A 118,870-nucleotide genomic window follows, 5' to 3' on the forward strand; every position below is an offset into this window, starting at 1 on the left:
TTTGAGATAAATTAGATAATCCAAGTTCTCAATGATGTATAATTTTTAACTAAGACATTCTACGATTGTTACTTGATCCTTCTCGAAACTGTTCACTTCTGCCGACTTCTCTTCGATTTTGCAACTCAAGATACGTATTGCATGATACCGAATGAGTTACGCGACCATCTCACTTTCACTCACACGAATTCATCCATACAAACTCAACAAAGCTCACAAACACTCACACGATCCAACCCCGATCAAACGGCACTGCGCCGCCCTTCCGTCCCCCTCTATTCGTTTTCATCCCTCCTTGTTCGTGTGTTGTCCCCTGTATATGTGGGGTATGCTTCTCTTCGTCGTTTGAATCACCCCCATCAAACTCACCGCTTCACTCACACACACTCATCTAGATGTACCAAAACTCTCGAATGAATCGTGACTCCGCCCATATTTTGCAGAACAACATCAACAGCACCGCCCTTTTTAGTTCGCTTCTACTCTCTTCCCTTTTCTTTTTTTTGTCTCTTTTTTGGTACCTCTTGCTTTTTTCATTTTTTTGCTTTTTTTGAACTGCTAGTCTACCAATGCTTTTGTTTCCGAAACTTTTGAATGATCAAACAAGTATTCAGAAATAAAACTATAGACATTTGGAGACTCACAAAAAAGCCGTGACTGGAACCAAATCTTGATCACACAATCTGATAATACTGTATAGTATTTCCATCTACAAAAGTCCATCCAATCTTTGTCTCTTATGCAAGATGCTCCCAAATAATTGCGTCCAACATTCGCGGTGTCCCACTTTTCTTCCTCTTTTTCTCATTTCCTATCGATACTCTCTTCGCCGGTATTCGAGGTGCTGCGCTCCATCAACAGTCCTTCACTGTTTTGTTGTTTATTTGATTTTCTATGGTTTTGATTATTTTTATAATTCTCTATATTATATTTAGTTGCCAGTTATTCGGACCATCAGAAGAATTGGTAAGTTGAATGGCTAGATAACGATAGAGAATCAGAGAATTCAGCTATAGAGATCCTCTCGAAGCTCGTGAAATAATTCATATTGTTAGGATGCACAAGTGAATACGCAACTTCTCACTTTCCTTGTTACGTTCTGTGCCCTCTTTTTTCTACCGTCTTGCTCTGACCTGATTTCTACATTGCAAACGTTTGATTGCTTTACTGAAAAGCAACTTTATTTTGTACTCTCCTTTTCTACGTTTTATTCATTTGACTAAAAACTTCAACTGTGAGCTTAGAGTTGTATTTTTTTCAACATGAATCTTCTTTACGTGCACACTCCCTTGACAACAGCTATTCAAGTGATCACCCTTTTTCAAGAGTCTTGTCTGAGCTGAGTGGAAATCAAAAGAGGAACATTTTTGTTCTCGTAGACTTCGCGTAGAAGCTTTTGAGGGGTTTTTTCGGAAAAGTTGGTACGTGTAGCAGTGAATAATTATCACAGAGATTAATCACAAGTAGATGTGGACAATACGTTTTTTTTTTACTTGCTTCGAGATATTCATGTGTGTAATTAGGGTTAGAATCAAAAAAGTTCAGAATCTCTAGTTTTTCTTCCTAGTCAGATGTCATCGCCGATTGGACTTCCAGGAATACTTTAGTTTTGTTATGAACTTTGGTTTTGAATCATTTCCATTATGACTAATCTTTTCATAGATATTTTGAAATTCACTTACTGATCATTCCGTTCAGTGAAAGACATTTTTTTGTAACTGGATCATCAATAAATCATCGAATGCATGTAAACAATGATTCGTAAAGCCATCGGCATCCGAAAGAGTCGATTAAATTTCCGGCACTGTTTTGTTTATATCAAATATAGACTATGAATAACAGTACATGTACCCAGATTCTTGCCTTGTTCGTCTATCAGGTGGTCCTTTAGGATATATGTATCCCATTTATTTATTTCAAATCAAGTTCTGGATTGTTTTTATCTTCCTTCCGATTGGGAAGAAACCCGAGAAGAGGTTCATAACTCCAGTCGAATCATCAGACCTCATTCGACTGATTCTTTCTTTTTCCGCACATCATCATGATTTTCTCGTCTTTTGATCATAAAACTCCTACTCCTACTTGCTTAATTTCTAGTCTTCACCTGATTCTCTTCTCCTTTTTTCTCTTATTTCTATCATTACTAATCAGTATACTCTTGAGAATATCTAACCCATTATCCCTCCTTTGTTTTCGAGTTTTCTCTTTTTTATTTTACTTTTTCTCTTCTCTTTTCTCCGAAAATATTACTAATTGAATCATCGACTCCATGATTTTGTTGTATTATTGCCGTTTCGTCTCGTCTCCCCTCCGCCGTCCTACTGTAGTTGTTTGCCGACCTCAAAAAGACTCCGCCCCTCTATTTCTCCTCGTTTCTTTTTCAAAGACCTCATTCATTCAGCATGTGTTCCTATATTTCAGCCCTATCGGTGCTTCATCTCTTCCTTCGATTGCGAGTTAACAACAACGTGGAACTTGGATTTTCAAACCTCATTGTGAGTTACTTTAACAATCCTTATTCCCAATTCTCTTCTATTTTTCCTTATCCTATTTCTCAGTTCCAATACGGTTTTGAATATTTCTTCACATTCATATTCTATTTTTTGGCTTTTACGCTATCTCATATTTTTATCTAGTATACTTTTAAATTCAAATATGTTGATCAATATCACTAGGTTAACTTCAATTTCTTGCTATTTCTCTTTCCTCGGCCTTTCTTACATGGAACAGTTTGAAGGTCTCTCTCCTCAAGTTCCAAAATCTTCTCACATGTGTTCTTTGTCTTTATTAAACTTTATTGTTCTTGTTGTCCTCTCCTTCAATATTAATTTTGTCTTCTCTCCAAGATCAAATTAGTATGACTACGATATCTCCCATGACTGAACTCCAACATCTATTTCCTTATTATACTCTCAAAACTTTCTGTGGAGTCTCTGCCGACATTGCGAAACATATATAGAAGGTTGTCAATCTTGCTGCCGAAAGAACCATGTGAACAATTCGGATTACTGTAGAATGTCAGAAAAACTTTGCAGAACGCCATGATTATCAGAAACTGTTGAAAATAACTCCTTCAAGTTCATCTCTCTCGGATTTGATCTTAAAAACTGAACTCTGAGCAACCCTAAATAATTTCGGTTTCCCAAGAACTCATAAAATTTCTCATTCCTCATTTCTAATCAAATCTAAACCAATATATTTTACTTTTCCTCTCCCCATAAAAGTGCCATGTTCCACCACTTCGTCCAATATTCAACCATTATTCTCATTTTGATTAAAAGCGACACCGACGTACTTTTTTTTCGTTTTTTGTTGAGTATGCAACTGAAATGAAAAATGAAAAGAGCAATCTAGTCGTCGTTCACTTATTTTCTCAATCCTTCTATTATTTCTTCCACTATTTTTCCTTATTTCATCGCCAAATCTTTTTTAGCCGGCATACTATTAGAGCTTTAATCTTTAGGTTTCTCCAAAATATTCTTCTTTTTTCCTTATTCATTTATTTGCTTTACAAATGGTAGTACTTTTCAGGACACATGATCCCGTCGACGGTCACACAGGAGAAGAAAAATGACTCTTCGAAATCTAAATCTCCAAGTGTGAGTGCTCCTTCAGCAAAATGGAACCATTTCTCATTTTGCCAACTCAATGTTTGCAGGCACCTCCTTCCATCAATCTGAAGTATGGGAAAATGGAAGAAGACGAGAATGGTGTCTCCTCTACGACAAGAACAACACCTCGATTTGTCACATCCCCAATGGTTTCGAGCCTTATTGCTGCCAAGTGTGAAGCTGAAGCAGTAATTAAAGTATAAAAAATTTAGAATTATACCAACAAAAAGAAGACAAATAATTTCAGGATAACGACTGACTGGTTGATGATTGGAACATGAAATCCTGCAACTTCACTCCAAGAATCTAACAATTCATCGTTAGTTTATTTTAGTTTGATTCAGACTTTAGTCTCGCGCGTTCAAGCATCAAGTATCAACTCATCAATTTCAGATGTTTTGCATGTTATCCATATTCAATTCAATCCTGCGCGCAAATTAATTAATCCCTTGTGTATTTTTTGTATTGTTTTATTATGTATTTATTCTCTCTAATACATTTATCCCACTGTTAATACTAACGCTTTCTTCTTCCTCACCGGTTGCTTCCACCAGATCTAGTCGAATTCCAAAACACTTTTTGATCTTTTTAACTTATTTATTACAGCTACTGGTCGCTCGCATCACTTTTAGTTTTTCATTGTTCATTCTAGGTAATTAAATGCTGCCTTCTAATAAACTTTCACTGATGTTTCCTTTATCTCTCTTTTATAAATCACCGTTTTTCGGTGCACATACCTTTAGTTTCTCTAGTACCCAGTTCTAAAATCCAATCTCCAGGGTTGGTTCTCAATCAAAACATGGCTGGTTCGACAACCAAGAACACAGTTAATGTAAGTGAATTAATGAGGCTGCAGTCCTTTTCGTAGAATTTTCTAGAATCGAACTCATACTGACGAGCTTCGTGAAATCAGTTCAACCCATGGTTCATCGATTCAACGACCTGAAGAGAGAAGACGGCTTTTGGTAAATTTCTAGCCAAATTGGTTTTTGTGGGTTTTCTGAAATACCAACGATTATAGGCACTGATACTAACTTTACTTTGCATCTCTAGGTTAAAATAAAACGCAATTTTACCCGATGTATTGGTAAACCCATGGAAACTCCCTACATACTCTCTACAAGTCTTTCTTAAACATTGAGTTACATTTCAGATATACTACCGTATCATTCGCGATAGAATGATCCGCTTCGGAGAGGACTTTGAGGTTGCCGCTCACCGTGTTAATTTCAATATCCTCTTTTAATAATTCCGGGTTTCTGTCATTCTTGGACCCTCACTCTCACCTTACATAACTTCTTCTTGGCTTTTTCACTTCACTTGCACGATTTTATAAATCTTCGAAGATCTTTTTGTTTTCCCTCTGTGTCCACTAAATCGTTATATCGATATCTTTACCTGAATGTTTCTGTTCTCCCTCATCTATCCCTTCCAAATAATCTTCAGCGGGTCATGGCCGGGTCTACAACCAGTGCAATCGATGTAAAACTGGACTATGTGATCACTCTAACAGAATTTTTCTTGTATTCTAGAATAAATCTACCGGTGAGAAGCTGAATGAGATTTCTGCATCTTCGAACACATCTCCACGCCGTCCTCCTCGTCGTCTCACGAGAGCTGAACGTCTTCGTCGAACTCTCGAAGCTGAAAGATTGCAAAAGTTGATGAAAAGTTCCTCGGGTTACCTTTTTTCTTTCATTTTCCTTTCCCAAATTTCAAGCCAATTTTTCCTTTGTATTTCTAATGGTTTTCCCTAATTTTCATTCTCAAGCTCCCTCCCGGGTTTCCTCCTGTTTCCGGTACTATATTTTATCCTTCCACTGCTTGAAATGCTTTCCCAATTACCGTGTTTGCTGAAATAGCAGGACAATCTGGTCACACTAAAATACTTTTTCGACTGCTCTTGTAAATCACGCAACTTTTGAAGTCATTCTATCACAGTAAATACGGTAGTTACTTTTGATTTGCTTTCCCAACATTTCCCTATTTCCCTATCTCTCATATCTTTACCTATCTCTATCTTTCCCCCGAATCCCGGCGTTTCCTCTCGATCCTTCATTACAGAATGGCCGACGAGAAGAAGATGTACCTTCCACTCCCACCATCTGAATCTACTCGTTCACCAATCAGACGACCCAGGCGGTTGAATAATCAAGAAGACGTCGACTATTCCAGCTATCTCGAGATATTGGTAATATTTTATTGTTGTCCTCTTCCCCGATGTTTGTGTCTTTCCAGAGCTCAAAGCAACCTTCTGTTCCTGAGCTAAAGAGAAATGCGGAAGAAGACAATCAATCGGGACCAGAGAATAAGAGAATTAGGAGGAATGACTGATCTGGAACTCACTATCTAATAATAGCTTTTCATCTACTTCTACCCCTTCCAAACCCTTTATTTCACAGAATTCTAATAAAGCGTCGTAGTGCATGAATTAGTTAATTTTTGAAAATTAGACAAAGTCAAATGTCTGGTGGTTTACTTTAACAAACTCGTGATCCGAAAGAATCAATCTATTCGGGATTTTAGATACAGCTCCCTTCGGGGAAAGAGATAAATGAGCAGTCGAGAAGACATCATGGTGGACTTGCTCATTTTGGAATTGGAATACAATCCGAAGACAGACGAATTGGAGAATAAGAAGAGTGTTGAAAACGACTACATCAACTTGGTGAGGTTTTTAAATTATAAACTTTAGGTGATTCGGCAAAAACCAAAAATCTTCGTTGAGGTCTAATTTTTTCAAATAGAACTTCACTTAGACAAGCATGTTTCAAAACATAAAATAATACCTTTTTGTGATTAGACAGAAAAAAAAACTATACCCGATGAATCAAACGATCTTAATGCCTGGGAATCTGTTTGATTTTTTCAGGACGTCTTCATACAAAAACATACTGCCAATGAATATATGGACGAAATATTCGTGTGGGAGCGAATCGAGCATCGCTTCCTCTTTTTTCAATCGATTTCATTTGTTTTCATTTGAAGTTACCGTTCGACTTCATTCGGTTTTTCTTTTTTCCTTTTCTATTTTTCTATTCCCATCTCCCTATCTCATCTACCTCTTTCCATCCAACATTATCCTAATCATCCATGACTTTTTTGAGATTTTTTAAACCATGATGAACTCCCGCTTTACATCTCGTTTCGGCTTTATTTTAAACTTTTTACTTAAATTTAAAGAAATAAAATAAATTTCAGATGGCATCTGCACTCGGAAGTGAGAAAGCAAGGGTCGGCAACGACTGGAAGCAACCACAATCTTCACAGTGAGAGATTGAGACAAATAGTGACCTGCTAGACCAATAAGTAGAACTATGACAATCAGATCACAGAGGTTTGTCTCAAAATATTTATGTTTTGTGTTAAACCAAATTATTGATTTCAGATATCACTGCAACGGCACAAGTCTTCATCCTTCAGTCCATTTCTCAGAATCAATTATCGTATGCGTGACAGGAGATTACCTGGAAGCGAGATGTTGAGAGTTAGTTTATTTTGGTTTGATTCAGATAAGTGCGCACCTTCAGAGACAATCCTCTTTCGTAATTTTTCAGAAAAGATCTCTCAATTTTCTATATTTCCTACCGTTCATCTTTTATTCACTCTAATTTTCTCGCCATTCAATATTTCCTCTTTGTCTACTCTTCTTCTTAACTCTATTACATTTATCATCGATATCATCCTCCCATTTTTACATGACGATTCCGAAACTTTTTCTGATGCCTTAATCTTCTTCTTGATAACTTTACTTCTTGATCATTTTTTCCCTTGCGTTCCTCCCGTTACTCCATTCTTATCTCTTCTTTTCATATTCTCTCTTTAAATACTAGTTGCGTTTCAGAACCAGAGTCTTCAATTTCAAGCCAAAATGGAGAAGAAGCAGCCTGCTCCAGAGAAGAGAGCAAAGGAGGGGAGTCCATCGGCTCCTGCAACAAATCCCCAATCGGTATTTATTAGTCTTTTTGTTTAAAATGTTGAACCTGATTCCTTCAGAACGTTCCAAACAGTGAGGTAGCACGTTCACTGAACGAAATCCTAAATAGTCTTCTCAGTGAAGATGAGAAGACCGCATTGGAGGCTCTCACCAGTCATTTCAAGAGACTCTGAATCGAGCAATCCTCTCCATCCAATTCCATCCATCCTAATAATCAATCATTTCACAACTTCTCTTCTTCATTTTTTCTACTTCTTCAATTCAGTCGTTTAATTCTCTTTTCAAATTCGTTGTTTAGATGAACTCTGTTGAATAGCTTCATTTTGGAGCAACTTTCAACTTTCTTCTTCTAAAAACGGGCACTGTCATGACCATTCTTTATTTTATTATCCTGTTACTCCCATCATAAATTTAAACTGATCTGTCTTTTTATAGACTCTGAAATAAGGTTTTTTCTTTTGCATTCTCTGATCAAACGTTCTTTTTTATTTCCCACCTTCAAAATTTCAAGATTTGAGAATGTGATCCCAAAAGTTTTTATCAGATTTTTTTTCTCGATGTTTGGATGAAATCAATTAGATAAGTCTTCAATTGAAGACCCGCTTCTAATCGAGTTTCACCCAAAAACTCTGACATTCCGCTCAACTTTCATTTGTATTTTATTCGCTCTTAATCTTTATACCCTGTTTTAAGTTAGGTAACACTGACGGAATAATTTAATCCAACAAGTGTTTGGATGAAGTTTGCTGGAAGTTTTAGTTCAACTAAAACTAATTCTAATTCTCTTCATCCAAATCTTCAAAGTTCTTTCTTTCCATTTTATTCTTCGCTCTGATTTCATCGAATTTTTCAGATCAAACCTTTTTTCAAACTCTGCTCGTTCATATTCTCTCTTCCTCTCTGTTTTTTTAAATTTCCTAATAAATTTCATTTTTCATTTCACTTTTTATTTCAAATTGTTATACCTGGTTGAATCCAGTTTTTACCTGACTATCTCTTCTTTCCCAGTTTCTCGTAATTTCTTTTTTGAAGTCTACTATCACCCAACGAGATGATCATGTTCCCAATGCTTCCTGAACGCCATTGGAGAGTTACTTGGTGGACTTTATCGGCAAGTTTACAAATCGGTTGCAGTTTCAATACACTTCCTTTTTTCAGAAGTTCATCTTCCGCTGTGTCCTGTACTTCTGCGTCTTCTCCTACCTCATCACCAACCGTCTATTCCGGAAGACCCTCAGAATATTATTTGGTCCAATCGAGCTGAAGACGGAATTCACACAGTGAGTTTTGATTTTATCGAGAGAATGAGAAAACTGATAGAGCAGTTTTGAAAGGTCTGAACTTCCAAAACCCACAGAAAATCTTTTCCCGATCTCCACTACAGTTTCTTCTCTTTTTTTAAGAAGATCTCGATTCATAATACAAGGCAATTAGTTCCGTACTCTCACTAATTGCCTGACATCTTGTTCTTCTCGCAAAATAGGCCAATCATATACAGTTCCATACTGGAAGAGCAAGTGTACTGCAACTGATTTTTTTAGTTTTGTGACAGAAAGTTGTGAAGAACAGGAATCGCAAAAAATTGATACAGGATTTCAGAAGAATGGATCGAAATGTATACGTTTATTGATGGCTTTATGTTGCTGGAGCTCATTGACCCTTCCTTTTTCCAAAACTGAAGAAGGTGAGTTGTTCATTTTTCTAATAGTAAGTATTTGACTTTTTTTTAATTTATGCAAAAAAAAGGTTCTTGTGATCGATCGTTTTTCAGATCTTCATCAAGATCCATCTACTCAACTCCACCTACATACATACTTTTTTTCTCAATTTCATTCCCTTTCGCAAGCTTTTTTCTTATTTTCGTTCCTCCCAAATCCTCTATCAGAACTCCACTATTACTTTTGATCCTTTCTTCCTTTTTATCAAAATCCCCCTCCAATTTTTAATCCGTTTCCTCGCCTCCCCATATTTCTCTGTTTCTTCCCCGTAGTTCGGGTTGTTTCCTTTTTTGCTCTCCCCCGTCCGTTTATACCTTTCCGTTTTCCGCTCTGATGCCCTTGACTCTTCTTATCTCTCAATACTCTCTCTCTCTTCTTCTATTCTTAATATAGTTGAACTGAAAATAAAACATTTTCAGACTTCCGTGATGTCCACTGCCAACTCTTCGTTCTCCTCATCGTCGTCCCCGTCTTCTGAGAAATTGGAGCACCAGGAACCCACAGTAAGTTTGACCTTTTCTAGGTTTAGTACGTAAGAACGGCTGGTTTTTCGCGATCCTCTTATCTTACTAGTTTGAAATAGAAACTACAAAAAGTAGGAGAAAACTATTGCCCTGTTTTATAAAAGACTTCTGGTTAGACGAGCTTTTTTCAGAACAATCGTAGAAGAATCAGAACAATCAATGATGTAAATGATGAGTCGGTAAGTTTTTCACGTTTTTTTTTGTGTGATCTGTAAAACATAACTGTCCCATGTCATTGGATTCTCATTTTCTTTTTAGAGAACGGAAGGCTGGAGGGTCATCGGAGCTGAAATCGAAATAGCAAATGAGGTAAACTATTAAATGTATCTATTAGTTACAATTCTTACTGTCTTTCAGATTGATACCATCTCAGAAGTCGGATACTTGTATTATGGGCTCAACAAAGAGCTGACTTCTGAGATGGTAAAGAAAGATAGAAAAAGAGAAGAAGCCCAGAAGAATTTGGAATTGGAGCGGTCAAAAGAATCAGAAAGTGACGGAGTGGATATGGTAAGTAAATTGTTCAAAGAAATCACATGAGTTCTATAAAATACACTTCAGGTCGCCCCTCAATTAGAAGATGTTGGTCCATCCGAGGAAGAAGAGGAAGCCTGTGAAGAGATCGGGGAGCGAGATTCGGAGGTTATTGATGTTGTTGGGGTTAGTATTAATGAAAAAAGATTACAATTCAAATCATTTCTGTTTCCAGACATCACAGGGCGATGAGATCATGGAAGTTACGGATGATGAAAGGACATATGAAGAAAAGGTTTTGATTTTATCGAATTTGAAGAAGACGAATATAGTAAGTATATAGTGGGGATTTGATAACTGTTTTTGTTTTGTTTTTCAGACTCCTTCTCCTCTTCTACCTCATCAGCCTCTCGCTCCATTTTGGCAGAACTTGATGATGGTAAGTTATTTCAAGACTTAATTTTAAAAGAGAAGTTCATTAAATTAAAACTTTATTTTAGCAACGCCCACTTCTCTCACTGTTCCCGCCGGTCGCCGCCCCAATCCAAATGGATCCAATGGATCTGTCAGTTAACTCGGTGAGTTTATTATTCCGTGTGTTCCAGTAGTAACTAACTGTAGTACTCCTCTGTAATCGGAAATCACATCCGAAATGTGTTCAGGAGATACATCAACCTCTTCTCGTGCCACACCCATATCCATCACTTTGGCCAGTAGCTTCTCCACTCTTTCCTCCTATTTTTCCTCAATTCTACTCATTTCCTTTCCCTTATTTGGGTCCGAAATGACATGAGGTTTTTTAGTTGTTGTGATCGAGATTGTTATGAGAATAGTGTTGTCTCGTGTTAATATTAATTCATTAATGAATGTGACGAACTTCTTGTTTTTCAGGCCCCCATGGAAGAGGAGGAAGATGGCGAGAAGCTCGAAGAAGATAATTATGATGCTGAAAATGTGGGCAATGGTGATCAGGTAAATCATTGTTGTTTTTGAATTTGTCAGAATCAGATAGAATCTTTAGCTGTTTTTAGTTCAAATCCAAATACGAACAGTTCATTTTTTCAGATGCTCGACTTCGTTGTCGGTTTTGGTGATGAGGAAGAGATGGATGATCACTACGAAGAAGAACAAGAAGAAGGAAACTTTGGGGTAAGATACGCCAGTACATGATTCAAAGTTACGTGACTTATTTTTAGGCCGGCGCAAGCTCGGAAGGAGAAGAGAAGATTGTTGATCTATTCGCCGGACATCCCGATGGACTCAAAGCAGTAAGTTTATTTTTAAGCTCAGAGTTCTACCACCAAAAATACAGTATTGCATGTTCTCACTGTAACAAAAAAGGAGAATTTCAGATCAACCGTGCGATGAACTACAACTTTCTTCATGCCACCAATGGGTTGAAAACAAGGAACAAGTATAAGCGCTTCATAATGAAAAGTAGGTTTTAATTGATGTTCACATTCACATGTTTGAACTTTCCAGATACCGAATCTCTGAAAGCAACCGAATCAATTTTGGAACCAATGTACGAAAAGTACTTCGTTCAAAAGCAGAAGGTATGAGCATTCTATCGAAATTCACACTACAAATAAGTTTTTGTTTCAGGAGAAAGAGCGTCGACGAAAAGTGAGAGCTGAAGCAAGAACTTTCAACAACCGTCCGGAGCGACTGCTATTCAGACCTTTCTAAATAACCATCAGTACGTTTTCTTTGAAACTTTCATCGCTTTCCCCATCAAGTTATAATGATATAGCTTTTAGTTTTCCTTCGTCCTCGCACTATTTGTCGTAGTCTCTTTTTACTTTTTTCTTTGTTATCTATTTATTTGAGATATTCAATTTTTTTCCCTTTTTCAATATTTTTTCTATATGTAAAAGTTCGTAAAACGGTTAAATAATGTTATCTTTGAGTTCTTGTTTCATACCTGTTATCGAACAGAATGTATCAATATCTTCAACTGTTTCCCGTGACTCCTTCCTAATCTCAATTTCAGTATGAGCACACAGGAAATTGTGTATCACCAGCAGAAGATCGACCAGATTGTGAGAAAATTGGTTGATCTAGATCTCGAACTGGAGAATGTTCGAGAAACACTTCAAGGTAAACTCACTCCTTCAATTTAAAAATTCTGCAGATTTCTTTTTTTCAGAACTCTCTCCCAACCCGGGTGATCCAGTGGCAAATCAAATAAGAAAGAATTGTGAAAGATTGGTGGAATTCTTGTGGGCATTTCGACGAAACCTGCTCAATCAGAAGATTATTTCAGAGCATATGGTGGAAATTCTGGTATGTTTTTTTTACCCTTCTTGAGTGAGATTCAGGACCCCAGTAGTTTTCAGTGTCTTTTTTGGGAGATACGCATGTTTTTATTTCAGGAAGTGGACTATCATCTCGAGAGTGAGATTGCCGGACTACAGCTGGAACGCCAAATCCTCAGAGATCATCGTTGTTAAATAATGCTATCAGTAAATTTGTTTTCTAGTCAGCGTTAATGAATTATTTATCATTTTCAATGCATTATCATAACTTTATTCGAAGATTCATCTGTTCAAGACAGTAATTTTATCTTTGTCTGTATTATACCGCTCTTTTCATCTTCATTTTCAGAAGTTAATATCAAGCTCTAGGTACCCTTCAAGAAGTCTCACACAAAGGTAAGGTTAGTTGGACTAATCAGAGTAAAAAGTCGGATATCTACCATTTCTAGTTTTTTCAGAGTGACCTTGGATGAAAACAATATAATTTCGGCGGCCTTTCTCTTCCGACGATTGGAAAATCAGAGGTCTTCTCGTGGTGACTTTGAGGATAAATCTATCAAGTGCTTCAAAACGAAAGGTTAGTTTCGAATAGTCTCTTATTCTAAAAACAGACAACTATACACAAGTTGATAATGAGAAAATGTATACATTTTATTTCGGTTTAATCTAAACAAATTGGACTAGCTTCCGGTCATGCACTCACCTTTTGTTTATACTCTATCTATTGATACATAGGCATAGAAACGAACATTCAAATTCTGATTCTGTCCTTAACACAAGACAAATTCTAAATATAACATGTATTATTTATTTTTAAGCTCGAACACTTTACACTCACTTGCAGAAGTTGTCCTTGGAAATTGTGTAAAAGGAAATGTCAAATGAGTACCGAAAAAATTTTCCGGAATAAGAATCATGCTTTAATTTTTCTATAGTTCGATCTGAACACTTCCTCATAGTTTTCTGGTTGATCCAGTTCTAGTTTTCCTCGACTTGTAGTCAATGTTTTTTCCTTTTAAATTTCTTCAATTCTGAATTCTCTTTCTATGATTTATTCTCAAATCAACATGATATATGCTTCATAGAACATAGTTTCCTGCAACAACTGTCTCTTCACTCATTTCAATTTCGAATTGGCTTAGAGTTGTTCAGTTCATTTTCTAATCGTTTTCGTAAAACCTGTTTCTATCCTTTTCTGAATTATGTTCTACTATCGCTTGATTTATCAATTTTCTTACTGTACTTTCTGATTTTTCAGGTTCAAGAATGCTCGGACAACTGATTGATGGAGCCAGGAGGATCTGGAGACGAATGTCGTCATCATCGGATACCCCAAAGTACAAACTGAGCGAAGGGATGGAGGCTACTGAGTACTTCCATCTTCGAGAATTAGCTGAAGAGCATCAAAGAATGCAGGAGGGTAAATCGAAGAAGGGATTCAGGCTGATGGAGATTCGATGCTCTCCAGAAGTCATCGATGCGAATGAAATCGTGGATTTCGAGAATTGGGAGAAATACGGTAGACACTAATTTTTATAGCAATGGAACCCTTATTGTTTTCAGAACACCGTCGTCGGGCATCTTTCAACCGTGGTGACTCTCCACTTGTAAGCGAAAGATCTAACTCACTGGATAATGACAGCGACGATGAAAGTTAGTTTATTTTCATACTCTAGATTGGAATCCGACCAGCTTTTATCTTTTTCTGTTCTCAATTGGTTTCTTTTAGCCGTGAGTGATGGTTGGTCGGAAGGCAGCTGGGAGTTTTCACGGGACTGCAAATAGATGAGATCGTCTTCAATTCTTTCTCAAGCATATCCGTTTTTGCTTCGCTTGTGCTCAGTTAATTACACCCTAAACAAGTTTCCAGATTTAACCGTAATTCTGGACTAATCCATGATCTTCCGCCTAAATTTCTGATTGTTTTATAAGTTAACCTTGATAGATGCATTATTTTCGTGTTATTTGCACTAATTTGTCCATGAAAGTTCGTTTTCATGACCAGAAAATGCAGTGTCTAATGAGTTTTTACAGTAATCAACAAAACTTTATGGGCGATATTGCGCATGCGCCTTTAAATGATACTGTGAATTGTTTATGGCGCGAAGAATTGAATTTCAGTTTTCGAAACAATATTTCATTTTCCTTTTTTGTTGCGCACTGTTGTGCCGTTTTTTTTGTTTTCACATCCGTTTTTAAACAATTTTTCGCCTACTTTTCAACTAGTTTCTCAATAATTTCAGGTTCATCAATCTAAAATGGCCGACAGAGACAGAGAGCGGAAGAAAAATGAGCCGAACAAGGACAAAGAAGAAGGAAAAGAAGAGCAAGAAGAAGATGATGACGTAAGTGAATTTACTATCAAGTTCCGTTCCCTTTCATCTTGACAGTGGTCTCATTTCGTCGTTTTCTATTCTAAAAGACACGTTTACTGAGAAGATAACTATTGTTTTTCAGTTTCGCCCGATTCAACGAGACAGAGAAAAACCAGACGAATCTTTGGTGACGCGGAAACTAATGGAGGCTCTCGCCAAAAAGAGACGAGATGAACGGAAAAGAAAGATGGACGAGGATGAAACCATGGAAGTTGATAAACCATCCACTAGTGGTAAACCGTAAAAAATCTGTTAGATTAAAATGAGCTCATTTATATTTTAGGTCCTCAAAATACTCGAGAAGGATCTTCAAATCCTAAAAGAGGGAAAAAGGATGATAGTCCACCGTAAGCTTGCATTACATACCCTAAACTCTGAAATCGCATTACAACTTCAGGCCAGACGATTCCGGACCAGGTCCAAGTCAAGTCGATCCAAAATGGAAGTACAGAGGAAAACAAGACTCAAGCGACGACGAAGATGACGCAACAAGTGTCAAACAGACAAGCGCTCGTGACGAATCGTTACTGGACAAGTTCAAGAGGAGTAAGCGTTTTTGGTCTAACATCATTAAAATATATGCTTTTCACTTTCAGATCTCGAAAAAGTTCGTGAATGGTGGAGAGACGTGCAAATCCTCCCGTTCTTGCGAAGTACCGCGGAATGCTCTGGAGAAACCACCACTCATACCTACAAACCATTCGGTTCTGATTATGCGACGTCTAGTGCGCCTCCAAGCCCTGCTCCCAGTCGGCCACCAAGCAGCGCTCAATCGAAAGGCTCGTCTATCAAACGTTCCGGTTCTGAATCGTCGTTGGATTCAGAGCTTCACTCGGCGCGTGATGAGTCGAGCGATGACGAAGAACAGAAGTTTGCATATGCTTCGCCGAACTATTAAAGAACCTTGACCACGAATTCAATCTGTTATGTAATTCTGTATCATTTTCAATTACTCGCCACTCACTATTTTGTACTATTTTTTGTTATCTTGTTCTATGAAAGTGATTCAAATATTTATTTGGGATATTTTTCTTTCTCCTTCCGATGCTTCTTGCCGTTTTGTAATTATCTTCCCTGTAAACATCTGTTGAATTTTCGAAGCTGATTAGTATAATCGTAATAGCGGGCTATCTCGGGAGATTCGAATAACGCAAATGCGATGCACAACGTCCAGAGTCCTAAAGCTGTTAGATTTCAGAGAAGAAAAACTCATGCAAAAGGCTTGCTACTCACCTGTGTACTATTTTTTGCTATAGTTTCTCTTCATTTCCCGTTCACTTACTGGCTATCATGCAATTGTAATTTGTGCCATAAAAATTATTTTGTTTTGACGTTTTTCTATTCTACTATAGTATACTAGTAACCGTGAAGTCGGTTGTAGTATCTTTGTTATTCGTCCTTACCTTCTTCCATCTTTTCTTTTTAAGCCAGTTTCAAGAAGATGACCGATAAGAACAAACTGTTCGACTTCTCGCAGGTAGCAGCTGGCGCCCCAAAAATGTCATGTAGACGTCTCAATTTCCAGGACGATCGATCGGCACAGCAATCATCTACTGCCGACCTCCAACAATCAACGCCTTCTAGCACTATCCGACTTCTCCATTCAAAGTCGCCGGTGTCAGGTTCAACTACTCCCACTGCAACTAAATCACCATCCCCAAAAAAGACGACGCCTCTTCAATACAACCAGATGATGGCTATGGTGAACGCTGGCTTCATCCATCCAAACCAAATCCCGGCGCATCCCACGCCACCTTCATCATCAACTTCTATGCCGACAGCCCAACAAACTTCGTTCATTCCCCATCAACAAATGGTTGCCCACCAACATGCCGCCTACTACAACACTGAAATGCAACAGCGACGTCAGCTGGAGGAACAGCTCATGTTGGCTAATAGAGAGGTGGCAAGATTGAAGTATGAAGTGGTCCGATTGAAGAAAGAAAATGCGTTGAATCGAAGGGAAGCAGAAGCTTACAAGGGGCTCTATGATTCGGTATGAGTTTTGAATTATTTCCGTTCAGAAACTTTATATTTCCAGCTCAAAGGAGACCATACCGTCATCGATTCAAACCCCACTCCCCAAAAAGAAAGAGATCGAGCAATATGAAAACTAATAATGATATCCAATAATTATCTGATTTTCAATGTTTTATATTCTCCGTTTTCACTTTTTTATAATCACATGTATTCAGAAAATTACCGTTGTTTTATCGCACGCTTTGTCATCGTTGTATCCCCACCAAAACCCTCTAATTGTGAAGTATCTTGTCCTTTTGTACTTTGTATTTACTTTTTTACCAGATGACAGTTTCAATAAAGTATGGTTTATGATTGATTGTTTTAAAGATATTCTATTTCTTGTGTAATGGAGTCTGGAAAGTCGGTGGAAAGATTGAACTGATTCGGATGAAAATATGTGGGAATTGACATTTTGATGAACAAACAGGGAGAAATTCTCTTCGTATTATCCAGAATACTATATCTTCAAAAAGCGAACGTTTCGAATGAAAATTTCAGCAGAATCTTGTGATTTCTAGATACCGATTGAAGCCCCATGACACATTTCACAAGAATTCAGAATATTCTTACTTGTATATTTCGAAAAAAAACGTGTTGAAAACGAAACTTTCACACTGAAATATCTTCAATCTAATCTTCAGAACTCGGACAATTTTTTTAGTCATGAATTCAAATGATTCGGTAACGAACGCATTTGGAGTATCGAAGAAAATTGTGGCGAAGAATCAACAGACTTTTGGAAATGTCACGGGTTTGAAAATGCTGGAACAGGTGAGAAATGACAGTGATAAGTTGAATTCTAATCCGAAAATTATTTTTTTTCAGGGATTCCGAAAACAAGAGAAGAATGAGAATGAGGTAGTGAACTCAACAGATGAACAGACCACTGACTGTCAGGTAATTGGATATATCAACTACACGTATATGCTAACGTTTTTAGAATCCACCAGCTGATTCTGACAATCGAAACAGAAAAAGATATTTGCCTATTACGGTTAGAGTTCAAAAAATCAAATTGTTCTACATTAATTTCAAAATTTCAGAATGCTCCAGATCAAGAGCCGCATGTCTCATCCAGTCAGGGTGGAGTTTCAGATCATTCCCGTGTAATTATTCTTAGAAAAATTCCAGAGACCATACTTTTATCCTTTCAGACCCCATCTCCTGCCAAACTTACTTCGCGCCGCCCATCAGTCAGTGGAGTGTCTTCAACTGGACTGAAATTGAGAATCCTTCTGCTCTCCGAAGATTAATAATCACATCTTCGAAACCTTCCTTTTCAATCTTTTTGTCTCTGTGTCGGCGTGTAAAGCGCATGATCCCATTCCTCATGAAACTCTGAAATTCATCCCAAAATGTTAAAATATTCTCTAACCTCTTGTTCCTTTACCCCCACGCTTGCCTCGCATGTACTTTCCTGTTCTAATAACTGAAACCAGTCTGTGATACAAAGATATGAACTCATAAAAATCGAATAAAATACTCATTGCATGGCTTTTCTTCAACAATCAAAACAAATTTTCAGATTTCACGAATCCTGGATTATAATCGGACACTCTAGTTGTAAGTATTCAATGAATTTATTGTAACAAATATACAGAAAACGCAAGCAGCAGATATGCATCAATTCTCGTAGGCCAAACAAATCTGTCCATCCAACTCAACTCGACAAAATATATTGGAAGAAATCAAATAGGAAAAATCGAATTGACTGCAAACAACATCAAAATTGTAGCCAAACTCCTTTTTAGCTCCTTGTGAAATCCTCAGTTTGGAGACGGAGACGTTGGAAGTCATTGACTAAAAAATGAATTCTTCTCTCACTCTCTTTCAGAATACTTGCCTCTTCCATTATCTGCTGAAGACGTGCACTTGAACACTTCTCTGGTTTCTCAGTCTTCGATCCTTGAGCTCGTCGAATTCCACGAATTCCATTCATTGACTTGTAAGCTTGGAGAGAAGTTTCGAAATTTGAGAGAGCATTCTGAAAATTCTGGGGATTGTTGTTATTCTCGATCTCCAAGTGATAGAAAAAAGGTCTAAACTAGAACAAAAATTGTGTTACTACGTCTACATCCAGATCGTTTTTGGCAGATGAAGTGTCTGTTCTGCTCTTCTGGATTACGGTATCAAAGGTGTCGACGGGAGTTTCTGAAACCACTAGAGATTTTATTCAGAAGTTTTAGAAGTCAGAGAAGTGAAGTACCTTTCGCAGAAGTGACTTGAATCGGAGAATTCTGAGGGGCACTCATGTAAGATGGGACTGTGTTGAATGGAGCATTGTAACTACCTTAAAAATGTAAACTTAGAAAAGAATACTTCGGATTGGTTACTTGTGAAAACAGGAGTCTGTTGATAAGAATTATGGAATTGAGTCTGAATTGGAATTGGTTGAGATTGAGAAATTGCATAGAATTGTGGTTGTTGTTGGAATATAGTAGGAGGAGGTGGACGGAAAGAAACTGGTGGATACGACTGGTATGGCTGGAACGGACGGCCACAAGGGGATGGCTGAAATCAAGATGTCTGTCTTGTCGTCTGTTTGTCCTTCTCTTACCGGACAATAACTTCTTGCAACTGGCAACGGAGCAGCACATCCACACTGTTGAGGTCTACACCCACAACCTCCGCCTCCATTGAAGAATAAACAATGAGAGAATCCGAATAATGTCATGGATAAAATCAGAATATGAACCATGGTACAGTAGTACAATATTACGCAACAATGAGAAGAAATTAAGAGAGAAAAGCCAAAACGAGAGAAGTGAAAGTGGGCGGAAGTGGTGAAACGCCTTTCCGAAAATGAACCTAAACCGGAGGTTCGAAGTGTCAAAAGCTTCTTTCCGGTAATTACTGTATGTGGTGAGGGGATTCAAAAAGAGTGTTTGAAAACGAGAGACTCAGAGAAAAGAGAGAAGAAACTACTGCTGAAAATGAAAACCATAACAACAAAGATGGTAAATTATGCATAGTAAGTGAAAGGCTAGCTGCAAAGCAAAGCATTTGAGTAGATAGGTGTTTGATGTGTTGGAAAAATATGAGTATTCGAAGGGACTTCGGTTTTCATGCTGATTTTATTCCATCTTGGAGACATCTAGACGTACAGACACTCATACAGGAAAGTTGTTGAAATCTGAGAGAACTGCAACAAATTAAGAAAGTTTATTTCCAAAAAACAAAGAAAATAAATATCAAAACGTACAGATAGAAAAAGAACCCGCTAATATATCAATGGAAAATAATGAAAATTTCAAGCTTCGCAAAATGAAAAATCAAACCGCAAATATGTTTTTTTCATCAAAATCGGAGCAAATCATACACACAAAAAGTCTACCGGTATCAGTGATCAGTTATTACTATTCCATATTATTTCTTAATTTTGTTTAGAACCCAGCATCAGCCATTTGTTGAGCCATATTATCGTCGAATTCAATATTTTGTTCTGGTTTTGGCTCTTTTTCATAATTTGGAAGTGGTGGGAGCAGACGACGTGGCAAATTGTTGAGCATCGTATTCTCCAGAACCTGGAAAAAAGGAAGAACTTCCACAGAGTTCGTCACGCCCTACTTACCTTCGAATAGACTCCCTTATTACACAATGGGGTGGTGCAGACACAGAGAAGAGATGCTTGTTCTCCTGGAGATGCTGGTGGTCCTACGTGTCTTCTTTGTCGAACGGGCGGTGACAATTCAGTCATATCAATGTTTTGACACATACTTGCTCCCGGCATCATCATGAGATATTGATAGATTGGAGTGTTCGGTGGAGTGCAGAATTTACGGACAATCGAACGACCCGAATGATACATTACTGCCATTGAGCAGGATGTGGAATTCTCGCAGATTGTTTTCTGGAAGATATCAGTTTAATTTCTAAAAACTCTTCGATAGTTGTAATCTGAAAAGTTTTTTTTTCCAAAAACCTCATTAAAATTTTCACTCACTCTATCAATGCACGGTCCACTTTTAGTCAATTCCGTATTGCATGTGTAGCATTCGAAAGCATGACCGAGTTGTAAAACTGTCAGAGTTATCACAAAAAGTTTCAGCATGTTTTTTTGGAACTGATCTGTAAATAGAATAGTAACTGATCTTTTTGTAGTTATGACTTTCGAACGAAGTGGTCATGTTGGTCATAAGACCCAACAATACAAATCTCATTACGAAGAACGAAAAACGGACAAGAAGATGGATCCGGTTTTTGAAAAGATGCAATTTCAGGATGGGTAATTGAAAAATGAATGGTAAATAATAGTGGTATCTGCTGACAGAGGAGGAGGGGAACAGTCTAAAGTTAAAAGAACAAGGAGTGGACGGTTGGATTTGAAGGTTATTGAATTGGAACTCTGAAAAACTGGTAGTTCAAAAAAACGACTCAAGGCTGATCTAGGCCAAATGATGCAATTAGCTCCTCTAACATTTCAGTCAAATCAAGGAGAAATTAGTTTCAGAATTATCAAGTAAAGGATGTTGCCCTGAAAACGGGAAAATGAGAAAAGAGCGTCTAGTAGGTATGTATCGAAAGTACCAAACTCTTCACAATAAGATTTCCTTATACTACATAATCTCGAAAACGAGAAATCACCACTTCCATTGGCAGATCTAGACTTTTTTTTCCAGAATTGTCTGTTATCCATTTTCCCATGAAGATTACAAACAACAACACATTCTAATTGACTAATACCATCACTACCATCATCGTCTTCATCACACCAATAAAGTGATAAATTGGGTGGTATAACTGACAAACGGGCTTTTTTTGTATGTGTACGTGTGTATGTCCTCCTGAAGAAGAAGAAGAGGACAAACGATTAGAGGGTGAAGAGAAAAAGAAGGAAAAGCTGATGAGAAAAAAGAAAAAAGGAATAGAAGAGGAGACTGGTTGGTATATGTCCTGACGGACATCCACACCAAATTATGATCCGAAAGACGGAAATTCTGAGATGAAGGGGTGGAGATTATTATCAAGAAGAATTTATTTTTCGTTCATTCAGGAACGAAAACTTCTGGATCAATTTTAGATGTTGAGAGTTGGGAGGTAGATACAGGAGAAACTGAAAAATGTACACTTATCTCAAAAGAGAGTAAAGTTTCTGTGCAGAGTGATACAACGTTTAGTCAAAAGTCAAATGAGTTTAAGTATAACATTTTCCTTCTCAGTTACTAGTAAGGACGCAAGATTAATTCATCTACTTAATTAGTTATCTTGGATTACTGTAGTTATTAGAATCTCTAAATTCCCAAATCATTTGAATATCTGAAAATGGGAAACCGGAAACTTCAAAGAAGCAACAGCAAAAAACTAAAGAAGACCCTACTCATTTTCTAATTCCACTTGCCATTTGACCTGTTGAAAGTGTGAAATTACAACCATTTGAGTACAGAACTTGTCGTTTCTTTTTTCTCACTTTTGCAATGGTTTGCCTTCTTTTTACTATTTGATCAAAAAGATAAGCAAAAAATGTTCGAAAAGACACGTGGAATGGAGAAGGAGAAGAAGAATAAGTGTACTAAACTAATACTATTAGTTTTTCGTCTTTTTCCTCATTCCTTTTCAAGTGTCTTGTTTTTTCGTGTTTGTGGCAAATGAAGGAGGAACAAGAGGAACGACGACTCAAACATACTTGACACAATTCTAGGTAGAACTGAATTAATGTAGAAAATGGAATAGTTGGTTGTGTTCTTTTTTGGACAAGAATTCGAGAAAACTGAATGAAAGGAGAAGAAGAAGAAGGAGAAGCTATGATATCCCGGGGAGAGGGTGAAGCGATTGAAATGGAAAACGACCCAGTTTTGATAAGATGTGTTCGTCTCACTGTTGTTTGGAAAAACTGGATCTAGGTTCAAGATGAATTGCCGATAAGGGTACGAGAGTTTATAAAGAATAAAACAATACAACAAACAATAAAGAATCAGTCGATTACCAAAATGAAGGGCTCAGTTTCAATGAAAAGTTTCAATGAAAGTGAAAATTTAAAACAAAAAAGCAACCGGGACAATATAATTATTTCGATTGGGATGGTAGAGTTGGCACTTCGAACGGAACATACATGTCATTCGTTTGTTGGGTGACACGGATGAATGTGGCACGCTTGGCGAGTTCCTTGAGCTGCTTGGAGCCCGTGTATGTGCATGCCGATCGGATTCCTCCAAGAATGTCTTGCACAGTACAGTTGACGTCTCCTCTGTATGGGATTGTGACAGTCTTTCCCTCCGACGCACGATACTCAGCAACGGATCCGTGGTGCTTCTTCATGGCAGTATCCGAACTCATTCCATAGAAGAGTTTGAATTTCTAAAAATTTCAAATTAATATTACAGATTTAGTATAACAATTTCCCTACCTTTCCATTATGCTCGATGAGATCTCCTCCGCTTTGATCGTGTCCAGCGAAGAGTCCTCCGATCATGACGAAGTCTGCTCCGGCACCGAAGGCCTTGGCTACATCTCCTGGGTTGCTGCAACCACCGTCACTCATCACATGTCCGTTGAGACCATGAGCAGCGTCGGCGCACTCTAACACAGCACTGAGCTGTGGGTATCCAACTCCAGCCTTCTTGCGAGTGGTGCAGACCGATCCTGGTCCGATTCCGACCTTGACAATATCGGCTCCTGAGAGAATAAGCTCTTCGACCATTTCTCCGGTTACAACGTTTCCAGCCATGATGGTATGGGTTGGATAGGCTTCGCGCACACGACGGATGAAGTCCACGAACGATTCCGAATATCCATTGGCTACATCAAGACAGATGCATTTGAGCTGTGGCAGGGCCTTGATGACTTCGTTGAGTTTGTTCCAGTCATTTTCGGAGATTCCAGAAGAAATTGCGAGGTTGTTGAAAGTTTCGACAGGAACCGAGGCGGCGAAAGCCTTCCACTCATCGACCTGAAAAATGTTAATTTGATTTTCCGGTCGACGGAGGGCAATGTCTTTATTACTGCTAAAACTAGATGCTTACTGAGTAGTGTTTATGAATGGTGGTGAACATTTTGTGGTTGTTCAGAGCACTGGCCATCTCAAAGGTTCCAACAGTGTCCATGTTTGATGCGACCACTGGGACTCCGGTGTATGTGGCCTTGGAGTTTCGGAAGATGTACTCCCGATCCAGGTCGACATCGGCCCGACTCTTGAGGGTGGAGCGTTTCGGACGGAGAAGGACGTCCTTAAAATCGAGCTTAGGCTCGAACTCGATGCGAGGCATCTCGTTCGTTCAATTACGCTAAAAGAATTGCATTTAAGGCGGTTTGGATTGGAGATTTTAAGTAAGCTGGGATAGAAAAGTTTTAGAACGTGAACTGTTTTGCAAAAACATTTTTAAAAATCAAAAAAATGGCATCAAGTTATTGGTTGTGTCCATTCTTATTTGAATCGTTCTTCGGTGGCGGGGCGGTACGTCTGTTAGGACACACCATCATTCTCCATTCTGTAGATTTGTTGTGTGATGCGTTACTGGACAAATAAAAAGGCCTAAAAGAAACCCTATTGTGACGTCATACGGTGTTTGGATACTTTGAAACATCTCAACGTCATTGATTCACAGGACTCTTGTCGCAATGGGGCTCCTTTCTCACTAGAGTCGTTCGGGTAGACCCTTCCATCTAACACCTTGCAATATGCTACGGTATTCCAGTTGTCCATGATGTATGCATCAGGAAGTATACAACACCAGGTTTTCAATATATCAGAATTTTTTTAAAGTAGTTGGTTCAACTTAAAAGAACTCTTAAAAGACCAAAAATATAGACGAAAACCTACTTTGTACTATTCAGCTCCGTTTATTGGCTATATTCCTAAAGTAGTAACACACGGTTCAGTTCCATGCAGTCTCCTTTCTTGTTCGGGTAGCCCACTACTTCTAACATCTTGCCACAGTCCTTTGGCGCACATTGGGTTGGCTCCCACAATACTATCAAGAAAAAGCACTCAGCTTGAAAAATACCAAAGCAGTTATTCATATATCTCCCTCTTGAATTTTGCGCAGAGTATTGGATGAAACCAATTTCCCTTTTCTGACTGTAAACTCTGTAGAGAACAAGTTCTTCTTTTCTGAAAAAATTGAGAATACAGTATTCTTGAGTGAGAATTACTGATAGGACTTTATTGTGAAATATCATTAAAAAACTATTTTTAAAATCAAAACAATCTCTGAACCATAGTTATTTCATAGTTGGAAAATAAGATGAAAAAATGAAAACAGTTTTATTTATCAAATAAAATTTGGATTTTCAAATATTTGTGGCCCTAAAGAGGGCCGTTGGGTTCGGTAGAAGGATGCTTTCAGCTGATAGCTTACTTGCTTGAGGTGTACTTGGTAACAGCCTTGGTTCCCTCAGAGACAGCGTGCTTGGCGAGCTCTCCTGGAAGAATCAAACGGACGGCCGTTTGAATTTCGCGGGAAGAGATGGTCGATCTCTTGTTGTAGTGAGCAAGACGAGAGGCCTCGGCGGCGATGCGCTCGAAGACGTCATTGACGAACGAGTTCATGATCGACATAGCCTTGGAAGAGACTCCAGTGTCTGGATGAACCTGCTTGAGTACACGGTAGATGTACACAGAGTAGGACTCCTTACGGGCATGCTTTCTCTTCTTTCCGTCCTTTGGCTTGGTGACGGTCTTGGCGGCTTTCTTGGCTCCTTTAGCAGATGGCTTTGGTGGCATGATGAGAGATTGGACTTGATGACAAGTGTAAGGAATTGGGTCGTCTCCATTCCTATTTGAATTGTTCTCCGGTGACGGGGCGGGACTTCTGTGGGGACACACCGTCATTCTGCTCCGCATGCCGAGTACACAGTCTCTGCTTGCTTCATCGTCTCTCTCTCTCTCTCACTCACCGCCTACCCACCGGACAATCGTATAAATAGAAGAAGGACACCCTCTATTCATCAGATCGTATTCTACATCTACCAACCCATCAACCATGTCTGGACGCGGAAAGGGAGGAAAAGCAAAGACCGGAGGAAAGGCCAAGTCCCGCTCATCAAGAGCCGGACTCCAATTCCCCGTTGGACGTCTTCATCGTATTCTCCGTAAAGGAAACTACGCTCAACGTGTTGGAGCCGGAGCACCAGTTTACCTGGCTGCGGTTCTCGAATACCTCGCTGCTGAGGTTCTCGAGTTGGCTGGAAACGCTGCCCGTGACAACAAGAAGACCAGAATTGCCCCAAGACATCTTCAACTTGCCGTCCGTAACGACGAGGAATTGAACAAGCTGTTGGCTGGAGTTACCATCGCTCAAGGAGGAGTTCTTCCAAACATCCAAGCAGTTCTTCTCCCAAAGAAGACTGGAGGAGACAAGGAATAGGAACTTTCTCTCTGAAATCTATTTACCGAACCCAACGGCCCTCTTTAGGGCCACAAATGTCCAGAAATCCAAATATTTTAATTGTTGAATACATTTTTCCGTAATATTTCCAGTTGTATATTAACAGATTGATACGAATCAGAAAAACAACGACTTCACAATGTCTCGCGTTGGCAATCTATAATACATTTTGAACTGTATGTAACCTTTTTTAAAATCTTTTTTCATAAATCTTTTTGTCACCAATCGATAGAAACTATCTGGCAATATCCAATACAAATAGCCTCTCTGATGGAAAGATAGTTTCTTTGATTCTGAGTTCTTAGATCTTCATGAACCAGCTGTGAAAGCATCTATATTCAGTCTTGTCTTCCCTTCGAAACATAATTTCAAAAAAAAAAAGAGTTTTGGCTTTTTTTTTTACAGAGAATGCCATATCTCGAAATTCAAATAAAGTATAATTTCTGATAACAAGCGAGAAAGAGTCTTATGTTTCAACTGACAACATTCTCTGGAAATGAAATATATTTTGGAGCGAAATATTTAGAAAGCTAGTTCGAAAATAATCTTTTATTCAACTTCGACAGAATCAAAAAAAGAGTTTCGAGTATTTTGATAGATTTTCAGAAGGTTTAAAATGACAAACAATTGAATGAAACGAACATTAATAATATATTTATTGAAACAGGGAACATTTGGATTTTTAATATATTTGTGGCCCTAAAGAGGGCCGTTGGGTTCGGTTGTTGTTTAAAGAATTGAAACGGTCTCAAGATCCAAAAATTGGAAATTTAAGCACGCTCTCCTCGGATACGTCTGGCCAATTGGATGTCTTTTGGCATGATGGTGACTCGCTTGGCGTGGATTGCGCACAAGTTGGTGTCCTCAAAAAGTCCGACGAGGTAAGCCTCGGCGGCCTCTTGAAGAGCCATGACGGCGGAAGATTGGAAGCGAAGGTCAGTCTTGAAATCTTGAGCGATCTCTCTGACAAGTCGCTGGAATGGCAACTTGCGGATGAGGAGCTCAGTAGATTTCTGGTAACGTCTGATCTCACGGAGAGCGACGGTTCCTGGACGGTAACGATGTGGCTTCTTGACTCCTCCTGTAGCTGGGGCCGACTTGCGGGCAGCCTTGGTGGCCAATTGCTTTCTTGGAGCCTTTCCTCCGGTCGATTTGCGGGCGGTTTGCTTGGTACGAGCCATTTCAATTTGGAATCCGAATGGGATGTGAAGAACACTGACGGAGATGTGGTTATATAGTGGATGCGATGGAGGTGCGGTGGCGGGGCGGAGACATAGGAATAGTCGTGGAGCAGAGCGGTTGGTGTGTCCCGACCGAAAGACTCCTCCCAGCCACCGCACAATGCCTCAGACTGTATAAAAGGAGGAGAGTAGAATATGTTGTCATCTCACTTGTGAGTCTTCATCAACTGCATTCAACATGTCCGGACGTGGAAAGGGAGGAAAAGGTCTCGGAAAAGGAGGAGCCAAGCGCCATCGTAAAGTTCTTCGTGACAACATCCAAGGAATCACGAAGCCAGCAATTCGCCGTCTCGCCAGAAGAGGAGGAGTCAAGCGTATTTCTGGACTCATCTATGAGGAAACTCGTGGAGTCCTGAAGGTGTTCCTCGAGAACGTCATCCGTGATGCCGTCACCTACTGCGAGCACGCCAAGAGAAAGACTGTCACTGCCATGGACGTCGTCTATGCTTTGAAGCGTCAAGGAAGAACCCTGTACGGATTCGGAGGATAATTTCATTATCTTTTCCCGATTCATACAATCAAACCAACCGAACCCAACGGCCCTCTTTAGGGCCACAAACATTTACAAAATCCAATTGTTCTGTTTCAAATAAATAAATAACTTTTCATTTTCTCACAAAATTTAGCACTGACTACGAGACTTTGTTTTTGTCCTCACTGATTTGTTTCGCATCCTTGATCTCATGAACTCCAACATCAGAAACCTGAAAAATCCTGGAAACACTATTTGCTCTTTTTAAAGTTCTGGCACTGAATTAAGATTCTGAAAGCATCGCGGGAACAGATATTAAGCCCTATTTGGTCAGAAAAGATCCAGATCGCTCAGAACAAAAAATCAATAGACGTCTTCAGACGGACTGTGTGTAGATTCATTGTGTCACATGGTACTGGACAAATAGAAAAGGTTAAAAAGCAACTGGGGACTGATGTGACGTCATACGGTATGTAAATACCTTGAAACATCGAAATTGCAATATGTTCCGGAATTCCAGTTGTTCATGATATTTCATGAAGTTTACGACACCTAGATTTCCAATGTCGTATTTGAATTATATACTTGACACAATTCTAGGTAGAACTGAATTAATGTAGAAAATAGAATAGTTCTTTTATGGGAAACAATTCGAGAAAACTGAATGTAAGAAGATCGAGAGGCTATGATGTCCCGGGAGAGGGTGAAGCGATTGATATGGAAAACGACCCAGTTTTGATAAGATGCGTGTGTGTGTGTGTTCGTCTCAATGTTGTTTGGAAAAAAAACTGGATCTAGGTTCCGAGAGTTTATGAATCATATACAATAAAAAATTCAATGAAAAGCTATGAAAAAGTGAAAGTTTAAAACAAAAAAGCAACCGGGACAATATAATTATTTCGATTGGGATGGGAGAGTTGGCACCTCGAACGGAACATACATGTCATTCGTTTGTTGGGTGACACGGATGAATGTGGCACGCTTGGCAAGTTCCTTGAGCTGCTTCGAGCCCGTGTATGTGCATGCCGATCGGATTCCTCCAAGAATGTCTTGCACAGTACAGTTGACGTCTCCTCTGTATGGGATTGTGACAGTCTTTCCCTCCGACGCACGATACTCAGCAACGGATCCATGGTGCTTCTTCATGGCAGTATCCGAACTCATTCCATAAAAGAGTTTGAACTTCTGAAAATATAAAATAAACATCACAGATTTATTATAACAATTTCCCTACCTTTCCATTATGCTCGATGAGATCTCCTCCGCTTTGATCGTGTCCAGCGAAGAGTCCTCCGATCATGACGAAGTCTGCTCCAGCACCGAAGGCCTTGGCTACATCTCCTGGGTTGCTGCAACCACCGTCACTCATCACATGTCCGTTGAGACCATGAGCAGCGTCGGCGCACTCCAACACAGCACTGAGCTGTGGGTATCCAACTCCAGCCTTCTTGCGAGTGGTGCAAACCGATCCTGGTCCGATTCCGACCTTGACAATATCGGCTCCTGAGAGAATAAGCTCTTCGACCATCTCTCCAGTGACCACGTTTCCAGCCATGATGGTATGGGTTGGGTAGGCTTCGCGCACACGACGGATGAAGTCCACGAACGATTCCGAATATCCATTGGCTACATCAAGACAGATGTATTTGAGCTGTGGTAGGGCCTTGATGACTTCGTTGAGTTTGTTCCAGTCATTTTCGGAGATTCCAGAAGAAATTGCGAGGTTGTTGAAAGTTTCGACAGGAACCGAGGCGGCGAAAGCCTTCCACTCATCGACCTGAAAAATGTTATTTTAATATCTATATGAATCTTTACTTTCACTAAAATGATTTTTTTAATTGAGTTTCTGGCCGACGGAGGGGAGTGTATTACTGCTAAAACTAGATGCTTACCGAGTAGTGTTTATGAATGGTGGTGAACATTTTGTGGTTGTTCAGAGCACTGGCCATCTCGAAGGTTCCAACAGTGTCCATGTTTGATGCGACCACTGGGACTCCGGTGTATGTGGCCTTGGAGTTTCGGAAGATGTACTCCCGATCCAGGTCGACATCGGCACGACTCTTGAGGGTGGAGCGTTTCGGACGGAGAAGGACGTCCTTAAAATCGAGCTTAGGCTCGAACTCGATGCGAGGCATCTCGTTCGTTCGATTACCCTGAAAGAATAACATTCTAGTTGAACTGGATTTGTGAGTAAGCGGAGCGTTGAAAACTTTCAGAGCGTTTACTGCTTTAAAATCTACAAACAAAGCTAACGACACCATAAAGGACATAAATAACTCTGAATAAACACACAGAGGGGTGAAATGGACAGAAGTTTTGACTATCAATTTTGAAAAACGCGGGCACGCGCTTATCAATGAATGCGATAAAAGTTGGCGGCGAAATTGAATGATGAACTGTTTGGGCGGTATCAGAATTTATGTATATTTTTGTGCACAGCGAAAATCGAAACTTGCACTTATAAAAACACTTGAAAAATTTAGTTTTAGGCGATTTGACTGAAATAAAAACGCCGTATTTACTTCTTCGAAAACCCAGGAAATTTGGGAACACTGAAAAATTAAAATTTGGAACGTGTTTAAAAAATTGACGAAAGAACGCATGAAATGAGGAGACGCAGGTTTACAACGACACTCCGGAATTACGGGCTGCGTGCAGCTTAGCCAATTTGAAAATTCTTTTTTTGGCGAATTTTTTCCTTCTTCAAGGCTGAAGCTTCAGAATTTCCATCCCGTATCGCTACGTCATATTCGGATTAACAATTTGGAATGGAGGAAATCGATGACAACATCGCTGTCGTCAATCTGACGGATGATGTGAGTTTTTTCTCGTTCTAAAAAAACAGTAGACATGATTTGTATAGAAAATTTCTTCAAATCGAAACATACTGCTTGAATCGAAACATGACTTTTCTAAGCTAACTTTTTCGTAACATTTGTGTCTTTTCAAGCTTCTGAACCTGACTTCTGTTCAAAAACAGACTTTCTCCCTCTCCTTACCGAACCTTCCATTTACAGAACGATTTCTCTCAAGATGCTGAAGATGTTGCCCCCGAAGATCCAGATTCAGATCACCTCTACGATGACGAGGTTCCAGCTGGCGAGAATGAGGCAAATCTCAATAACGAAGCGGAAGCAGGGGTTGCTGAAAATCCGATTGACCTCGGAGATGATGACGATAACGAAGCTGAAATTAGTGCCGAAAACGGAAATGAAAATGAAGAAGAACGAGAAGTAGAAGAAGTAAACAATCCGTTCGCCGATGATGAAGATTCAGACGAAGATGGTGGTGGAGTTCAGGTCACAATTAGAAAGTTGGAACCGGCAGAGGTATGTAAATTGGTTCGAAATTTTTCGGTAGTTGAAAATATTTTTTAGAAACCGGCTGCACGACAAGGTAAACTAGACCTCGATTCTACTGCAATGATCAATGACAAGCCTATTTATGATCTGGACCTGGCTCAAATGGAAGATCGTCCATGGCGAAAACCTGGAGCAGATATCACGGATTATTTCAATTACGGATTCACAGAAGAGACGTGGAATTTGTATTGCGAACGTCAGAAAAAACTAAGAACTGAGTTTGCGGGCAATCAACAACAAGCTAACACCGCCCTTTTCTCGTCGATCAAAATCAGCAATCCGTTGGCTAATCCAGTGATGAATACATGTAAGGCATAAATAAAGACTAGTGACGTCTTTTTAATGCTTTAAACATCAAAATCTTTTTCTTTCAGCATCGAGTGTTGTGAAAGTGCTCACTGATAACGGTGGTAGATTTAAACAACCTGCACAACATCATCAGCCTCCACCATCTCCTATGCAAAACGAACAAGTCATTCGGACAGTCATCTCTGGAAACACTCAACCAACTTCATCTCTCATGGACTTCACACGACCACCACCTGGAATGTCGGTACCTCCACCACCTTTGGGTGTTGCTACTCCAGCAATGTTAGCTGCTCCGCCGTCATCAGTAGCAGGTAAAGTTGTCTATATTGGTTTCCCAGTCGTTTGAATTGGCTTGAAGGTTCCGTGCCAAATACAAGCGATCTATAACGAAACTCGTCCCTACCTAAATGAACAGTTCTCTAACTAAATAGATCCCATATTTACAGAAGCTCCTCCCGGAGTCGATGGATCTTCTTCATCAGATCTCCCTCCTGGCATCGAATCTACTCCAATTGCAAGTGCGCCACCTCCAAGCTTCGGAGGCGGTCTCGATCTCAGTCTGGGTCTTCCTGGTGGATTCAATCCTAACTTGCCTCCACCTGGAATGGGTATGTGGCCAAAACCTATTCCCGCACCCGGGTTCAGTATGCCACCACCTCAATTTGATCACTCGAGAGCTGGATTTGGACCAGGTCCGATAGCGGTACAACCACCACGGAGTCTACTTGCTTCTAGTGCATTTGGGGCTGTTAGTGATGATGATGAGGAGAGAAGAGGGTCCAGAAGAAAGCGATCGAGGTCGAGAAGTCCAAGAAGAGATCGTGATAGAGATGAGAGACGAGACCGAGATACTCGACGACGTGGAGAACGAGAGTCCGACAGATTATCGTCGAGAAGACATCGAAGTCGAAGCACTTCTGGAGATCGAAGAAGACGACGTGATGAGCGTGAACGGGAAAAGCGACGTGAACGACGTGGAGATGAAGACGATCGAAAGAAGAGAAGCCGTCGTGATGATGAGGATGATGGGAGTAAAAAAGACAGAAAGGAGAAGACTACCAGATCTCGAACAACAGAAGACGACGAGCCGACGGGTACAAGTGGCACAGGAAATGAAGATTCTTCTGCTGAATAATTGTTTACTTTCAAAATTTTTATTATAGTTTCTCTGTGTTTGTCTCAATTCTATTTAACTTCAAAATCTCTTCTGTTTCAAATGAGTTTTACATGTAATGTTCTCCATTTTCCGCCCCCACAACTTATTATTTATTTATTTCAATTATCTGTCATTTACATTAAATTCATTTCGAATCAACCGAATTTTATACTTTTTCAGGTATTGCAGCATGGTAAGTTGGTGAGAAGGCGAAGATTTCTGTAAACTAATTTGAATTTTTCCAAACCATCCTCTTTCTCGTCCTTTTCCCCTTTTCCGCCGATTCTTTCCACCCAAAAACAAGACGGTTACCCGCGATTGACGATTTGGTGAAAACGATAAGGAACACCTTTCGTCCTCTCTCCTCATAAAGGTCAATCGGCAAAACAGTGTGATTTATAAGGATTTATGACAGATCAAAGCGAAAATGTGTTATCTCCGAAGAATCAAGTCGAGAATAGATGAACTACTGCCTTCAGAAGATGGAGGTATTGGGGAGAAGGATGACACCTTCGAGAGATTTATTAGTTTTTTTTGTAGCTGGGAATTCAATAAAGTGGTTGTGATGAAAATGTGAACTTGAAGAAATTCTGGAATTTTAAATATATTTTTGGAGGCTGGAACATATTTTAAAAATTCAGATTATTCGATCAAAACAGTGTCAAGAATTGTGTATATCCCGTGTTCTAAATTGTAATTCATGTTGATAGCTAAATAGTTTATTTTGAAAATGTCTTAATAATACCATTTTGATTCAGAATCTCTCTCTCTTCCTGATAGTTTTCTCTGCGCCTCCATCACTTCTCCCTTCTATTCCACCTCCTTAAAAAGTGGGCGGAGCCTATTCCTCCCTCTATTCTTTTTCCGTCCTCTTCTTCCCCTCGTCATCACAAACATTCCTTCTCTTTTCTGGACCATTTTGTGTTGATTCAAACATGAAAAAAGGCAAAAAAGGACCAAATAATCCTGTATTGTTATCTAATATTCCCGAGTGTTATCACTATTTACTCGTTGCATTATTCGCTGGATTTGTTTATTCTAATACTTTGAAAGCCGATTTTGTATATGATGATAGGTAAGATTTATTTGATTCTGAATACTTGAATACACGATTTGAAAAAAAAACAGTTTTGTAGAATCAAGAAAATTGTATTTCAAAAAAAGATGGAATTCCAAACATCTAATATTTACCCTGGATCCTCCTAAACTCCGGATAAAAAACTTCTGACTTGTTCCTGTCGAGATTACTGTAGCTATTCAGAAGACACTCCCATCGTAAAAACTCAAAAGAACACACACTCAGACTCTGCTCTCTCTGGCCACCAATTAGACGAAATGTAAAACTTTAGCGTGTCAAAATGTGTAACCTGAGAGATCTTCTTCTCTTTTGTTTTTGCGTTCACCACCTCAAAAAGGTAAATAAAAAGACTGATTCTTTGAGAAAGAAAAAGTACTAGTACGTTTTTAATGTATTCCCCCTATCCTCCTACTGCACGGCTCCTTCCAACATACTTTTTCACGGAATTCCTAATTATTTCGGAAACATTCCCCCTCCCCCTCGAAACGAAATTATGATCAGTTGAGTGGAGATGTAAGAAAATGAGAAAATGGATACAAGATTAGAGATGCACAAATACACGAAGAAGACGACGGACGTCTTCTAATCCACCTAATTAGAGAGAGCCAAAGATAGACACCAATATGACTTTGTGTTGGGCAAACATTCGAATTGTTGAATAATAAATAAATATGTCAATGACAGATTAGCTGCCTCTTCTTTACTTTTTTCTAAGCGTTAGAGCACACTTTCCCCTCTGTGAGACTCCAGAATCCAGAATACATTCCAATTTTCTCTCCTTCCATCTAGCTTCTTGTTGACAGCCTTTTGTTGGTCAATTCACTATTCCATAGTCACTTTGGTAATAAAACGAGAAAATTGCTGCTCTGTCTCCTATGTATGTCCATGTCAGGTTCCGGCCCATAGACCACATAAATATTAGATCTTTTTCGTATGTATATGTGTTTTTTGAGAGAGAGAGAGAATACATCAAATATTGATGTGATACATCGCCATGACATTTTTGATTGGCACCCCAAATTTTGGGTGAAGAAAATTTGAGAAAAATTTAAAAGTGATGAGAAGTGGAGCGGGATGGACGAAACATCTTCATCGGAAGCGCTGTCTTCCAACTCAATTTCCTATTTCCGCATTTTCTTTTGGTCAGAAAGAAAAGGAGAGACAACTGGACCTGTGGTATACTACTACTACTCCAGAATTGAAACAAAATAAGGAACCTTTAAATTTTGAATACCTTATATGAGAGTCTAGATGACCAAAGTATTTATAAAGATAGAACGGAAGTATTCATCCTAGAGCAGGAAGGTGTGAATAGAGGAGAAATCTCTTCCGGAGAAACAAGAAGAAAACTATTAAAAGGGAATATGAAAGTGCACAAACACGTATCCATGAAAAGAATCTCTCGTTTTCAGACCAGCAATCCTTACAAACGACGACGTTTTCAGCCGTTCGTCATGGCGTTCTCTTCTCACAACCAATGATTTTTGGGGTAATCCGATCGGTTTGGAAGGATCCCATAAAAGCTATCGTCCATTGATCACCGCCTCGTTTCGCCTTCAATTTATTCTTCATGGATTGAAAGCCGAATTGTGAGTAAGAGGAAGGGAAAACAAAGAAGTCGTTGTAGCCTGTGTGTGAAGATTATCCGTGAAATGGGTTGGGAATGAGAGTGAAAAAACTAGAAGAGGGGAATAAATTAGAGGTAATTAGAAATTAGTTGACTAGTGGCTGGTCCTAACTGAATTTGAGAAAAGCTACTGTATCTGCAAACCGTAAATGATAGATAGAGGGAACAACAGCCAACATTCCCGTCTGCCGAAATTTACAACCCCAATGAAATCTTAATTCCTTGCGTAATCTAGACTTTAATTATTCCATTTAGAACTCCAATTTCGTAATTTAGAGTTCTCTCTCTTTCCACTGATTCAATTCCTCAACGTTTCGCAATTCGCTTTCTTCTGTCTCTTGGCTAAAGAGTCGTAAAACATTTTCCCACAAGTTGATTTCATAACGCGATTAAAGTGCTTTCTCCTTCTAGAGCAGGAGAGCTCCAAAGTCCTAAATTGCTTTTCTCTCCTTTCAATTTTCTTGTATGTGAGAGTATGTCTCTGGAAAACGAAAAAAAAAGAAGATGGATAGAAAGTACGGGGACATGATGTCAGTAAGTCCGATTGGTCTTCTAAGACGAGTCAGATACTGTAACTGAAAACAAGTCTAATTATCGAAAAGAACGACATAATACAGTTCAGGAAGTACGGTACTCTTATTGTTCTTGTGGTTTTAGATTCAAGATCTTTACATTCTTGGAAGGTTCCGATTTCTTAATGTCCTGGAGCCAATTTCTTTTTACCACCAATGTGCCTAATTCTCAAATTTCTTTTTTCTAAAAAAAACTTTGTCTTCCCAATGTTTCGAAAAAACCCATTGCAACCAACTTCCTGAGTATCTCCTTCTCCTCTAGTATAATAGGATTTGTTGCCTGAGGGCTTTTTCTCCCGCCATACTTCCGACTATCGGATTTCGCCTTCTGGAGTAGAGCCCACATGATGCTTCTTCCTTTCTTCAAGAAGATCATCTGAATCGAAATCTTCAGAATACACAAAAGATTATATGCATAGAATGAGGGGAATGGAAGGTTACTTAACATTCATTTGGTCTTGAGAGGAGACGGAGTAATTGTATACACAACACATGAAGATTCTCGGCGTCACATGGACAACGGAGCCGTCTCTTCATCTACTCAGAAATGCGAAATCTGTCTCCATATACATGAGAGAAGAGAAGGACCTTTTAGAAAGTGGATGGAATTATGATGAGTATGCGTGTGTGTAGATAACATTCGGAGGCTTCGGAAACCTCTTTAGGGCACTCCAGGGAATTGGATTTTAGAATTTGCACAGGCAACATTCAAGGAATCTAAAGAATTTTGAGTACTTTCAGATTTCATGGGGTCAACTTGATATGCCACGTCATCAATTCAATGTTGGTTCTGAGGCTAGCAAGACAACTGAGGATCATGGAAAACGGTAAGATTACTTTTATAAAAGTAAATACTGTATTGAAGAATCTGCAATCACACCCCACTGATAGCTCATATTATCAATTTCTTCCTTGCTTGCCAATGCCTCACTTTTAGTCCAAAGTGTCTATAAATGTAATAGGATCCTGGGCAAAGGATCGACAGTTGCTTATCGCATTATGCACAATTAAGGACAAGGACAACAGAGAGAAAAGAGGGGAAATATGATTCCTGTGCATCTGTCATAACGTTTAGACGTTTGTTTGAAATGAAGAAGACAGGAAGGGAATAGATGATGATCGGTTTTTGAATATATGAGAAGACTTACTAAGGAAATGAAATGTGGAATGAAATAGGGATGGTATATCTAAACTTTTACGTTTCTTCGAGCTACGAAAACTGTTTAATTTCAGGTGTCTCCCTCTTCTCATCTGTTCTCTTTTCTTGTCATCCAATCACTTCTGAAGCTGTTTGTTCAATTGTCGGTAGAGCAGATCTGTTGGCAACCATGTGGATCCTTCTGGCTCTAACAACTCATATCTCAAATCCAAACAACATTCGGACTATCATTTTTGCTGTCTTCGCAATCCTATCAAAGGAGACTGGAATCATTTTGATACCTTTGATCGTGTGCTATGATGTTCTTCTTAAGGTGAGCCAAGCTACATCCTGATGAATGATGAATCTAGTAGAATCGGATTTGATTCATTACCTATACTTTTTCCCATTTATTCGTCACTTCCTCTCGAATAAGATAAATAGAAAACACATTAATAAGAACGGAAGGACGGGTCCTCCTTCCTATTTTCGTTAAAGAGGCCCCCTCCGTGCACATTGGCGCATTCACAACAAATGAGGCGTCCTTAAAGGTCTTCAGGCGGTAAGGGGAAGAGGTATTGTCTACAGTAACCTTGAAGGAATGATGTTGTTTCGAAAGAAAAGAAATGAACGAGAATGAGAAATGATTGGAATTGGATTGGCGTGAAGTGAGGGATGGAGGGAACAGAATAATAGATGTTTAGAACAATGCATTTGACAGTTTTCGAGGTTTTAGAATGGTTTTAAGGGGTAGGGATTGATTTGAAATAGAGATATTGAATAGCGTAGCGGCCCTACATTCAAAGACTATTTCTGAAACTATTCCTCATGTTTTTTCAGAGCATCTCGACGAAACAATTCAGAAAAGATGTCCCCAACTACCTCGTTTCTCTTGCTGTGATCTGCTATCTTCGCCTGTCAATCAACAATTTCCAATCACCGAAATTCTCAAAAAATGACAACCCGATTGCCCATGACTCCAGTATTCTGACAAGAACACTGACGTTTTTGTACCTTCCAATATTCCATGCAAATCTGATCGCTTTTCCGAAAACTCTATCGTTCGATTGGTCCATGGATGCGATTCCAAGAGTAGAGTCAATTCTGGACTCAAGATTTGTTCTCTCAGTTATCTGCTACTCTGCTCTATTCAAAAGTACCGGAAAACTGATAATGGATTTTAAGAATTCCTATCAGAATCAAGTGATTCTATTCCTCATCGCTCTACTCACGACACCTCATATTCTATCTTCCAATTTACTGACCTACGTGGGATTTGTAGCAGCTGAAAGGATACTGTACTTGAATACGGTAGCATACTGTATTCTCATTGGATTTGGAGTGGAAGTGGCTAGAAAAAAGTGAGATTTCGCTCCTCTGATACTCATGAAACACTTTTTTTCCAGATTTTCTACCTTCACCGAATCCAAATGGATTATCTCTTTTGTTATCCTCATCCTCTCCATATTTTCCTACAAGACAATGCAACGTGTCGATGATTGGAAAACAGAAGAATCTCTATTCAAAAGTGCACTTCTTGTGAATCCAACGAAGGCTCACATGAATTTAGGATACGTTTTTACGACACAGAAAAAGTTTGAATTGGCAAAATATCACTATCAAGAAGCCTTAAAAAGCAAAGGGAACCTAGCCGACGCTTGGTATAATCTGTAAGTATTTTCTTTTTTCTAGTGTGTTTATGAGGATAATAAGCACACTTGCAGTTGACAATACCCACCATTTCTCTAAAAATTTCCAAGTTTTCAGAGGAATTCTCGTCAGCAAATCGTCCAATTCTACCCAAGAAGCCATCCATTATTACCAAAAAGCTCTTCAAAGTAGATCAAACTTCGCTGCCGCTCATCTCAATTTGGCACTTCTTCTCCACGACGTTGGTCTCCATCAGAAGGCGTTTTCCCACTTAGATGAATGTCTTGAGAAGTCAGGAGAGAATCTGAAATCGTATCGAAATCATCAACGAACTCAAGCAACATGCGCCTATAACAAAGGACGGCTTCTCCAGAAATCAAAAGAGTTCCACGTGGCAATCGACACATTCAAGTTGGCTCTGAATATCGGCGGAAAACATTTCGAGCACACTTCAAGTGTATTGAATTCGATCGGAACTTGTTACAATGAGATTGGTGAAGTGGAGTCAGCAGAAAAGTATTTTGAAGCAGCTATTTCGGAGAATCATGTGAACTCGTACTTGACTATGGCTCATCTGAAAATTCGACAGAATCGAAGTGATAAAGTGGAGGGGTTGTTGAGGAAAGTGATGATGCTGGCTCCAAATTCAGTTACGGTTCTTCAGAATATTGCACTGGCAGAATATCATATGGTTCGTTTTTCAGAAGACTTTTTGAAATAGAAGTTAAATTTTCAGCAAAACTACAATCGCTCTCTGCTCTTCTATCGGAAAGCTCTCTCTGTTGATGCGAAACACGTGGAATCACTTCATGGAATTGCAAATCTTCTTCAAGAAACTCAAAATTATTCGGAATCTGAAGAATTCTACCGGAAGATTCTGGAAATTCAACCGCACTCTTACTCTGCTCACGCTAACTATGGAGCTATTCTTCATTTGAATCAGAAGTATGACTTGGCATTGAAAGCTTATGACACAGCTCTGATTCTGAATCCGAATGATGACGTGGCACGAGAGAATCGAGAGAAACTGATTCGTATATTGAGAAGAAAACATAATTTTTAATATTAGCTCATTTTATTAGTTGTATATTATACCGGTTTATTTGTGTCTTTACGGGTTTCGCTCATTCAAATACGGCTGAAAACTTTCGGTTTATAAATTTTTCAAGTTTCAAATATTGTTACAATGTTTATTATGTTTATCAGCATCCTTTAAATAGAAAACACAAAAATTATTGAGATCAGAAATACGGAGGGGTCTCAAAAGAGAGATATCAATGTCAAACATAGCACAATTTTAAGGGAAGGGTAGTTAGATGGTGATTGAATGATTAAATAAGTGACTGAAACGATTAAAGATAGATGGAGACGAGCATTTCGAGTAAAATTAGGAATTAGATATCCGTGAAAATGATAAGACTCTTGCTGAGCACATTACCTACGTCCATCAACATGGATGTCATCCGAATCGTTAGAAGAAGGATTTGATCTCACTTGAAACACTCCGAGAGTACATTTCACTCTGCAAGACCTACACTCCAACTGTCGATCCTGTTCTTCGTGAGCGTATTGTGGAAGCCTACGTCGAAATGCGAAGAGATGCTCGTTACTCATCAGATCCAACATTCGTGTCACCAAGAATGATTCTTGGAATCGTCAGAATGGCCACAGCTCGTGCCAAGCTTCGTCTCTCAAAGATTGTCGATGAGAGTGATGTTGAAGAGGCTCTCCGCTTGATGCATGTTGCCGAGGATTCTCTCAGACCAGAGCAGATGGCTATTCAACGGTCTGCTCGTAAGGTTCACTCTCTCCCTCTCTCCCTCTCACTTTCTGACTCTCTCACTTTCACTTGTGCTTTGGACCATCTCTCTCAGAATTCACTCTCTTTTCCTCTCATAATTTAGTATTCTTCTCTACGCTTCTCTTCCAATCCAACTTTCTACCTACTTTATTGTATTGAAATCATGGCGGATTCGGCATCGCTAGAGATAGAAGGAGAATGTGTAGAAGGTAAAAAAAAAGATATACCTTCAAAACTAAAAGATCTATGGATCACTTGGTGGGAGAGTTGTTTTTCTCGATGTGAACGAAAACTAGATGAAGAGACAAACAAAGCAAGAAGTTACTGTTTATGGGTAAGTGTTTGTTTTGTTTTTTCTAAACCCCGTAAATATCTGAGATCATAGACTATGTTTTTCATTTTCATAAAAATCCTTAATATTTTGGGGAACATTTTAATTTTATTGATTTCTCGATTTTTCAACAGTTTTCATTATGAAATTTTTATCATTTGTCAACGATTATTAACTATTTTTTCCGAGAAAAAAACAGAATGAAAGGCTGGAAAATCGAAAAAGTCAATAAAATTCAAAACTATATGATATACATAGACTATTTATCTGTTTTATTTTTTCAAAAAAACGCCCGGTTTCATTTTTCTGTCCATGATGGTCCTAATGTAGATGCCAGAGTTGTACGGAATTCAAAAATCGCATTCCGCGGAATGCGATTTTTCAGTTTCCGGAATCCGGAATCCGGAACCGGAATGATTCCGGACAACTATGGTAGATGCATCTTTGTGAAAAGAATTTATAACACATGTTTTAAGTGGATTCAATTGAAATTATGACACAAATCAGCCATCATGATTATCTCAAATTAAATTAAAATGAACAATCATCCAATAAATTCGAACCATTCTGAAATTCTGAAAATTATGAGGTATCTTGCTATTTTTTTTCAGTCCGGGTGTTAATAGGCTCTACTAATTTACACTGATTCCATTTCATATTGTCTGAGTGTTTCGATGAGCGTTATTACAGAATATGCTTTTCGCAGTCATTGCGATGCTGCTTATTCTATGCGTCACTAATGATGTATTCGAATTAATCACTTCGTTTGATCAATGTTGGATTGGTTTTATTTATGGAATCGAGGGGTTTCTGCTTGTGGCCGTAATCATCCATTTATTTTGTGAACGCCAACGAATCAAGTGAGTAATGTTTCAATATCAGAGTGATTTTTCATTTCTGAAATCAACAATTATCGAATTTTTCAGAACTGAATTCCTTTCGATAACCAAAGATATAGAAAATCCGCATCGTGATCCGGAAGAAAGTATGCCTGTAATTAAACAAACTTCTGTATCAAAACATAATTACAACGCCTGGGTTAGTTTTTTTAATTTTTAAAAACCAGTAGACAGCCAGAGTTGCCGTGATTATAAGTAAAGTGAAGTGATGGAAAGTGTTGCATGCTGAAATTAGTATACTGTAGTAACGAACGAAAGTGGTGTCTTAAATAGCTGTTGAAAGATATTTGTCTCAGATTGCAACTCTTATGATAAAAATTACTGATATAATTTTTTTCAGATGGCGTTCTTAGTTACCATCATTGTATCATGCGTATGGATTGAAACAGCTATATTGTTCTATAAAGCTGACAACAAAAAGGAAATCACTGCTGCAAGGATGCAACTCTTCTTGAATTTACCTATGACCTTTGTGTATGTAGAAGAAATGATGTCAATGATCATCAATGCGCATGTTGACTCTTTGGATATCTCCAGCATTTAAGAGACAATCTCTGACTGGCTCGAGCATAGACCTACAGGCCATGTTACACATAAACCAAAGTGATACGTTTCGGCTGATTTTTTGATATGTTACTACCCTAGGAATTCTAAGATTTTTATACCATACCAGATTAGGCTCCGCCCCCTTTGACCTACCTAAACCATCGATTGAAGTTGAAAAATGAAAATTTTTGTTTCGAAAGATAGGGTCAAAATCTTTTCAGAAATGAATTGCCAACCTAATTTCGTGCATTTTACAAGATAACTACTTTTTTCTAGCTCTCCTGCATCATATAGAAAAAATCACTTTTTTGAAAAAATTGTCGATTTTTTCGTGTTTTTTGGATTTTTCGGGATGACGAAGTACTGCGGTCCGAAGTAAATTTATAATGGTAAGATACATATTTGTGTTGGCTATCTGAGAATATAAAGACTTTCTTCAGATTCAAAGGTCAAAGGGGGCGGAGCCTAATCTGGTATGGTATAAAAATATTAGAATTCCTAGGGTAGTAACATATCAAAAAATCAGCCAAAACGTATCACTTTGGTTTATGTGTAACATGGCCTGATGGCTTGAGCGAGACATTGTCTCTTAAATCCCTTGACATCATACTTGCAACGGGCCGGGCCGGGCCGGGCATATATGTTTCCACTGGAAACCAGAACTGACAAGACTCGACCAGGAGTGTTCATAATTCTCTGATACTTTTCTTCTTTCCTATTCTTCTAATTGCTGTTACTACATATGAGTTCTGTCGAAATAAAAACTTCTTCTTGGAATTCTTGGAAAAATTACTTCTTGAATGATTCTTGGAATCGTCAGAATGGTCACAATTCGTGCCAAGCTTCGTCTCTCGAAGATTGTCGATGAGAGTGATGTGGATGAGGCTACGCCTAATACAATTAACCAAAGACTCTCTCAGACCAGAGCAGATGTCTATTGAATTGTCCGTTCGTTAGGTTCACTCTCTCCCTCTCACTTTCTGACTCTCTCACTTTCACTTGTGCTTTGGACCATCTCTCTCAGAATTCACTCTCTTTTCCTCTCATAATTTAGTATTCTTCTCTACGCTTCTCTTCCAATCCAACCTTCTACCTACTTTATTGTATTGAAATCATGGCGGATTCAGCATCGCTAGAGATAGAAGGAGAATGTGTAGAAGGTAAAAAAAAGATATACCTTCAAAACCAAAGGTTCAATGGATTACTTGGTGTGAGAAATATGATTCGAATTCTCTTTCTCAGTGTGAACGAGAACGAGATGAAGAGGCAAACAAAGCAAGAACAAACTGTTTATGGGTAAGTGTTTGTTGTTTTGTATGATTCATAGGATTAAAAAATATTTTTTACTGTAGTTGTTTTTCCCACAAAAAATCCCTAATATTTTGGAGTGTTTCACAGTAACACTCATCCGGTTTCATTTTTCTGTCCATGATGGTCCTACTGTAGAGGCATCTTTGTGAAAAAATCTTTACAACAAGTTCTAAGTGGATTCGATTAATATTACGACACAAATCAGTCTTATTGATTTTCTCCAAATCAAATGAAATGAACAATTATCAAATGAATTCGAAGATTTTTTTCCAGTCCTGGTGTTAATGAAAAATGTAGCTAAAAAAACCAGCCGTAATCATTCATTTATTTTGGGAACGCCAACGAATCAAGTGGGTAATGTTTCAATATGAGAGTGGTTTTTCATTTCAGAAATCAACAATGCTTAAATTTTTCAGAACTGAACACCTTCCGAAACCCCAAGATATGGAAAATGCGCATTGTGATTCTGAAGAAATTAAGTCGATAATTAAACAAACTGATGCATTAAAAAATCATCACACCTTCTGAGTGAGTTTCATTTTATTTTTTCTACCAGTAGACAGCCAGACAGGTCATTATGATTTGAAATTTGCCGTGATCATTAGTGATTGAATTTTTGCAGGCTGAAATCAGTATACTGTAGCAACAGCTGAACGTTGATGAAAGTTATTTTTTAGCTGTGGAAAGATATTTGTTTTAGATTGCAGTTATTATAATAAAAATTACCGATATAATTTTTTTCAGTTCGCGTTCTTACTTTCCATCATTACATCATGTTTATGGATTGATGCAGCTATATTGTTCTATAAAGCTGACAGCAAAAAGGACATTAATGCTGCATGGATGTATGTCTTCTCGTTTTTAATTCCAACCTCTTTGTATTTCAAGGACATTTTTTTCCCAATGATCCTCTTTCCGTTCATTGAGTTCATGGATCCCTCTCTTGCCTCCGATTCTTTTGAAATAGATGATTCCACCGAAAACCAGAACTGAAAAAACTCGATCAGGATCATTTTTTAATTCTCTGATACTTTAATTATACTTCTTTCCTATTCTTCTAATTCCAGTTACTACATATGAGTTGTTTCGAAATAAAAACTGCAACAATTACGCACCTGTTCATGTAGAAAAATGGCAAATTAAAGTTTTGCATGTTGTATTTTAATTCACCGAGAAGATTCATGTCCCCACATGAGCAAGCCAACAAATCAAATTAGAAAACACCTGACTTAAAGAAACTCTCTCGTTCGATTGGTCAACGGATGACTAATCGAACGATATTGATCGGTTGATCTGGGTCATTACGGGTATCGCTCATTCAAATACGGCTGAAAACTGTCGGTTTATAAATTTTTGAACTTTCAAATATTGTTACAATGTTTATTATGCTTATCAGCATCCTTTAAATGGAAAACACAAACATTTTTGAGATCAGAAATACGGAGGTGTCTCGAAAGAGAGCAATTAATGTCAAACATAGTACAATTTTAAGGGGAGGGTAGTTAGTAGTGTTCCGACAAGCGATCAGCAATGCTCGCCGAGCGCGAGAAATCTCGCATTTCTCGCACTCTCATTACTCGCATTTTATATTTTTGTTTGGCGTGAATGCGAGAAATGCGAATCTTATTTTCTTGACTGAACATCACGAATTGTTTAGAAAACGGGAAAAAAAGTGAAACTGAATATGTAAAATCCAACAGTTGCCTCTCGTAGGGATGTTGCGGGCGGCCTTCGCCTTCACGCTGCGCCTGCTTCATTTCCCTATAAGGCGAAAAATACCGTATTCATTTCCAAGACAGGCGATTTTCGCCTGTTTAGTTTTTTTCTCGCAGGTTTTCATTACCGCTTTTCATTTTTCGGCAAGCATTTTTTACGCTTTTTGAAATTAATTTCTACACAAAATTAGAAAAAACAGCATTTTTTACCACTGGGAAATGAAACGCGTCAAAAATTTGCTTTTTAAAAACAGGCGAAGGCGGCCTTCGCCGGAAATGAAAAAGGCGAAGGCCGCCTTCGCCTGAAATTGAAGCGGCAAATATCGCCGTCGGCGGAAATGAAAAAGGCGAAGGTTACCGTAAAACGCATTTTTAACATCCCTAGCCTCTCGTGGAATTTTTCCACATGCAGTGAACTGTAGTTCACGTATGATTGCGAGACTCGCGAGTCTCGCAATATTTTTTGCGATCATCACGCGAGCATTAGAAAATGCGATCACGTGCGAGAACGAGCATTTGCGAGGCGAGAAATATGCGAGCATTTGCGAGAATGAAAATGTTCTCGCATTTACGCAAGACTAAAAAATATTATGCGAGTAATGGGAGTGCGAGAAACAGCGAGAATTGCGAGAATCGTCTCGCTAATCGGAACACTAGTAGTTAGATACTGATTGAATGATTAAATAAGTGTCTGAAACGATTAAAGATAAATGGAGAAGAGCATTTCGAGGAAAATTTGGAATTAGATATTTGCAATTTGGATGAAGTCGATAATACAATCAATTCATAGCAAAAACGATGTTCTGGCGATCTATAACCAGAACTCCATTGGCAGTGTACTGATCGAGACACTTCTGAAGAGCAACCTCGCTGATTCCCTTACGAGCGCACCGTTGAATAGCGTTCGACAAAGCGATTGGCTCGTTGTTCGAGTGATAGATCTCACGAAGAACGGAGAAAGCGGCATCGACTGGAGCCATACGCCTGAAAAAAGAGTATGATTATTTGCAGTTGATTGTTTTTTTTTTGAAAACATACTTTTCGATTCTGGTCTGCTCTGGTCTGAGGTACGTGCACATTGGCGCATTCACAACAAATGAGGCGTCCTTAAAGGTCTTCAGGCGGTAAGGGGAAGAGGTATTGTCTACAGTAACCTTGAAGGAATGATGTTGTTTCGAAAGAAAAGAAATGAACGAGAATGAGAAATGATTGGAATTGGATTGGCGTGAAGTGAGGGATGGAGGGAACAGAATAATAGATGTTTAGAACAATGCATTTGACAGTTTTCGAGGTTTTAGAATGGTTTTAAGGGGTAGGGATTGATTTGAAATAGAGATATTGAATAGCGTAGCGGCACTACATTCAAAGACTATTTCTGAAACTATTCCTCATGTTTTTCAGAGCATCTCGACGAAACAATTCAGAAAAGATGTCCCCAACTACCTCGTTTCTCTTGCTGTGATCTGCTATCTTCGCCTGTCAATCAACAATTTCCAATCACCGAAATTCTCAAAAAATGACAACCCGATTGCCCATGACTCCAGTATTCTGACAAGAACACTGACGTTTTTGTACCTTCCAATATTCCATGCAAATCTGATCGCTTTTCCGAAAACTCTATCGTTCGATTGGTCCATGGATGCGATTCCAAGAGTAGAGTCAATTCTGGACTCAAGATTTGTTCTCTCAGTTATCTGCTACTCTGCTCTATTCAAAATTATCGGAAAACTGATAATGGATTTTAAGAATTCCCATCAGAATCAAGTGATTCTATTCCTCATCGCTCTACTCACGACACCTCATATTCTATCTTCCAATTTACTGACCTACGTGGGATTTGTCGCAGCTGAAAGGATACTGTACTTGAATACGGTAGCATACTGTATTCTCATTGGATTTGGAGTGGAAGTGGCTAGAAAAAAGTGAGATTTCGCTCCTCTGATACTCATGAAACACTTTTTTTTCCAGATTTTCTACCTTCACCGAATCCAAATGGATTATCTCTTTTGTTATCCTCATCCTCTCCATATTTTCCTACAAAACAATGCAACGTGTCGATGATTGGAAAACAGAAGAATCTCTATTCAAAAGTGCACTTCTTGTGAATCCAACGAAGGCTCACATGAATTTAGGATACGTTTTTACGACACAGAAAAAGTTTGAATTGGCAAAATATCACTATCAAGAAGCCTTAAAAAGCAAAAGGAACCTAGCCGACGCTTGGTATAATCTGTAAGTATTTTCTTTTTTCTAGTGTGTTCATGAGAATAATAAGCACAGTTGCAGTTGACAATACCCACCATTTCTCTAAAAATTTCCAAGTTTTCAGAGGAATTCTCGTCAGCAAATCGTCCAATTCTACCCAAGAAGCCATCCATTATTATCAAAAAGCTCTTCAAAGTAGATCAAACTTCGCTGCCGCTCATCTCAATTTGGCACTTCTTCTCCACGACGTCGGTCTCCATCAGAAGGCGTTTTCCCACTTAGATGAATGTCTTCAGAAGTCAGGAGAGAATCTGAAATCGTATCGAAATCATCAACGAACTCAAGCAACATGCGCCTATAACAAAGGACGGTTTCTCCAGAAATCAAAAGAGTTTCACGTGGCAATCGACACATTCAAGTTGGCTCTGAATATCGGCGGAAAACATTTCGAGCACACTTCAAGTGTATTGAATTCGATCGGAACTTGTTACAATGAGATTGGTGACGTGGAGTCAGCAGAAAAGTATTTTGAAGCAGCTATTTCGGAGAATCATGTCAACTCGTACTTGACTATGGCTCATCTGAAAATTCGACAGAATCGAAGTGATAAAGTGGAGGGGTTGTTGAGGAAAGTGATGATGCTGGCTCCAAATTCAGTTACGGTTCTTCAGAATATTGCACTGGCAGAATATCATATGGTTCGTTTTTCAGAAGACTTTTTGAAATAGAAGTTAAATTTTCAGCAAAACTACAATCGCTCTCTGCTCTTCTATCGGAAAGCTCTTTCTGTTGATGCGAAACACGTGGAATCACTTCATGGAATTGCAAATATTCTTCAAGAAACTCAAAATTATTCGGAATCTGAAGAATTCTACCGGAAGATTCTGGAAATTCAACCGCACTCTTACTCTGCTCACGCTAACTATGGAGCTATTCTTCATTTGAATCAGAAGTATGACTTGGCATTGAAAGCTTATGACACAGCTCTGATTCTGAATCCAAATGATGATGTGGCACGAGAGAATCGAGAGAAACTGATTCGTATATTGAGAAGAAAACATAATTTTTAATATTAGCTCATTTTATTAGTTGTATATTATACCGGTTTATTTGTGTCTTTACGGGTTTCGCTCATTCAAATACGGCTGAAAACTTTCGGTTTATAAATTTTTCAAGTTTCAAATATTGTTACAATGTTTATTATGTTTATCAGCATCCTTTAAATAGAAAACACAAAAATTATTGAGATCAGAAATACGGAGGGGTCTCAAAAGAGAGATATCAATGTCAAACATAGCACAATTTTAAGGGAAGGGTAGTTAGATGGTGATTGAATGATTAAATAAGTGACTGAAACGATTAAAGATAGATGGAGACGAGCATTTCGAGTAAAATTAGGAATTAGATATCCGTGAAAATGATAAGACTCTTGCTGAGCACATTACCTACGTCCATCAACATGGATGTCATCCGAATCGTGAGAAGAAGGATTTGATCTCACTTGACACACTCCGAGAGTACATTTCACTCTGCAAGACCTACACTCCAACTGTCGATCCTGCTCTTCGTGAGCGTATTGTGGAAGCTTACGTCGAAATGCGCAGAGATGCTCGTTACTCATCGGAACCAACATTCGTGTCACTAAGAATGACCTGAGCAGATGGCTATTCTCTGTGACCAGAGCAGATGGCTATTCAACGGTCTGTTCGTAAGGGTCTCTCTCTCTCTCCCTTGTGCTCTGGGAAGAAGATCTCTCTCAGAACTCGTCTTCTTTTCCTTTCATAATTTAGCATTGTTGTATGCTTCTCTTACAATCCAACCTACTACCTACTTTATTGTATTGAAGTCATGGAGGAATCGGCATCCCTAGATATGGAGAGTTATTTTTCTCAATGTGAACGAGAACGAGATGAAGCAGCAAACAAAGCAAGAAAAAACATTATATTTGTAAGTGCTTGTAAACATCTGAAATCATAGTCTCTATGTTTTTCATTTTCACGAAAAATCCTTAATATTCTGGAAGAACATTTGAATTTTTTGATTTTTTGATTTTCCGGCAGTTTATCAATTATTTTCCTCGAAAAAAACAGGATAAAAGGATGAAAAATCGACAAATGCACTACATTCGTTAATTGAAGTCCAGGAAATATGTACTTTTCATTCAAAAAGCCGTATCTTTCCGATAGTAAGAAAACTCCGTACAAAACAGAGATAAACTACAAATATGAAGACCAAAAAAATCTTATCTATATAGCACAAGATGAAGCTGATGAAAATTGCAAAAACTTAATCGTATTGGTTTTTTGAATATCGCATCCAGTTTTTCGAGAAAACTAAAACCTCGAAAAATTTCTTTTTTATCGAATTTTGAAACTAATTTTGCCAAATTTTATTCAACCGTTTTTATGGTTTGAAAGTGGGAAAAAACAATAAAACGATTTCAAATAAGTTATCTACATCTGTTTTTTTTTTTGCAAAAATGGCCGGTTTCATATTTCTGTCCATGGTGGTCCTACTGAAGAGGCATCTTTGTGAAAAGAATCTTTACAACAAGTTCTAAATGGATTCGATTGATATTATGACACAAATCAGTCTTATTGATTATCTCCAAATGATATAAAATGAACAATTATCCATAGTTGTCAAGGCCCGGGCCGGCCCGGCAAGGCCCGAATGCCCGGGCCGGCCCGGCAAGGCCCGAAGGCCCGGGCCGAGCCGGGCCGGGCCGGTAGAAAATTTTCAAGGCCCGGCCCGGCTTCAAAAAACGACCCTTTTTTTTCCAATTTTTTTTTCCAATTTTTTTCAATTTTTCATCGGAAATGTGACCATTTTTGACTATTTTTCAGAATTTCTTCTAATTCTGACTGATAGTCGAAAATGTGACTTTTTCGCAAAAAAATTCAAAAAAATTCAAAAAATTTGAAAAAATTTGAAAATTTGACTTTCGCGCCAATTTGCCCGGGCCTTCGGGCCGGGCCTTAAGCCCGGGCCCTGATTTCGCCGACAAGGCCCGGCCCGGCCCGGCCCGGGCCGGGCCTTGACAACTATGCAATTATCAAATGAATTCGAAGAATTTTTTCAAATCCGGGTGTTAATGCAAAATGTAGCTAAACATCGTCTCTACTCTTTTAGACTAATTCCATTTCTTATTATCTGAGTGTTTCGAAGAGCCTCATTACAGAATATGCTTGCGGCAGTCATGGCGATGATGGTTATTCTATGCCTTACTAAAGAGGTATGCAACTTAATCAAGTTGTTTGATCAATATTGGATTCATTTTATTTATGGAATCGAGGGTTTTCTGTGCGCAGCCGTAATCATCCATTTATTTTGTGAACGCCATCGAATCAAGTGAGTGTTTCAATATGAGAGTGATTTTTCATTTCAGAAATCAACAATTATTAATTTTTCAGAACTGAACCCCTTGTGAAAACCCAAGATACGGAAAATGCTCATCATGATTCTGAAGAAATTAAGTCGATAATTAAACAAACTCATGCATTAAAAAATCATCACACCTTCTGGGTGAGTTTTTAAATGTTTCTAAACTACATAGTAGGCAGCCAGTCATTATGATTTGAAATTTGCCGTGATCATTAGTGATTGAATTTTTTGCATGCTGAAATCAGTATACTGCAGCAACATCTGAACGTTGATGAAAGTTATTTTTAGCTGTGGAAAGATATTTGTTTTAGATTGCAATTCTTATTATAAAAATTACCGATATAATTTTTTTCAGTTCGCGTTCTTACTTTCCATTATTATATCATGTTTATGGATTGAAACAGCTATATTGTTCTATAAAGCTGACAGCAAAAAGGAAATTAGATATGCATGGGCGTTACTCTTCTCACTTTTGCTTCCAACCAATGTGTATTTCAAGGACATTTTTATCCCAATGATCATCTGCCCGTTCATTGAGTTCATGGATCCCTCTCTTACCTCCGATTCGAAATAGATGATTCCACCGAAAACCAGAACTGACAAAACTCGATCAGGAGCATTTTTTAATTCTCTGATACTTTAATTATACTTCTTTCCTATTCTTCTAATTCCAGTTACTACATATGAGTTGTTTCGAAATAAAAACTGCAACAATTACGCATCTGTTCATGTAGAAAAATGGCAATTTAAAGTTTTGCATGTTGTATTTTAATTCACCGAGAAGATTCATGTCCCCACATGAGCAAGCCAACAAATCAAATTAGAAAACACCTGACTTAAAGAAACTCTCTCGTTCGATTGGTCAACGGATGACTAATCGAACGATATTGATCGGTTGATCTGGGTCATTACGGGTATCGCTCATTCAAATACGGCTGAAATCTTTCGGCTTATAAATTGTTGAACTTTCAGATATTGTTACAATGTTTATTATGCTTATCAGCATCCTTTAAATGGAAAACACAAAAATTTTTGAGATCAGAAATACGGAGGGGTCTCGAAAGAGAGAAATGAATGTCAAACATAGCACAATTTTAAGGGGAGGGTAGTTAGATGGTGATTGAATGATTAAATAAGTGACTGAAACGATTAATGATATACGGAGACGAGCATTTTGAGCAAAATTTGGAATTAGATATTTGCAATTTGGATGAAGTCGATAATACAATCAATTCATAGCAAAAACGATGTTCTGGCGATCCATAACCAGAACTCCATTGGCAGTGTACTGATCGAGACACTTCTGAAGAGCAACCTCGCTGATTCCCTTACGAGCGCACCGTTGAATAGCGTTCGACAAAGCGATTGGCTCGTTGTTCGAGTGATAGATCTCACGAAGAACGGAGAAAGCGGCATCGACTGGAGCCATACGCCTGAAAAAAGAGTATGATTATTTGCAGTTGATTGTTTTTTTTTGAAAACATACTTTTCGATTCTGGTCTGCTCTGGTCTGAGAGAATCCTTGGCAAATTGCATCAAGCGGAGAGCCTCTTCAACATCACTCTCATCGACAATCTTTGAGAGACGAAGCTTGGCCCGAGCTGTGGCCATTCTGACGATTCCAAGAATCATTCTTGGTGACACGAATGTTGGATCTGATGAGTAACGAGCATCTCTACGCATTTCGACGTAGGCTTCCACAATACGCTCACGAAGAGCAGGATCGACAGTTGGAGTGTAGGTCTTGCAGAGTGAAATGTACTCTCGGAGTGTTTCAAGTGAGATCAAATCCTTCTTCTCACGATTCGGATGACATCCATGTTGATGGACGTAGGTAATGTGCTCAGCAAGAGTCTTATCATTTTCACGGTCTGCCTTGTCTTGCATGAGTAGGATCAGATCAAAACGAGAGAGAAGTGCAGCTGGGAGATCAACATTCTGTTCAATAGAGCGGTTCGGATTATATCTTCCATAAGCTGGGTTAGCGGCGGCGATGATAGCAGTACGTGCATTCAAAGTGGTCATGATACCAGCCTTGGCAATAGAGATGGTTTGCTGCTCCATAACCTCATGAATAGCAGTTCTGTCGTTATCCATCATCTTATCAAACTCATCGATACAGCAGATTCCACCATCCGCCAACACCAAAGCACCTCCTTCAAGAGACATTTCTCCAGTAACTGGATCCTTCATAACAGCAGCAGTCAAACCGACTCCAGAAGATCCACGACCAGTGGTGTATTGCGAACGTGGGGCAAGACGGTTAACGTATCCGAGAAGTTGAGATTTGGCTACTCCTGGATCTCCCATCATCAAAACATTGATGCATCCACGAATCTTCATTCCATTGGAAGTGTTGTCATTTCCTCCGACAAGAGCCATAAGAAGACACTTCTTGACATCCACGTGTCCAAAGATTTCTGGAGCGATAGAAGCAGCCAGAGCCTCGTAATTGTCTCCCTTGCGGCGAAGAACTTCAAGTTCCTCAGACTGAACTCCATTGTATGTTGGGTTGTCGTCGAGATTATGGATGAACTGTAAATAAAACATTTTGATCATTCTCAGAACAGTTTATACTTACATGAGCTTCCAAATAGGTATCAGCAACTAATCCACCAGTTGGTCGGAATCCAGTTTGCATAATTGGCAAGAAAACGCCGGACACTTGCACAACATTTCCAGTGTTGCACCGTCTAGTCATCTCTCCGTAAACATAGACGGTCATTGTTCGTGGAATAGATCCGATTGGCACTTGCTCGCTGAGCTCTTGGATTCGAAGTTCTTGGAACTTGACGAATTTCGATCCACGAAGCTGCATGTGAAGTCTTCCATTGGCCTTAGCTTCAACACATTCCTTATTTGGACAGTTGAGTGGACTCGACGACGTGGAGAACGAGAGTCTGACAGATTATCGTCGAGAAGACATCGAAGTCGAAGCACTTCTGGAGATCGAAGAAGACGACGTGATGAGCGTGAACGGGAAAAGCGACGTGAACGACGTGGAGATGAAGACGATCGAAAGAAGAGAAGCCGTCGTGATGATGAGGATGATGGGAGTAAAAAAGACAGAAAGGAGAAGACTACCAGATCTCGAACAACAGAAGACGACGAGCCGACGGGTACAAGTGGCACAGGAAATGAAGATTCTTCTGCTGAATAATTGTTTACTTTTCAAAATTTTTATTATAGTTTCTCTGTGTTTGTCTCAATTCTATTTAACTTCAAAATCGCTTCTGTTTCAAATGAGTTTTACATGTAATGTTCTCCATTTTCCGCCCCCACAACTTATTATTTATTTATTTCAATTATCTATCATTTACATTAAATTCATTTTGAATCAACCGAATTTTATACTTTTTCAGGTATTGCAGCATGGTAAGTTGGTGAGAAGGCGAACATTTCTGGAAACTGATTTGAATTTTTCCAAACCATCCTCTTTCTCGTCCTTTTCCCCTTTTCCGCCGATTCTTTCCACCCAAAAACAAGACGGTTACCCGCGATTGACGATTTGGTGAGAACGATAAGGAACACCTTTCGTCCTCTCTCCTCATAAAGGTCAATCGGCAAAACAGTGTGATTTATAAGGATTTATGACAGATCAAAGCGAAAATGTGTTATCGCCGAAGAATCAAGTCGAGAATAGATGAACTACTGCCTTCAGAAGATGGAGATATTGGGGAGAAGGATGACACCTTCGAGAGATTTATTAGTTATTTTTGTAGCTGGGAATTCAATAAAGTGGTTGTGAGGAATATGTGAACTTGAAGAAATTCTGGAATTTTAAATATATTTTTGGACGCTGCAACATATTTTAAAAAGTCAGATTATTCGATCAAAATAGTGCCGTAAATTGTGTATATCCCGTGTTCTAAATTGTAATTCATGTTGATAGCTAAATAAGTTTATTTTGAAAATGTCTTAATAATCCCATTTTTATTCAGAATCGCTCTCTCTCTCTCTCTGATAGTTTTCTCTGCGTCTCCATCACTTCTCCCTTCTATTCCACCTCCTTAAAAAGTGGGCGGAGCCTATTCCTCCCTCCATTCTTTTTCCGTCCTCTACATCCCCTCGTCATCACAAACATTCCTTCTCTTTTCTGGACCATTTTGTGTTGATTCAAACATGAAAAAAGGCAAAAAAGGACCAAATAATCCTTTATTGTTATCTAATATTCCCGAGTGTTATCACTATTTACTCGTTGCATTATTCGCTGGATTAGTTTATTCTAATACTTTGAAAGCCGATTTTGTATATGATGATAGGTAAGATTTATTTGATTCTAAATACTTGAATACACGATTTGAAAAAAAAACAGTTTTGTAGAATCAAGAAAATTGTATTTCAAAAAAAGATGGAATTCCAAACATCTAATATTTACCCTGGATCCTCCTAAACTCCGGATAAAAAACTTCTGACTTGCACCTGGCCAGATTACTGTAGCTATCTAGAAGACACTCCCATCGTAAAAACTCAAAAGAAGACACTCAGACTCTGCTCTCTCTGGCCACCAATTAGACGAAATGTAAAACTTTAGCGTGTCAAAATGTGTAACCTGAGAGATCTTCTCTTTTGTTTTTGCTTTCACCACCTCAAAAAGGTAAATAAAAAGACTGATTCTTTGAGAAAGAAAAAGTACTAGTACGTTTTTAATGTATTCCCCCTATCCTCCTACTGCACGGCTCCTTCCAACATACTTTTTCACGGAATTCCTAATTATTTCGGAAACATTCCCCCTCCCCCTCGAAACGAAATTATGATCAGTTGAGTGGAGATGTAAGAAAATGAGAAAATGGATACAAGATTAGAGATGCACAAATACACGAAGAAGACGACGGACGTCTTCTAATCCACCTAATTAGAGAGAGCCAAAGATAGACACCAATATGACTTTGTGTTGGGCAAACATTCGAATTGTTGAATAATAAATAAATATGTCAATGACAGATTAGCTGCCTCTTCTTTACTTTTTTCTAAGCGTTAGAGCACACTCTCCCCTCTGTGAGACTCCAGAATCCAGAATACATTCCAATTTTCTCTCCTTCCATCTAGCTTCTTGTTGACAGCCTTTTGTTGGTCAATTCACTATTCCATAGTCACTGTGGTAATAAAACGAGAAAATTGCTGCTCTGTCTCCTATGTATGTCCATGTCAGGTTCCGGCCCATAGACCACATAAATATTAGATTTTTTTCGTATGTATATGTGTTTTTTGAGAGAGAGAGAGAATACATCAAATATTGATGTGATACATCGCCATGACATTTTTGATTGGCACCCCAAATTTTGGGTGAAGAAAATTTGAGAAAAATTTAAAAGTGATGAGAAGTGGAGCGGGATGGACGAAACATCTTCATCGGAAGCGCTGTCTTCCAACTCAATTTCCTATTTCCGCATTTTCTTTTGGTCAGAAAGAAAAGGAGAGACAACTGGACCTGTGGTATACTACTACTACTCCAGAATTGAAACAAAATAAGGAACCTTTAAATTTTGAATACCTTATATGAGAGTCTAGATGACCAAAGTATTTATAAAGATAGAACGGAAGTATTCATCCTAGAGCAGGAAGGTGTGAATAGAGGAGAAATCTCTTCCGGAGAAACAAGAAGAAAACTATTAAAAGGGAATATGAAAGTGCACAAACACGTATCCATGAAAAGAATCTCTCGTTTTCAGACCAGCAATCCTTACAAACGACGACGTTTTCAGCCGTTCGTCATGGCGTTCTCTTCTCACAACCAATGATTTTTGGGGTAATCCGATCGGTTTGGAAGGATCCCATAAAAGCTATCGTCCATTGATCACCGCCTCGTTTCGCCTTCAATTTATTCTTCATGGATTGAAAGCCGAATTGTGAGTAAGAGGAAGGGAAAACAAAGAAGTCGTTGTAGCCTGTGTGTGAAGATTATCCGTGAAATGGGTTGGGAATGAGAGTGAAAAAACTAGAAGAGGGGAATAAATTAGAGGTAATTAGAAATTAGTTGACTAGTGGCTGGTCCTAACTGAATTTGAGAAAAGCTACTGTATCTGCAAACCGTAAATGATAGATAGAGGGAACAACAGCCAACATTCCCGTCTGCCGAAATTTACAACCCCAATGAAATCTTAATTCCTTGCGTAATCTAGACTTTAATTATTCCATTTAGAACTCCAATTTCGTAATTTAGAGTTCTCTCTCTTTCCACTGATTCAATTCCTCAACGTTTCGCAATTCGCTTTCTTCTGTCTCTTGGCTAAAGAGTCGTAAAACATTTTCCCACAAGTTGATTTCATAACGCGATTAAAGTGCTTTCTCCTTCTAGAGCAGGAGAGCTCCAAAGTCCTAAATTGCTTTTCTCTCCTTTCAATTTTCTTGTATGTGAGAGTATGTCTCTGGAAAACGAAAAAAAAAGAAGATGGATAGAAAGTACGGGGACATGATGTCAGTAAGTCCGATTGGTCTTCTAAGACGAGTCAGATACTGTAACTGAAAACAAGTCTAATTATCGAAAAGAACGACATAATACAGTTCAGGAAGTACGGTACTCTTATTGTTCTTGTGGTTTTAGATTCAAGATCTTTACATTCTTGGAAGGTTCCGATTTCTTAATGTCCTGGAGCCAATTTCTTTTTACCACCAATGTGCCTAATTCTCAAATTTCTTTTTTCTAGAAAAAACTTTGTCTTCCCAATGTTTCGAAAAAACCCATTGCAACCAACTTCCTGAGTATCTCCTTCTCCTCTAGTATAATAGGATTTGTTGCCTGAGGGCTTTTTCTCCCGCCATACTTCCGACTATCGGATTTCGCCTTCTGGAGTAGAGCCCACATGATGCTTCTTCCCCCTCTTCAAGAAGATCATCTGAATCGAAATCTTCAGAATACACAAAAGATTATATGCATAGAATGAGGGGAATGGAAGGTTACTTAACATTCATTTGGTCTTGAGAGGAGACGGAGTAATTGTATACACAACACATGAAGATTCTCGGCGTCACATGGACAACGGAGCCGTCTCTTCATCTACTTAGAAATGCGAAATCTGTCTCCATATACATGAGAGAAGAGAAGGACCTTTTAGAAAGTGGATGGAATTATGATGAGTACGCGTGTGTGTAGATAACATTCGGAGCCTTCGGAAACCTCTTTAGGGCACTCCAGGGAATTGGATTTTAGAATTTGCACAGGCAACATTCAAGGAATCTAAAGAATTTTGAGTACTTTCAGATTTCATGGGGTCAACTTGATATGCCACGTCATCAATTCAATGTTGGTTCTGAGGCTAGCAAGACAACTGAGGATCATGGAAAACGGTAAGATTACTTTTATAAAAGTAAATACTGTATTAAAGAATCTGCAATCACACCCCACTGATAGCTCATATTATCAATTTCTTCCTTGCTTGCCAATGCCTCACTTTTAGTCCAAAGTGTCTATAAATGTAATAGGATCCTGGGCAAAGGATCGACAGTTGCTTATCGCATTATGCACAATTAAGGACAAGGACAACAGAGAGAAAAGAGGGGAAATATGATTCCTGTGCATCTGTCATAACGTTTAGACGTTTGTTTGAAATGAAGAAGACAGGAAGGGAATAGATGATGATCGGTTTTTGAATATATGAGAAGACTTACTAAGGAAATGAAATGTGGAATGAAATAGGGATGGTATATCTGAACTGTTATGTTTCTTCGAGCTACGAAAACTGTTTAATTTCAGGTGTATCCCTCTTCTCATCTATTCTCTTTTCTTGTCATCCAATCACTTCTGAAGCTGTTTGTTCAATTGTCGGTAGAGCAGATCTGTTGGCAACCTTGTGGATCCTTCTGGCTCTAACAACTCATATCTCAAATCCAAACAACATTCGGACTATCATCTTTGCTGTCTTCGCAATCCTATCGAAGGAGACTGGAATCATTTTGATACCTTTGATCGTGTGCTATGATGTTCTTTTTAAGGTGAGCCCAGCTAAATCCGGATAAATGATGAATCTAGTAGAATCCGATCTGATTCATTACCTATACTTTTTCCCATTTATTCGCCACTTCCTCTAGAATAAGATAAATAGAAAACACATTAATAAGAACGGAAGGACGGGTCCTCCTTCCTATTTTCGTTAAAGAGGCCCCCTCCGTGCACATTGGCGCATTCACAACAAATGAGGCGTCCTTAAAGGTCTTCAGGCGGTAAGGGGAAGAGGTATTGTCTACAGTAACCTTGAAGGAATGATGTTGTTTCGAAAGAAAAGAAATGAACGAGAATGAGAAATGATTGGAATTGGATTGGCGTGAAGTGAGGGATGGAGAGAACAGAATAATAGATGTTTAGAACAATGCATTTGACAGTTTTCGAGGTTTTAAAATGGTTTAAAGGGGTAGGGATTTATTTGAAATAGAGATGTTGAATAACGTAGCGGCACTACATTCAAAGACTATTTCTGCAACTATTCCTCATGTTTTTTCAGAGCATCTCGACGAAAAAATTCAGAAAAGATGTCCCCAACTACCTCGTTTCTCTTGCTGTCATCTGCTATCTTCGCCTGTCAATCAACAATTTCCAATCACCGAAATTCTCAAAAAATGACAACCCGATTGCCCATGACTCCAGTATTCTGACAAGAACACTGACGTTTTTGTACCTTCCAATATTCCATGCAAATCTGATCGCTTTTCCGAAAACTCTATCGTTCGATTGGTCCATGGATGCGATTCCAAGAGTAGAGTCAATTCTGGACTCAAGATTTGTTCTCTCAGTTATCTGCTACTCTGCTCTATTCAAAAGTACCGGAAAACTGATAATGGATTTTAAGAATACCCATAAGAATCAAGTGCTTCTATTTCTCATCGCTCTACTCACGACACCTCATATTCTATCTTCCAATTTACTGACCTACGTGGGATTTGTAGCAGCTGAAAGGATACTGTACTTGAATACGGTAGCATACTGTATTCTCATTGGATTTGGAGTGGAAGTGGCTAGAAAAAAGTGAGATTTCGCTCTTCTGATACTCATTAAACACTTTTTTTCCAGATTTTCTACCTTCACCGAATCCAAATGGATTATCTCTTTTGTTATCCTCATCCTCTCCATATTTTCCTACAAAACAATGCAACGTGTCGATGATTGGAAAACAGAAGAATCTCTATTCAAAAGTGCTCTTCTCGTGAATCCAACGAAGGCTCACATGAATTTAGGATACGTTTTTACGACACAGAAAAAGTTTGAATTGGCAAAATATCACTATCAAGAAGCCTTGAAAAGCAAAGGGAACCTAGCCGACGCTTGGTATAATCTGTAAGTATTTTCTTTTTTCTAGTGTGTTCATGAGAATAATAAGCACAGTTGCAGTTGATAATACCCACCATTTCTCTAAAAAATTGCCAAGTTTTCAGAGGAATCCTCGTCAGCAAATCGTCCAATTCTACCCAAGAAGCAATTCATTATTATCAAAAAGCTCTTCAAAGTAGATCAAACTTCGCTGCCGCTCATCTCAATTTGGCACTTCTTCTCCACGACGTTGGTCTCCATCAGAAGGCGTTTTCCCACTTAGATGAATGTCTTCAGAAGTCAGGAGAGAATCTGAAATCGTATCGAAATCATCAACGAACTCAAGCAACATGCGCCTATAACAAAGGACGGCTTCTCCAGAAATCAAAAGAGTTCCACGTGGCAATCGACACATTCAAGTTGGCTCTGAATATCGGCGGAAAACATTTCGAGCACACTTCTAGTGTATTGAATTCGATCGGAACTTGTTACAATGAGATTGGTGACGTGGAGTCTGCAGAAAAGTATTTTGAAGCAGCTATTTCGGAGAATCATGTGAACTCGTACTTAACTATGGCTCATCTGAAAATTCGACAGAATCGAAGTGATAAAGTGGAGGGGTTGTTGAGGAAAGTGATGATGCTGGCTCCAAATTCAGTTACGGTTCTTCAGAATATTGCACTGGCAGAATATCATATGGTTCGTTTTTCAGAAGAATTTTTGAAATAGAAGTTAAATTTTCAGCAAACTACAATCGCTCTCTGCTCTTCTATCGGAAAGCTCTCTCTGTTGATGCGAAACACGTGGAATCACTTCATGGAATTGCAAATCTTCTTCAAGAAACTCAAAATTATTCGGAATCTGAAGAATTCTACCGGAAGATTCTGGAAATTCAACCGCACTCTTACTCTGCTCACGCTAACTATGGAGCTATTCTTCATTTGAATCAGAAGTATGACTTGGCATTGAAAGCTTATGACACAGCTCTGATTCTGAATCCGAATGATGACGTGGCACGAGAGAATCGAGAGAAACTGATTCGTATATTGAGAAGAAAACATAATTTTTAATATTAGCTCATTTTATAAGTTGTATATTGTACCGGTTTATTTGTGTCCTTACGGGTTTCGCTCATTCAAATACGGCTGAAAACTTTCGGTTTATAAATCTTCAAGTTTCAAATATTGTCACAATGTTTATTATGTTTATCAGCATCCTTTAAATAGAAAACACAAAAATTATTGAGATCAGAAATACGGTCTCTAAAGAGAGCAATGAATGTCAAACATAGTACAATTTTAAGGGGAGGGTAGTTAGATATTGATTGAATGATTAAATAAAAGACTGAAACGATTAAAGAAATACGGAGACGAGCATTTCGAGTAAAATTCGGAATTAGATATCCGTGAAAATGATAAGACTCTTGCTGAGCACATTACCTACGTCCATCAACATGGATGTCATCCGAATCGTGAGAAGAAGGATTTGATCTCACTTGAAACATGAGTACATCCGTGAGTACATTTCACTCTGCAAGACCTACACTCCAACTGTCGATCCTGCTCTTCGTGAGCGTATTGAGGAAGCTTACGTCGAAATTTGCAGTGATGCTCGTTACTCATCAGATCCAACATTTGTGTCACTAAGAATGACCTGAGCAGATGGCTATTCTCTGTGACCAGAGCAGATGGCTATTCAACGGTCCGTTCGTAAGGGTCACTCTCTCTGACTCTCTGACTCTCTCTCTTTCTCACTTGTGCTTTGGGACCATCTCTCTCAGAATTCGTTCTCTTTTCCTCTCATAATTTAGTATTCTTCTCTACGCTTCTCTTCCCATCCAACCTTCTACCTACTTTATTGTATTGAAATCATGGCGGATTCAGCATCACCAGACATAGAAGGAGAATGTGTAGAAGGTAAAAATAAAGACATACCTTCAAAACCAAAGGTTCAATGGATCCCTTGGAGGGAGAAATATGATTCGAATTCTCTTTCTCAGTGTGAACGAGAACGAGATGAAGCAGCAAACAAAGCAAGAACAAACTGTTTATGGGTAAGTGTTTGTTGTTTTGTATTATTCATAGGCTTAAAAAAATATTTTTTACTGTAGTTGTTTTTTTCCACAAAAAATCTTTAATATTTTGGAGTGTTTCACAGTAATACTCTTTTTCATGCTGATTGGATGTTCCGCAGTCGTTTCTAAAATAAATCTTATCTATTATCGTACAAGATGAAGCTGATGAAAATTGCAAAAACTTAATCGAATTGGTTTTTTGAATATTGCATCCAGTTTTTCGAGAAAACTAAAACCTCGAAAAATTACTTTTTTAGCGAATTTTAAAACTCATTTTTCCAAGTTTTATTCAACCGTTTTTATAGTTTGAAAATGGGAAAAGACAGTAAAAAGATTTCAAACAAGTTATCTATACCTGTTTTATTATTATTTTTTTTTGAAAAACTGACCGGTTTTATTTTTCTGTCCATGGTGGTCCTAATGTAGATGCATTTTTGTGAAAAGAATCTTTACAACAAGTTCTGAGTGGATTCGATTGATATTACGACACGAATCAGTCTTATTGATTCTCTCCAAATGAAATAAAATGAACAATTGAATTCGAAGAATTTTTTCAAGTCTGGGTGTTAATGCAAAATATAGCTAAACATCGTCTCTACTCTTTTTCACTAATTCCATTTCATATTGTCTGAGTGTTTCGATGAGCCTTATTACAGAATATGCTTGCGGCAGTCATGGCTATGCTGCTTATTCTATGCGTCACTAAAGATGTATTCGAATTAATCACTTCGTTTGATCAATCTTGGATTGGTTTTATTTATGGAATCGAGGTTTTTCTGTGCGCAGCTGTAATCATTCATTTATTTTGGGAACGCCAACGAATCAAGTGAGTAATGTTTCATTATGAGAGTGATTTTTCATTTCTGAAATCAACAATTATTAATTTTTCAGAACCGAACCCCCTGTGAAAACCCAAGATATGGAAAATGCTCATCATGATTCTGAAGAAATTAAGTCAATAATTAAACAAACTGATGCATTAAAAAATCATCACACCTTCTGGGTGAGTTTTTTATTTTTTCTACCAGTAGACAACCAGACAGGTCATTATGATTTGAAATTTGCCGTTATCATTAGTGATTGAATTTTTTGCATGCTGAAATTAGTATACTGTAGCAACAGCTGAACGTTGATGAAAATAATTTTTTAGCTGTTGAAAAATATTTGTCTTAGATTGCAATTCTTATTATAAAAATTACCGATATAATTTTTTTCAGTTCGCGTTGTTAACTACCATCACTACATCATGTTTCTGGATTCTTACAGCTATATTGTTCAAAAAAGCTGAGAGCGAAAAGGAAATTAGATATGCATGGGCGATACACTTCTCACTTTTCATTCCAACCTCTGTGTATTTCAATGACATTTTATTCCCGATGATCCTCGGTCCGCTCGTTAAATTTTTGTATCCCATTCCCGCCTCCGAATCTTTTTAAATATATGTATCCACCGCAAACCAGAACTGACAAGACTTGACCAGGAGTATTTTCTAGCTCTCTGTCACTTTCCTATTCTTTTAATTCTTATTGGCTACATATGAGTTCTGCCCAAATAAAACATTAACGCACCTATTCATGTAGAAAAATGGCATATTAAAGTGTCGCATTTTTCATTTTAATTCAACTCACATTTCAATGTTTTCGCACAAAAACAAAAGAAAAGCCTGATCCAAGAAAAGGATTTCAACACAGAGAATCGTATAAACGATCAAAAGGAGAGCGAGATGCTTCATGTCCAACACGAACAAGCCCACGAATCAAGTTAAAAAGACCTGAGCCACCTGACTTTAAGAAATGCCGGTACTTGATGATGAACTGTAGGATCAACACTAGAATATCCGTTGTGTACACCTTGTCCTGCTCTATAGATGTCCAATTCATTGTTATCAACAGTTTTCTACAAGTCCCCTCTGAAAGTGTGTATATTGAGACGAGGTTATATTAGAATATGTGATTACTGTATGTTTGATTACTAATTGATGACACTCGTTGCATTTCTTTCACAGTATCCGGGAAGGGTGAAGAATGGGTAGGTAACGAGAAAGTATTTGGTGTCACTTCTCGTGGTAGTTCTATTTGCTGACTGGGATTTTGTGGGACTTGGACAGTAGACACGTACAGGGTTTCATACTCTTCAAATATTGTTACAATGTTTATTATGCTTAGCAGCATCCTTTAAATGGAAAACACAACAATTTTTGAGATCAGAAATACGGAGGGGTCTCGAAAAAGAGCAATTAAAACATAGTACAATTTTAAGAGGAGGGTAGTTAGATACTGATTGAATGATTAAATAAAAGACTGAAACGATTAAGGATAGATGAAGACAAGCATTTTGAGCAAAATTTGGAATTAGATATTTGCAATTTGGATGAAGTCGATAATACAATCAATTCATAGCAAAAACGATGTTCTGGCGATCCATAACCAGAACTCCATTGGCAGTGTACTGATCGAGACACTTCTGAAGAGCGACCTCGAGAGTACATTTCACTCTGCAAGACCTACACTCCAACTGTCGATCCTGCTCTTCGTGAGCGTATTGTGGAAGCTTACGTCGAAATTTGCAGAGATGCTCGTTACTCATCGGAACCAACATTTGTGTCACTAAGAATGACCTGAGCAGATGGCTATTCTCTGTGACCAGAGCAGATGGCTATTCAACGGTCCGTTCGTAAGGGTCACTCTATCTCTCTATCTCTCACTCTCTCTCTCTCACTCTCTCTCTCCCTTGTGCTCTGGGAAGAAGATCTCTCTCAGAACTCGTCTTCTTTCCTCTCATAATTTAGCATTGTTGTATGCTTCTCGCGGATTCAGCATCACCAGAGATAGAGAATTATTTTTCTCGGCGTGATGAAGCAGCAAACGAAGCAAGAACAAACTGTTTATGGGTAAGTGTTTGTTGTTTTTGTATGATTCATTGGCTTAAAAAATATTTTTACCTTAGATTTGTTTCATTTTCACGAAAAATCCTTAATATTCTGGAAGAACATTTGAATTTTTTGATTTTTTGATTTTCCAATTATTTTTCTCGAAAAAAACAGGATAAAAGGATGAAAATTCGACAAATGCACTACATTCGTTAATTGAAGTCCAGGAAATATGTACTTTTCATTCAAAAAGCCGTATCTTTCCGATAGTAAGAAAACTCCGTACAAAACAGAGATAAACTACAAATATGAAGACCAAAAAAATCTCATCTATTATCGTACAAGATGAAGCTGATGAAAATTGCAAAAACTTAATCGTATTGGTTTTTTGAATCCAGTTTTTCGAGAAAACTAAAACCTCGAAAAATTTATTTTTTATCGAATTTTGAAACTAATTTTGCCAAATTTTATTCATCCATGGTTTGAAATTGGGAAAAGACAGTAAAACGATTTCAAATAAGTTATCTATATCTGTTTCATTTTTTTGCAAAAATGGCCGGTTTCATATTTCTGTCCATCCTACTGAAGAGGCATCTTTGTGAAAAGAATCTTTACAACAAGTTCTAAGTGGATTCGATTGATATTACGACACAAATCAATCTTATTGATTATCTCCAAATGATATAAAATGAACAATTATCAAATGAATTCGAATAATTTTTTCAAGTCTGGGTGTTAATGCAAAATATAGCTAAACATCGTCTCTACTCTTTTTCACTAATTCCATTTCATATTGTCTGAGTGTTTCGAAGAGCCTCATTACAGAATATGCTTGCGGCAGTCATGGCGATGCTGGTTGTTCTATGCCTCACTAAAGAGGTATTCAAATTAATCACTTCGTTAGACAAACCTTGGATTGGTTTTATTTATGGAATCGAGGTTTTTCTGTTTGCAGCCGTAATCATTCATTTATTTTGTGAACGCCAGCGAATCAAGTGAGTAATGTTTCAATATGAGAGTGATTTTTCATTTCAGAAATCAACAATGCTTAAATTTTTCAGAACTGAACCCCTTGTGAAAACCCAAGATATGGAAAATGCTCATCATGATTCTGAAGAAATTAAGTCGATAATTAAACAAACTCATGCATTAAAAAATCATCACACCTTCTGGGTGAGTTTTTTAATGTTTCTAAACTACATAGTAGGCAGCCAGACAGGTCATTATGATTTGAAATTTGCCGTTATCATTAGTGATTGAATTTTTTGCATGCTGAAATCAGTATACTGCAGCAACATCTGAACGTTGATGAAAGTTATTTTTAGCTGTGGAAAGATATTTGTTTTAGATTGCAGTTATTATAATATTATTATTAGTTATTATAATATTATTATAATAAAAATTATCGATATAAATGTTTTTCAGACGGCGTTGTTAACTACCATCATTACATCATGTTTCTGGATTCTTACAGCTTTAAAGTTCAACAAAGCTGACAGCAAAAAGGACATTAATGCTGCATGGATGTATGTCTTCTCGCTTTTAATTCCAACCAATGTGTATTTCAAGGACATTTTTATCCCAATGATCATCTGTCCGCTCTTGGAGTTTTTGGATCCCATTCCCGCCTCCTAATTTTCAAAAAATATATGTATCCACCGAAAACCAGAACTGACAAAACTCGATCAGGAGCATTTTTTTAATTCTCTGATACTTTAATTATACTTCTTTCCTATTCTTCTAATTCCAGTTACTACATATGAGTTGTTTCGAAATAAAAACTGCAACAATTACGGACCTGTTCATGTAGAAAAATGGCAAATTAAAGGGCCACATTTTGCATTTTAATTCAGCGAGAAGCTTCATGTCACCACATGAGCAAGCCAACAAATCAAATTAGAAAACACATGACTTAAAGAAACTCTCTCGTTCGATTGGTCAACGGATGACTAATCGAACGATATTGATCGGTTGATCTGGGTCTTTACGGGTATCGCTCATTCAAATACGGCTGAAATCTTTCGGCTTATAAATTGTTGAACTTTCAAATATTGTTACAATGTTTATTATGCTTATCAGCATCCTTTAAATGGAAAACACAAAAATTTTTGAGATCAGAAATACGGAGGGGTCTCGAAAGAGAGCAATGAATGTCAAACATAGTACAATTTTAAGGGGGGGGGGTAGTTAGATAGTGATTGAATGATTAAATAAGTGACTGAAACGATTAAAGATAGATGGAGACGAGCATTTTGAGCAAAATTTGGAATTAGATGTTTGCAATTTGGATGAAGTCGATAATACAATCAATTCATAGCAAAAACGATGTTCTGGCGATCCATAACCAGAACTCCATTGGCAGTGTACTGATCGAGACACTTCTGAAGAGCAACCTCGCTGATTCCCTTACGAGCGCACCGTTGAATAGCGTTCGACAAAGCGATTGGCTCGTTGTTCGAGTGATAGATCTCACGAAGAACGGAGAAAGCGGCATCGACTGGAGCCATACGCCTGAAAAAAGAGTATGATTATTTGCAGTTGATTGTTTTTTTTTGAAAACATACTTTTCGATTCTGGTCTGCTCTGGTCTGAGAGAATCCTTGGCAAATTGCATCAAGCGGAGAGCCTCTTCAACATCACTCTCATCGACAATCTTTGAGAGACGAAGCTTGGCACGAGCTGTGGCCATTCTGACGATTCCAAGAATCATTCTTGGTGACACGAATGTTGGATCTGATGAGTAACGAGCATCTCTTCGCATTTCGACATAGGCTTCCACAATACGCTCACGAAGAGCAGGATCGACAGTTGGAGTGTAGGTCTTGCAGAGTGAAATGTACTCTCGGAGTGTTTCAAGTGAGATCAAATCCTTCTTCTCACGATTCGGATGACATCCATGTTGATGGACGTAGGTAATGTGCTCAGCAAGAGTCTTATCATTTTCACGGTCTGCCTTGTCTTGCATGAGTAGAATCAGATCAAAACGAGAGAGAAGTGCAGCTGGGAGATCAACATTCTGTTCAATAGAACGGTTTGGATTATATCTTCCATAAGCTGGGTTAGCGGCGGCGATGATAGCAGTACGTGCATTCAAAGTGGTCATGATACCAGCCTTGGCAATAGAGATGGTTTGCTGCTCCATAACCTCATGAATAGCAGTTCTGTCGTTATCCATCATCTTATCAAACTCATCGATACAGCAGATTCCACCATCCGCCAACACCAAAGCACCTCCTTCAAGAGACATTTCTCCAGTAACCGGATCCTTCATAACAGCAGCAGTCAAACCGACTCCAGAAGATCCACGACCAGTGGTGTATTGCGAACGTGGGGCAAGACGGTTAACGTATCCGAGAAGTTGAGATTTGGCTACTCCTGGATCTCCCATCATCAAAACATTGATGCATCCACGAATCTTCATTCCATTAGAAGTGTTGTCATTTCCTCCGACAAGAGCCATAAGAAGACACTTCTTGACATCCACGTGTCCAAAGATTTCTGGAGCGATAGAAGCAGCCAGAGCCTCGTAATTGTCTCCCTTGCGGCGAAGAACTTCAAGTTCCTCAGATTGAACTCCATTGTATGTTGGGTTGTCGTCGAGATTATGAATGAACTGTAAATAAAACATTTAGATCATTTTCAAAACAGTTTATACTTACATGAGCTTCCAAATAGGTATCAGCAACTAATCCACCAGTTGGTCGGAATCCAGTTTGCATAATTGGCAAGAAAACGCCGGACACTTGCACAACATTTCCAGTGTTGCACCGTCTAGTCATCTCTCCGTAAACATAGACGGTCATTGTTCGTGGAATAGATCCGATTGGCACTTGCTCACTGAGCTCTTGGATTCGAAGTTCTTGGAACTTGACGAATTTGGATCCACGAAGCTGCATGTGGAGTCTTCCATTGGCCTTAGCTTCAACACATTCCTTATTTGGACAGTTGAGTGGAGGAGTGAACTGCATTCCCTTCACTGGTTGATAGACTTCGGCAGCACATGTATCACAAGTGTATGTCATCACTTGAACACATGGCTTCACTTCGGTGGCTCTGATGACAACTCCTTTCATCGAAACCAAATGTCCGATTTCTGTGGCCTTGATATTACGAACGCATGTCTGATGAACTTGGTCTTCAGTTGTGAAATAGACTTCAAAGCGTTGAAGAAGTTGGGGTGGGTACTTCTTGCGCTTGTCTTGAAGAGAAACTTCTTCATTTGCAGCTCCTTCAGTATCGTCCATTTGAATACGTTGGAACATATGAGCGTCGAGAGCATCAACGACTGGAGCCGGTTTGTCACCGAGATAATCCTGGATCATATCGGCAATCGTGTCCTTGAAGATAGTTTCATATCTATAAATAGTTTGTAAATTAATTTGTGATAACACAAAGTTCTTTACCTCTTGGTGTTAGACACAATAGCTTCAGAAAGTTCCAAAGCATCAGGGATATCACAATCCTTGATGTGGTCAATGTCGATTACGATAGCCTGTTTCTCACGTCGTGCGAGCTCGAAGACTTGGTCACGGTATGGGAAGACCTGAAAAAAAACGGAATACAGCAACTTTCCAATCGTGCAAAAGGATTAACTTACCTTTCCGGATCCATCCTCATTATCCACATAATAATCATCGAAAAAACTGCGAACCTTGGTCTTCTCGGTGGCCCAGTCTGTGTTGTAAGTTTTAGTTTTCATAGTGAGTCGGGGTTAGAGGCGAGCTGTAAAAACTAGATAAGATAATGTAAGCAGATAAACACAACAACTGATACGAAAATAAAAAAAAGAGCTCGAAAATCAAGATATGGCTCTAAAATCGTCGACAACGAGACAACATGTGAAGGAATGCAACAGATGATGCATTCAATTTTCGCGCGTTTGCCTCCCCCTCGGTTCAAACACGTCGTTGCGAGACCCACCGAGGCGGGAAACCTACGCGCCTTTAATAATATTTTTCCGAACATGGACTGTGCCATTTTCTGGTGTTTAGAGCTTCCTCTAAGCCGACTTCCACGTTCATTTACTTTTTTAAAGTTGAAAAATAGAAGAATCAGGTGCTGAAAGTTAGTTTTGCCACGAAAAAGTCGATAAAATTTACTAAATACACGGATAAATGCAGGAAACAAATTTTGTGTTGGTTTTGATTGTGCGGAACTATTAAGATCGAGTTACTATCTAAAATTATTCATATCGAAGATGACATTCAGCGGAAAAGAGTTTATCGATAGTGACAACGAAGTCGGTAACTTTTCTTGCGCGCGTTTTTCTCGTAACTTAACATGTAACACTCGTTCTTTCGAATTTTTATAATCTTTATTGCAGTAGAACCATGGTTGCCTGGAGAGCCGCTGGACTCAACTACGTGCGATACTCTCAGATCGCCGCTGAAATCACTCGCAAGTGCACTAAGGCAGCCCCAGGAAAAGCTGCTGCCAAGAAACCAGAAGCCACACTCAAGGTTTGTCATTTAGACAGTTTTACTGATATATAGGGAATTTTCTTTGACGGCTTTAAATATTTTCATGTGAGTCAGAGGAAAGCTTCAATCCATCTTCCTGTTTATCATATTTTTTCAGATCAACGTTTGGGAGAACGGAAAGCAACAGAAATAGACAGAAGTATTCGAATAAATACCATTTGGATGCATTCCCTGCCTTCGGATCGTCATTTTTTCTATCACTTGCGATTGTTTCTGATTTATAGTAGATGACATAAATTTTTGAGTTTTAACGTGTTTTTCAAATTTCTTCACCCTTCCCAAGTTACTCCCATCTTTTCATTCATATTTTTGTTTGAGTGGGGCTTCTTTCAGTGTCCATTTTTTCAGAAGGTCAGGAAAATGTATTCTCCGAAACGGGTTAAGCTGAATCTCACCAACAAAGTAAGAAAACGACCTGAAACTGAAGAAAATTGTGAAGAACTTTACCCACCTACAGCTCTTGCTCGAAATGGAATCAGTCCATACTTCATCGGGAAGCCTCGCCGAAAAGTTATCTCAAACGAAAGAAATTCTGAAGCAGGCCCACCACCTCCGTTCCCTCTTCGAATTCAACGTAAAGTGCCTGAAGATGATCCTGAAAGCATTGTCATTGACGAAGACGATGAAGATATCACAGATGTACCTGTTCAAGTAAAACGTGATCCTCAAAAAACCTACAATCGTCCTTTTTTTGGCGAAAAGAGCAGTATAAATTCTGAAGAAGTATCCAGTGCTAAGTCCAAAGAAGAAAAACGACGAGATCCATTCACAATGCGAGGTTTCGATTTTGGAAGTGACGAGAAAGTAGTCAAAATCAGAGACAAGATATGCGATATAGTGGACCCGACAGGCTCCAGAAGGTCAGATCCGAAATTCATTCAGCAAATGCACGAGAATACATTGAAAGGCATCGAGGTGGCGTCTAACCCGGATTTTAAGAAAAAAAGGTGCATTTTAGAGAAATGGATCACGGAGTTATGTTGCATAGCAAAACGATTTCAACTAGTAGTGAACTCACTGGCATAAATATTTGCTCCAAATTTCTGATATTCAAAAAGCTTTCGGAAGGCCTTACAACTGATCTTGTTAAAATCAAAAGTATTCTTTGGAATCTTACAGTTCGATGTCAAACAACATTTTTCAGAGGGCCAATCAAAAATCGCGCTGCTATTCAATCGACACTGGGCTCCATATATCCGAATTTCCTCACTGCCAGTGGCCAAGAACCACAGAAAAGCAAATTCCAAGTACCTCTCGACCGTCAATCAAGTACACAATCCAATAGTTCGATTCCTCCAACCAGAAAAACAATTGCACCTGAACTCCCGAAACGAAGCTCAAACTCGTCATCACTCATCAAGAAAGCAATGGGGATGGACACAGAAGGTGGTGGAAAAGATGAGAAAATTGATGGATTGAGGGCGGAACCCAGCTTGAAGCACTTCGATGAAAATATAATTTCGTTGATCGAATCTGAAATCATGTCGGTGAACAATGAGATTGGATGGGCTGACGTGGCAGGACTGGAAGGAGCGAAGAAAGCACTAAGGGAGATTGTGGTACTTCCATTCAAAAGACCGTTAGTTTTTTTAACACCAATCATTTTTCCTTTTTTCCTGTTGGTTGACTTCCTAGTTGTTGTTATTCAGAGATGTATTCACCGGAATTCGTGCTCCACCAAAAGGAGTTCTTCTCTTCGGACCTCCTGGTACTGGTAAAACGATGATCGGACGTTGTGTAGCATCTCAATGCAAAGCCACATTCTTCAATATCTCTGCCTCATCCCTAACATCAAAATGGGTCGGAGAAGGCGAGAAACTCGTTCGTGCACTCTTTTCGGTGGCTCGTTTGAAACTTCCAAGTGTCATTTTCATTGATGAAATTGACTCGTTGTTGTCTGCGAGATCTGAGTCTGAACATGAATCTTCTCGGAGAATTAAAACTGAATTTCTTGTTCAGTTAGATGGTGTCAATACCGCTCCAGATGAACGACTTCTTGTTTTGGGCGCCACGAATCGGCCACAAGAATTGGATGAAGCTGCTCGTCGAAGGTTTCAGAAGAGATTGTATATTGCTCTTCCGGAACCTGAATCCCGTACCCAAATTGTTCAAAACTTGTTGAAAGGAACTCGTCACGATATAACGGACCACAATTTGGAGCGGATTCGACTGTTAACTGACGGCTATTCTGGAGCCGATATGAGACAGTTGTGTACCGAAGCAGCAATGGGACCAATCAGAGATATCGGAGATGAAATCGAAACTATTGATAAAGATGATGTAAGTTGTTGTGTGTGTTTTTTTGTATGTTCTTTCCTCATGATCAATTTAAAGACGATTTTTTGAAAAACAATTCGGTCGTTGTCACTGTGGTAACTCGCTTGAGTACAGTTCCCGTGCAGACAAAGTGCATAGCTTTCCTGTTAAATAATAATGATGATATATTGTTAATGTTGTTTGGTTTGTGGGTGGTTGGCCACCCGTGACTTTATGTTTTTAATTGCGAAATATCTAACCACATTGTTCTACTACAAACGACGCTCCCTTTTCTTCTCAAGTTTCGAAACTTTACAAAATTCCAGATTCGCGCTGTGACGGTCTCTGATTTCGCCGATGCTGCTCGTGTTGTCCGTCCTACTGTCGATGATTCTCAACTAGATGCTTACGCCGCTTGGGACAAGAAATTCGGATGCCTGCCTCCGCCACTTCTACATTGACGAGTGACCTTATATCTCAATTTTCAGTTTAAAACTGTGCTCATGAATACGAAAACGTGCATTTCCCTACGTATACTCATTCCCACTTTATATGATCTATTCTCTCGGTTTTTCGGTTCTTGAATCTTATCTGAAATCTCATGTATAATGCATCCCCATCTTTTTATATTACGATCTCTATCACAATAGTCTTTCCTTTTTCTCCTTTTTTACTTCTTCTGTTTATGATTTTATGAATAATTTTGGTGCTTTTAATTATTCCCAGCAACTATTTTGAATTTGTTGCTGTTCCCAATTTATCGGTGCATCAAATCCTTTGAATATTTATTTCTTGTCTGACTCATGACAGCGTTGAAAATGAATTCAACTCATTTCAGATAAATGCCGATTCAAGAGATTAAAAGTGGCGAGGAGGTCGCTGCCTTCATCAAGGATCCGTCACCTGCCGTACTTCACTTCTACGCCTCGTGGGCTCCGAGTTGCGATCAAGTCAACGATCTGCTCGATGATCTCGTTGCTGAAATCGCCTTGCCCCTTCGTGCCGCCTACATTGATGCTGAAGCTCTTCCAGGAATCTCATTGAACTTCAAAATCACTGCTGCTCCAACTCTCGTCTTTTTCAGTGTGAGTTTTTAGGCAGATCAGAATCAGTTTTAATTGAGACTGTTGGGTTTTCAATAATCTGTATCATCTTCGTATTTTCGTTGTTTTCAAACCTATTAATTTCAGAATGGAAAGGAAGTGGACCGAGTCGATGGATTCGTTCCAAAAGAGATTCAATCGAAAGTTGTGCTCACTGCTAGTCGTTCGCTTTCTCAGAATTCGTCATCTGACTCCAGTTCAACTTTATCTTCTACTCAATCTCTGACTCCAGAACAAGAAAAAGAGGCTTTGAATGCTCGATTGAAGTCCTTGGTTTCCTCGAATAAAGTAATGCTTTTCATGAAAGGAAACCCTGCTTCGCCACGTTGCGGATTCTCCAGAACCATTGTGGACTTGCTCAATTCCCACAACATCGAATTCGGCTCTTTTGACATCTTTTCGGATGAAGCTGTTCGTCAAGGGCTCAAGGAATACTCTAATTGGCCGACTTACCCACAGCTATATTTGGATGGAGAGCTTGTCGGAGGACTCGATGTCGTCAAGGAGGAATTCCAAGATCAAGGATTTATTGACGCTCTTCCAAAAGTTGGAGGATCAGCTTCAAATGGGAAAGATGATTTGGAGAAAAGATTGAAAGTGTTGGTATCATCTCATCGAATGATGTTATTCATGAAGGGTAATCGAGATACTCCAAAATGCGGATTCTCTCGAACTATCATTGAGCTATTGAACAATGCTCGCGCCGATTATCAAACTTTTGACATTCTCGAAGATGAAGAAGTTAGACAGGGACTCAAGGTAACAACAGCTTTGTAAGCAAACCTCTCTTATACTACTTTTTCAGGAGTTCTCAAACTGGCCGACCTATCCGCAGCTTTATCTTGATGGAGAGCTTATTGGAGGACTCGATGTCGTCAAGGAAGAACTCCTGGACACCCATTTCCTTCGTCAAATTCCGAGAATTCGGAATGAATAAACTATCACTAAATTTATCTCAATCACTTCTCTTTCATACAAAACTTCGTTCCTTGTTCCCAAAATCCCCGAAATGCCTTCCACTCGTTGATTACTACTGTAAATTTCTTTTCGATTGCCTTTTGATATATAAACAAAGATTTAAAGTTTAAGTTAGAATTGCTCGCTAACATTTGTACATATATTAACAACTCAACAACTGAGAACAATTTATGAAAATTGGAGTTAGGTTGGTAAAAACTAAACAATATTAAAAGTAGATTATGATTCACATAGAAGAAATATAATAGAGCGCTACTCAAAACTATTCACATAAATAACGATCACTTATGGATTCTTCTTTCTGGAACGGCGAGGTTTTGACGTAGACTGCTTTTTCGGGCCCTTCAGAACTTCAGAGACTGTTGCTGAAATGTTTGTTACGGCCATTTTCTGCTCCAATTGCTCGATAATAACGTTTTGTTTCTTGAATTGAGCCATAACAATGCCACTTTGTGAGAGTTTGATGCACTCAGAAAGAGTTAACTTTGAATCTTCGAGCTTTTCCAGATGAACAAAGTCACAATCATTTCCACGTTTTTTGTGTTCCTCCCATGGATCATCGTCTGGATCGAATTCAAGCTCTTTGAGGCAAAATGGGCAGATAGCCGAGATTCCTCCTGTCCACACGAAACCTGCTCGTGCAAGCTAAAAACGTCTGATTGCGATCTGTTTATTACGAAAGAACAAACCGTTTTCGAAGTGCAAGTCGCCGTTTGATCATCGTCGTATTCGTAATTTTTGAAAGTGGCCAAACGATCTTTGAAGAATATGAACGGTGCCATTCCCGAGTTTTCCACCTTTTTCAGAGATCGAGCCATTACTCTGAAAACAGAAAATGTAAGTCGAAGCTTCAAACATGAAATAAAAAAAGAAATAACCGTCTACGGAATTAACAAAAAAATACAGACTTGATTTTGTGTAAATGGAGAGAATCAAATGTGTCGAAAAATAAAATAGTGGTTACGGTAGAAAATTAAAGGCGCAAGGAATTAATCGATCGTTGGGTCTCGCATTTGACAGAGGTGAAGCGCGAATTTTTGCATTTTTCAGTCCGCCCGCGAAACTTCATTGTTTCTTCGATCTGTTCTCATAAATGAATCAGTTTTTCATTCATTCAGTTTATTTGTTGTCGCTTGCAACAGTTTTCTGGCTTCTTTCTCTGAGATGTTTGCTTCGTGCCTGTCTCTATTTATGATTATTTTGTCTTCCGACTAGTCGTAACTGTTGCTTCCTTTTCTCATCTTATCTATTATTTTTCAGGTTTCCCCAAAATGTCGAAGGCCAATGTCGGAATCAACGGGTTCGGAAGAATCGGACGACTCGTGCTTCGCGCCGCTGTCGAGAAGGATAATGTGCAAGTGGTTGCCGTCAACGACCCGTTCATCACCATCGACTACATGGTTTATCTTTTCAAATACGACTCAACTCACGGACAGTTCAAGGGAACCGTCTCGTTCGATGGCGACTTCTTGATCGTCCAGAAAGATGGAAAATCGTCGCACAAGATCAAGGTCTTCAACAGCAAAGACCCAGCTGAAATCGCTTGGGGATCTGTTAAGGCTGATTACGTCGTGGAGTCCACTGGAGTATTCACAACGAAGGAAAAAGCCTCGGCTCATTTGAAGGGAGGAGCCAAGAAGGTTATCATCTCCGCTCCATCAGCTGATGCCCCGATGTACGTTGTTGGAGTGAACCACGAGAAGTACGATGCTTCAAACGAGCATGTCATCTCCAACGCTTCATGCACCACCAATTGCCTCGCCCCATTGGCGAAGGTTATCAATGACAACTTCGGTAAGTTTTATAAAAATCGAAAGCTCAGCTTTAATATTCTTATTCTTCAGGAATCATCGAAGGACTCATGACCACCGTCCACGCCGTCACAGCCACTCAAAAGACGGTTGATGGCCCATCTGGAAAGCTTTGGAGAGACGGACGTGGAGCTGGACAAAACATCATTCCAGCCGCAACTGGAGCCGCGAAGGCCGTCGGAAAGGTCATCCCAGAGTTGAATGGAAAGCTCACTGGAATGGCTTTCCGTGTTCCAACACCAGATGTTTCCGTTGTCGATTTGACTGTTCGTCTTGACAAACCAGCATCAATGGACGACATCAAGAAGGTAGTGAAAGCCGCCGCCGAGGGACCAATGAAGGGAATTCTCGCTTACACCGAGGATCAAGTAGTGTCGACTGACTTTGTCTCCGACCCACACTCTTCCATCTTCGATGCTGGAGCTTGCATTTCTCTCAACCCGAACTTTGTGAAGCTTGTCTCTTGGTATGTTTGAGGGTCAGAATACACTTGCACTGTTCTTGACAGTGTGTGCCTCCGTTTCGAAAATAACTTCGAAAGATCTTTCGAAAAATCTTTTGAAAGATATTTCGAAAAAAGTTTCGAAAGCACACACTGGTTCTTGACAATATATCAAATTTTTAATTCCAGGTACGACAACGAGTACGGCTACTCCAACCGCGTCGTCGATCTCATCGGATACATTGCTACCCGCGGATAAGCCCAAACCACCAACAACCCTAATGTACAATCTATGTAACATAACCCACGTTTTAATCTAGTCCACGCTTATTTATTGAATGAACCGTTTTGCACCCCCCGAGATTCGTCTTGATTCAGACTAATCCGTTTTCAGACAATGTTTCTTTTCACAACTAGGGCGCGGAAGTCTGATCGTCGTAAATCTTTATCACTATTCATTCAGTCTTCGACCTCGTTTATTGAATATGTTGAATACCTCCATGAGAAAACATTCCGAGTATAACTAGAAAGTTGTTTTCTCACACCCAAAAATCGGTCAATCTGATTTTCTGATCTCACAAAGAAATAGAAATAGAATGCAATCTTGGAGATGTGATCAGGAAAACAAAAACACAAGCACTCGACAATGAAATTATATAGATAGTTCCAGGTAAATCACAAATGGCCTTTTCCAGAGTCAGTTAAACATAAACTGGTAACCGGACATCTAGTTCTTTTTGTATCGGAATGCCCGTCTCCGCGTGTGAGACATTGGTGGTAGTGCAAAATGCTCACTTTGCATGTAATTTGAACTCGAAATTCACTTCTGCAAACTCAATTTTATCCAAATCCTGTTTTCCCATAACAGATCAAAAGAAATCTAATTTCAGCATATATGTCACCTCTTGTCTGATCAGCTGGACGGAAGTATCATGAGAAAATACTGAGAAATATGACGAGTCTCATGTTATTTTTTACTTTAAAGAAAGAGAAAAAGGTTGTCGTTTCAGAACTTCTGATTTCTTGTCGAATTCATTAGAACGTGCAAACAAACGGATGTTACATTCTGAAAAAAAGTATCAAAAATAGAATTTTCATTAAAAAATATATAAGTAGAAGAAGGAGAGGAATCGTAGTTTAAATATTGTTCTATCGTTCAGTCCAAGTTCAAAATACGGAATGTCTGAAAAAGATTGCATAGAAAATTAAAGAGCAGGTGATCATTGAAAACAAGAATATTTCATTCGCAAAGGAACTATTTTATCGTCAATGCTGTGAATGTGAAATTAGTTGTTTTGATTTCCGAGTAGGAACTCAATTAATTTGTTTTTTTCGGTTTAGTGAACGGAGATCATATCGAATCAGTTATATCAAACCAATTACAGTGAGCGTGGCTGGATGAAGTTATTTATTTCTTGTATTTTTCATCGGACTACGATTTCCAGTTTTGAATGATTATAAAATCTGTTTTTCTTGTTCATTTTGACTGTCTCTATATTCAAACACCCCATTCTTACATGATCTTTCATTGCTCACCATCCTTTTTTTCAACTTCTGATTCTTGTTTTGTCGAGTCTCTGACTTTCCCCCAAATCTGACTCAGATTTCAATATTTGTATTACTTCCACTATATTCTTCTTTGTCAGATGAGCCATCTTCTCATATTTGCATTTTTAGTGTTTGAATTTAAATGTTTGAAGTCTTCTCTCTTAAATTTCGAAACCTCTATCTGAATAGATCCCAATTCACACAACACCCATTGAAACCCAGTTTCTTTCCTCATAAGGATTTTGAATTCTCGAGAATCCCTGAAACGTTTAGTAAACTAGATCTCCGCCTACCTTGTTCTGTAGCATTGAACACTTTCATCTTGCAACAAAAAGCCGAATAAATCCAATTCCGCCCGAATTTCTCAAAGAAACAGAAACCACTTTTTCCGTTTTTTCTGCAGTTTCTAATTTGTGCTCAACGTCGTCATTAGAACTTGTTGTCATCGTAAATCTTGACGTTTCCTTCCTTCACTGTCTGGTTAGTCACATATGTTTTTCTTTCTTTTCTAATTTGTCACCACCCGACATATGTCTCATTGAGTTTGTATTTGTACTCACTTCTTGTTTCCTCATTTGATTACATCGCCCACTTTTATTGTCACTTTTTTGGTTTCATTGATCATTTTTCTATGAAAATTAGCTTTCTTGATATTTTTCACTTTCAATCTTCTGATGTTAAAAACTTCAATAAAAAGTTGCAGATGTCCACAGAAGATCATTGTCAAATAATGCAAAAACTATCAACATCTCTACTTCTTCGATTCACTCTAATCTTCAATTTGGCAACAAGTCTCATAGCATTTCCAATGGTTATTGCTGCAAGTATTGCACTGTGGAAAGCAAGAGTTGCCAAACTATTTCATATTAATGTTATCATTATATTTCAAGTTCATCTTATTGGATTCTTCTTACATTGCTTCAGTAGGTAAAATTTCGAAACGATGAAATCTCGAAATGTATCTGAAAACTTCAGAATAGTTCTCCATTGTCTTGATCTTTATAACTATGCAATGTTGGATTACTGTGACATGACACCTAGTACAATCAGATGTTTTGCGTTTCGGATACAGTATGTATTTGGATTATGGTTGATTTGTGCAACTACAGTACCCCTTATTATCGAAAGATATATTGCTACTATCAAATCATCAAGTTATGAGCATATGGGTTGCTCTCTTGGTATTGTTATGGCTTTGTTACAGGTAAGGAAACATACTGAAAGACATCCGCAAGTACATTGACTTTCAGGTCTTCCTTGCCGTTGTCCCTACCTCAATTAACTTTCGAAATTTCTCATTTGAAGAGCCAGTAATGAATTACTGTATGGCTCTGAAACCAGGTCTAGTCAGTCACACTGAGAAAGCTGCAATTGTCAGTCTCTGCATCCAAATCATTGCAAGAATACTATTTCACTATCTGTTCAAAATGAATGAAGTGAGTTTAACCATACGGTACTCTATTCGTAAGCGTGTTTCTTCTCCAGAATCTTCGAAGAAAGCAGCTAACATCTTCTCTATCGAACCGATATTCATTGGAACAAAATCTGAAATCCATGAAAACTCTGAAACGATTCGCAGATTTACAGTCAATTTTCATGATTATTCACATGGCTTTGTTTATTTTTATATTGCAAATCGGACCGGAAGTCGAGAAATCCACGTATATTTCGTTGGTTGAAAGTGAGTATTCTTCCATGTACTAACAGAATCACAGATTCCTTTTCAGTGAATGCACCATACCCTCTCTACGCTGTCATCTCTATAATCGTTCTTCTCAAAAAGGCTCATTTGAATAAAGTGAAACTGAAGAAGACGTTGGAAAATCATGTGAATGCTGATCAGAATGTCTATTTCGAGAATTTCAAAAAGTTTTTGCATTGAATTGTTGTTGTTATATACCCTTTTGTTTTTGAAAATAATGTTCTTCTAATACCTCGAAAGTCTCGATATTCCACATCAAAAGATATAAAATATACCGCTATATACATACATATTCCTCCAATCAGCTTCATGGTTACTCTCGTGTCAAGCCTCGATCTGATATAGTTGTCAACCACCCTCGTCCCTCAAAATTATTTCAAACAGTGTCTTGTCTTCTACCAAAAACGCTACTAATCCTCTTTTTTCACGGTCATCTCATATTTCTTCGGTTCTTTATTCTTTTCTATTCATTTTTCCACTAAACCGTATAGTTTTCTCTAAGAAAAAACTCCATTGCAAATTGGTATAGTCATTCGGTGGCCAGTCATATTTCAATCAAGTGTTCTAACGAAGTCTTCCTCTTGACCATTCCCTCTTTTTTGTCCTTGCATAATTATAGAGTGAGGTGGAGATGTGTGAGTATCTTTTTAGTACAAAGGAACTGATGTTTCCACAAGGTTCTCAGAAAACGAAGCATCTGAAATGCGTATTTTGAAGATCGAGACATATCCAGTCAGACTAAAACTACTCAAAACATTACCAACCTATCTGCAATACTAGGTTTATAGCTGAAATCAGATAAAAAAGGCTATTACTTTCTTTTTCATACACTTCATCTTCTCTGACCACTCTGCCGTGTTTCTATCTCTCTCATCTACATTTTCCTTCCAATCAAATCGTTAGTAATATGAGCTCTTCCACTTGTCTCTTTTCACTTATTACCATCGTCACCCAACACCTCATAATTTTCGAAAGTAACTCAAAACTTCTTCATCTCTACTGGCATCCAATCCAGATGTCGACCATCTGGCGCCCTTCTCCGAGACACCTGCCCTCTACCCAACTTTTCTTCAACATCCATTTTTTCTTCTTTCTCGAAATATAGACTGCCCCACCTGCTGTTCCTTCAACGCAACATTTTGTATTCTTTTTTTGAGTAAAACTAACACCTGCATCAAAATTTCGGGGCGTGTTGACCCTGTCCTTCGACATCAATTACGAATACAGACACCATGTAATTGGCAAGTGTTTAAAAAAGGGGTGATGAGTGACGCAAGATCTCTCTGATTAGCAACATTTTTGAGAGAAGATGCTTTCCGGAAAGAATTAGAATAATAAGGAGAAGAGAAGACGTTGAATACCTCCTGCTGATTTGTTGATTGATGAACGGTGGTAGGAGGTAAACATAAAGAAAGAAGGAGGGAGAAGGAACGGAAGTGAAGATAATTAATGTGATCTGAGGGGAGTCATTTTTAAATTGAATTGAATTGAATTCTATTCTGATCTATTGGTATGGTTACCCTAGTTTTTCTAGTTTTGTCTGGACTAGGGCCAGGGTAATTGTAATGGTCAACTTGGCTTTACTTGATGCAGAAACTATGAGAGAACGTTCTAAAATTAAAAGGAATATAGTTTTAGATTTCATGCATTTCAAAAAAAAACATTTTCGGTTCTACAATGCTTCATGCTTTTCTGGAAAAGTCTTCGACTCCTTTACAAACTTTCATTGACTTAGAACACACAACGAACTACACTGCAACAATCATCATGTATTTGAAAACTTCATTGGATTGAAAATTTCTTCAAAATTTATTTTCACAAAATGTAGAATTACTTAGTTTCTGAGCAACATCCCATCCTAATTTCATAAATGTCATTGAGTAAGAATATAATTTCTAGAGATTTCAAACTGTTCGAATAACTTCTAAACGTTTTGTTTTCCTGAATTCGTCATATGCCCTCTTCTCCTCCACAACGTCATCTGCCACTCCACTATACATTCTGAATATGTTTTTGTCCCATCCGTTCGACTTCTTCTTCATCTCCTTCTGTCGGAAAAAGGCATCACCATAAAAACGCTCTCTCTTCATTGTCCTCCAATAAAAAGTGCATTTTTGTCCTTTGGTGCCGAAGAAGAAAAAGGGCCACCAGGTGTTCTTCTACCTCCCCTTCATCTCCTTATTCTCAAATTACAATTACCGGATCGCCGACGATGGAACGGGGGGCGCCAACAACCCTCTCATTCCAATACCGTTCCTTTCTACTCTCATTTTCCCTTTTTTCTCTTAATCCATACGTAAATTTTCCTTTCTTCCGAATATGAAAAGGAATTTTTGGCGATCAAAGAAAAGAGATTGAGGAAAAGTAAAAGTAGAGGTGCTTTGCTCGAATGAATCTTTTCTTTTCGTACCTTCACGACCCCCACTCCACTCAACACTCTCACATCGCCCTCAATTATTTCCGTTTCAAATTTTGCTCTGGACCCTCGAGCACCTCCATCGGGGAGCTAAACGGAGGGAGCAACTTGTAGGTGTGTGCACATTTTTGAGAGTAAGGTCAGAGGTTTTTGGGGATTTTTTTCCGATTCAAGATTCTCGACGTCATCCATTGTTTTAGAGATGGAAAAGGTTAAACAATGTCTTGATGACCTTGTTTTTAGATTCTGATTCTCTAGAGTTTTCTCTTCTCTAATCTAGCTCATCATCTCGAACACTATGTTTCCATTCATGTACTACCACTGGTAACGCCATTGACGCGTTCTGAAGTAACTATTATGTTTTCCAGTTATCTTCTTCAATCGGAATATCAAAATCTCAACTCTTCTCCCCCATTCATATCTTCAACCTGCCAACTATTCTCAATTCCAATTTTCAAAAAATCTGTGAAGAAACCTCATTTATTCTTGAACCGAAGGACGCCTCCTCTTCTAAATAGAACAAATAGAAATATGCGACTGTGTGGAAATGATAAATGTTACTTGAGAAGTGCAGATGGCAATGAAATTTATTTGTTCCCCATTATTTCATTTCAAAATGTTTCATCCTTCCTTTTTGAGTTCAAATGGGCCAGTTTCAAAATATTTTTTCCTTTTGCAATCTTGCAGACCATCTGGAAGTAGTCAGTTCATGCAACATAAAACTTGAACGTTTGTACTTTTGGACCCCCTTCTCCGTTCTGGTAAAAAAGTTGTCTGGCACATGTTCATGTCTGGAGCCTGCAGTGTTCAGTGAACAGTTAGTGACAAACATTTTGAGAGAAGACAGAGAGTCTCCTTCTTTCCTTTCTCTTGAACTTTTATTCTGCGCGTCTTTGCTCAGTCATAAAGACATCTTGAATCGATTTTATTGGCAAGTGTCTCTTCGAATCCGTTTGTCACATTGTCAGATGCACCACGGGTTTACATGGTGACAGTAAAGTGAAGACGAGTGTCTTATCCCTCAACCGGAAGTGAAAGAGTAAAAAGAAAAGAAGATGAATGTAACGGAAGGCCAAGAATATAATAGTGTTAGATTTGATTTCTGTAAATCAGATGTTTTCTGAAAACCAAATTTTGTCTGTATTGTGCATAGTATACTCATTATTAAATTGAAACCTATATTGATCTTATAATGGTTTCAGTGCATCGTACCAGTTGAGCATACTTTCCGATCATAGCCTTATCTGTAATTCAGTAACTACACGATTCCGATTGCTATTCTCTTTCTTTCTACCTCATTCGCTCAATATTTACCTAGGTCTCATTCTTCTTTCGCTTCCGTTTTGCCACGTCAGCAGATGAAAAGAGGGACTGTATCCATTGTATTCTCTTAATCCTCTTTGACCTTTCTTTGTTCACTTCCGGTTGATGACTGAAAGAGGACCACTGGGTTCCTAGAAAACAAACATTCGGTGATAGATTACTGCTCTCACCTCTTCTTTCATCTCCTTACGGAAAAACGGAAGGAGATCTTCTGTTAAATCGAGAGGGACAGGTCTGCACGTTCAAAAACATCTCTATTCGAAAATTTTGAGAATCCAAAATTTCATAAATCCACAAATCGACGTCAAACCTGAAATCCAACAAAAAGCCAAAAAAACGCAGTCAAGTGTGTACGAATGCTCCCGAATCTGTTCACACCTTTTCGACGTAGTGTGACTTTCAGACAGGATTTTCACATTTTCATGCCAAACCGGATGACTGAGACGTGTGGCCATTCGACTATGCATGTTGTTAAGACTGTATATACAGTTATCTGCCTATAAATGTCATGTTATATGAATAGAGGACGGCACTTCTCTGTTGCTCTTTTCTCAAACTTATTCTAGAATCAGTTCAACCAAGTCCGCAAACAAAATAGGTTTTATTTTTGAAGATCCACTTTTTCCTGGGATTCTCTCGTTGAAGCCATGAATAAGAACAATACAACTAATATCTCTCGTTTACGAGCTACCCCACCCTCTTGTTTAGTGTTCCTTATTACCAATCTCTTTCTATTCATTCCTTTAGAACCAGCCATGTGCATATTCAAATAGGTAGTGGGGAGTCTTAACCGTCTTAACCAGGTTTTTAGGGGTTTCTCTTGAAACCTTGTTGAAAACCTCCCGGAGTCAATGCATTCAGATTTCTGGATTTCCAAAAGAATTCACTTCTTCTTCTTACTCTATTTTTTCTTTGTTATTCGTAGTCTTCCAGATGAATAAATTCATTATGAGAGGGACTCTAATAACTCATTTTTCTTCTTTTTTCTTGGTTGATTGTTTTTTGCTATTCTGAATTTTCAATCATCTTGATCCATTTCCTTTTTCTATTTCTGATGAACCTTCTCTATTGCATCCACATATCTGACCCCACTCCTAATTTGTCCTTTCTTCAGAACTCTCGATTTCTTAAAATTCTCCAGACAGACTTCTTCAAAAGTTCATCTTCTAGACTTCTAGACAGTACACAAACCGTAGAGACACCAGACAACTCAATACCAACAGATGTTCCATCAGAGACGCCCCGCCCCTTGCGTATTGGGCGGGTGTCACTCACCCCATCGTATTAGACACACTTGCCTCTTCCGGTTAACACCTTCTTACCGCATCGAGAGGAGAAGAGCTCATTTGGTTTATTTGGTCGATGAGCTCTCCGGTTATGCTCTCTATTCGATATTAGTCCACAGTACTTCAGGACTGGGCCTGCATGCTTATGGTCTTCTTTATCTTCTATTTCCCACTGCTCCTTCAAACTTCGAGCTTCCTTTTTTATCTCTCCATCCTTCTACATCTTTCCTTTTTCAGAAATGTTACTCCTTGGTCTCTTCATCTTCCTTCCACTGATCACTTGCAAAGTAGAAGTTCGACAGGAATTTGTCACTTCTGAACGCGTCTCCATGCGTTTCGAAATCATCACAAACGATGGTTCCCGCCCGAATCCGATGAACTTCAGTCTCTTCCCACGTGCTCCGAAAACCAACACAGTCCATTTGAACACCTTCGATTCAGCATTCAACTACTCCATCCAACTTCTCCAACCATTCACAAAACAAGCATTGGGAGATCGAATCTACCGACAAGTTCACTTCTCGAACATCAATCAGCCATGGTTCAACGACACCTTCACTACTTCATCTGGAATCGTCTTGAGCATTTCAACAAGAATCGGATGCACTCCTCACTACTATGGAAGTCAATGCGAGGTGTTTTGTGATGGTCATCTTGCCAAAGCAGCAAGAAAACGATGTGATGCCATGGGACGTCTTCGTTGTGATATCGGATGGATGGGACCCCACTGTGGACAAGGTAAGAACTTATAATAGATTCAAAAGAGCACAGCAAATGACAATTTCTATAATTTTCAGCCGTGGATCCCCGCAAATGCTCGTGCCAAAACAACGGAATCTGTGCCTCCTCGATGATCCACTCTTTGGATAAAATTCAGAACAACACCGAGCAATTGATCTGCGAATGCACTAATGGATACACCGGCAATCACTGTGAAGTTCCTGGATTCACTCAATTCCAGTTCACTGCTCCACAACCAGACGCCTGCAGTGTCAAAGACGCGTGTCTTAATGGTGAGTCATTGTTATTGTTGTTGCGAAAGAGTTAATGGTTGATTTGGGCGGAAAAAGAAAGAAGATAGTCTCTGGGGTGTACTTTTTGAATTATCAGCTGACGAGGACATCTGGATGTCTGAGACACAGACAGAGTTGACGACAGTAGGAACAGACACACAGATCAACAACAGAACTCCATTCTCGTGATCTCATTAGCTCATATTTTGATATTCCAGGTGCCAAATGCTTCCCGAACGGTCCAAAAGTCTTCTGTGCGTGTGCTGTCGGTTTCATCGGAGAATTCTGTGAAATCTCCCTGACCACTACAACTCCATCAGTTGAAATCACTGCAAGCACATCCGACTACTCCGTCACAATATACTCGGTCGTAGGAATCTTCATCGGTCTCTGTCTTCTCATTGGATGCTGCAAGTACAAGTTGACTCACAGAAGAGAGCACGCACTGGCACGTGGATTGGTCCCAGAACCGTACCCAATGCCAGAGACAAAGTCAATGTTGGTAGATCAAGAAGCTTGTGAAGCCGAGAATCAGAAGAACAAGAAGGTGTTCACAATCGGAGACAACGTGAAGCAAGTAGATGAGGAAGTCAGATACACAAGTGCTCCAAGAATTTCAAATGACTATGCCGTCATTCAGAAACCCCCACCTCCGACTGTTTGTCTCCCACGAATCCCAGTAACTTGTGTCTATGTTTAGAACGAATACCGTATCCCTACCGTAGTTGTAATTAAAGACGCCTAACGTCTCCTTTCCCCGTACCCCATCTCTTGTACGAGTAAATTCGATCTCCCACATTCCTCTTCCTCTTCCCACCAATCTCTTCCATCTCCGTGTTCTCATTCATCTTCTTCTGATAATTCCATCTCTATAATCTATCGCTTCCGTCCCCTCAAATCACTCTTGTGCCTTTTATGTGCTGTCTGGTTACAGAATATACTTATTTTTGTTTGAAAAATTGTTCTTTTGTGGGGTACAGCTGCTGAACAGGTGTAGTGAAAAGCGCAACGAAAATCATATGAAAAAATGAGAAAAAGGGGATCGACATCTGCGTGCCACGCAAGATTTCAAGTTTTGCAGGTGGCCACTATTTTTTTCGATACGGACGTATATAGATGGTAGAAACTGGGTGGATCAGCTTCATCAGAGGGATTTGATTGGGAAAAGAAACGCGTCAAAGGTACGCCAGGGTTTCCTTCTCGAAGAATAGTTCCCAAACCCATTCAACTCATCATCTTGAACTCCTTAATCCAGTTATGTAATCCACATCTCCACAGTCCCTAAATATGTAAATCAAATCGTCTTACGCAACGTGTCACCAAAAAACAAATCTTCATTGCAATGACACGGTTAATCGAGTTTGACCTGAAGAAACAAGAACATCCCTTCTTGTCTTTTCCAATGAAATCAAGAAAGTGTGAAGACTCGGACACCGACAAAAAACGATAAACTTAACACCTATTTCTGCGGGTTGCACCTGATCAAACAGACAGAGATTAGGCAAGCATGACCGATATATAGAGGGCGGGGAGAGATCAAAAGGATTCGCGGTTTTTGTGGATGAAAGCATTATTCAAAAACTGTGAGTTAGGTAAGTATAATTTTTTAAATTATGAAGTTTTGAAATGACGATGAAACCAAAATTTGCTGATTATAAGTTTCAACTATTGATAATCAAGAACCATCTTCAATTTCTCGGTTGCACTCCTAAAAATCGATTCCTCGTGAGTCCCAGAAGATCACCGTCCATTTTCTCGTAAGGAGATGAAAGAAGAGGTGAGAGCAGTAATCTGTCACCGAATGTTTGTTTTCTAGGAACCCAGTGGTCCTCTTTCAGTCATCAACCGGAAATGAACAAAGAAAAGTCAAAGAGGATTAAGAGAATACAATAGATACACTGTCGCTCTCTCTTCTTTGGATACGGACCATCTGCTGACGTGGCAACCGGAAGAGAATGGAGGGGGATGGGGGAGAATAGTTCTAGAGGGGTCGATGATGAGTGGAGTCAAAAGAAGGTGAAAAAAAATACAAAAATGCAATTTTATTATAACAAAAGCTCCTAGTAAACAAGTTATAATTTATTCTTAACCGTCTCATCATCATCTGCTTCAAACATTGCTTTACACGCATCTGCCACCAAAACCGCCTGTGATTTATTCTGGAAATGATTATCTTTCGCCACGAAAACTGATGCTCCACGTTGAGATCCACCGAATGAATCCATGATTTTCTGCTTCTCTTCATCAGATATCTTGTCCTCAATATTCTGTAAAAGGTGAGAAGTGATAATAGAAAATTCGAAGAAAAATTGATGTGAACGTACGAAATGTTGCAATCCCTCGTGTTTTTCCAGCGACTCGAAGATGATTTCTTCTTCCACTAAATGATCTTTTCCAGCGAATACGATCAGCTTCTTGACCTGAACATCGGAATATTGAAGAAGATTGAGAATACTTCGTGAAACTCACACCCATTTTATTCATCTTTTCGATATATTCCAATTGTCCTCCCAAAGAGACTTTCATCATTGATCTCATCGAATTAATCGCCTCTTCTCCATTTTGAATTTTGAATCCAACAAGTTTGTACACTGGAATATTTATATATACTTTCTTCGACCTTTCAACTTCAATTCGATTCAAAAAGCAAAACTTACGTCCTAACATCATCGCATTTCCAGCGAAACTTGGTAACCAACTGTACAGTGTATCGATTGCTTCCATTCGAGAAATCGGATTGATTCCTTTATGAATTCTCAACCCAATCGGATTTATCATAACAAGTCCATATCCAGAACGTGTGACTACTGTCTGGAGAGCATTCTCACATCCACGACTATGTCCGATATAAGCAATCTTTCCATCGATCGCTAATTCATCCAACAGCGAATTCGAGAAGTTTTGACGTTCAATATTTGTGTGTTCTTGAGATGAGTAGCCTAAAAAAGGAAATAAAGAAGAGATTCTGTTTCGAATAACATACCATCGGTAAAAGTAAATCCTGGATAATTAACACCAATGAATCTGATGTTCAGTTCATCAAGTCTGTTTCGAACATACTTGAAGTCGTTGTGAGATCCAGGAGATCCGTGGAATCCAACTACAGTACCCAATGGAGATCCGGATGTTAAAGAGTCCTGAAAAACAATTTTCAATTGATCAACGAACTTTTCGAAGAGTCTTCATTCTTCTCAAGACAGGAAAAATCCGAAAACTCACCTCATAAACCGCTTCCAATTCGATTTTTCTTCCATTTTCCGTCTCGAAATTCACCAATTTTCGACACAAATTCGCTTCTGTCATCGTCGCCATCTTCTTCAAAACTTTGGCAGGTGTCCGTAGCAACTTCGACGTTATCATTACAACACTTCGGATTCCTTTTTTTTAAAGAAATAAATTGATGTTTGGAAGACAGAAAAAAGAATACACTACGTGTGAGAGACTACGTGATTTTAATAGCGTGCAGAGACAACAAGAAATAGTATTGGAGTATGAAGAGACGCAGGAGGAGAAGGAGAAAAGAAAAAAGATGTTCGGAAGGTTTGAAGATAGTGGGTAACTAGAGGTATGAGATAACAACATTGTAGTCATTCTGTAGTAGGTTTTCTGAAGCGACAGAGAAGCGAAAAATTGAGAAAACAAATCAGCGACTGGATATCTAAACATCCAAGAAAGAAGACTAAACACATTATATTCCTTTAAGTTTTTTTTAACAATTTATTAAAAATTTTGTCAATTTCCATAATTTAAATCTACATCAAATTCATATTATGCTTCCAACATCTTCTTACACGCTTCAGCCACCAAATCAGCTTGAGATTTATTCTGAAAATGTGTATCTTTCGCCACGAAAACCGATGCTCCAAGACGATTTCCAGTGAATGTCTCCATGATTTTCAGCTTCTCATCCTCGTTGATGTTATCACCGAATCTCTGAAAAGTGGAAAAATGAGATCTTTCAACTATTCGAAAACTTACAAAATGCTCTAATCCATCATGTTTTTCAAGCTTCTCAAGTACAATTTCTTCTTCAACTAAGTGATCATTTCCACCGAATATTATCAGCTTTTTCGTCTGAAATTCACAAAATTTCTCTCAAAAATTTCGAAAAAGTGAGTTACATTCTTCTGATTCAACTTTTCAATATATTCAATTTGATCTTCAAGCGACATTCTCATTGCAGATCTCATCGCATTTATCGCCTCTTCTCCACTTTGAACTTTGAATCCTATCGCTTTATAGACTGAAAGAACTCAGATTAGACCTAGATTCATCCGGATAACTCACTTCCCAACATCATTGCATTTCCCATAAAACTTGGAAGCATTCCATAAAGTGAATTCAAATATTCCAATCGATAAACCGGTCGAATTCCTTTGTGGTGTCGAAAACCCGTCGGATTTATCAGAACAAGTCCATGAGAAGGCCTTCCAACGGCTGTTTGAAGTGCATTCTCGCATCCACGGCTGTGTCCAATGAAGATTATTTTTCCCTCGATTTGCAGTTCATCTAACAGAGCGTTCGTGAAGTTTTGACGTTCTGGATTACCATGTTCCTGCCCTTCGTAGCCTAAAAGTTGAGATTTCTTTTCATTTCTAGAGCTCGAATTATTTGATAGTTACATCAGTCGTAATGTTTCAACTACTTTCTATTGTTCAAAACTGTCGAAAAATTAATTGACAGTTCATCGAATAAAAGTACAATTTGTTTATTGATAACTCATTGTCATCGAACTTCTTATCGCCATTCGTTATCAACATTTTTGCTTTCTGATTTCAAATTAAGAGTTTAAAAAAAACTAACCAGGTGTATTTCCAAACCCAGGGTAATTGATACCAATGAATCGAATTCCCATTTCATCCAATTTGCTCCGAACATATTTGAAATCGTTGTGAGACCCAGGTGATCCGTGGAATCCAACTACAGTACCCAGTGAAGAACCTGAGGAGAGCGAGTCCTGGAAACAAGAACTTAAAAAAAACACTAATCAGATTTCAGAAAATAAAGAAACACATGGGGACAGAATCACCGTATTCTACTTTAATATTTTCTTCAGAATTCTGATATTCGATGTTCTTCGGATTTAAGCTGAATATATCTGATCCTCCTCACCTCATAAACAGCTTCCAACTCAACGTCTTTCTCATTTTCCGTCTGAAATTTCACTACTTTCTTTTGCAACTTTGGCTCGCTTATCCGTGCTCGTGGTGCTGGTGTTTCTTCCATTCTTCAAAATCTAAGAAATGAAACAATGAAAAGATATCGGATGCTCTCAGAAACCCCAGACCTCCCCCAGAAATCAATGAAAACGTGGAGAATCCATTTGGAAGATTGAATTGAGGTCGTTTAGCAAAAGAGGTGGAAAACGAGGGAAGCCGACAGAAAATGCGCTCTTTTGACAATTCTTTCTCTTATTCACTATGCAAATAGCCATGCGAAAGGATTATAGACATGTTTCGTTGGTTTCTTTCAGCCTGAGGCAACATATTCAGAGATTGAGACTCGACTTTGACAATACAACATTTTGGTTTTAATATAAGTTTATTCTATGTACAAAGTCAATGAATCAACATAGATTTCACTCCGTCTGCCAATAAATCCGCTCGTTTCTTGTTCTGAAAATGATTATCCCTTGCCACGAATACAGAAGTTCCTTTGTGACTTTTGAAAATATCCAAGATTTCCTGTTTTTCGGCGGTCGAGATGTCTGATTTGAAATCCTGAAAAAGGTAATTTCAGCGACTAAAAACTTCTATGAATCTTACGAAATGTTTCAATCCTTGATATTTTTGAAGTGCCTCAAAAATAATTTCCTTCTCAATCAAATGATCTCTTCCGCCGAACGTTATCATTGTTTTCGTAGTCATTTCGTTCAATTTCAGTATATAATCCAATTGTTTCTCCAAATCACACTTTTGAATCGTTCGGATTACAGCGACCGCTTCTTCTCCGTCTTGAATTTTGAATCCAACTGTTTTCAGTACTGAAATTAAATTAAGAATAGAGAAGAAGGACTTCAAAAACTCACATTGATACATAACTTTATCCCCAATTTTCTTCGGCAACTGCTTATGCATATAGTTCAAAGATTCGAGTTTTCCCTTCGGCCGAGATCCTTTGTGAATTCTCAATCCAGTTGGATTTATCATAACAAGTCCATGTGGATTCCGATGAGTCGCGGTGATCAATGCGTTTTCACATCCTCTGCTATGTCCCATTATGATCACTTTTCCTCGAATATCCAGCTCATTCAGAAGAGAATCAGAGTATCGTTGTCGTTCAACATTTCCGAATCTTTGGCTTGGATATGCTGAAATTATGAACTGATGAAACTCATTACTGGTGAATCAATGAACTCACCTTCAGTATGTTTGAAACCGGGATAATTAATTCCAATAAATCGAATTCCCATATAATCCAATCGATGTCTGATATACTTGAAATCTTTGTGAGATCCCGGTGATCCATGGAATCCAACTACAGTACCCAACGTGGAACCGGAAGGAAGGGAATCCTGAAATAAAGAATTTCGAATCTTTTCTTTTTCTGTAACACAAATTAACCTCGTAAACCGCTTTTAAGTCCACAATTTTCCCTTTTTCCGACTCGAATTGTATCAATTTTTCGTGTAATTTTGATGCCCGAACAGTCGTATTTACAGTAGATATCAGTCTTTTCGAGGCAATCATTTTTTAGAAAAAGGAATGAAAATCAATAGAAAATGTTCAGGAAATAGGTTCAGATCTGACGCAAAGCAATCGAATGACGTCGATTCCACGTTGGGAAAAGAAAGGGTCAGCTGGTTGTAGTCTTGTGTGTAGTGTCTTGTGTACCCCCGAGGTAGTGGACTTTGGACTCTCACCACAGAAATATCATTTCTTCATATTATTACATTCGATTTTATTCTGAATTATTACTCATCTGTATCACAATCTATTCGGGATCTGGGGCGGGTCATGGAACAAAACCAAGCAATTTGAGAAGAAAAATGATACAAGAAAACATGGGGAAAACATTCAGAATCTGCATGGAAAATGATGCAAGAATAAAGACGAAATATTTACAAATGAAAAATGGCAATCGGGTGGGGTGAAAAAAGAGGGAGATACCTCGTAAAATCGTAGAAAATCAGGCAACACGTTGAAAAAACTGGGGAATTTCTAATTTTTTGTTTGGAGCATTGCAATTCCAGATACTTCAGGGGCTCACTTCCGACTGAAAGTGAGCCCCTGGAACCTTTTTAAAATGATGGGTGACAATGTTGCAAAAATAGTGCAAAAAAGAAGGAAGCAATAATAAAGATAAAACGGTGATATTTCAGGAAAAATGTAAAGAAAATGTGACAACCGGTATGAGGTAAAAGACAGGGAAATTATGGAATCGAGAAAAGTACTAATAACTAATTTGAAAAAGATTTTCTGAAAATATTCAGACTCGAAAAGAAGAATCATCGTCCATCGTCGGTATACTTTTGTACACTTTTTGAGACATGACTGGTGATGAGTACGCTGGCGGCGGGGAATGACGATGCGGATGACAGAGATGATCTGGTTCAGAATCTGATGAGTTCGATGATGAGGATGGCATTTGTTCCGTGTCGATGATGCACACCTGGAAAAAATGGAACTATGAGTTCTTAGTTTTTCTCTAGCTTTTCCCCATATTTGGTGTAAAGAATATCCCAGTTGAGACTCCGCACAGTTCCCGCACGCATTGTTTCAACGACGGAATTACGATAACTTCAAAATTTGCCACCTACACAAAACAGATCTCTCTTCAAACTCGATTCATCTTGATTACCCCTCTCTTCTTTCTACTATTTTCTTCTATTCCGACGTCCTCAACAACTAAATATTCTGTCTTTTTTCTCATTTCCGTTGGTGGCGCCACTCAATTTTTGTTCGCTTGAAATGCCACATCTTGACTTACCTTATACACTGGTGAAGGTCTTGAAGACGTTGGTCTGGAAGACGTCGAGGTGGTAGGAAGAGAACCAGTGGATGGATTAGCTTGTTGATGAAGAGGAAGATAGATTCGGGTGTAGAAGAGAAATATAGAGAAAGAGACGCCGATGATGCACACTGAAAAAAGAAAAGTTGAGATGTGGTAAGCAGGAAACCGACAAAAAGATACCTAAAAGAAGTGCGAACGTCAGTATGCTATCTTGGAAAGCCTTCATCGCAATCTCTTCTTCTTCCTTTCTAGTCAACGTCTTTCTCATTTCCTCTACTGCTTTCACTCGTTCCGTTGGTGTTCTCACCGGAGGAATCATTGTCGTTTTCTCGTTTTCCACACAAATTGCCAAGTCTCCACTCATATGGCACGTGGCAGTTTCGGAGCACTTCATCATTGAACAGTCTTTGTGAGTCCCATATTCACAGAATTTTCCGGTGAAACCTTTGGGACATTTGCACTGAATTGTCTTCTCGTCCATTGAGATGCATGCTCCTCCTGAAAGAAGAGGGAAAATGTTTCATTGTTTTATGAGCGGAGGAAATTATTCATGTTTCTACAACTGTTTATGATCAGATAACACCATAAAAGAGAGGTTGCATTTACATATCAAAAGAGAGCACTTCTTGAGATTTGAATGAGTTCTTAGGAGATGAAAACTGAACGAGTTTGAAGGGAAGTCACCGACGTTTCATAATTTGAACTATATTTGTTACAAAACTTATATTTTTTAAATGATAATATTCATACTTTTAAAATTCGAATCATAAAATGCTTTCTTACCATTCTGGCAAACGTGTTGAGCGGAAGCGGCGCACCGAACTTCATTCAACGGTGTTTTGCATTGTGGTCCAATGAAATCGAATGGGCATTCACACTTGTAACCTGTCGACGATTTCGAATCTATCGAGCATTGACCTCCGTTTGCGCAAGGCTTTTGAAGGGAACAGATTTTGATGTCTGAAAAATTAATCATGGGAGTTACTCGGGAATATTACGAAGAAAACCCACCAATATCACATCGGTCGCCAATGAACCCATCACGACATTTGCATGTATTCGGCACACCATTATGACATCCTCCGTTGACACAACCAGCACGAGGGAGGCATTGTTCACACTGTGTACCGTTGAAACCGTTGATACATGAGCATTGATTAGGTGCCACACATTTTCCACGTCCGCTGCAGCCACCAGGACAGATTGCTGAAAAATAGAAGGTTTGTATATGAAAATTTGTAAACGAAATTTTCAGATTTTTGGTCTAACCGACACTTCCGGAACACACCTATATAGTTTTCCACATTACTATTTACTGTATAATATGTGCCACCTGCTCTCATCTCAATTCAACTATTTATCTGATGATGCAACGTGCCAAAATTATGCCATTTATTTATCTAACTTGAGATGACCTAATCTAATTAGAGCGACAAGAGAACAAACACCTGTAGTTGTTACAATTACTAGCACCTGGTACTCCGTGTACACTATGGTGTATAATTGTTCTTTCAAGCTTGAAATGGTAGGTTTCACTGCCTGAAAGTTCCAGTTTCTTCCAATTTTCAACAATATTGTAATCAGGAATTGTACCCCGAAACAAATCCTCAACATCTTGGCGGGACGGATCAGATCGAGGTTAATTGGTTGACTTCGTTTTTTCCGCTAATTGGAAAACTAACTGTGTGTTGTCTTTGCCCGTTTTCTGAATCTCTTCGATGCGAATACACCACGCAGCCACCACATTAACCTTGTCCATCAAAATTCTAAAGAGGGTTCTGGTGGTGGTATTATTGGAATAGTGTACTCTCAAATACGGAAGAAAACGACCGGAATTCAAAAATGATGCAGGAAGAAGGCTCTCATCTTTTTTAGAAAAAAATTCTAGACTGGACACTTTTGAGAAAATATCATTTCAGGTGAAGCTGCTTGGCGATCCAATAAACGTAAGATTTAATCGGAGAACCAAGCTTCTAGTAATTCCGACATCAGGTTCATAAATTTTCCTAATTTCACACCCATCTCTCTCTCTCTCTCGAAATTCTAAAAATCGTTCAATCATTTTTCGATTGCGCGAAACTGAGAGCTTCTTTTCCTCTTTTGTGGCCGGCGCCATTTCCCGCGTATCTTTTGATGTAACCAAGAGGGTGCCGACGACGACGACGACGACAATCATCACACAACTTGTCAATTGTACACCAGATGTGTGAATAAATGAAAAGAACATTGAGAAGGGAGAAAGAGGGAGCGAATGGGTTAATGGATCGGAACCAGTATGATGAGTCTAGTAGAATATTGACAAAAAGGAAGATGAACCAGCAGAGTATTATCATAACTGAGCTTACTACAATAACTTACGATTAGAGCAATCGCCACCAGTCCATCCGGCAGAGCATCGTCTTTCACCTTCAGATGAGCACTCCCAATGTTGGTCACGAGATGGAATACAGTAACGACCGCATCGGTTTCCGTAGTAGAAGCTGTAATGAAAAAATGTACATTTAATTATTTGAGAAAAAGACACACCTTTCACACTTATTTTTCAACTGAACAGTCACATTGAATCCTTTGGAAGTCTTGACAACGATTGGAGTATCTTGGTTCCATTTGTTGTCAGCGAGTGGGCGGTGGTGCTCGATGGCGAGGACGACTGCAAAGCAAAAGTATTTATACTTTTTGTATTAAACGCTGATAAGTGCTTCGCACTCTGCTTTCGGCGAGTATTCAAAAAGAATTCGTAGATTTCATTTAGATAAGATTGAGAGTTATTTCCTAATCAAAAAGATTTCCGTATATCTTTCAGAAAATACTTTCATCTTATCTTTTACCTCGCTGAAAGGTGTCAATGAACTGTACAAAACTATAAGATAAGACACGTGTCACTATCTCTGACACGGTCTTCAAAGATTGCGCAAACAAAGAGAACCTCCGTCTCTATTTCTCTTTCCTCACAAAAACTGACCATTCGTGATCGGCTCAATAACTTTGATATGCAAATCAATACGTTCCCGCGCCTCTCCGTTATATCGTCCGGTACCGAAACGAAGCGCGGTGCCAGCTTGTACTTTTCTAGGTGTCGATAGATCGTCGGGTGCCGGACACTCGAAATTCGCACAAACTGTCGATTCGAGAAGAATAGTTCGTGGTGAGGATACGAGCATTTCGATGGTTCCAAAAGCATCGGAGAGAGGAACGAGGAAGTAGAGGGCGATTGTGAAGATTGCAATGATAGAGTTAGTCATTTTACAAGAAGGGCGGGTGAAACAACCTGAAAAAAGAAGAGTAAAACGTAGAAATTAGAGAAACTATATAAATTTTGAAACGAAAAAATCTGTCGAGAATAAAAAAGACGAATAAATAGACACAATTAGTGAGAGTAGAGAAGATATCAGAAACTTTCTGAAAATAACCATTTATTCATTAGTGAGTATGAAAACTCGAAAAAAAAACAAACAAATCACGAAACCTTTCAGAAAATGTAAGGAACTCTCCCGACGCGGATATATTATCTCAAAAGAAGATAAGCTTGAAATCCCCCTATCTAATCGTAAAACAAGACAATAGAAGACACTGGAACACCGGATAACATAGACACTAAATGAATCCAAAACGCAGATGAACGAAAAAAAGTGTCCAATTAGAATAGATATATTCCAATCAAAACGAACAGAAAGAAACACTTCTAATTCCATGTCTCTTCTTCTTTTGCGCGCCTCGAAATAGAGTGCAGATGTTTGGAGTGGTACACAGACCACGCCCCCTCTCTACTGAACCCTGTACGAGAGAGTACAAGAGTTGAAGAGACGTAGAAAATGGGTGACCAGAAACGAACAGCTGTGATGACGATAGTGAAAAAGGAGAAATTGAGTAAAATAGTCTTGAGCATCAAACCACAGGGAACAAGAAACTTTGCAAAGTCAGGTCAACCGAATTGTCTAGACTGAATGGACTGCAACTACCGAGAGTGTCCACGCGTCCTTGGAGAAGTTTGGAAACGAAAGGCAAGATAAGAAATAAGCCTTGAAGGACATATCATGCCAGTGGATGCTAGATCGCGCAAAGTTGCCATATGAACGGAAAACAGCTATGACTTTAGGGAAAAGTAGATCTTGCAACGCCAATCCACTTTCGACAGTCGAACTATCGTTAGAAGAGCAGGCTGACAACTAGATACACTGATAGATACGATATAACTATTCATAACAGTAAGGAGTAATGCAAACATTTCTCATCTTTCACAATAAGTTTTCTGCCAGGTAGCACCTCACCTGGTCAATAGCTGGGTATATTAAAGCTTTCCCGATGAGCATCAAAGTGTGACGAAAACTGACTGACTAACAAAAGAGAAGAAGCCGCCTTTCCTCTCCTGATTTGTTCGGCAGAGTGTAATCGACAATTTGAGATAGTTTGGAGGTGCGAGAATGGTTACTCACAGACGTGCGGAGGTAAACAGTCATCTTATCAAACGTTGGTCACCTGGGAGCACACTTGTTAGATATCGAATACTTCGTTTTCCAGGTCAGAGAATATGATAATTAGTCAGCTTAATGAATGACGTGTAGCTCTTCAGGTGGCAAAAATAAAAAGGATAAGTTTACAGCCTGTATTCTCGTATAATTAGGTGGCTGTTGTTTAGTCCTCTTCTTTCTGAAGACACCGACACACCGTGTGCACCTTGCAACAGGAATCGGATGCGGCTTACGTAACCTCATTATACCAGTGACACCCGTTGTCTCCCACGGAATTAGATAGTGAGCTGTTCATTAGGAATTCATGTATAAAGAGGGAAAACCGCCTTTCCGAGAGGCGACGAATACAGTACTTTATAGGGTGATTCGATGCAATCTGTGCAAAGATACATATTCCGAGCAATAATCTGACAGATTTTGAGAGAAATTTTAGAAAAGAAGAAGGACTATTTACAATGAAACCAAAATCTTCTATTCTCTTGAACACAAGAAGAAAACACCTGGCAAACGAATAAATATTCAAATCCCCCTTCATTTCCTCTCCGTTTTCTCCTTATTTGTCAGTCGGCCTAACTTAGGGGCGGCACAGTTCAAAGTGGGCAATAGATCGTAGACTCGTCGGAAGTATTTAGGTGAATGAGACAAATTGGTTCCCTCCTCAACTAAAAGTACCGCCCATCTTGGAAATTAGAAAAATTCCTACTCCGGTTGAAAAATGGCCGGATTATCCGGCACAATAGTCGGATTCCGAATCTATGAGTAATTCAGCTGAACTTTCGATATTCCTTTTCTGAGCCTTTCCACTAGGGCTTTCGTACCCAGTACGAGAAGCAGGTGTCTCCGCCAACACCCGCTTCCTTTCCAACTTTTTTTCTTATCGCGCACAAAAAGGACAGCTGGATGAATTTGAAGATTCGATTCAAAATAAATATATCTCTCTCCAAATAATTGACAATTATAAATGACACGTGTCAGTGATGGACATCTGCGGACAAAGCGGACGCGTAGCCACCTGCAGGGGACAACTTGAATTCTGATAGAAATTATGGTGATGGAGAAGAGGAAGAAACGCTTGTTAAGCGATGAGAGATCTAGAGCGAGAAAAAAGAAGTATGAGGGTAGGGAATATCAAAAACTCAGATGCTCAAAACGACCCGAGGCAGAGATTTGAGAATGTCAGAACATATGCGAGCTCGTTTTCGTGGCGAGACCCAAATAAGGTGCTTGACATCACGCAAGCAGTATATCTGCAGTGAAAATGCTTGAATTAATAAAATAAGAAACTGTAGAAGAAATAAAAACACAAGTTGTTGAATTATCTAACTGGACACATAAACAGGAGCATCTGTGTATAACAATTTTGTGCAACAGCTTGCGACATGCTCATAAATGTTTTACCACTTAGAAGGTGTGAAGTGGGTTTTTTATCTAATAACTCATCGATATTTCCTTTTTTCGCGAATTAGACACGGGAGGAGATAATTATACTAGGAGTCAACTGGTGACAGCTGTGACAGTTTTTGCGGGACATCTCGGCTTGAAGGGTGGTGGAATGAGGGAAACAGACGAAAAGGAAGAAGGAAACCAGCAAAGAAATAAACTGAAGATTCTAGAATGTTTTGGAAAAGCTTTTAGTTTTGGAAGCTGAAAGAACACTGATAAACAGTTCCAAGCGGGGAGAAATAACTGAAGTATGAATAAAAATGTGGAAATATCCGAAATTTCTACTGTGAAATACTTCTAAAATCTTCACGACTAGATATTTCTGGGGTATTTGTTAGTAAACGGTGCTTTAGACGCATAAAACGCAATAGCAGTAGAACAGACTGATAAAATATGAAGAAAACGGCTAGCGAGATAAATTAAATTGATTTCGAAATAACCTTTCGCAAAGAAATGTTCTAAAATTGAAAAAAAAAACCAATTTTTCACATGAGAAATGCACAAGAAAAATTTCGAAACCGTAATCCTGAAGGCGCACACAAAAATGCCTACCACGGGTCTCACAGCGATAAAAATAATCTGTAAGTTCCGAGATTTTTTCTCTGAATTTTCTCAAAGTTCTCTTTGTGAACTGGTGATAAAAAAAGAGAGAAACATAAACCGGAATATAAAATGAGAACCGGCGATAAAATAAAAGGATCATCAAATCATCAAAACGCTTTTTGACAGATGCTCCCGCGAGTGAGCTCTTCCGATTGAAACATGTGCCCGGCGCCACGAAGACGACGAACTAACAACAGATGTGAGCAGAAATGTCCTTCCCGCGACTCAATATTGCCACGATTATTGTCTCAAAAGTATTGAAAATATGAAATAAACGGAAAGAAGGATATCTCATAAATGATGAAAAGCCTTTGATTCCTTTCATTTTTTCTTCCACCCCACCCACACTTTTGTATTTTTTTTTTCTTGTGCAACAAATATGATTTGCATGAGAATACATTGATTGTGTAGAGAATCAAAAAGAAATAGAAGAAAGAAAGGAGAAGAAAGATGCGAAGTTCTCAAAATATTTCTAACAACGGAAAAAAGTGCATGCGGATAGATGAAGAGTTTCAGAGACCAGCACTAGGATAAATGAGTGCAGAACAATTACTTCAATTATCTGGAACATCTGAAAATTTCAAAACCGGATGTGATATAACTGAAACTGTTTCAATATTTCGAAACAGATGTTCATGGAAGAAAAACTAAAAAAGGTATCATTTGAATGGAATAAAAAATGGAAATGTACTCTTCTCCGTCCCATAAAAAGTCGTTATTCGTGCGAGATTAGAACAAAGAATTGGTTTCGCAGTTTCTTCGATGTGCAGCCTTTTTTTTATTGAATAAATAAGAATAGTAAAAAGTGGAAAGTTGGAAAAAGAGGTTAAAATAATAAATATCACAACTAGACGTTGAATACCTTTAGACAAATGGAATACATGTTCACATTTTCAGATCCATATACGATATGCATGTATATGTAAGTTCACATTCTCTTAGATTCTATTAAGATTCTTTTTGAAAGGAACAACTTCGTTTCTCTTGTTCCAACTTTCAATATGTGTGACACCTGCAAAAATGACATCAAATTGTTTGAAGTGTAACCAATGAATGACACCTTTTACTCATTCCGAAAAACGACTCAATGACCCAGAAAACATACACAGACACTTAGATCCTGCAGGTGTTCTTCTCTTTCTTTTTGTTCCGAAAATGAAATTGAATGAGACATTAATTGAGGGAGATTTCAGAAGTGATGTTTTGATTGGCTCGGCTTGGATGTTATGAGTACGGTACGAAACAAAACTCGTTTTAATCGATCCCACAACGAGAAGCTTTCAATAAATAACTCCGGTGATGTTCTTTTAAAAAAACACTGTATTTGAATTTACAGTATCTGTATGTTCCCATCTAAAGTTTTTTGCAATGCTGCAATCTAAACGATTCCTCCTGATTCCCACGGAGTTCTGCAGCTTCATCTCCGATCACTTCACTCTTCAAACAATCTCATAATTTCCATATTTCTTCTGTATACATTATCCCACAAACTTCCTTTATAAACCCATCTAATCGTCAGTTCTCCACATCGAAAACGATGACTTCTCAACACGTTTTCTGTCTTTTACTCCTGGTTGCCACCGTGACTGCCTGGGCCGATTATGGCGACCGTCAGTTCCCGAAGAAACTCTCGTACTCGGAAAATTTGGCTCTTCAACAATCCTGTGGTCGTGATGCTCATTACCGTACCAAAGTTCTCAATGGAGATGGACCTCAAGACTACCCATGGGCGGCTGTTGTCAATGTCAAGGGACTTCTGACTGCTTCTGTGATCTCTCCACGTCATATTCTTTTGTTCAACGTCTTCGAAATGGACAAGGAAGGCAATCGTACTATTCTCAACGATACGAAAGTCATTGAGACTGGATACTGTGATGATGACAACGACTGGGTTCTCCCAAAAGAAGTTCATCCACTTTTCCATGTGAAGTTTGTGAATGAGCAGTTTGGAGAAGCATCTGCCAATCGTATCAGAAGAATTGTTGCTCTTTCTGGATGCGACTTTATCGACCCGTACAAACCATTGATTCTGGAATTGGAAAATGACTTGACATTTGACAAGACTCATGGAGCTATCTGTATTCCAAAGAAACAAGAGGGATCTTCGGTTTCTCTCGTTGAAAATGATGAACCATTCACCGTTTTCGGATTAGGACCAAAAGGAAAGATCCTGACTGCAGCTCAATTCACCAAGAAGGAATGCAACCAAGAAAACAGAGGAAATGAACATGTATACAACCATGTCTTCTGTGGAAAACCGGTTAATGCGAGCAGAGGATTGTGCGCTGTAAGTTTTGGGTTTGAGAATGCTGAGAACACTTTCTAATTCCAGGGAGATTTCGGAGGTGGTGCAATTACCAACATCGATGGCCGTAACGTCATTGTCGGTGTCTACGCTGAAGGAAACGTTCGTTGCGATAACGCTCCACAATACCACCAGGAACCAGAATTCATTGACATCACTGCCTACGCCGGAGAAATCTGCCGTCATACTGGAGTCTGTCCCGATGCCGTCGACATCTTGGGAACATCTACAGACGGAGTTTACATCCCAGGAGAAGAAACTGAAACTGAAACAACTGAAGAGTCGTACGCCACAGAACCATCCACCACCGAATCAACTGAATCTCCTGAAACCGGCTCAACCTTCAGCTTGGAGACCATCATCGCAGAAACCTACGAGAAGATGAAGCTCAACAACTGCTCCGCTAATGAGCACAAAGAGGAGCAACCAAAGGAGATTCACATCCACATCCATCTTGACAAGGATGCAAAGGTCAATATTGATAACTTCTAAGAGTTTCCATGTCAACCGTTAAATGAATGTTCAATTATTTATTACCAAGATTGATTCCCACACTCAGAAGAAAACAGACAAATTAGATTGCACGTTTTCCTTGCTTGTTCGGACCTTTTCGGACGACTTCAATGTCATTCTCGTTTCCAGATTTTCTGAACTTTCCGAGCTTGATATGAATATGAATGTCATCCTCATCTTCCACTTCACATAATGTCACATCTCCGTTCTGTCCCGTTCCCTCTCCGGTGTTGTTGTTGTTGCCTCCAGTAGTAGTATAATTTGGATTTGTAGTGATTCCTCCAGGAGCCGAAGTGACACCATAATCAGTTCCGCCCGATCCATCTGGTCCAAAAGTATGCTCCACATCTACATTGATCGGTGGTCGGGTGAATGGAACAGTTGGAATGTATTTTTGAGTAGTTGTGGCCTCCGGGGCTGGGGTAGTTGACTTCGGAACGTATCCTGCACAGACTCCACTGTCCTCACAGATTTTCTCAGCGAGTCTTGTCATGTTGGCGAACGTGTACACGGTATTCTCATCAGCCTTGCTACACTCGTATGGTCCATCCACATAAACTCCAAAAGCTCTAACTGATCCAGAAATTGTCTTGACAGCAGCCCCTCCGAAATCACCATTGCAAAGAGGTTCTTGAGCCTTCACACAGAACAATTCATCGGACGGAAATTCGCAGGGAACTTCGGTAACTTCGGTGTGACGGAGCGTGGCATCTATCACTTCTCCACGATTGTCACCGAATCCATAGAAAGTGAAAGGAGCAGAGGGACGCTCCTCGTCTGGAAATTATAATTTTCGTAAGGATATAAGTGCAAAACATTAACTTACATCCAACACAAATCGGCTGGGCTCTCAGATCATCCGTGATTTGCTTTTGCAGTTCGATAACTGCCACGCGGTTCAGATGATGTGGAGTCACGCATCCATTCAGAATTCTCACACTTTTAACTCCCAATTCCTGCTTTCCGGAGAATCTATCAGCTTTCAATGTATCAGCGTACACGGAAACTTGTCTAGCATATTTTCTTGGCAGAACCAAATCGCTTCCGGCAGCACCACAAAGATCTTTCTCCAATTGTTCCATGTCATGACGATACACGATGCCACCAGTGGTGTTGGTGAAGAAAAGGCGGTCGTAGGAGATGACGTGACGGCTTGAGATAAGAGTTCCAGTGGTATAAACGGTATGGTTCAAATGATCCGGGATGTAGACAGCAACACTCCATGGAGATTCACCAGAATGAGCAGCCTCTCCGTTGAGTACTTTTCGAGAGTAATGACCCACTTCTGAAAGTAACCTTCAATTAGAAAAAAAGAAACAGTTTGAACATACCTTTCATGTTGGATCCACAGGTTTCCTGAAGAGCTTTATTCTCCTCATCGTTGAATCGGAAGGCGTGGAAACCCGAGATAAGAAGAAAAGCTACAAGAGCTGAAGGGAAAAAAAAAGAAACCATTGAGATGGTATGTGAAGAGAGGGGAATCGGGGGTATATATAGTGTGTTTTAATTCGATTAGACCCTGAAGCCGGGGCTTGGGAACGCGATAGTTTCGGTTTTTATTGCTGCTCTCTGATCATTTCAATGGCTTATGATCGTTGTGAATTCGAAGAGAACAATGAAAAAGAAGGAGCTGAAAAATTTATCAAAATTGGAGAAACAATACAGATTCTTATTAAATTGGTCATACTTCAAAATAACAAGTAATAATAGGTTCTAATTTGAACAAAATTAAAATACAAAAAATTAAATTGCTCATTTTTGAAAATAATATTTACAGTGAATATTGATTTTTGGAAACCCATTTACTTTCCCAGAGTCCGATTGGTTGTCTGAAATTAAGAATTACTTATGGGCACAAAAAACAAATATTGAGCGACCTTTCTGGGGTGTGAACATCCTCAAAACTTCTTTTCGATAAGCTTCATGAACCATAATAATGACACAACTCTCTACGAATCCGTGAATTCCAAAAATGACAACACACATATTCATCATTCCTTGTGTTAGGCTGTCCATCAAATATGAGATAACCAATACTAAATAAGTGATCAAGAAAACAGTCGTAGGGACCCCAGTCTGAACAACGATTCCAATGAAAAAGTGTCTCTGAAGTTTGCGAGTTTTGGATGAAGTGATAAAAGAGGGAACGACATATAGGTGATAAATCAAGCATCCCATAAAAAACAGAATTTGAGAAAAATCAAAGAAAGCGAGTATTGGAACAGTGAACAAAGATAGGAATTTACTCCAAAAACGATCACAGAGCAGAACGAATACAGGCTCAGTGAAGAACTCTTTCGTTGGACACGGTGTACTACTGAGAACTTCCAATTTTGCAGCTTCTTGATCTTCAGGAAGTTTGAATATAAATGCCATTATTTGGGTATGCACCAAGTAGTTTAGTAAGTAGTAAACTATTCGATTTCTCTGATTTGTAAACCTGTATTTGTTATCTTTGAGGGAACTGCTTCGACTCTCGAAAAGATAAATCAGAGATACTGCCATTGCTGCAAATTTTTCTATATTACCACAACTTATTTATTTATTGATTCATTGGGACGAAAGGAAAAAGATATAGATACAAAAGACTGGAAACGGTCCCTCACGAGACAGTTTCGAGTACTTGATGAAGAAACTTACCAATGACAATCATCATACCTAGAAGAACCAGAATGAACAACGGAATAGGCAACAAATTGAAAAGACCAACTCCAAACATTGTACACGTTGGAAAAAATACGTAAGGAGTGCCAAAAACACCGATGCTGATGTCCAATAGAGTACTAAAAAAGTGAGTGACCAACAATGGGGTTTTCACACATTTCATGCTCTTGGGAGTTTTATAAAATATCAAATAAAATGTTAGAAGTTGAACTGGAAATGCTATTAACTGTGTCAGGTGACTACAGTATGCCAACCCTTGCCACGAACCAAGAAAACTGTCATCGATGTCACACTCAGTGTAGTTGATTGAGTAATATTCTTTGATAGTTTTAGCCATATTTCTCACAGATGAGGGAACACTGAATTCAAAAAGGTAAAGCAGCAGACTTTGCCTCTGTTTTTTCTAGAATCCTGATTTTCATTTCCTTGTTGACGTTTCTCAGAATAACACGACATTCTCGGAAATATTCTAATGATGTGTTTTTGTGTCATCTGAAATATTCTGTATGAAAACGCTGTCTGATATTTGAATCATCACCAAACTGAGTACTTGAAATAGGCAGAAAACAATACGTCAGTAAAATTTGTCAATTCTTGCTGTTTACTTTATTACCAATATATCAATTATTATATAAGAAAACCGGAATTTGGAAATTTTTAATTTTGATTAACAAAATACGAAAAACTTAAAAATTCCTGTGATTGCTCACAGGAAAACTTCTTTTTTGCAAAAAATTGCATTATACCTGAAAATTCAACGTTTTTAGACAGAAAAAGTTGCAATCAGACCAAATGTAGATAGTTCTGTTGGGGAGTTCCAGTAAAATAGCAACTATGCGTTGTTTCCAGTTTTAACTAAGATAAAGCTTACGCTTTCTGAAACTTGACACCATTGATAAAATAAATACGTGAACTTTATTAGAAAATCAGAAACACAGAATAGGCAATATCGCCAACTCTGTGAAAAAAATTAATTGAAGGAAAAATATAAAAACACGTGAACTAAACAGGGAGAAAAAGGCTTCCCAGAATCGGCAAGCTTGCCGATACTGTTATTAAAGAAAGATTCCAAAACATTTAGAAACGTGAACTCGGTGTCAGTAGAGAGAGTACTTCGTGGATAGAATAATCGGTCCTCGAAATCGTGAAAACTGTCGATAAATTATAGTAAATGCCGAATAAACAAATGAAATGGGTGTCCTTCAAGTCTCGTTGTCTGAAATAATGAGGATTTATAGAAAACTCTGGTTTCTATTACTAACCTTTGTAAAGTGTTATTCCAATTGTATCAAAATGATTATAGTGATAAACCAACACTTATATTTATTGATTAAAAAACAGATAAGAACACTGATAGCTTGGGTCCTGCAATATGAACTTGTATTATGTATATATCTCACCTGTCCGAGAGAAGAACGCTTTTTGAATAGTTTTCCATTGAGATAAACCAAAAATAAAGAACATTGCTACCGCTGAATGAGAAATGAATTTTCTTCGCATTCAAGTGAGCATCAGGGAATGAAATCGCTGGAAAAATATCAACGTGCCCTAGATTTAAAAAAAAACACAGTTTTAGAGCAATGTTCTTTATTTTTGGTTTATCTCAATGGAAAACTATTCAAAAAGCGTTCTTCTCTCGGACAGGTGAGATATATACATAATACAAGTTCATATTGCAGGACCCAAGCTATCAGTGTTCTTATCTGTTTTTTAATCAATAAATATAAGTGTTGGTTTATCACTAAAATCATTTTGATACAATTGGAATAACACTTTACAAAGGTTAGTAATAGAAACCAGAGTTTTCTATAAATCCTCATTATTTCAGACAACGAGACTTGAAGGACACCCATTTCATTTGTTTATTCGGCATTTACTATAATTTATCGACAGTTTTCACGATTTCGAGGACCGATTATTCTATCCACGAAGTACTCTCTCTACTGACACCGAGTTCACGTTTCTAAATGTTTTGGAATCTTTCTTTAATAACAGTATCGGCAAGCTTGCCGATTCTGGGAAGCCTTTTTCTCCCTGTTTAGTTCACGTGTTTTTATATTTTTCCTTCAATTAATTTTTTTCACAGAGTTGGCGATATTGCCTATTCTGTGTTTCTGATTTTCTAATAAAGTTCACGTATCAATAGAGTTGAGTGATTATAATGTTTGCCTCATTATGAATAGGAATTGAGTGGAGCACAGAATAAATAGATATTCGGAAAAAATGTGTTATCTCTGATGAAACTCCCGAAATTTCCCATAATTATTGAGAAAAAGCGATTTCGTAATTTTTCTTGGTGCCCCCAAGAAAATTTTGAAAACTTTGATTTGTGAGTGACAAATTAAAAATTTCCAAATTCCGGCTTTCTTATATACTAAACAGTACAATATAGAAAAAGCAATAATTATTATTCATTATATTACCAATGTTTCATCGAATCAATAGGCACGAAAATCGGCATACTAGAGCACAATATGACACTTCAAGGATGTGAGGTAGATTGATCCGGAACTAAGTCGGCAGCACTTTAGAAAAAACTCTGCATACTATAGACAGGATACGAAATAAGGGTATAGAAAGATTAATGGAATAGGATATGACACAGATGCTTGGAGAACATCTTTCAACTATCCGAAGAAGTGAAGAGGATGCTGATGATTCTCCTTCTCGGATCTTCTTTTATACCAATTTTTCGGATGACGGAGACAGGTACTGAGGTTCTTTATCAATAGAAATTATGGAGATTAGAGAGAAATTAGAGATAAAAGGTTAAAAAAAACAAAGGAGAAAGATAAGAAGAGGAAGACCTGTCCTCCTGTTCCAATTCTGTGATTGATAAGATCATCATTTCTTTTTTTACTTGCAAAGCGACGCTTTTTTTGTCCTCTTATCTTCAACGTTGTTTCAACGACACCGTCACATCAACATTAGGATATTACACATTTTCCATCTTGATAAGGTCGTGGAATAGGAAGTTTGTCAGAACTATTCATCTATATTCAACTAAGTCGCTGGAAACTGGAGTTTTTATAAAAAAACTGCTGCCATGAGTTAACCTACACGGTTAAATGAATCACCTGAAACAATTGCTTTATAGAAGGGAGTTTCCATAGATTTACTCACATTTTGTAAACCACATCAAGACAGTTCTTCTGTACGCACCATGAACGAAGATCACCGCGAAGAAAAGACATTGCAATACGTGCAGTTTGAATGATAGTACACTTCTACACTTTTTGTCATTTCAAAAAATATCAGTTTCGAAATGATATTCTCTGTTTACTGAACTAGATTTTCATGATTCGAAAAAACCGAATCTGACTGGGGAAACATTTCCTGATAGTTAATGTAATTAGTCAGAAGAATAATTAGAAATCAGAATCGAACACCAGAGTGTGTTCAAAACTAAACAAAAAAACGTCAGGAATAACAAAAAGTTGAAACTAAATATCGAAAACAAAGAGGGCAAAATTGGAACAAAATCTCATTCATTTCAAGGAAAGTGCAGTGAACCATCAAACAGCTGGCGTTAGATTTATGGGGAACATCTGAACAATCTAAAGGGAAGTGATTCATTTATTGACTTTTATTGTGTAGTCCAGGCTGAGACACCTGCTTCCACGTTCCTTATTCCAGCACTGGTTCGACTATCTGAGATAAATTTATTTTTGGCAACTCACAAACTTCAGCTCACTTTTCAAATATTTTATTTTGCAGAAAAAACTCAAAACAGCTCTTCTGTATGCTCCATGAATCAGAATGATGACCAAACTCTCGACTAAACCATGTACTCCAACAGTGACTATGCACATATTTATGAGTCCTTGAGTGACTCCATCTGTGAGAATTGCAGCTATCAGAATACTATACGTGAGAACAATAAGTATCAGAGGGACAACAGTTTGTACAACAATTCCACAGAAGAAGTGAATTTGATACTGTCGAGTTCGAGCAGAAATAATGCAAGATGGTTTGATGAATAGGTAATACACAATGCATCCGATGTAAAACCACATTTGTGCAGTCGTTATAAATATATAAGAAGAGAAAATACGAAAAATTAGAAAATTCGAAAAGTTAGGATCTGAGAAAACAACAAAAGTTGGTTCAGTGAAAAACTCTCTGGTCGGACACGGCATGGTTTTCAATGCTTCTAATTTTGCGAAATCTTGATTTTCCGGAATATTAAGAAGAATCAGAAACGTGGGGGTATAAACGAGATAGTTGACTGTATAATAAGCTAATCGTGTAGTTCGATCCTTCATTCGAAACCTGTTAGTGTGAAGGGCACTGCTACGGCTCTCAAACAAGAATATCAGGGATATGGCCATACCTGTACAAAGGCAGTTTACAGTTTCTAGCAGAACGGTTGGGAAAATAACTCACTGAAAATGACAAACATTCCTGGAATAATCAAAATCACTATAGGTATACCCAATGAGTTGAGAATTCCACATCCAAAAAGTGCCCCATGGGGATAGAATAAGTACGGAGGGGACAAAGTTCCGAAACTGAAATCCAGTGCCGAACACCTAAATGTTTTATTACTTTCCCGAGAGTTATAACCCAGACTAACCAAAAATGAGAAAATAACAGTGGGCAAACCATACACTTCATGGCACTGGGAGTTTTGAAAATAATCAGATAAAACGTGAGAAGTTGAACTGGACAAGCAAATAATTGAGTCAAATGACTAGTATAAGCTAAACCTTTCCAAGAGGCGAAAAAACTGTCGTCTCGTTCACAACGGGAATAGTTGGATGCATAGTATTGAGCAATAGTTTTAGTCATTGAAAAGCTCCGAATATTTTGGAAGTAAATGCTCCAATGTCAGAAAATTGGAAAAGAAAACCAAACGCGTCATTATGTCTTGAGAAAAACATGCGGGAGGCATTGAAAAACATCTAATTAACATTATTTTTCAGTGAATTTTTCGTTGTAAAATTCTTCAGTTTTGTCGTGTTGGAAGAAATGGACAATGAAGTCTTAACATTCTATTTATGATTCCAAAACTTGTTGGTATTGTTACAAGGGCGCTAAAACATCTTTTTAGCGACTGGATCAGGAAAAAGTTTTATTAGAGAGAAAGTTAAGAATTGAACTGAAATTGTTTTATGATTTCTTAGTTCTCAACAACTAGATTCAGGTGTATCGATAAACTGATTATATTTTGCACACCACTTTCTTCGGAAGTGACGCGATTATCTGTAAATTGGAAATAGTGTTTTAGATTCATGTAACCAACCAACCTCTTCGATACTTTAATTTTCCGAAAAGACTTTTAACGGCGGCCCGATATGGTGCATGTATTGAAATAATAGCCAAACTCTCCACAAGTCCATGGACACTGACTGTTACAATACACATATTCACAATACTTTGAGTCAGTCGATTCATCAAAATTGCAACAATAGAAATGGCATAAGTAAGTACGATAACAAACAAAGGGAGCACCGCTTGAATAACAATTCCGATGAAAAAATGAATTTGATATCTTCGAGTTAGAGGGGACATGAAAACTGGTTTCACATATAGATAATGGACTGAGCAGACAACGAAAAAAACAATTTGAACTGTTGTAACTAAAATGTAGGATGACATATAGAAAAACACTATAAAGTCGGCCCAGACTCGATTTGAAATCAGAATATACATATGTGGGTTCCGTGAAAAACTCTCTCGTTGGACACGGCGATGATTTCAAACTTTCCAGTTTAGCAGCTTCTTGATTCTCAGGGATATTGTATAATATTAGTACGATTGGAGAGTACAAAAGATAGTTGAGCACATAATATATAACTCTTGTTCTAGTTCTTTTAATTCTGAATCTATTGTTGATGATTGAACTGCTTCGGCTCTCGAATAGATATATCAGTGATATTGCCATGCCTAAAAACTTGCAATTTATGTTAACAATCAGGATGTATTTACTTAGGATAACTAGTAGTCCAGGAATGATTAAGTATATGACAGGGATCTCAAAAATATTCAAAAATCCACATTGAAAAAGAGCACCATGAGGGTAGAAAATGTATGGCGTTGCTAGAGTTCCGAAGCTAAAGTCCAAAGCAGCACACCTGAAAATATGAGATTTTCCTAGGAGATAGATAAACGAACACTTACCAGAAATGTGTCACCAGTAACGGTTGTTTCATGCATTTCATAGAATGTGGTGTCTTGAAAATAATAAAATAAAAAGTAAGAAGTTGAATTGGACAAGAAAATATTTGGATTAAATGACTTACGTAAGCTAATCCTCTCCACGAACCCAAAAAACTCTCTTCCACGTTACAGAATGTGTAGTTGGTTGCATAGTACTCAGAAACACTGCGAGCCATTACTCTTTGTTTTCAAAGAACCAAAAAATGAGAAAAGGAAAAAGGCAGACAAGATGCAAGAGAATAATAGTAAGAAACAGGCAAGAGAATAATATTCAAAAATGAGAAATTTACAACCTAGACTTAATAATTAGATGTTTTTGTTCCTTTGGCGCTGAATCATACCGTTGTTGAAGTGTCAATTATCTGATAGTGAAAGAAAATGAAAGAAATTGAGAAATACGGAGAAATAAGGAGAGTTCAGTTACAAGAAAAAGATTACAAAAGAAATCATACTGACTCAAAGTATATTCACAATACTTTGAGTCAGTCGATTCATCAAAATTGCAACAATAGAAATGGCATAAGTAAGTACGATAACAAACAAAGGGAGCACCGCTTGAATAACAATTCCGATAAAAATATGAACTTGATATTTTCGAGTCAGAGGGGACATGAAAACTGGTTTCACATATAGATAATGGACTGAACAGACCATGAAAAAAAAGAAAATTGAACTGTTGTAACTAAAATGTAGGATCGAAAAATCACTATTTTTCAAAAAAAAAATTCATAACCTTGAAAAATGGTCAGAACTTGTTTTCAAAACATTTTTATATTATTATGTTATGTTACAAAAGCATTTTCTTCATTTTGGTAGAAGAATATTCGTTCTGGACACATTTTTCCAAAATAGTGATTTTTCGTCAAAATGAGTTCTAGAGTTTTGAGTGGAACTATCCAAAATCGCTATTATTCTATGAAAGCTTCTTATATTTCATTACCAGACACATGATTGACATTTCCTAAGCGTTTCATAAATAAACGTTATCTGAGCACTGAGATACACGCCGTCAAACTCTGAAACAGTAAGTATTCTGAGAGGTCAATTTTCGAACAGTGTCCAACATTGTCTATCGGAGTTGAAAATGAGGGAAAACATTTGAAAATACTCGAAAACGACATAAAAATATATATTTCATTATTTAAATGAATTTTTCGTTAAAAAATAATTCCGAAAAATCAACTGAAAATCGGATTTTCGAGGGTGTCCTATCCTTTTTGCACGCCCGAAAAAGTGACTTTCTGGTGGTAGGTGTTTATGAAAAATGGTAAGATGACGGAAATATGCACCCGGGGGTTATTTTATACTCTGAATCGAATGGCAGTGTCAGATTTTTCATAACTTTTTTCGTTTGCTCAGGAGGCCCGAAATAGAGGGGTGTCCTATCCTTTTTGCACGCACTGTATGTGGGTTCCGTGAAAAAAAACATCACTAGAACGGATACTTGGTCCTTACTAAATATGACAAGGAGCCCCGGAACCATCAAATAAATAATTGATCGTTTGAAAAAATTGAGAAATTCGCATTGAAAAAGAGCACCATGTGGGTAAAACAAGTAAGGAGTTCCTAGACTTCCAAAACTGAAATCCAATGCAGAACACCTGAAACAATTAAAGAAAAATTAACAGGGTTTTTCAACTATCAGACGGATATAACCTAACCAGAAATGAGTTACCAGTAATGGCCACTTCATGCATTTCATTATACGAGGTGTCTCAAAAATGATAAGATAAAAGGTACGAAGTGGGACGGGGCAAGCGAACAGTTGGGTCAAATGACTTGTATATGCTAATACTTTCCACGAACCCATAAAACTATCGTCCCCTTTACAGTGTCTGAAATTAGTAGAGTAATATTCCGCAACACTTTGAGCCATTCCTAAAGATAAAATATCTAAAGGTAGGAAAAATAGAAAACCACATTGCTAAGGTTTTGCTGGAAGCCGAAATTAATACTTGGACGGAGACAATTTCTTGTGATCTGATTAGCAAGTGTTCTCATTCCTACGGTTGTTTCTAGAACAAAAAATAATTGAAAACTGAGAAAATGAAAAGTTTTATTTTTGAGGTCTTACGAATAAAATTGACCGAGCTAGTTTGTTCGGATGAAAATACAACTAAACATTGGAAATTATTCTGAAATCTTGAAAGCACCATACCACATAGTACTTTGACAAAAATAAGAGTTATTATGAAACAAATATGAATTATTTGGTATTGATATTATTTCCGCACCAAGTCTGATTCCGATGGTTTTACTTCTAAAATAATAAAAAAGTTTTTGAGGCGTTCTTTCTGTTTCTTACTATTTTCAAATTTGAAGAATCCGAACAGTATTCTCCGATAGTGTCGATGTACCATAATAATAGCAATACTTTCCATGAAACCACGCATTCCATAAACCATAAAATAAATATTTGTCAGTCCTTGAGTTAACTTATCATGCTTTAATGCCACTGTAAGTACTATATAAGGTAATGCCATGACGACGAATGGAATCATCGTTTGGAAAACAATTCCGATGAAAAATCCACGTTGGAGGCGTCTGGTTTGAGGGGAGACTTCACTGGTTGGTGAGATGAACAGATAGTATACAGAGCAGAATGCAAAAAACAAAAGTTGAGAGAGAGCAAGAATAAGGAAGATAGGAACTACATAAACTATCACAATTTCAGCGTAATAGGAATCAAGAAACACAAAAGTTGATTCGTTGAAGAATTCGGCTGCGGGACATGGAATGATTTTCAGTATTTCCAGCTTTTCACTCTCTTGGTTTTCGGGAACTTTCGTGACAAAAAACAAAGAGATAACAGAGTTGAATATCACATTTCCAAAATAATACTTTATTCTGGTTCCATTCTTAGTTAGTTTGAATGTGTTATTTGGAATCACACTGGCACGACTTTCAAATAGAAAAGTCATGGCTGCACCGCTACCTGAAAAGGAAGAGAGGGGAGTAATTACTGTGATTTGTAGTTAGAGAAATTTACAGAAAATTGAGAGAGCCATTGCAATCATTTGAGCTGTTACAGGGATCCCAATCCAACTGAAAAGGCCAACACCGAATAATGCATATGAAGGGAGAAATACATATGGGTTTGCCAGAGAAAGAACGTGAAAATCTTGAATTGAGCAGCTGAAAATAGAGAACAGTTTTATAGTCTGGCATTGGGTGGAATGTCGTATGTAGTACAACTCACAATATATGAAATATAAGCAGTGGAACTTTGACAGAGTTCATCATCATCGGAGTCTTTTTCAGAATGAACCAACCAGTTAGGAGTTGAATCGGTAAAGCAATGCACTGGATAACACGGCATGGATAGGCCAAGCCTTCCCATGAAGCTAAGAAACTGTTGTCAATTGTACATTTTGGATAGTCAATAGCATAATATTCAGCAAGTGTTTTAGCCATGAAACTAAATAAATGCCTAAGAAGGAAAAGGGAAAAATAAATAAAAATTTGTCATGGAAAAAGCTCCGTTTCAATTTCATTACATTAACCAATATTTGGTTTGCCCTCTCAGGTGATGTTTTAGAAGTCAGAAGTCAACCAGAACATTAAGAATTATTGTAGTACCCCCAGGGTGCACAACCGACGATAAAATCACACATGTTTAAAGTAAGCATTATGAATTAAAGCTTGAAATCAATCAAGAGATTGATAAGTTTCATTTAGCCTAGAACGGAACGGTGGTTGGAAAACGTGTAATTATTTCTTCTCCTATTTTAGCGTATGTTCGTTAAAATGTCCTCAGAAATATCAAACATAAGTACATACATGATTCTACACAAGGTTTGAGAGAAACTTCAGTTGATTATAACGTACAACAACATCTTTTCTATTTCTAAATCTCTTTCTTTTCTCAATCTCCTCACAAGTTTTCATTATTCATTCCCATAAATGTTAAGCTCCATTTCTTGCTCTTCAACACAACAAAAAGTACGAGAGAGAAATAAGTCGAAAACAACAAGCACATTTTCATTTTGTCTCTCTCCGTTGAACCGAGAACATCAACATTCAAATCGGCTTTCCATGACGTTGAGCACTTTCTATTTTTGAATCCTGCTGGCTCTCGTTGTCATGTGTTATTCCTATTTTGGATGAAGATTTTGAGTTCAGTAAAACTAGACTCTCGAATAATGAATAACAACATTTCAGCGAGAACAACAAATGCATGAGTTCAACTTGACAAATTTCGCCAAGTCTAGGCCAAACTCTGCGGCTGTACAAGTCTAGGCGCAACCTTACACCAGTCTTGGCCCAACTTTGGGTGATCAGAGCCAATGATAGAGGGTCACCAAGTATTGGCCCAATGTTGGATATTGATTTTCTCTTTGCCAGTCACTCATTTAATTTTTTTTTATTTTTCTTTTTAACCCATTTTTACGAGTTTTCAGTATTTGCCTTGTTACATTTATCATTCCGAACTTTGTTTCGCAAGTATTCAGATTTGTATGTTTTGAAACTTCAGAGAAACTCAATGGGTTCACACCGGAACATCACTTTCAGTGAAGAGGACAAATTGCTCCCAAAAAACGAAAACTCGGATTCGCAAAAGTAGCAGTATTTCTCGGTGAGCTAATAACAATTTGTAGTTCCAAAAATTTATAATTTTATTTCTACAGAACCGAGAAAGCTGTCAACTCTGCTCAAAGAATCATACGGAAAAAACGGAGGGGAATTTCAAGAGCACCACCAATGGAAAGCTAATAAATGTGAGAATTTATTCTTGAAATTATGAAATTTTATTCTTGAATTTTAAAGCTCATAATCAATCGGATTTCTGGACAACGTCTACATCACCTATGTTATCATCCCCATCATCTTCACCTACATCAGATCCGAAGGAATAATAACTGACTCGTTCGAAATATGTAATTTTTCTTTGTTTTTATCATGATTGTCCTTCTTTTTTTGTTTTTTTAATCTAATAAATTTTTGAGTTCTATTGAATTATATTAAAGCAAAACAGGAGAAAATCAATAAGAAGCTATTAAAGAGCCTGGACTGCGCTTTCACCAAGCCTCCCACCAGCCATGGCCTGCTTTTACTTAACACTTGTAGGAGATCTAGACTTGTGAGAGGCTCGTGCTAGACTTGGCGACACTTGCCGAGAATGACTCATGAAAGTGGCAACACCAATATTGTCACCGGAATCTTAAAGGAGGTGAGAACGCAAAAAAATTGTGATCGAAATTGTGATTGAGAGGTACCCACATTTATCACAGCCTCGAGTGGGCGGCCGCGTTCTCGGCCGCGTAGCTCAGCCGGTTGCGGTTTTGTAACCATGCACGTTCGGTCATGAGTTCGGAACCCCCAGTTCAATCACTTACCGAATTTTGAGGCCAAACTTTTTTTTGAGTTCTCACCTCCTTTAATATATACAGTCGAACACAGGGGGAGCAAGGAGAAGCCGATAAAGAGCCGATAAAATTTCACTTCCTCAATGTGGATAAGACACGGCATTCGATAAAAACGTTGAGTGTGAATTCTCTTCATAATCAGTACAATTCTGCGTTTCATCTTTTTAATTCTGCACGCCCTTTGAAAAGATTCAAACTCTGTCCTGCTGTGTATGTTTAGCTTTGAAGTATAAGTGGCAAGTGTCCTTCTTTCAATAAATAAATTGAAATCGAAAGAATTCGTTAAGAAACTCTCAAAGATGAAACGAAAATTCCAATTAAAAACGTGGCCAGAAGAATTACAAACGCGACCTTCCTCCGTGACATGTTCTTAATAAAATAATCCACGACAAGGTTAAAATGTGGCAACTTGTCGCTGTGGTACTTCATACAATTCGCAACCAGTTCTTAGTTTAGGAATATTCGAGATAGCCTTCTTTCTCTCTTGTTCTTCTCGCTTCAACGTTTGACTGATTAGTGTGAGTTTAGCTATCTGGGATTTTCTCTGTTTCCAGGGCGAATGGTTATGATCGGCACGTGGTCCCTGCGAGTATCAGGTAGTTGTCTAATCAGAAGAGTAATCTGATTAGAATGAGTAAATCTATCGAGTTACTCCTACGATCTGGCTGTAATTGACCATATCAAACTGAAACATTCTCAGAATTAGGCGTTCTTTACAATTTTCTGCCGAAGAAGGCTTCATAAGTTGATCCTATGAAGGATTTTCTGTTTCCAGGGCGAATGGTTATGATCGGCACGTGGTCCCTGCGAG

At 38.5% G+C, this 118,870-nt stretch overlaps 42 protein-coding genes across 42 annotated transcripts; 23 read left to right on the plus strand and 19 right to left on the minus strand.

The window, feature by feature from the left end:
• Positions 1-3,536: 3,536 nt before the first annotated feature.
• GCK72_019426 (uncharacterized protein) lies at positions 3,537-3,814 on the plus strand (the record flags this gene model as incomplete). The annotated part of the gene is made up of 2 exons (XM_003115358.2): positions 3,537-3,599; positions 3,659-3,814. 2 exons carry the CDS (start codon positions 3,537-3,539, stop codon positions 3,812-3,814), a joined length of 219 nt encoding a protein of 72 aa, XP_003115406.2.
• A 596-nt stretch (positions 3,815-4,410) lies between these two features.
• On the plus strand, positions 4,411-4,857 carry GCK72_019427 (uncharacterized protein; the record flags this gene model as incomplete). The annotated part of the gene is made up of 3 exons (XM_053733017.1): positions 4,411-4,443; positions 4,490-4,576; positions 4,765-4,857. The coding sequence occupies 3 exons, from the start codon at positions 4,411-4,413 to the stop codon at positions 4,855-4,857; spliced, it is 213 nt and encodes a 70-aa protein (XP_053581930.1).
• An 819-nt stretch (positions 4,858-5,676) lies between these two features.
• On the plus strand, positions 5,677-5,945 carry GCK72_019428 (uncharacterized protein; the record flags this gene model as incomplete). The annotated part of the gene is made up of 2 exons (XM_053733018.1): positions 5,677-5,802; positions 5,850-5,945. The coding sequence occupies 2 exons, from the start codon at positions 5,677-5,679 to the stop codon at positions 5,943-5,945; spliced, it is 222 nt and encodes a 73-aa protein (XP_053581931.1).
• A 220-nt stretch (positions 5,946-6,165) lies between these two features.
• On the plus strand, positions 6,166-7,721 carry GCK72_019429 (uncharacterized protein; the record flags this gene model as incomplete). The annotated part of the gene is made up of 5 exons (XM_053733019.1): positions 6,166-6,279; positions 6,813-6,880; positions 7,000-7,057; positions 7,456-7,560; positions 7,608-7,721. 5 exons carry the CDS (start codon positions 6,166-6,168, stop codon positions 7,719-7,721), a joined length of 459 nt encoding a protein of 152 aa, XP_053581932.1.
• An 878-nt stretch (positions 7,722-8,599) lies between these two features.
• On the plus strand, positions 8,600-8,879 carry GCK72_019430 (uncharacterized protein; the record flags this gene model as incomplete). The annotated part of the gene is made up of 2 exons (XM_053733020.1): positions 8,600-8,663; positions 8,707-8,879. The coding sequence occupies 2 exons, from the start codon at positions 8,600-8,602 to the stop codon at positions 8,877-8,879; spliced, it is 237 nt and encodes a 78-aa protein (XP_053581933.1).
• Positions 8,880-9,694: 815 nt separating this feature from the next.
• On the plus strand, positions 9,695-11,953 carry GCK72_019431 (uncharacterized protein; the record flags this gene model as incomplete). Its single annotated transcript, XM_053733021.1, has 14 exons — positions 9,695-9,769; positions 9,922-9,969; positions 10,049-10,099; positions 10,148-10,300; positions 10,352-10,450; positions 10,500-10,595; positions 10,644-10,703; positions 10,765-10,842; positions 11,156-11,236; positions 11,330-11,413; positions 11,461-11,532; positions 11,617-11,701; positions 11,747-11,820; positions 11,870-11,953. 14 exons carry the CDS (start codon positions 9,695-9,697, stop codon positions 11,951-11,953), a joined length of 1,140 nt encoding a protein of 379 aa, XP_053581934.1.
• Positions 11,954-12,258: 305 nt separating this feature from the next.
• GCK72_019432 (uncharacterized protein) lies at positions 12,259-12,717 on the plus strand (the record flags this gene model as incomplete). The annotated part of the gene is made up of 3 exons (XM_003115823.2): positions 12,259-12,364; positions 12,414-12,550; positions 12,640-12,717. The coding sequence occupies 3 exons, from the start codon at positions 12,259-12,261 to the stop codon at positions 12,715-12,717; spliced, it is 321 nt and encodes a 106-aa protein (XP_003115871.2).
• A 1,071-nt stretch (positions 12,718-13,788) lies between these two features.
• Positions 13,789-15,795, plus strand: GCK72_019433 (uncharacterized protein; the record flags this gene model as incomplete). The annotated part of the gene is made up of 7 exons (XM_003115214.2): positions 13,789-14,041; positions 14,086-14,129; positions 14,766-14,867; positions 14,980-15,130; positions 15,181-15,244; positions 15,295-15,443; positions 15,494-15,795. 7 exons carry the CDS (start codon positions 13,789-13,791, stop codon positions 15,793-15,795), a joined length of 1,065 nt encoding a protein of 354 aa, XP_003115262.2.
• A 543-nt stretch (positions 15,796-16,338) lies between these two features.
• GCK72_019434 (uncharacterized protein) lies at positions 16,339-17,007 on the plus strand (the record flags this gene model as incomplete). Its single annotated transcript, XM_003115188.2, has 3 exons — positions 16,339-16,374; positions 16,423-16,893; positions 16,939-17,007. 3 exons carry the CDS (start codon positions 16,339-16,341, stop codon positions 17,005-17,007), a joined length of 576 nt encoding a protein of 191 aa, XP_003115236.2.
• A 575-nt stretch (positions 17,008-17,582) lies between these two features.
• Positions 17,583-18,172, plus strand: GCK72_019435 (uncharacterized protein; the record flags this gene model as incomplete). Its single annotated transcript, XM_053733022.1, has 5 exons — positions 17,583-17,690; positions 17,745-17,816; positions 17,860-17,913; positions 17,963-18,025; positions 18,074-18,172. The coding sequence occupies 5 exons, from the start codon at positions 17,583-17,585 to the stop codon at positions 18,170-18,172; spliced, it is 396 nt and encodes a 131-aa protein (XP_053581935.1).
• Positions 18,173-18,666: 494 nt separating this feature from the next.
• GCK72_019436 (uncharacterized protein) lies at positions 18,667-19,617 on the minus strand (the record flags this gene model as incomplete). The annotated part of the gene is made up of 5 exons (XM_053733023.1): positions 18,667-18,903; positions 18,985-19,070; positions 19,126-19,209; positions 19,253-19,430; positions 19,477-19,617. 5 exons carry the CDS (start codon positions 19,615-19,617, stop codon positions 18,667-18,669), a joined length of 726 nt encoding a protein of 241 aa, XP_053581936.1.
• Positions 19,618-20,302: 685 nt separating this feature from the next.
• GCK72_019437 (uncharacterized protein) lies at positions 20,303-20,970 on the minus strand (the record flags this gene model as incomplete). The annotated part of the gene is made up of 3 exons (XM_003115412.2): positions 20,303-20,443; positions 20,491-20,769; positions 20,863-20,970. The coding sequence occupies 3 exons, from the start codon at positions 20,968-20,970 to the stop codon at positions 20,303-20,305; spliced, it is 528 nt and encodes a 175-aa protein (XP_003115460.2).
• A 1,952-nt stretch (positions 20,971-22,922) lies between these two features.
• Positions 22,923-24,121, minus strand: GCK72_019438 (uncharacterized protein; the record flags this gene model as incomplete). The annotated part of the gene is made up of 3 exons (XM_003115337.2): positions 22,923-23,213; positions 23,263-23,805; positions 23,879-24,121. The coding sequence occupies 3 exons, from the start codon at positions 24,119-24,121 to the stop codon at positions 22,923-22,925; spliced, it is 1,077 nt and encodes a 358-aa protein (XP_003115385.2).
• Positions 24,122-25,209: 1,088 nt separating this feature from the next.
• Positions 25,210-25,686, minus strand: GCK72_019439 (uncharacterized protein; the record flags this gene model as incomplete). Its single annotated transcript, XM_003115599.2, has 1 exon — positions 25,210-25,686. One exon carries the CDS (start codon positions 25,684-25,686, stop codon positions 25,210-25,212), a length of 477 nt encoding a protein of 158 aa, XP_003115647.2.
• A 151-nt stretch (positions 25,687-25,837) lies between these two features.
• Positions 25,838-26,221, plus strand: GCK72_019440 (uncharacterized protein; the record flags this gene model as incomplete). The annotated part of the gene is made up of 1 exon (XM_003115389.2): positions 25,838-26,221. One exon carries the CDS (start codon positions 25,838-25,840, stop codon positions 26,219-26,221), a length of 384 nt encoding a protein of 127 aa, XP_003115437.1.
• A 791-nt stretch (positions 26,222-27,012) lies between these two features.
• On the minus strand, positions 27,013-27,423 carry GCK72_019441 (uncharacterized protein; the record flags this gene model as incomplete). The annotated part of the gene is made up of 1 exon (XM_003115513.2): positions 27,013-27,423. The coding sequence occupies one exon, from the start codon at positions 27,421-27,423 to the stop codon at positions 27,013-27,015; it is 411 nt and encodes a 136-aa protein (XP_003115561.1).
• Positions 27,424-27,661: 238 nt separating this feature from the next.
• On the plus strand, positions 27,662-27,973 carry GCK72_019442 (uncharacterized protein; the record flags this gene model as incomplete). Its single annotated transcript, XM_003115266.2, has 1 exon — positions 27,662-27,973. One exon carries the CDS (start codon positions 27,662-27,664, stop codon positions 27,971-27,973), a length of 312 nt encoding a protein of 103 aa, XP_003115314.1.
• Positions 27,974-28,849: 876 nt separating this feature from the next.
• GCK72_019443 (uncharacterized protein) lies at positions 28,850-30,090 on the minus strand (the record flags this gene model as incomplete). The annotated part of the gene is made up of 3 exons (XM_003115770.2): positions 28,850-29,140; positions 29,190-29,732; positions 29,848-30,090. 3 exons carry the CDS (start codon positions 30,088-30,090, stop codon positions 28,850-28,852), a joined length of 1,077 nt encoding a protein of 358 aa, XP_003115818.2.
• A 1,959-nt stretch (positions 30,091-32,049) lies between these two features.
• GCK72_019444 (uncharacterized protein) lies at positions 32,050-35,432 on the minus strand (the record flags this gene model as incomplete). Its single annotated transcript, XM_053733024.1, has 3 exons — positions 32,050-32,225; positions 32,316-32,753; positions 35,333-35,432. 3 exons carry the CDS (start codon positions 35,430-35,432, stop codon positions 32,050-32,052), a joined length of 714 nt encoding a protein of 237 aa, XP_053581937.1.
• Positions 35,433-46,229: 10,797 nt separating this feature from the next.
• GCK72_019445 (uncharacterized protein) lies at positions 46,230-46,529 on the minus strand (the record flags this gene model as incomplete). The annotated part of the gene is made up of 2 exons (XM_053733025.1): positions 46,230-46,434; positions 46,489-46,529. The coding sequence occupies 2 exons, from the start codon at positions 46,527-46,529 to the stop codon at positions 46,230-46,232; spliced, it is 246 nt and encodes an 81-aa protein (XP_053581938.1).
• Positions 46,530-49,503: 2,974 nt separating this feature from the next.
• GCK72_019446 (uncharacterized protein) lies at positions 49,504-51,613 on the plus strand (the record flags this gene model as incomplete). The annotated part of the gene is made up of 4 exons (XM_053733026.1): positions 49,504-49,602; positions 50,837-51,006; positions 51,069-51,180; positions 51,395-51,613. The coding sequence occupies 4 exons, from the start codon at positions 49,504-49,506 to the stop codon at positions 51,611-51,613; spliced, it is 600 nt and encodes a 199-aa protein (XP_053581939.1).
• A 654-nt stretch (positions 51,614-52,267) lies between these two features.
• GCK72_019447 (uncharacterized protein) lies at positions 52,268-53,857 on the minus strand (the record flags this gene model as incomplete). Its single annotated transcript, XM_053733027.1, has 3 exons — positions 52,268-52,472; positions 52,526-53,574; positions 53,621-53,857. The coding sequence occupies 3 exons, from the start codon at positions 53,855-53,857 to the stop codon at positions 52,268-52,270; spliced, it is 1,491 nt and encodes a 496-aa protein (XP_053581940.1).
• GCK72_019448 (uncharacterized protein) lies at positions 52,686-54,199 on the plus strand (the record flags this gene model as incomplete). Its single annotated transcript, XM_053733028.1, has 3 exons — positions 52,686-52,873; positions 52,962-53,576; positions 53,674-54,199. 3 exons carry the CDS (start codon positions 52,686-52,688, stop codon positions 54,197-54,199), a joined length of 1,329 nt encoding a protein of 442 aa, XP_053581941.1.
• Positions 54,200-62,150: 7,951 nt separating this feature from the next.
• Positions 62,151-64,975, plus strand: GCK72_019449 (uncharacterized protein; the record flags this gene model as incomplete). Its single annotated transcript, XM_053733029.1, has 4 exons — positions 62,151-62,333; positions 63,011-63,180; positions 63,246-63,357; positions 64,799-64,975. The coding sequence occupies 4 exons, from the start codon at positions 62,151-62,153 to the stop codon at positions 64,973-64,975; spliced, it is 642 nt and encodes a 213-aa protein (XP_053581942.1).
• A 1,076-nt stretch (positions 64,976-66,051) lies between these two features.
• Positions 66,052-66,858, plus strand: GCK72_019450 (uncharacterized protein; the record flags this gene model as incomplete). The annotated part of the gene is made up of 3 exons (XM_003115749.2): positions 66,052-66,218; positions 66,285-66,396; positions 66,649-66,858. The coding sequence occupies 3 exons, from the start codon at positions 66,052-66,054 to the stop codon at positions 66,856-66,858; spliced, it is 489 nt and encodes a 162-aa protein (XP_003115797.2).
• A 671-nt stretch (positions 66,859-67,529) lies between these two features.
• Positions 67,530-69,922, minus strand: GCK72_019451 (uncharacterized protein; the record flags this gene model as incomplete). Its single annotated transcript, XM_003115688.2, has 5 exons — positions 67,530-67,734; positions 67,788-68,836; positions 68,883-69,579; positions 69,627-69,766; positions 69,821-69,922. The coding sequence occupies 5 exons, from the start codon at positions 69,920-69,922 to the stop codon at positions 67,530-67,532; spliced, it is 2,193 nt and encodes a 730-aa protein (XP_003115736.1).
• Positions 67,948-70,836, plus strand: GCK72_019452 (uncharacterized protein; the record flags this gene model as incomplete). Its single annotated transcript, XM_053733030.1, has 5 exons — positions 67,948-68,135; positions 68,224-68,838; positions 68,936-69,517; positions 70,547-70,682; positions 70,801-70,836. 5 exons carry the CDS (start codon positions 67,948-67,950, stop codon positions 70,834-70,836), a joined length of 1,557 nt encoding a protein of 518 aa, XP_053581943.1.
• Positions 70,837-71,063: 227 nt separating this feature from the next.
• On the plus strand, positions 71,064-73,420 carry GCK72_019453 (uncharacterized protein; the record flags this gene model as incomplete). Its single annotated transcript, XM_003115431.2, has 4 exons — positions 71,064-71,650; positions 71,848-72,282; positions 72,353-72,983; positions 73,286-73,420. 4 exons carry the CDS (start codon positions 71,064-71,066, stop codon positions 73,418-73,420), a joined length of 1,788 nt encoding a protein of 595 aa, XP_003115479.1.
• Positions 73,421-73,801: 381 nt separating this feature from the next.
• On the plus strand, positions 73,802-74,999 carry GCK72_019454 (uncharacterized protein; the record flags this gene model as incomplete). Its single annotated transcript, XM_003115326.2, has 3 exons — positions 73,802-74,044; positions 74,150-74,821; positions 74,868-74,999. The coding sequence occupies 3 exons, from the start codon at positions 73,802-73,804 to the stop codon at positions 74,997-74,999; spliced, it is 1,047 nt and encodes a 348-aa protein (XP_003115374.2).
• A 326-nt stretch (positions 75,000-75,325) lies between these two features.
• On the minus strand, positions 75,326-75,858 carry GCK72_019455 (uncharacterized protein; the record flags this gene model as incomplete). Its single annotated transcript, XM_003115249.2, has 2 exons — positions 75,326-75,685; positions 75,730-75,858. 2 exons carry the CDS (start codon positions 75,856-75,858, stop codon positions 75,326-75,328), a joined length of 489 nt encoding a protein of 162 aa, XP_003115297.1.
• Positions 75,859-76,311: 453 nt separating this feature from the next.
• GCK72_019456 (uncharacterized protein) lies at positions 76,312-77,552 on the plus strand (the record flags this gene model as incomplete). The annotated part of the gene is made up of 3 exons (XM_053733031.1): positions 76,312-76,834; positions 76,885-77,317; positions 77,483-77,552. 3 exons carry the CDS (start codon positions 76,312-76,314, stop codon positions 77,550-77,552), a joined length of 1,026 nt encoding a protein of 341 aa, XP_053581944.1.
• Positions 77,553-79,544: 1,992 nt separating this feature from the next.
• GCK72_019457 (uncharacterized protein) lies at positions 79,545-80,723 on the plus strand (the record flags this gene model as incomplete). Its single annotated transcript, XM_003115766.2, has 5 exons — positions 79,545-79,768; positions 79,817-80,045; positions 80,092-80,277; positions 80,327-80,522; positions 80,569-80,723. 5 exons carry the CDS (start codon positions 79,545-79,547, stop codon positions 80,721-80,723), a joined length of 990 nt encoding a protein of 329 aa, XP_003115814.2.
• A 5,084-nt stretch (positions 80,724-85,807) lies between these two features.
• GCK72_019458 (uncharacterized protein) lies at positions 85,808-87,281 on the plus strand (the record flags this gene model as incomplete). The annotated part of the gene is made up of 3 exons (XM_003115834.2): positions 85,808-86,306; positions 86,366-86,581; positions 86,800-87,281. 3 exons carry the CDS (start codon positions 85,808-85,810, stop codon positions 87,279-87,281), a joined length of 1,197 nt encoding a protein of 398 aa, XP_003115882.2.
• A 1,372-nt stretch (positions 87,282-88,653) lies between these two features.
• Positions 88,654-89,941, minus strand: GCK72_019459 (uncharacterized protein; the record flags this gene model as incomplete). The annotated part of the gene is made up of 6 exons (XM_003115435.2): positions 88,654-88,848; positions 88,906-89,001; positions 89,051-89,172; positions 89,239-89,520; positions 89,565-89,718; positions 89,801-89,941. The coding sequence occupies 6 exons, from the start codon at positions 89,939-89,941 to the stop codon at positions 88,654-88,656; spliced, it is 990 nt and encodes a 329-aa protein (XP_003115483.2).
• Positions 89,942-90,349: 408 nt separating this feature from the next.
• GCK72_019460 (uncharacterized protein) lies at positions 90,350-91,807 on the minus strand (the record flags this gene model as incomplete). Its single annotated transcript, XM_003115171.2, has 6 exons — positions 90,350-90,514; positions 90,560-90,655; positions 90,703-90,824; positions 90,869-91,150; positions 91,385-91,538; positions 91,694-91,807. The coding sequence occupies 6 exons, from the start codon at positions 91,805-91,807 to the stop codon at positions 90,350-90,352; spliced, it is 933 nt and encodes a 310-aa protein (XP_003115219.2).
• Positions 91,808-92,139: 332 nt separating this feature from the next.
• Positions 92,140-93,270, minus strand: GCK72_019461 (uncharacterized protein; the record flags this gene model as incomplete). The annotated part of the gene is made up of 5 exons (XM_053733032.1): positions 92,140-92,301; positions 92,347-92,564; positions 92,610-92,891; positions 92,942-93,095; positions 93,145-93,270. 5 exons carry the CDS (start codon positions 93,268-93,270, stop codon positions 92,140-92,142), a joined length of 942 nt encoding a protein of 313 aa, XP_053581945.1.
• Positions 93,271-94,009: 739 nt separating this feature from the next.
• On the minus strand, positions 94,010-97,776 carry GCK72_019462 (uncharacterized protein; the record flags this gene model as incomplete). The annotated part of the gene is made up of 8 exons (XM_003115181.2): positions 94,010-94,192; positions 94,511-94,662; positions 94,715-95,032; positions 95,318-95,494; positions 95,546-95,740; positions 96,893-97,014; positions 97,061-97,184; positions 97,497-97,776. 8 exons carry the CDS (start codon positions 97,774-97,776, stop codon positions 94,010-94,012), a joined length of 1,551 nt encoding a protein of 516 aa, XP_003115229.2.
• Positions 97,777-102,586: 4,810 nt separating this feature from the next.
• Positions 102,587-103,846, plus strand: GCK72_019463 (uncharacterized protein; the record flags this gene model as incomplete). The annotated part of the gene is made up of 2 exons (XM_003115233.2): positions 102,587-103,336; positions 103,382-103,846. The coding sequence occupies 2 exons, from the start codon at positions 102,587-102,589 to the stop codon at positions 103,844-103,846; spliced, it is 1,215 nt and encodes a 404-aa protein (XP_003115281.2).
• An 82-nt stretch (positions 103,847-103,928) lies between these two features.
• On the minus strand, positions 103,929-105,322 carry GCK72_019464 (uncharacterized protein; the record flags this gene model as incomplete). Its single annotated transcript, XM_003115224.2, has 3 exons — positions 103,929-104,644; positions 104,694-105,152; positions 105,199-105,322. 3 exons carry the CDS (start codon positions 105,320-105,322, stop codon positions 103,929-103,931), a joined length of 1,299 nt encoding a protein of 432 aa, XP_003115272.2.
• Positions 105,323-110,117: 4,795 nt separating this feature from the next.
• GCK72_019465 (uncharacterized protein) lies at positions 110,118-110,547 on the minus strand (the record flags this gene model as incomplete). Its single annotated transcript, XM_053733033.1, has 2 exons — positions 110,118-110,182; positions 110,226-110,547. 2 exons carry the CDS (start codon positions 110,545-110,547, stop codon positions 110,118-110,120), a joined length of 387 nt encoding a protein of 128 aa, XP_053581946.1.
• Positions 110,548-111,653: 1,106 nt separating this feature from the next.
• Positions 111,654-112,686, minus strand: GCK72_019466 (uncharacterized protein; the record flags this gene model as incomplete). The annotated part of the gene is made up of 5 exons (XM_053733034.1): positions 111,654-111,736; positions 111,781-112,113; positions 112,238-112,420; positions 112,463-112,608; positions 112,655-112,686. The coding sequence occupies 5 exons, from the start codon at positions 112,684-112,686 to the stop codon at positions 111,654-111,656; spliced, it is 777 nt and encodes a 258-aa protein (XP_053581947.1).
• A 2,229-nt stretch (positions 112,687-114,915) lies between these two features.
• Positions 114,916-116,107, minus strand: GCK72_019467 (uncharacterized protein; the record flags this gene model as incomplete). The annotated part of the gene is made up of 4 exons (XM_053733035.1): positions 114,916-114,953; positions 114,999-115,628; positions 115,683-115,828; positions 115,893-116,107. 4 exons carry the CDS (start codon positions 116,105-116,107, stop codon positions 114,916-114,918), a joined length of 1,029 nt encoding a protein of 342 aa, XP_053581948.1.
• Between the last annotated feature and the right edge of the window lie 2,763 nt (positions 116,108-118,870).

Source organism: Caenorhabditis remanei, chromosome V (assembly GCF_010183535.1).
Source record: "Caenorhabditis remanei strain PX506 chromosome V, whole genome shotgun sequence".
Taxonomy (NCBI): domain Eukaryota; kingdom Metazoa; phylum Nematoda; class Chromadorea; order Rhabditida; family Rhabditidae; genus Caenorhabditis; species Caenorhabditis remanei.